The sequence below is a fragment of the Dipodomys spectabilis genome, unplaced genomic scaffold (genome assembly GCF_019054845.1).
Source record: "Dipodomys spectabilis isolate Male_0828 unplaced genomic scaffold, ASM1905484v1 ptg000043l, whole genome shotgun sequence".
NCBI classification, from domain to species: domain Eukaryota; kingdom Metazoa; phylum Chordata; class Mammalia; order Rodentia; family Heteromyidae; genus Dipodomys; species Dipodomys spectabilis.
This window is the reverse complement of record NW_024870720.1, coordinates 21,935,703-22,079,881: the sequence shown is the minus strand read 5'-3', so window position 1 is coordinate 22,079,881 and position 144,179 is coordinate 21,935,703. Positions and strand designations below refer to the sequence as shown.

At 33.1% G+C, this 144,179-nt stretch overlaps 1 protein-coding gene across 1 annotated transcript; it reads left to right on the top strand.

The window, feature by feature from the left end:
* Positions 1-56,224: 56,224 nt before the first annotated feature.
* Tecrl (trans-2,3-enoyl-CoA reductase like) lies at positions 56,225-127,236 on the top strand. The gene is made up of 12 exons (XM_042678329.1): positions 56,225-56,449; positions 74,546-74,597; positions 93,349-93,393; positions 95,819-95,922; positions 101,577-101,692; positions 109,120-109,225; positions 109,883-109,955; positions 111,266-111,309; positions 120,323-120,380; positions 124,819-124,904; positions 125,836-125,881; positions 126,712-127,236. Exons 1-12 carry the CDS (start codon positions 56,225-56,227, stop codon positions 126,837-126,839), a joined length of 1,083 nt encoding a protein of 360 aa, XP_042534263.1. The 3' UTR covers positions 126,840-127,236.
* Positions 127,237-144,179: the final 16,943 nt, after the last annotated feature.

Genomic DNA, 144,179 nt, shown 5'->3' with positions numbered 1-144,179 from the left:
TCAAAGAAACACTACTTTCCCTCAAATCCCATATAGATCCAAAGACATTAATTGTTGGGGATTTTAACACACCACTCTCCCCACTAGATAGATCAACTCGGCAAAAACTCAACAGAGAAACCGCAGATCTAAACAGCTGCATAGATCAACTAGACTTAACAGACATCTACCGAACATTTCACCCAGCAGCATCAGAATACATGTTTTTCTCAGCAGCACATGGAACGTTTTCTAAAATAGACCACATTTTAGGCCACCTAGCAAACTTGTCTAAATTCAGAAACATTGAAGTTATACCTTGCATTCTCTCTGACCACAAGGGAATAAAATTAGAACTCAACAGGAACAGCCACCAAAGAAAGTCCGGTATCATATGGAGGCTGAACAACACACTGCTGAATCAAGAGTGGGTCATGGAAGAGATTAGAACGGAAATTCAAATGTTCATGCTATTCAACAAAAATGGACACACAAATTACCAGCTCCTCTGGGACACAGCAAAGGCAGTACTCAGAGGCAAGTTTATAGCTCTGAGCTCCTACATCAACAAATTGGAGAGATCTGAAACTAGCAATTTAATGTCACATCTAAACCTCCTTGAAAAAAAGCAGCAAGATAAACCCCAATCCAGTAGACGGAAAGAAATAATCAAAATTAAATCAGAATTAAATGAATTAGAATCCAAAAAAACTATAGAAAGAATCAACAAAACAAAGAGTTGGTTCTTCGAAAAACTTAACAAAATTGACAGACCCTTAGCAAATCTTATCAGAAAAAGAAGAGAACACACCCAAATAAATAAACTCAGAGATGAGAATGGAAACATCACCACGGAAACAACCAAGATTCAGAACCTTATAAGGGAATACTTCTCAAAACTTTATGCTAATAAGTTTGAGAACTTGACAGAAATGGACCTTTTCCTAGCAAATATTGACATGCCAAAACTAAACCAAGATGAGTTAAACCAGCTTAAAAGGCCCATATCAAGCATTGAAATAGAAACAGCAATAAGAGACCTCCCAGCTAAGAAAAGTCCAGGACCAGATGGTTTTACAGCGGAATTTTACAAGGCCTTCAAAGCAGAGCTCACACCAATACTCCTCCAACTCTTCAATGAAATTGAAAGAGAAAGCTCACTACCGAACACATTCTATGAAGCCATCATAACCCTCATGCCAAAACCAGGCAGGGACTCATCAAAGAAAGAGAACTATAGACCCATTTCTTTGATGAACATTGATGCAAAACTTCTCAACAAAATTTTGGCCAACCGACTTCAACAATTCATCCAAAAAATCATACACCACGATCAAACAGGATTCATTTCAGGGATGCAAAGCTGGTTCAATATACGCAAATCAATTAATATTATTCATTACATCAACAAGAGCAAGAATAAGAACCACATGGTTATCTCAATATATGCAGAAAAAGCATTCGACAAGATCCAACACCCCTTCATGATGAAGGTTTGGGAAAAATTAGGAATCCATGGAACGTTCCTCAATATGATAAAGGCTGTATATGACAAACCTACAGCCAGCATTATACTCAATGGTGAAAAACTAAAGCCCTTTCCTCTTAACTCAGGAACAAGACAAGGATGCCCACTCTCTCCACTTCTCTTCAATCTAGTATTAGAATGCCTAGCTACAGCAATAAGACAAGATGCAGACATAAAGGGGATCCAAATAGGGAAAGAAGAAATAAAACTCTCCCTCTTTGCAGATGACATGATCTTGTATTTAAAGAATCCCATAGACTCCACTCCCAAATTACTCAAGCTGATTCAAAACTTTGGCAAAGTAGCAGGTTATAAAATTAAGCCCCCAGAATCAATGGCTTTTCTGTATGCCAACAATGAGAAAAATGTGGCTGAAATTAGGAAATCAACTCCATTTGTAATAGCCCCACAAAAAATAAAATACCTAGGAATTAACTTAACTAAAGAAGTGAAGGACCTCTATGATGAAAACTTTAAAATCTTGAAAAAGGAAATCAACACAGAACTTAAAAAAGGCAAAACCTCCCATGCTCCTGGATTGGAAAGATTAACATCGTGAAAATGGCAATACTTCCCAAGGCTATCTACAAATTCAACGCGATACCTATCCAAATTCCAACCTCATTCTTCAAGGAAATAGAAGAGGCAATCCAAAAATTCATATGGAACAATAAAAGACCCCGAATAGCAAAAACGCTCCTGAATGGAAAGAACACTGCTGGAGGAATATCAATACCAAACTTCAAACTCTACTATAAAGCCATAGTAATCAAAACAGCTTGGTATTGGCATAAGAACAGACCTCAGGACCAATGGAATAGAATTGAAAACCCAGAAATGAACCCACAGACCTATAGCCATCTAATCTTCGATAAGGGAGCTAAAACAATAGAATGGAAGAAAGACAACCTCTTCAGTAAATGGTGCTGGCAAAATTGGTTAACTACATGTAGAAAACTAAAGCTAGATCCTTATATATCACCCTGCACCAGAATCAACTCCAAATGGATCAAAGACCTTGAACTCAAAACAGACACTCTGAAAACATTACAGGATGGAATAGGAGAAACCCTGGGTCTCCTTGGCTCAGGCCGAAATTTTCTGAATAGAGACCCGGAAACACAACAAATCAAAGAAAGGTTGGACAAATGGGATTGCATAAAGTTGCAGAGCTTCTGCAGGGCAAATGACATAGCTAGCAAGATCAATAGAAAGCCCACGGATTGGGAGAAGATCTTTACTAGCCATACAACAGACAAGGGTCTCATATCTAAAATATACTTGGAACTCAAAAAATTAAACCCCCCAACAACAAATCCTCAAAGAAACAACTGCCCAATAAATAAGTGGGCGAAAGACTTAAAGAGAAACTTCTCTGAAGAAGAAAGAAGGATGGCCAATAGACACATGAAGAAATGTTCAACATCCCTAGCCATAAAAGAAATGCAAATCAAAACAACATTGAGATATCACCTCACTCCAGTTAGAATGGCAAAAATCAAGAACTCTAACAACAACAGATGCTGGAGGGGATGTGGACAGAAAGGAACCTTACTTCATTGTTGGTGGGAATGTAAACTTGTTCAACCACTTTGGAAAGCAGTATGGAGGTTCCTGAAAAGACTTCACATAGAGCTCCCCTATGACCCAGCAATCCCACTTTTGGGCATTTACCCTAATGTTTACAAACAAGACCACACTAAAGCTACCAGCACAACTATGTTTATTGCAGCATTATTTACCATAGCTAAGATATGGAACCAACCCAGATGCCCCTCAGTAGATGAATGGATCAAGAAAATGTGGTATATATACACAATGGAATTTTATGCCTCCATCAGAAAGAATGACATTGCCCCATTTGTTAGGAAATGGAAAAACTTGGAAAAAATTATATTAAGTGAAGTAAGCCATGCCCAAAGAAACGTAGGTCCCATGGTTTCCCTTATTTGTAATATCTAGTATATGTATGAGTCAAGCGGAAAAGGTCAGATAATGTGATGTCAGGAAAATGAACCCTTAGATGTGTATTTTAATGTTTTTTTCTTTCATGCATGTGTTTCTAACACATTTATAAGATTATCTCTTTGTTACTTTGTATGTCCCTCCCCCACAGTATAACCCTTGCTTTCACTATATTTGATGTCAGTATAACTTGTGGAGGAGATGGGGAAAAACCAGTTGTTTAAGGATACAGGTGGACCTGTTGCAACAATGAGAAATACAAGTTGTCATGTCCAAAACGAGCTTTACAACGTTGTTGCGGGGGGGGGGGGGGGGGGGGGGTTGGGGGGGGTGGGCCGGGGGGGGGGGGGGAAGGAGAAGGATTGGGATTAGGGGAGGAGGGGGGAGGCTGGGAAGGGAGGTGAAGGGTAAACAAAGGAGGAGGCTGCAATGCTTGGTAAGAAATGTACGCATTATCCTGCCCATGTAACTGTAACTCCTCTGTACAGTATGTTCACAAATAAAATTAAATTAAATTAAAAAAAAAAAATTTCAAGTCCAGCCACACCAGCAATGCCTGTGTTCTTGTTTGTTCTTGTGTTATTTCTTCAGTCAGGATTCCTTTACCAGGGATGATTTATATAATGGTGCAAATATAAATTCATGCCACACAATCTGAACAGAAGTAACATAAAAACCCAAGACATATAGACAAATGTATTGTAATTCCTTTTTGATACAATGGTTAAATATGTGTCTTGTGCCACATGCTAATCTTCATGCTTTGAAGCAACTAAATGCTATATTTTGTCCTTGAGTGTAAATAATCTGTAATCTTTTGTTTTTCTCTATCTTGTTTTTTACTGGATTAACTAAAGGGCATTTCCTTTGTCTAGGCTCTGAAAAATTTGAACTTCTAATGGCTATTATCTTAAGACATGTAAAATAACATATTTAGTGGGTTTTTTCCATATTAAAAACAGTTTTTTTAATAGAAAACTTCTCATCCAGACAAAGTGACAAAGAAGAGGATGTTTTTTAAGCTAATTATATTTTGAATCTTGATGTACTGCTTATTTTGTCTAAACATACATTCAGGGGAACAAACCCCAACAAGTTATTGTTATGGACTTGAGAATATCAAAGAAATTACACTGTGACTGTCACCTACAGAACGATAGAAAGATGTAAACTACAAAAAGAGAAATCAAAACCTAAACTCACTAATAAAATTAGCCTGGCCAGTGACAAATGTAGTCCTGGAAATGAAATATCAACCTGATATGTAAAAGCTAATCACTGGGGATGTCGCTTAGTGGTAAAGCCCTTGTCTAAGATGTGCAAAAAGTTTTAGAAGGGGTTTCCATTCCTTGTATATGTGCAACACAACTTGATCAACCACTCCTCTCATCATTTGCTCCCTTCCCACCTGTCCCTTCCTCGACCAGTTCCATCACAAGTCCTAGTTGTATATCATGAACATCATTGAGTCAGAAGTCTGTATTTGTCCTTCAATTTTCTTTTCATTCATCTAGCTCCTCCCATTCAACTAGATTTCCACTCCTGCATTTACCATACTTTTTAGTTTGATATATTCATATAACTATGCATGTGCTTACATTTATGTTTATGTTTTAGGTCTAATATCCTAATCTAGTTCACTCATATTTTTCTCAATATTAATTACTCTAGATACATCTCTTTCCCTGTGATAGACATGATTTCATTCTTCCTGATGAATGGATACAATTCCAGTGATTAAATTCAATTGTGTCTAATATGAATTATCTATCATCTAACATTTATCAATCAATCAATCTGTCTATCCATCTATCTGTCACATTTTCTTGATCCATTCTTTGTTTATAGGGCATCTGGTTGCTTTGAACATTTATCTGAGATAATTTCAATCAAGCCATTATAATGTCACATTTACACATATGTTCATTCCTTGAAACTTTTGATGAATTCATTTCCTACTAAACACTTTCTATGCCTTGATTAGGAAATGAATGCCCAATTCACCAAAAGCTGATTTTATATTCATAAACTCCAACTCCTTTCTTTATTTATTCAAAAGGAATTTGTTGAGAACACTTTCAACAAGAACTTGAAGCACTGGGCATGTGGTGGGAATTAGATCTGGTTAGTGTTGCTTACATTATTTTAAAAATAAATATTTACTGAATTATTATCATGGAAAAGGTCAAATTATATTGAGGTATACAGAAATGTATACCTCAAGAAATTAACTGATAAATATTTCTGTAGAGATCAAATCATACATAGCTCGGTGATAGTATAAAATGTAACTATGCTTTACTTATCCACAGAGCCTAAGAAAATTGAGAGGAAGGAAAGGTAGTAAAGTGGAAATATGTAAAAAGAAAATATCATAAAGAAATGGATGGACATATATTCATAGAAACCATTGCATAGAATTAAAACTTAGATGGAGGATACATAGGTGTCTATAAAAATCTTTAAAATAACTAAGTCAAACATGATGTTCTTTTATCTTAAAAGATGAAGAAACAAAGTGAAGAAAATGAACCAGGACTGGGGATGTAGTTCAGTATTAGAGCACTTGCTTAGCATATGCAAACCCTAGAGTTTCTTCTTACAACCACACATGAGAGAGAAAGAGAAAGAGAGAGAAAGAGAGAGACAGAGAGATAGAGAGACAGAAAGAATTATTTTTTTGTTAGTCGTGGAGCTGGAACTCTGATCTTGGGTGATGTCCTTGCGCTCTTCAGCTCAAGGCGAGCGCTCTACTGCTTGAGCCACAGCACTACTTCCGGTTTTCTAGTGGTTTACTGGAGATAAGAGTCTCACAGACTTTCCTGCCCAGGCTGGCTTTGACCGTGATTCTCAGATCTCAGCCTCCTGAGTAGCTAGGATTACAGACGTGAGCCACCAGTGTCTGACTGAGAATTTTTTTTCTTCAGCCTACAAAATGACATCCTTTTGTTTTTGTTTATTTATTTTTTACCAATCATTACTATGTAATCTGTAGTTCTATAACTCAAAGTTCTAGGGAGGTCATATTTTCTTTAGTGAGATATTCTGTAACCCAGTGCTGTAAATTATTTTTCTATTATTGGTAAGTAACTACTCTATCATAGAGCCCTTTTCGTTATACTTTCAAATTGTCACTTGATTGCGAGTCTGACTTCAACTGCTTGCAATCCTTGCCTAGCAAAACAAACATGTCATGTGGTTACAATGTAGTGTCATGTTTAGAAGAATAGCTGCTTTATGAAAAATGTTTAATCAATAATTTTTGAAAGAATTAATGATAGTTGAAAATAGATAATCTCAGTCATTTCTAATTCCCCATTTACTCCTTATTTACTCTCATGGAGTTTAAGTTTGTTGAAAAAAACATTAAAACTTGCACATTTTTTTCAATTTGTATTCAGTAATTTTTTTTTTTTTTTTGGGTCCAGTCGTGGGGCCTGAACTCTGGGCCTGGGCGCTGTCCCTCAGCTCTTTAGCTCAAGGCTAGCACTCTACCGCTTGAGCCACAGCACCACTTCCGGCTTTTTTCTTTTTGCTTATGTGGTGCTGAGGAATCGAACCCAGGGCCTCAGGCATGCAAGGCAAGCACTCTACCACTGAGCCACTTTCCCAGCCCTCAGTAATTTTTTTTATTATATTATTTTATTTTTTTAATTGTGAAAATACTGTACAGAGGGGTTACAATTACAAGGGCAAGGTAATGAGTACATTTCTTATCAAGCATTGTAGCCTCCTTCTTTGTTTCCCCTTCCCATCCCTTCCCATCCTCCCCCCCGCCCCTCCCCCAATCCTCCCGCTACCCACCCCCCACCAAAGTTGTAAAGTTCATTTTCCAACATAACGACTTGTTCATCTCATTGTTGCAATGAGTCCACCTGTATCCCTATTTAGACGATTTGTTTTTCCCCTTCCCCTCCACAAATTATACCGACATCAAATACAGTGAAAGCAGGGGTTATACTGTGGGGGAGAGACATACAAAGGAACAAAGAAATAATCTTATAAATGTGTTAGAAACAATGGCATGGAAGAAAAAGAACATTTGAATACATAATTTAGGGTTCGTTTCCCTAACATCACCTTATTTGACCTTTTCTGCTTGACTCAGACATATACTAGATATTGTAAATAAGGAAACCATGGGACCTATGTTTCTTTGGGCCTGGCTTACTTCACTTAATATAATTTTTTCCAAGTCTTTCCATTTCCTAACAAATGGGACAATGTTATTCTTTCTGATGGAGGCATAGAATTCCATTGTGTATATATACCACATTTTCATGATCCATTCATCTACTGAGGGGCATCTGGGTTGGTTCCATATCTTAGCTATAGTAAATAGTGCTGCAATAAACATAGTCGTGCTGGTAGCTTTAGTGTGGTCTTGTTTGGGTTAAATGCCCAAAAGTGGGATTGCTGGGTCATAGGGGAGCTCTATGTGGAGTCTTTTGAGGAACCTCCATACTACTTTCCAAAGTGGTTGAACAAGATTACACTCCCACCAACAAAGCAGTAAGATTCCCTTCTGTCCACATCCCCTCCAGCATCTGTTGTTTTTAGAGACCTCGAACAGCAAAAACGATCCTCAACAGAAAGAATAGTGCTGGAGGAATATCAATACCAAATTTCAAACTCTACTATAAAGCCATAGTAATCAAACCATCTTGGTACTGGCACAAGAACAGACCTCAGGACCAATGGAATAGAAATGAAAAGCCAGAAATGAACCTACAGATCTATAGCCATTTAATCTTCAATAAGGGAGCTAAAAAAATAGAATGGAAGAAAGACAGCTTCTTCAGTAAATGGTGCTGGCAAAATTGGTTGACTACTTGTAGAAAACTAAAGCTAGATCCTTATATATCACCCTGCACCAGAATCAACTCCAAATGGATCAAAGATCTCGGAGTCAAAGCTGACACTCTGAAAACATTACAGGATGGATTAGGAGAAACCCTAGGTCTCTTTGGTACAGGCTGAAATTTTCTTCATAGAGACCCAGAAACACAACAAATCAAAGAAAGGTTGGGCAAATGGGATTGCATGAAGTTGCAGAGCTCCTGCATGGCAAAGGACATGCTAGCAAGATCAATAGAAAGCCCATGGATGGGGAGAAGATCTTCACTAGCCATACAACGGACAAGGGTCTCATATCTAAAATATACTTGGAACTCAAAAAATTTAATTCCCCAACAACAAATATTCAAAGAAATAACTGCCCAACAAATAAGTGGGCTAAAGACTTAAAGAGAAACTTCTCTGAAGAGGAAAGAAGGATGGCCAATAGACACATGAAGACATGCTCAACCTCCCTAGCCATAAAAGAAGTGCAAATCAAAACAACATTGAGATACCACCTCACTCCAGTTAGAATGGCTAAAATCAAGAACTCTAAGAACAACAGATGTATTCAGTAATTTTTATACTACCTTCTTATGTATTTCCTCCATTTTTCTCCTCTTCTTGACTTTTATTCCTATTCTAAGCCTGAACCTGAGCATTTCTGTCAAATATATTTGGAAAACTAATTGCAGTCAAATTTGCCACCAAACATTTTTTTACCATGTGTACTATTTCAGCTTTGTAAACTATGTTTTATAATGCATAATTATGTTTTATAATTTAGAGCTATGTATTGTACTTTCCTAAGTATGTTACAATTTAAGATGATAATACTTAATGTTAAGATCCCTTAGTTTAGGGTAAAACTTTTTAGCATGCTTTATAATATGCACTGTTTCAACATCCTCAAACCTCCTTGAGTCAGACATTTTCCCTGATCATAATCAATGATGACTTTGATTTGCTAAATCCACAACGCAAATCTAGGGTTTCTTACTTAAGCAAGCATTTGTCACTTGCCACTATTTTATCTTCTCTCCAGTGTTTTCATTTCCAATGCATTTTTTGCTCATATCATTAGTTATTTAAGTTTGAATTTCCTGTATAGATTTATCTTGATAATATGAGAATATTCAGTCACACTACAGTTCTTAGTACTTTGTACTTAGACTTAAAAAAAAAAGTACCCCTTGGTGTATGTGCAGGCATTTCAGGATTTCAAATAGAGTAAATGATATGTGTATCTTTCCTAATGTGTATCTTTCTGGACTTCACTCCTGAACCCTAAATTAGTATTTTATGAACATCTATCTTCAATGTCTGTAGCAATCATAATGTGCTCTGATCTAAATTACCTATATACCTGTAGTATAGAACAGCATCTTGGCCTAAGTGACTCCATTCTGCAATGTAGCAGTTTGCTCTACTTACAGTTCAATGACTGAGGCAGAGTGACTACCTCTTGTTTGTGCTTGCAAACCAATACTTCTCTAGCTAAAAACGATGGGGTAAAATTGATAAATAACTTATTTACCTTAATATTTTGTCATCTAGTCACTCACCAAATTAAATCACGAAGGTACAGAGACATCATTGCATCAAAAATATGTAACAAAGAAGTTAGACCAAGCTTGGCATTGGTGGCTCATTCCTGTAATACTAGCTACTCAGGAAACTGTGATCTGAGGATTGTGGTTCAAAGCCCACAAGGGCTGAAAAGTCCCCATGAGACTCTTATCTCCAATTAACTACTTAAAAATCAGAAGTGGAGCTGTGGCTCAAGTTGTAGAGCACTAGCATTCAGCACAATGAGTCTCAGGGACAATGTCCATGCCCTTAGTTCAAGCCTCAACATTGACAAAAAAAAATACCTTATAAAACATTTCAACATTCTTTTTGATATCAGGCCAGTCAGAGTATGCTACAGAAGATCCAAAGGTTATTAATTCCACTTGTTTCCTTGGTTTCAGCTCTGCAAGTGTTCAGAGTAACCCCTTGAGTTAAAGTGATTCAATAAATATTCTTCTGGATTCAGTAAGCCTGGAACCAACTCAGTCTTGACATAGCTCTGTACCTTAAACCAACTCTGGGTTTTAAAGTACAGATGAACTCTTTATTATAGAACTACTTGCAGTAATTATTTGGCTGCGCTAGCTTCTTGCTTTCAATAAGTACCCTCGGAGCCCTCCTAGTGTTTTAAAACTTAGATACCCTACGATCTATGTATCTCAGTGTGACACATATGTTCTGATCATAGAGTGATTATAATTACTTTAATCACTAGTAAAATTGGGTGAAAAGACTGTATTTGCTCATTGTTCTGTGCACCAAGTAAAATTAAAAATACCTCAATTATAGACAAAGTGATATAGCTTGATCATTTACTGTTATGCAATAATCTTCAAGTGCAGAATAACATTAACTTATCTACCTATAATATAGCTCAGTCATGACAATGTTTTTAAGAAGTTCCTGAAATCTGTCTAAAATTGAATGCAAATCCTGCTCTTCACTCCAAGTCCACCTCAAACTTCTTCCATGGTCAGACTTGTGTCTGTATGGAAACTAAAATCTTTTCAGTTTTGCTGGTGTTGAGTAGAATCCGCTCGTCCGCTGAGTCTGGTATTTACCATAGCTAAGATATGGAACCAACCCAGATGCCCCTCAGTAGATGAATGGATCAAGAAAATGTGGTATATATACACAATGGAATTCCATGCCTCCCTCAGAAAGAATGACATTGCCCCATTTGTTAGGAAATGGAAAAACTTGGAAAGAATCATATTAAGTGCAGTAAGCCAGACCCAAAGAAACATAGGTCCCATGGTTTCCCTTATTTGCAATATCTAGTATATGTATGAGTCAAGCGGAAAAGGTCAGATAATGTGATGTTAGGAAAATGAAATCTTAGATATGTATTTTAATGTTTTTTTCTTTCATGCATTTGTTTCTAACGCATTTATAAGATTATTTCTTTGTTGCTTTGTATGTCCCTCCCCCACAGTATAACCCCTGCTTTCACTATATTTGATGTCAGTATAACTTGTGGAGGAGATGGGGAAAAACAAGTAAAGTCGTTTAAGGATACAGGTGGACCTGTTGCAACAATGAGAAGTACAAGTTGTCATGTAGAAAACAAGCTTTACAACGTTTGTGCAGGGGGTGGTGGGGGGAATCTCTCTTCTCATAATCATAGAAATAAAGTCTGAAACACAGTGGACCACTCACATAAGAGAGTTAATGGCGGCTTGTTTCCAAGGAGAGGGTATGGATCTGGGGACAGGATGTAGAATGGTGTGTGATGGATCACACTCATACAGAGAGATTAGTCTGCTCCAAATCAGAGGAAGAAATAAGATCTTTTATTAAATTTCTTGAATTGTCCAGGATCTAGTAATTTTTTTCCACTGGTCACAAGGGTGGCATTCTAAGAACGTTTCTTTTGAAATGTTAAAAAAAGTGGGTTTTTTTTTTGTTGTTGATATTTCTGTCTGCCATTTGACAAAGACGTCATGGATACAATATATCTTGATCAATGTCACCCCTTCCAACATTTTCACCCAAACCTCTCCTATCATCTCCCCTCACTCTTCTTAATTTTGTAAGATCCTCATTGGATTCTTGACTGTATTCTCCCTCTCTTCTCCTCTTCATTCATCCACCCCTTTCCCATTGATCCCACCCCACCCCTTTCAATTACCCACTTACTTGTCTTTTATTTTGTTGAAATTTGACTTTGCCTTTCTAAGGAATGAACTACTTGAGGTCTCCCTTGAATCTACCATATTTCAGTTAATAACATTTGTAACCACTTGCATACAACCCAATGTATTTACTTAAAAGAAGGGTTTTTTTGTTTGTTTGGGCAGTCATGGGGCTTGAACTCTGGTTCTGGGTATTGTCCCTGACCTCTTCAGCTCAAGGTAAGCGATTTACCACTTAAGCCACAGGGCCACTTTCAGTTCTCTGGTGGTTAATTGGAGATGAGTCTCATCGATGTTCCTGCCCAGGCTGGCTTTGAATGGCGATCCTCAGATCTCAGCCTCCTGAGTAGCTAGGATTGCAGGCGTGAGCCACTGGCTCAAGGATTATGAGAAGTTTTACATACAGTTTTTCTCTCGTCATGATGTCATTTTACATGTTATAGGGTTTACCCCAGGGTATGAGAAAGAGAAGAAATGTAAGAGACTGGAATGTTGCACACACCATTGGTAGGGGAGTAAAAAGTCAAATACTTATTTTTACACAATATCAATTAAAGGTAAGAGAACACGTCCATCTATTGTCCCCATAGAGAATTAGCCATTCTGTCACCTAGAGTGCTATGTGGAAATAAGAGACATTCAGGCTATATTTTAAATACAAAAGATGATGTAACTTAAAGAATAATTAAACAATGTAATTCTACCAATGAAGAAATGTTTAACCTCTCTGGCCAAAAAAATAAACCCAAATCAAAACAACATTGAGATTACACCTCACTCCAGTAGAATGGCACATATCTTCTGTACGTTGATAGTTCAGTTGCCTCTTATGAAAAGTGGGAAGGCTAATTATAGTAGCACAGTAAATAAAGTATGAACATACAAAAATAGGTATTATTTATTTCAGAACTTAGAGACTCATTTCTTATAAGGTGACTATAAATATTTGAGGTTCTCAGATCCGATTCTTCATAGGCCTGCTTATATAATTTCAATGTTCAGATAAGTTTTAAAAACAACACAATGAAATTTTCAATCATATAAGGAGTAAAATCAACTCTTTGTGTTGGTTATACTATATGTTTTTATCTTTAAATCTTCATAACTCTCATGAATTTTAGTTGGAGAAATGAGTGAAAAATGTCCAGTTTTAATTGATTTTTATTTTATCAATGATGGACATTATTTAATTATATTAGCCTAAAAATTTTAAAGCTTGTATAGATTCATAAAGATCCTATACAACTCACTGAAAAATGGTTTAAGAACTGTAGCTGGTAATGACTTAATTAGTCTGGAAAAAATTATAGTCTATTGATTAATAAGTATGGCATTCATAAGCTTTCAACTTTGTTCAAACTGGCATTTACTTAAGTATTTTTAATGTATGTTCCATTTACATGGATTTTAAACTTACCTTCAGGAAGTAAATACTTTTTCATTGTCATTTATTTGCTAGTTGTTTTCCTTCTTAATGTGCACACAAAGTATTTCCTGTATCTCATTACTACAATGATGAAAATAACACATTTACCACACACTGATTTTGACCTTTTATATAATTTTATCATACAGTTATTCAGAAAACCATGAAATGACAGCAAGCAAATTGTTCCATATATTTAGTTAGGGGAATGAAAATATTATCAGTTGTTTCCAGCATTCTTTGCAATATGATAATAATGATAGATGGGTTCCCTTTCAATATCATTTAGAATTTGAATACCATTACATGTCTTAATTCATGGAAAACAGTTGATTTTAAAATACTAAAATAATGACTTTTATAAATGGTTATTTTATAGTCTTATTCTAGATGTACTTAATTGGCAATCTCACAAGGATATAATTCAGATCTACAACCAAACGGCTTCGCACATATCTGACAAGGGAATAGGAGATATAACCTAAAATGTAAAATTTAAAAGTCCACATTCCATTAACGTGTATCTTCATAAACTGGTAGTCATTTCTTTTTGTCCATTATGTTTTCTGGGAAATACAAATACTAAGAGAAGATTAATAAGCTATAACAGAAATGTTATTACAAATTGTGTGTACTTCCATATCAGCAGAAATATGACAAGAAGGCATTAGTGACATTAGTATAAGAAGAAGATAAGGAATGAGGTATTAGGAGATTATAAAAGACAAGCAGTTACCTTCATTTGTTTTTTACATAGGATCTTTCCTCCAGCAAGCTCTGAAGTAAAGCTTGTTCCCTAGAGATCACAAGGAATCTGGAGAAAGTCCCGAAAAAGTTAGTACAAAGTAAAATTTGGTGGTACCATTCCTGGATGTATTTAAACATATATTTCAAATATACATATATATATATATGTATATATAGTAAAGACATTTTAGATTAATAACAAAGTTTTCAAACTTTAATAGGAATTCCATTACTTGAGTTCAATTCTCAGAGTAGTTTAAAATAATAGTATTTATAGTTTAAATAACCAGGTGTTCTGAATGTATATGAATCTAAACTCTTATTTTAAGATGATCCCTTTCTCAGTTACACAAGCACTTCATCACATATTAAATTTTCATAATAAAACCATCGCCTATGTTATTTTCTCCATAATTGTTATAAATGTTATCTCAGTAACTTTTGGTATGTTGGAGTTTGTTGTATTTTCTCCTTAACAAGAGATGAATAAAAAACCATTTCTTTGAAGAAAGCCCTAATTCTGATATTGTAATTATGATGGAGGTCAACAATCTTACTAAAGAAGCCACTGTATTTACCGTCATCAGTTAGATGAGTCCTAGTTATTAACAATATCGAGGGCACAGGTCACTTAGGCTTGTAATCCTAGCTGTTAAGGAGATGGAGATATGAAGATAGCAGTTAGAAAGCCAGCTAGAGCAGGAAAGTCCATGAGACTCATGTTTAACCACACACATTAAAAAAAAAAAAAGCCTTCCGTGTTGCTGTGCCTAAAGAAGTAGAGTACTATTCTTCAACAAAATCCTCAAGAACACTAGTTCCATGGCCCTTAATTCAGTCCGCACAGTTGGCACATATATACACAACAAAACTGGTGTTTTTGGGTTTCCAAAGTGGGTTTGTCTGTTTGTTTTAACTGTCTTTTTTTTTTTTTTGTCTTTTCTTTTTTGGTACTGTGGATCAAACCCAGGATGTTGCACTAGCTAGGCAAGCGTTTTGCCACAGAGCTACATCCAGCTCAGGTTTCCAAAATTTAATTCACATTGGAGAGATTCAAACACAGAAACCAGTCAAAGAAAACTTAATTAAAATTTGTTAAAACATATTTTAAAATATTAATATAGCCACAAAAAGCAAACCTATGCAGCGCATTATTTTTTTCCCTTTGAAATTGAGATACAAAAATGAAAGTGTTAACTCTATTTTTGACTTAAAAATATGATATTTGTTATTGTAACAATGTTATTTTACCATGGGCAATGGTTGAAAATTTATTGACAAAGACTGTAGATATTTTCTTTAAATTAAAAAATGTAATTAAAAGAGTTGCGGTGGCCCAACTTTGGAGTGATTGATGACCATTGAATACAATGATTTAGGGTAGACACGAAAAAGATTTTCTTGCTGAATTTTTATAATAGCCTATATAATACATTTTTATGACCTTACATGTAAGGAATTTGGCTCATAGAGTTTCACTAACTGTGCCAACTAACCTACAATTGTGCAATTTGGAGTTGAGTATAGATGCTTCTAAGAAAAATTTCAGTCAATTTGTTTTAGCCACTTCATGATGTATAACCAAGGCTTATATTAAGTCATATTGTGTTTTAAGTCTTTATACTTTCATACATAATAGCTGACACACACTTACCCACACATACGTTAATGACATTAAAATATGAAGTCATGTTGTATATTCATAATAACTCTATATAAATGAAAGAATCCTTAGAGATTTTTTTTGTTATTGTTTACAATAGTAATAGAACTTTAATTCAGGGTCAGGGCATTGTTCCTTAGCTTTTGCTTCTCAAGGCTGTCTATCTACCACTTGAGCCACTCCTTCACATACCAGTGTTTTCTACGGTTAATTTGAGATAAAAATCTCATGAATGTTCCTGCCTGGGCTGGCTTTGAACTTGATCTCAAGTTCCTGAATACATAGGAATGAAAGTGTGAACCACCAGCAGCAGTTGTAAAGATCCATCTTATAAGTTGAAAATATCACAGCTGAGAACAAATCAATTGTTCATCATGATGAAAAAAAAGGACATAATGGAACAAATCACAAAATCTAATTTTAAATTAACCAGTGGGTTTGGAACTAAGGGTCACTTTTGGATTCAAGGTGTGAACATCATGCATGTGATTCTGCCTCTTAAATAGTTCCAAATGAGGCAGTGTGGCTGTCCTTCTACTCAATGCTACAATCTCTGTGGGTCTGTAAACTAAGTCTTTGTATTTCGTATTGGCACATACATTTGTTGTAGTTGTTTACTGCTAGTCTGATTTACAAGTCCGCTTTTGTGGTTGCAATTAAAGGAGCATTTACTTTTGTTTAGGTACTTTTAATGCTCTCTTTATGTATCTAACATTTTCCATTCCCAGAATAGTGTTATTTTTTTTACGTTTTTCTTTGTTGTTGTAACAAATTCTAAAACATGCCAACATTTCCCAAGTAAAAGCTTTCACTGATTACCTGAACGTTTTTTTTTTTATTGACATAGATTTATCTTAACTACCATGCTGAAGTTTCTTAGAGTTCGAATTTTTCAAAATCTCTGGAATATGAGCTTTTAAAAATGAATTCAGAAGATAATTGATCTGAGTTCCATCTGATTCCAAGTCATTAAGTAGGAAGGAATAGAGTATGGGTCGCTGACTTTCCTACGGAAGGTATAAGATGGATGGTTACTGAAAAAGATGGATTGTCCATCCTTACTGTCAACAGTTGCCTCTACAAGATTGACTGTATATATATATATATATATATATATATATATATATATATATATATACACATATATTTTTTTTTCACAAAGACACATAAGCTCTCTCCCTCTGGCCATCCATGTGTAGTAGAGAAATGCAGTTTTCTTCCACATTCCAAAAATACTAGGAGCAGTTTGGTTGATTAGTATTATCAAGCAGATTTAGAAACTTCAAGTTAAAAGTACTTTTTACTGTAGCATCATTTGAACAGATCATACTAAGAATTGCTCAAACATCAAGGAAGTATTTTTCTCCAAGAAAATAAAATCACCTCATATTTTGAGAGGCACAAAAAATCCTGGTAATATTTATATTATTTAAAACATAAATAATTAACACTGTGATAAAAGGTGCTAATTCGGGCCCTTTAGTTTTTCATTTCTTTTCTCTTCCCTTTCCTTTATTTCTTCCCTTCTTTCCTCTACTCCTCCTTCCATCTCTAACTCTCTCTCCTATCATCCCTTTCCTTTCTTGTCTGTCTGTCTGTCCATCTGTCTGTCTGTCTGTCTGTCTCTCTCTCTCTCTCAAATACATATACATATTTAAAGGTATTTACTAAATGCTCAAAGTCCTAAAGCTTTGTGATTTTACCAATATTTTCTGACATTTCTGGTAGCCAGCCGTTCATCAGTTGGACATTTCTTGTTCTAATTGTACAATAGTCTTTTCTAGTAACTGCTACAGTAAAAGGTACTCATTCTTCAGAAACTCCTGATTTTTTTTCACTTTGAGGAATTTCCTTAGTCTTTTATTATTTTTGTAAAATGGCTTCTAATATCTTACATAGCTTCATCTTGTCTTTGTGCAGAAGTGGGTGTAATTCACATTCATGCTAAATAAGTATTGAAATTTGTTGAATTTTTATTTTTATTATAAAAGTGATATACAGAGGGATTACAGTTATTTACATCAGTTAATGAGTACATTTCTTGTCAAACTTGTTACCCCTACCCTCATTTTTCTACTACTTTCCCTCCCCCTAGCTGAACAGATCATTTCCAACATATTGTCTTGTGTATATTGTTTTTCATTGGTTCCCCCTTATACTTTGCCTCACCATTCTGTTGTTCCCTTCCATTCCCTAATTCAGATAAATGTATATACTATACCAGGGTACCAAAATCAAATACAGTGACGACAGGTGATAAACCATAGGGGGAAGAACATGCAAAGGAAACAAAAAAAACACACGCAGTACATTAAAAACAACAACAAAGACAAAACTCTTGTGTCCATGTGTTTTTCCCTTACTGGTATTTTTTATTTTTTTGGGGGGGGGGTCCAGTCATAGGGCCTGAACTTTGGGCCTGGGTGCTGTCCCTCAGCTCTTCAGCTCCAGGCTAGAGCTCTACCACTTGCGCCAAAGTGCCACTTCTGGCTTTTTTTCTTTTTGTTTATGTGGTGCTGAGGAATCGAACCCAGGGCCTCATGCATGCAAGGAAAGCACTCTACCACTGAGCCACCTTCCTAGCCCTCTTACTGGTATTTTATATGGTCATATATACATAGCTATTGGGCTATTCTGCTCATCTGCTAAGATATTCTAGACATATACTAATTATTGCAAATAAGGGAAACCATGGGACCTCTTATCATTTATTTTTGTTTCTAGGGTTGTTCAGTCCTGTAAGCAACAACCTGAGTGAACAAAGACTTATTTTAGGATCATTTTGAAGTGGATATTGGAGAAATAATTTTAGTTTTACTGCCTAATAGTGGGATTATAATAGCTAAGTTTTCACTGTCTATATGCTTCCTCTAAACACTACCTCATGTTGTCTATATATGTAACTACTGATGAAGATCTAATATAGAATAGGAATGACTGAATGTATGTTAACAAAGATAAATTAGAATAAATATCGGTGGTAGTCAACTATAAGAACCTTGAAGCCAGTTTCTTCCCTTCAATTTATTTATGTGTCAGTAAATCCCAAAATGCATAAACCAGTATATATTTTGCCTTAAACTAGTCAACGTTGAATTTCTGTTGCTTAAGATTAAAAATGATATCAGTAATTACACTATGCTCCTGAGAGACATGTCAGTAAAATTGACCAGTTAGATGATAAAGTTCCTGACATCCAAGTGCTTGTTCCAAGGATTGTTAAAAATCACTGAATTTATTTTTCCCCTTTGATGCTGGTAAAATTTTTTCCTCTTCCTCACTACAAAGTATTACTTAATTTGTGAACAAATTAAATACTACTTCTGATGTTATATTTCTCTATTAAAATCAGTAAAAATTTGAACTTGATTTATATATCTTAATACAACATGAAATTTACATTCTTTATTAGAAAATTGAATGGAGTATTTTCATATTAGATAGTTTTATAGTTGGGATTTAGGGAGAAGGATATAAAATGATTAAAGAAAAGAAAGCTATATGTAAATCTTGATCCTTTGTATGTTCCTTCTCACTAGTCATTTAGGAGGAAAACAAATTTAAGATGTTTCTGTTTTTGCATTTAGTAATTACAGAAGTAAGGACTGTTTTGTAACTCAGCTGACACCTGCATTTTGTTTCATTATTATTTATACCAAGCTTTTGAAGAGGTTTTGATGGATATTACATAACTTAAGAGAAGACATCTTTACTTTCCTAGGTCAGTTATGATAAGCTGAAAACATGAAAGAAATGTAAACATATATACAAGAACTCAGGAAACTAACGCCTCCCAAATTGAATAAATCTACCACTAAATTGTCAAAGGAACTAAGGAGAGACTTCTCAGAAGAGGTAAGAATGGCAGAGAAACCCATAGGAAAAGCTCATGATTCCTGGCCATAAAAAGAAATGCAAACCAAAGCAGCTCTGAGATTTCATCAGACTACAGTTAGACTGGCCAATGTCCTGAAGTCAAACAACAAATGTTGGTAGGGATATGGGGGAAAAGGAACCTTATTGCTCTTTTGGTGGGAATGTAAACTAGTACAATCAATCTGAACAGCAGTCTGGAGTTTCCTCAAAGCCTAAACCTAGCCATATCACTCCTGGATATCTACCCAGGACATCAAAAGCTAGGATAACATAAAGACGAGTGCACATCCATGTTCATTGCTCCATTATTTGCAATAGCCAAGCACGTGGCACAACATCTTTGACCCTCCACTTTCACTCTCTCACTAGTGTCCACAATTTGAACAGGATCTTTTTTTTTTTACATTATTGTCATCCATTTTTTCTAGTGTATGCTAATTTTTCTAGGGGGTTCCACTATATTTCGCATACATATATAATGTTACAAATAGATTAACCCTCTTGCTTATATGCAATTTTTTTAGTCTAACTCCTCTCCTCTCTCTTATTTAACAGCTTTTACTGTTTTTTTTTCCATTTTCATTCACAGATGAAAAAAAATTCAGTATACTTCATCCTCTCCAACATTATTTTCCTCTGCCGAAATCTCCATGTATGTGTTGCCTATATTTGTGAGATTGTGAGTGGTTTGGTAAATATACATGTTCCTATAATTTTACATGTAAGATTTTCTTTTAGTTCTAGAATCTACATATGAAAAAAGTGAAACCTTTTCCTGATGATAACTTACTTCATATAACATGATATTTTCCAGTTCTAACTATTTTTTCTATAAATGATATAATTTCTTTCTTCTTTATGGTTCAATTATTATTATTATTATTGTTGTTGTTGTTGTTTTGTTATAGTGGCAGTTCCATATTTAATTTTCTGTAAGGTTCCAGGATTGGTAGCTTAATCTCTAACAATAACTTAGAGAAGTTCTCAGTTGTTACTCCTTCTTTTATTTAATTTAAATTTAAATTAAATTAATTAATTAATTTATTTTTGGTGCCAGTCCCGGGACATGAACTCAGGACTCAGTCCCCGGGATTTTTTTTCGCAAGGACAGCACTCTACCACTTAAGTCATAGCTCCAATGCTTTCATTTTTGGTAACTTAACAAAGATAGGAGTCGCAGAGTCTTTCCTACCCCAACTGGCTTTTAACTTCGATCCTCAGAGCTCAGTGTCGAGTATAGTTAGTCGTTATTCTTTTACAAACCCACTGTATTCTTCTGTCTTTTTTCTTTCAGGTAATGTGATATGTGATATATATATATATATATATATATACATATACATATATATGTGTATATATATATATCACATCTATTACATTTTCTCACTCTCTCACTCTCTCTCTGTCTCTGTCTCTGTCTCTCCTTATCTCTTTTTTATCCCCACCACCCGAGGTTTATACTCGGTCCCTTAAGTGTTTCATTGGCAACTTGTACATTTCAGCCATTCTTCAGCCACTTTGGCTTTAGTTATTTGGCTTTAGTTATTTAGTTATTTAGTGCCAGCCTGGCCCACTTGCTTTAATAGTCATTGAGATCTGATTTCAGTACCTTTTTGTTGCACTAGCCTTGGACCAAAATTCTCCTGTTGTGCATCCCCTGAGTAACTAGGATTACAGGGCTGAGCCAGGTTCCTGTTCTTTCACTCCTTTGCTTATTCTCTGTCATTGATTTCACTGCTTTTCAGTTTGGGTTGTTGCTATTGATACATTTTAAGGTAAGAAATCCTTTTCTGATCTGTCTGAAATCTACTAATAAGATTGCAAGTGGCATTGCTGATTTGCCTTGTAGTGATTCTGACTTCATTCCATTTGGGCCCTTTCTTAGAATTGAATCTCTCTGTTGACATTTTGCCTACCTTCTTCCATACTGCCCTTCTTTTCCATATTTCAAGCTTTTCTTTTACTAATTATTTTACATTTTGTGACTTTAATTAATTAAGTACTTTACGCTATTCAACCTTATCTGTTCTCATGGTTTAGCAGCTCTCACTTTTTAGAACCCATCTCATGTTATTTATTGTTGTTTTAAACTCCTGGTATGGTAATTCTAATATCCCTACCTTGTCTGGTTCAAAGGTTTGCTCTCGCTTATTGGTTTTGTTATTCTTTTTAGTATGTGCTATGTTTTTGATAATTAGCGAAAGGCAAAGTAGCTGAAAGGAAATTAGTACCATAGAATACAACTGTGAGGAGAAAATGCATTCTGCAATTAGATCTCTGTCTGGAGAGAGCCTTTGTCTCTGGGCTGTGAATTTTGCAGGCATTTTTCAGACTCTTAGCCTGCCTCAGGATGGATAGGATGCATAGTGAAGTCTGCAGTTAGATATTTCCTTTTCCCTGGTCATTAGGCATTAACAATGCCACAACAGATTAGGCTATGGTTAACTGCTTTTTCCTGAAGTAAAGACTTGGGGAGGACAAATTATTCTGCTATATTTTTCCAAAGATTCTTTGTTCTCTTTATGCTTTGAATCTGGTCAAAACCTAGAGGTAAATATCACTTTTTTTCCCCACATTTATAGCTCACAATATTGTGTGTTAGGAGTTTTTCTTTTCTTTTTTTTGTTTTGTTTTCCAACTTGTTGGCACTAATTTATCACTGTGATTTGAAATTTTCAACTCAGGATATGTAGACCTATGTTCTCCACTTTCTTTACCATCCAAGGAAAGTTTCTTTGTTGTTGTTGTTTCCCCCGCCCCCGAACTCTGCATTATTTGTTATTAGGAAAGAAATGTAGAACTGGAAGTGAGAAGTTACCTTATGTTTTATAGGATGTAATACATCTTTACTGGTACTTATGAACAATAATTCTGTAATTGTGATTATATATAAAAAATTAAGAATTACTAGGTAAAATAATTTGAAGATCTTTAAAGGGCTTTTTACAGAATTCTATTGGTATCCTAAGTACTTAACAATAAACCTCTTCATTCAGTTTTTGTTAGAAGATAAATGCTACAGTTTAATCCAGACAAAATGTCAATGGACCTGACTTTCTTCCTATTGTCTTTCCTCTCCTATTAAGTAACTAATTGCCCCATCAATAATAAAGAGAACGATTTTTAAAGAATGCAAGTGTTTGTCGAAACTACTTTTCTTTAGATTTCCTTGTGCATTGTTCTTTTACTAGTACATTGTTACAAGATCCTCTCTGCTATATTAACTCCCAGATTGGCAGAGAAAACATAAGGAAATTGTTTATAGACACCTTGCCTCAAAGTCAGTGTAGTGCTCACCATTAATTTGATAGGGATGTGTCGTGATCTCTTTTGCTCTGATAAATTTCACAGTGTCAGTGACAGATCTCAAGTCTGTCCATTTGTGAGAACAAAAGAAGAAGAGACTATGCAGTAAGAATTTAGGTTTCATTCCATTGATTGCTGAGAATGCTTGAATATCTTTGAAAAAAATTGTTAATTATTAAGCTGAAAGTTAGTCCTTATAAATTGATAATGCTTCATTATTAAGTTAATAAGCAGGATACTAAATTAAGAAACAAAAATTTTCATCTGAATCAAATCATAAAATATTCAAATATCAACCTGCTAGGAATACTTGATTATCTTTAAAAGGTATAAACTATTGGTGTGAAATTTAGTCCATCTAGGTTTATAGCATTTCATTTTTCGGCTAATAAACAGATACTAAAAAAAAATAAAAAAATTCTCATCTGCATAGACTGATAACGTTTGAAAATTTTTATTTCTCACCAGATACGTGCAGTTAGTTTGGATACCTTCTGAATAATTTAAAACAGTATTTACAACTGTCTAACCAGAACTTCTTAAAGAATACTTTAAGGTTGGGTGTGTTAATGTGTAGTATTTACAGTAATCTATAAGTTAAATTTATTACATAAATTATCAGCAAAAAATGCTATCAATAAATTTAGGACTGTGTTAAAGAGGAAATTATTTCATGATAACTAACAGTGATTAACAGTATTTTGGTATGTTTTAAATTTTAATAAAAATGATACAACAATATTATAAAAATGTAATGTATTGCCTACACCTGTTTTATCTTTCAAGTGTCCAATGAAATGTAAAGTAGAGTAATTGAGGCACACTTCATTTATTTATATATTTTACCTTCTAGCTTCTTTTGCTTTCTTCTGCTTTTACTAAACTATCTAAACTAAAAGTGCTGCTATATATGGATCAATCTTGACCCCCTATTATTAGATGGAAGTATGATAATGTGAATTTCTTTTATTAAACTGATGAATAATCATCTGATCGGTGTTCATTTTTTCAGATTCCATTCCAAGGGAATATGAATGAGTAATGAAGCTTTGTATTTAAAAAGTACTAAATTAGACCACTGTAATCAGCAAAATTACATATTATGGTCACATCATTTAGAATATTCTGAAATTTTATTATATAAATATATTACTATGGCCATAAGCTAAAATATGTAGCAGTAGTTTAACATCTAGGCAGATGGGTAAAACCATATGATTTGTATTATACCGTGGTAATACACTTGTTGAAATTGTCATCTCCCTTATTTTTGGAGGCTATCGAGTTACTAACCTGACAGCAGTAGAGAAGTTGAAAAGTAAAAATTATAAAAAGATGCACTGGCTACTAATGGTATGGCAAGATGCTACAAAAGATAGATGGGCAGACATTAATTGTTTAGAAAGTATTTTGAAGTATGCTTTTTCACAGGAGAAGAATAGGATTGTGATCTTTGCTGAAAAATATAATTAAAAGAATTATTGGATTTGAATTCAGTATATGTTCTTTTTTGATAAAATGGTTTGGAGTAATAATTGAATTTATATTAGCTTTGCAAGGCTCTCTATCTTCTCAAATTACAAACAATAGGAAATATTTGTTCTTCTAAAACCTACTTTAGAGGTTTAGTCATCCATGCACTTGCTATACTGAAAACTCTTCTTTCGGCAGTGCTACTTTTCTTCATTTTCAAGCAAGATAAAATTTTAATCATCTTTGACAAATTGGTATTTCAGCTCATACATAGTACATTTTATTCTTTTATTATCAATAATGTGATTTGAGGCCACATATGCATGTTTTATTTTTCCATTGTGCTAACTTTCCCTCATTCAGAGAACAAGACCCTTTAGGGTGAGTATGGAAATAGCCAACCCTTTGTGATTCAACACTAACCCCAAATCAGAGTACTGTAGCATCTTCTCCTTAAAGGTGAAGATCTTCCTAAGTAGAACTATACCTTGGATATCCTGTTTGTTTATTTTTTCTCTTTAGTACTAATTTGACCTTTATAATTTTTTTCTTTCTTGGTTATTCATTGAATGTGAACAAGTGTTACAATAGTTCAGGTACCATGGGAGGAGAAATAGGCAAATTTTAATACAATATGATTAGGTAAGATGAGTTTATGAACTAGCTAAGACTCAAGTTTCTGTATTCTATTGATGAGATAGTGATAAATTTTATCTGAATAATATTTATATTCCTAATCTTTTTTTTTTTTGTTTGTTTGTTTGGGTCCGGTCATGGGGCCTGAACTCTGGGCCTGGGCGCTGTCCCTCAGCTCTTCAGCTCAAGGCTAGTGCTCTACCACTTGAGCCACAGTGCCACTTCCGGCTTTTTTCTTTTTGCTTATGTGGTGCTGAGGAATCAAACCCAGGGCCTCAGGCATGCAAGGCACACTCTACCACTGAGCCACCTTCCCAGCCCCTATATTCCTAATCTTAATTTGACTATTCCCAATATAATATTCCCAGAAAATTTAGAACCATCTTCCATCATCATATTACTAGTCAATATTTTTGTACTAAAATTATTATTTTAGTTGCATTTTATGTTTCGTCCCTTTTTTTCCCCTTAAAGTTTCATTGGACTTGGGGAAGGAGCAATCTTGCTGGTAGCTTCTAAGAAATGTTTCACAATTTTAATATTCATGGGTTTAATGAAACTTTTGTATGTGTTGGTGTTGATACATCATAGCAAGTTGCGATAACATTGTTATTATTCCAGTATATTGTATTATCTTTTTAATATAAATGTATATCACATGAGTGCATCAAAATGAGTTAACAAATAAGTTTCGAGCTTCTTTGGCGTTGATAATAAAATGTACACTGGAGTTACAAGTATAGTGATTGGACTAATAGTCACTAGTTAAGGAAAATTTGAACATGAATATGAAGAGGATATTAATGGATTTTAGTCCTTCAAATAAAGCCAAATTCTTGTATCTTCACTACAAAAACACATAAGCCAAAGAGAAGGGACATATCTTCTTTCATCAGATTATCAAGTAAGACAGATGGAAAAATCACAATGGTAATAAAGTATGGCAGACATGAACATTGAACCTAATGGATGACATGTTGGTGATGGATAGAGTACATCTTGTCATAAAGGATTGTCATTGCTTAGATATTACACAAGTAATAAAAAGAAATTTAGACTATTTCACTTTAGTGATTAAAATTTATATCAACAATTTAGAAAACATTGATATCATAATCTCTCTTGATATATTTCATCTAAAATAGAACATTTGTATTTTATTATTGACCAAAATGCACACTCAAATGAAAATGAGCCATCAGACATTCCCAAACCCAGAGAAAATCTACAAATCAATGACCTATTGCCTAAAATATTTGATTTGATGATTAAAGAATAACTGAGTCTTTCCATTTCCTAACAAATGGTGCGATGTCATTCTTTCTGATGGAGGCATAGAATTCCATTGTGTATATATACTACGTTTTCTTGATCCATTCATCTACTGAGGGGCATCTGGGTTGGTTCCATATCTTAGCTATGGTAAATAATGTTGCAATAAACACCGTTGTGCTGGTAGCTTTAGTATGGTCTTGTTTGTGATCACTTGGGTAAATGCCCAAAAGTGGGATAAGCCAGGCCCAAAGAAACATAGGTCCCATGTTTTCCCTTATTTGCAATAACTACTATATGTCTAGGACAAGCAGAGAAGGTCAAAAGCTATGTATATATGACCAGATAAGATGATGTTAAGTGAAATCAACCTCAAGATAGGGACACAAGTGGTTTTTTCTTTCTTGCTATTGTTTCTAACGTATTTATAATGTACCATGTGATTTTTTTTTTGTTTCTTTGTATGTTCCTCCCCCCACGGTATAACCCCTGTGTTCACTGTATTTGATGTTGGTGCCCTGCATCTTGTTTATAAACTTCTCTAATTTGGGGAGGGGAAGGGAAAAACAAAATGCTTAAATAGGGATACAGGTTGACCCATTGTAACAATGAGATGTACAAAAGACTATGTTGAAAACCAACTTTACAATTTCAGTGGGGAGGGAGGATACAGTTATGGAGATGGGAGTGAAGGGATGGTAGGTGAAAAACAAAGGAGGAGGTAACAATGCTTGATAGGAAATGTACTCATTACCTTGCTCATGTAACTGTAACCCTTCTGTACAGTATTTTTACAATAAAAATGTATTAAAATAAAAGAAGAATGACTGATAATTTTATACAAATTAGATAAAATTTGTGAATAACAAATCGAATGTGTAGTCTTACACTGAATCTATTATTGGAAAATTCTGAGGGAGAGATATTGAGAAATTAACAAAATTTGAGTACAATTATAAATTATTGATTAGTAGGAATGTTTCAACTTCAAATTTACTGATTTCAGTAGCTCTATCATGAAAATACAAATCATATGTTAGGAAAATACATTTATATATTTATAGACCTATTTGCATGATGTTTCAAGTAGGTCTCAAAATAATAACAATGCTTATCTGTACATATATATTCACATTAAAGTCTCTATTAGAGACAATACATGGTAAATCAAGAACGGCAAATTGTTTTAATAGTCAAATCTAAATGAACGAAGGTATATTTCAAACTCTAAGTACACATTTTTTTCAAGATTAAAGCTTCGCACTAGCTATGTTTTTAGTTCCATAATATTATGGTTTTGAAATTAAAGTAATACTGCTTGAGTATGACACCATGCATATATATGGACATATATGAATATATATATATATATATAAACTCAAAACAACTATCACATCAACAGTAATTATAAGAAAACAGTACTCAAAGCAAACAATTGGCTTTGCTATTTAATATAGTCTCCTTTACTAATTTTGATTGCTATCATGACCCCATAAACTAGTAAAAAGGAGATGCAAACTTGTAAATTATCTTTCACTAGCAGAGGGGTGGCCTTTAGTGAGATAGAGGAACACTTCCAATGTAATGCCTGGCAAAGGGAATCATGTTATATAAATAATTTTCCAGAATGCTGTTTATGAAAGTTGTGTATGTCTCAGTCCAAATAAAATGGATGCTTATTCTACAAACCCCACTACAGGTTTTCTGGTAGTATAATTTTGGAGAAATATTTCCATGCATGGTAAATGTGATAAGCTAATTGGAAGTAATGACACTAGAAACAGAAATAAGCTCTAAGCTCTAACAAGTGTTAAGAAATCCCAACATTATTTCAAAACATCATAGATTTTATATTATACACATAGATTTAATTTCTTTCACAGATTCACAAAGTATAAATCAATCATATGTTTAGTATATATTAGTAATTTCTAGGGATGGAGAATCAATGTTACCATATTATTATTAATTGTACTACTCTGTTTATTATTGATATATATTTTTTCAATACATTTATGTGGACATATTGCTAAGACTTATAAAACAATATTTCCATCTTAAATTTTATATAACTGTACTAAATATTCAGAAGCAATGTTTTCCTTCAAGGCTAATAGTCTACCACTTGAGCCACTCCAATTTTAGCTTTTTGGAGTTTAATGGAGATAAGAGTCAAGCAGAGTTTCCTGCCTAGGGTGACTTTGAATCAGTTTTCGACTCTCAGTTTCCTGAGCATCTAGGATTACAGGCATAAGCCACTGGACTCTTGGCCACAAGCACTTTCATATGACAAATTCAACATAGTATTAATGTCAAGTCAATTCCTTAAAATATATTAATAAAATGTTAATGAAGTTCTACTATAAAATGAAATGGTGATGCTCCAGTAAAATATGATATATGCATGTCTTGTATCCAATTATATTTTATATCCATATATGACACAAAGGAAGATTCAGTGTGTTGTTATTTTTGACAATGAATGACAGTGTATGACAACTTGTTTGGTATGTCTTTGAAATAGAAAGTGCATTTGTTTCTATGTCTGCTTTGAAACAACATTTGGAATAAATTTACTAAGCCATATTTATTGCTTTATAATTTCTTAAAATTGTACTAAGCCATATTTATTGCTTTATATTTTCTTTCTGTATATTCTTTTAGATAATGGCTTTAGTTTACTAAACATGAGAATTTCAACTAGTCTTTAATGATTTTACTTAAAATTTCCTTCTAGTTAGTGTTTTGTTTTAGAAAAAAATAAAGTCAACAGACTCAACACACTAGAGCACTGATAAAAATGTGAATAAAGATTACTATGTATTTTAGCATAAAGTGTACTGTGTACCAATCTTTCCCTCTTCCTTTCTTCCTATATATTTGTATTCATCTTTATGACTCAGAGATTAGTGTTCACTCAGTTACAATTGCTCAAAAAAATAAACCGATGTGGGGAGTAGACCATCATTATGATAATTAAATCAGTTAAATTGGATATCACCATGTTCTCTTCTCATTTATATTAAATATATATGAAATATTCAATTGATTGTCAGCACTAGCCAAACCGCTGAGGGAAACTGCTTTCTGACAACCCAACACTGATATGATGTAGACTTGCACTTTCTTAGTTCAGGAAAACACCCTGTGCTATTTTCTGATACGATGCTAGATAATAAACCTGATCAGCATGTGCTTGAACATCTCCATGCAGTGCTCACCATGTTCTCTGGCATAAGACTGATAGGTCATGCCCAACACCAGCTGTCTCTTCAGATGTGATTTGCCATCTAGCCTGTCAAATGGCTCAATCAAAAAAATATATATATCAGCATCGTCGGCTGTCCTGTCACTGAGAGAAATGTGGAATGTTTCATAGTTTTGCAGTTGTCCAGGGAACTGACAAAACAAAAACAAAAACAAGAAAAAAACCTCTTGCTTCATACCACATTTTCTCAGGCATTCATCTTAGACAATGGCCGGTTTACAGAATGGATCATTTTGATTGAGACATTTGACCCATTTCACATTTTCCATCTTTGTTATTTATTTACAGATATATTATTTTGTTTTGTAAATGACACTATCTTATCGGAGGTAGTAGATATGTTTTTATTTTGTTGTATTGCTATTTCAGTTACATTAAAAGCTAAGGAACCATTATATTATGTGACAAAAGGAAAACAAAACTGAATGTCTTGAATTAAATTCTTGAATTAAATGTATAAAAGAACTGAGTGTAATAATCCAAAACAAATTTCTCTAGCACATTCATACAAGTTGATTTGGAGCAGTAGTTTTCAAATTTCCTTATGTTCATGATATGACAGGATTTTACTCATGAACTGACAATCCACCTGTTTTGGCCTTTCACATGCTAGACAATTTTTTAGACTTTTTTTTGGCTCTTTTGTTCCAAGATTTGGATCCTATATGTGTGGTAGTCATCAGTGCATCCTCTATTTCTGTATTCCAAATCCAGAGGAAATTTTATATATATATATATATATATATATATATATATATGTATGTATATGTATATATGTATATATATATATGTATATATATGTATGTATATGTATGTATGTATATATGTGTATATATATATATATATATATATATCCTCTTAAGGTAACGTGAGTCTATATGGTCTGTTCTACCCATGGTGTGAACAGCTGCAAGGCTCTAGGTTGCAGAATTTATTTAAGGATGTTCTGTATCACAAATAGGAAAGGATGTCTTGACTCAGACCTATGATGATCATAGCATCTATGGTGAAGAAAAATAACCCTTCTTATTCCAGAAGAAATAATTTGGTGTGATCATTCTTCAGAATAATTTCATGGATTTCTTGATGGTGTACTAGCTGCAGTTTTGGACTCACAGTACATTAATCTCCCCAGTTGCATTTTATGGGGGTAAGCCATAGACAAAATAACAAGAAATATTAATTTTGAACAATGCTTTAAAACTTTTCAGTTCTACCATCTTATATGATTGTAGTGTGAATATATTATGAAAATTTGATAAACACTGATCTTAAATTCTTCAAATATAGTATGAAATATATAATTTGGAATTTTAGTTCAGACACTGTGCAGTCTTATTTCAGAACAATAATTCAGTTGTGTTAGTTTGTCAAAAATATAATATGTTCATTACTTTTTAATATTCCTATTAATGTATGTAGAATGGAAGTTAAAACAAAGCCAGGTGAGCATTCTCATTCATGAACTAGAGTGACACAATCAACAATTTCAATGTTTTGGAATCCTTTTTCTGAGATCAACGAAATTTTTGTAGAAATTATAGTGAACAAAAGTTCTGCATGTCAATACTGGCTTCAGATTCAGTGATGACTTTAACCTCTTTCTTCTGTGTTTTTTTTTCTCTTTCTTCCTAAAACTCTGTTAGTGTTAGTCATCTAGCACAGTTAGTCAATTTACACCTTATTGGATTGATGGAGTCAGCCAGTTAACGGGATGATCTGGAACAAGTACCTTTCCTATTTGTGTTGGTTCGCATCTCATGATTAACAAGTTAGTACACTGATAGAGGAAAAATGTAATTAATTTCTTGGTATTTCTAAGAGAAATATGCTCTTCTACCACTCAAAAATGTTAGAACTAGATTTTTAATTTTCCTCTGAAAAAGGGTAATGCTTTTTGGAGGCCTTAAAAAATAATAAAGATGGCCATCAGCCTGGTTTTAAAGAAAGATTAAGATGAGTCAGATATGATGATTGCTCTGTGAATATATGTACAGACAATTTCTCTTTCTCTGGGATTTTAAGCTTCAAATTATTTGCTTTGCAGCTACTGATAAAAGTTCACCAAGGAAGATGAATACCTTTGATAAGCATTTTATCTATATTAAGCCATTTGGTCTCTTTATTTCTATCTTTCCCTCAAAATAAATCACCAGTAAGCCCTACATGAAAATCATATTATATAGTTTCCAGGGCAAATAACTTAATCAAATTTTCTTATACCATATGAATATCATCTTAATAAGTAACCAGTGCCTGAGACATCTCAATTTATTTATATCCATGTTTTTAGCACAAGTATACTAGAAAGATGTTATTTTTTATTTTTAATTTTATTGTGAAAATACTGTACAGAGGGGTTACAATTACATGGTCAAGATAATGAGTACATTTCTTATCAAGCATTGTAGCCTCCTCCTTTGTTAGAAAGATGTTATGAGTTGCTTTTGTTTACTCACTCACAATGGCTGTCTAGTTCAGCAGTTACCATTACTAACTGAGTTTTGAGGTGATTCTATGATGAATTGATTTTAGAGCTTTACCAAAAGCTTCATTCAAACTCTAATTTCATAACATTCAGTTGGAAGTCTGTTTTATCCTGAAAAAAAATTTGCGGGGAGATGAGGAAATTTTTTCATTAAAAAATAATGATAGATAATTCTCAAATGCTAGGTATAACAATAAACAAGACAGACTGTCTCTTCTGGAGTAGATAGGTACTTTTGTAATGAATGACAAAAACAAAAAATTACAACCAAATACATATCATAGAAGTCTGGTAACTGAAACAGAAGAAAATTAGGAAAGATTAAAGCAAATGGTATCCTTTGATACTATAATGTCCTCCTTGGTTTGAACAGATTACTGAAAAAATTGCCAGAACTCTCTAGGGTGTAAGGTGTAGCTTTTGCATAGATGTTGAATTGTGTCAACGAAATATTTACAAAATTCTGATGATTCCATAGTGGCTAGAATATGCAGAATAATAGGAAGTGAGATCATAGTCTACAGAAAATATTTAATTAATTTTCCATGGACATTAAAAGTTTAGACATATGAATTTGTGGTTTGAAGATTTAAACAGGATTCAATATAGAAAAATAATAAAATTTTTCTCTAAGTTAGTTCTGAACTTTCAAAAGGTTGTTTTGTTATATTTTGCTTTTAATATACTTCTCCTTGAAGTTTATTGCATAAACATTCTACTTATCTTTCTATTTGAAGACATTTTATCCTGATTTTACCTTGAATATCTCAACAACATAGTAAGAAACCAAAATTATTTTTGACTATGATACTACCCTTTTTCTTTTCTTTCAAGCATTTTGTCATATTATTCACCTTTCATAACAAAATAAAAAAATAAGCTAAAATAATTTAAGACACTTGGTTTTATAAGTCTCTGAGAGGAACAGAATTTGGGGAGTCTTTTGTGGTTTAATATTTAAGTCTCTATAATTTATGTTCTTCCCTGACCCTTTATTTTGAAAAAAGATGAACATTCCTTAACTGCTTTTCAGGTGAATATTTCAATTTTTTTATGTTTTTTTAATCGATGGTTATTTTATAATTTTTTTAGAAAAAGAAATTAAATGATTCTTGAACTATCATAACACTTAGCTCAACCCATTAGTTTTAGGACTGCCAAAAAATATTAATGGTCAAATTTTTGTTAAATGTTATCAGTTCCACTGATCTAAGTCAGGCCCAGAAAAGATTGATTTTTGAATACATTCTATCACATCAATGCCTTAGTTTCTAGGTCTAAATTACATAGAGGAAGTAGTTACATGCATTTTTCTGTTTATCTTCCAAAACATCATCACTTGTCAAAATATTTGCTCAATAATAATATGCTAGAATAACATTGTATGCAATTTTGAGAGACAGGGTTTCATGAATAAATAGCAGCTAGCATATTTACCTTGTCTGGAAGGGAAGTAACAGAAACGCTTTGTGTCAATCAATATGAAAATGTAATTTAATCCAATGAGACAAAAATCAATTTTCTTTTTTGAAGTTTCAAACTAGTTAAATATCACCTGCTCTGCTTAATTAGTTTTTGATATTTGTTCAAACTCACCTTTAAACTTCATAACAATACACCCTTTTGTTTGAGCTTCAGATTCCCATTCTCTACCCTAATTATATCCTATTTTAACTGGTCAGAGAGAAAAAGTTTAAGGTTTTTCCTGAGAGAAAACCTTCCTGTTTTAATAAAGGTACATTGGATTTTTCAGGCTCCAGTGCCCAGAATGGTTGTTTGATGCATTCTTAACCCCAGTTGTCAGTAATTGAAGATCTTTCTAAAAACCTGAAAGTTATTGCCAAATCACTTTGTATTTTGAAGATGTTTAGAAGTTAAATTAGATTTTTTTCAATATTGCTGATTATGAAAGGAAATGAGGGAAAGGTCATTTTATGCAGTTGGCAAAAATAATTGACTAATAAAACTTTCAAAAAGCTAATTTAAAATGGCATATCCACTAGGCATATGGGATATGTGTAAAGACATACAGAGAAAGAGACAGACAGAATGAGTACATTAGGCATGTTTTGAAAGGAGACGTGAACTGGTCATATTAAAATGTAGACACATAATATGATGTTGCTAGAAAAAAATCTCAGCTTTAAGTAATTTGAAGTTAGTTTGTCTATAGGACAGAATAAGTCCGTGTCCCACCCACAGCTTCCTTTGCATATGTACTGTTTCTGCAATGTTGTTTGATAACTCTATTGAAGCACTGGAACAAGAGAAGGGAAGGGGCGAGAGGTGGAGGAGGAGATAAGAAGAACTTGCCCTTGATCCTATTTTTTTGGAGTGGTTCCTAAGTAATAACTGATAGAAGTAAAATAGGGCAAGACTGATTGAAGGGACATGAATATACAGAGCTAGACGTTCCTTCTCAAACCATTGTAAGACTCAGCCTGTGGTGTTGGCTAAGGCTGTTCCGTCCGCTCTAGTGTCTTTCCTTTTCTTCCACAGGTGCTGATAGCAAACTTGTTTGCTAATTAATCGGCTGAAGTCAACTCTGATTCAGAGTAGGCTCCTCTCAAATATGGTTCTGGGTAGCACCAAATGACAGCAAATGTAAAAATCTCTAGGGATTTAAGTATTTACCCATTATTTTAAAAATGAGAATCATTCACAAAGTTGTCAATAATAGAACAGTTTTATATGTTAGGCTTCAACTAGAAATTAGATTACAATTCATATGCTCAAAATTCTTTAATAATAAAACCACTTCAGACAATGTCATATGTCTCCCTGGGACATTTGGCAAAGGCAAAATTTGCATATTAAGAATTTCACGATTGAGAACATAGGTTCTACAAACATCCAAGCAAGCAAATGTGGTTAAATGATGTACAATGCATAGAAAAGATCTTACAAGAATAATCAGCTGGCATTCCAGGCTAGTAGAGTTGATATTATGATACTCTCAGCTAAATAACCACAAATGGATGAGGAGATATCCAAAGAAGAGCAACCATGAAATAGTGCCGTATTAGGTTCTATGAGGCAACAGGAAAATAATTGTTATGAGAGCTGAATGAGGACCATTAGTACATGAAATTAGCAATGAGGACAGGAAATAACTGAGACTAGCAAGCATTTTCCTGAACAGGGAGACAATATTTTCTTGTGACCTGCCTTCTACTTAACTCTGGTTTTGCTGTAAACCCAAAAAGAAGCCAGGATAAAAGAATAATGCCAAAAAAAAAAAATCAGTCTCCTGGGGCACAAACAAAAGCAAATGGCAGAGAATATATTACAGATTGAATAAAAACAAAACAAAACAACAACAAAAAAACAAAAATAAAACAAAATATTCACAAAAGTGTAACATTGATTTCTATACCTATATTTATTTCAGCACACAAGAAGATATAGATAAAAATATGTGGAAACAAAACAATAGCAGGTGAAGTTTCTGGTAAATACATAAATAATCTAACTTATCTTTATATGATGTTTTACTCTTTCATCCTGGATCATTTTCATATTTTTCATATTTTTTAAAACTTTGCTTTGAAGTTCCTTTGCTCAGGATAAATAGTAGATGGGGACAGAGAGAGAGAGAAAGAGAGAGAGAGAGATAAAGAGAGAGAGAATTTTCTGTTTAAAGCATGAATCTAAAGAAAAGCAGAACATTGGTCAATTCATAAGGACATTATATCAATTAAAATAAAACAGAGATTTTAGGCAAGGAAAAAAATCCGTATTATATGCAATGCTCAGGCATTTTGGCTCAAGGCTGGCACTCTATAATTTGAACTATGCATCTAGTCCAACATTTCTGGGGAAATGGAGATAAGTGTCTCTTGAAATGTTCAGCCCAGGCTAGTTTTGAACCACAATCCTGTAGATCTTGGCCTCATTTATCTTTAGGATTACAGGCCTGAACCACTTACAACTTCATCATGTACTATTTTTGCAGTGCCTCCCCCTAATATTAAACAATGAGTATATCTATGCCCTTTCAGAAATGAGGTTGAATGTTGTCACTTCCAGGGACAGATGAAGGATATCAGTATTCCCATGTCTTAAAAAGAACCTGAGAATAAAATGTTGGGAAAATTCAGCAAAAAAAAGTAATTTTTATGGGTCCTTAACAAATTCCTTTTCATTATTCTAAAATTATTTTCTTTTCTTTTCTTAATACTTATTTTCCCAAACCTGAGCAATGGTAATAAAATAATAAAATAATACTTACAGAAAAAAATAACAAAATAAGGGTAACAATAAAAAAGATTGTTTCCCAAGTGATTAGCAAGTCAAGTCCATAATCACTAGATTATCTCGTTATTGCATTCTATGAATATTTAATAAATATTGTCTGAAAATCAGCTGCTATGACAACCATTTTCATACAGTAAATACACTTACATTTAAGATTAAAAATGATAAAATCTAATTTTATCTAAAAGATTTAAAAAATGGCATGTGAGCACATTGTTACAATGGGTCAGTAAGTGCACTTAATAATACTAATTATTCTATTTTTTTAATGCTCAGTAGCCAATGAAAATATACCACACAGAAACTTCTGAACTCTACAGTCAAAGTTAAATAAAAAGTATACAAAATTCTGGATAATTCAGAATATTATTGACATGCACCACTTTAAAATATCACATTTTAATATTTTGCATAAACTCAGAATGCTCTGCATTTGCACACACTAAAAATGGTTACAATTGTGATTCGATATCAGCCTGCACCAAGGACAATCAGAAGAATCTTTGTGTATGCTACTATGTTCAAAGGAGTTGAATTTCTCCATAATTACTCTGCTTTTTGTTTTAAAATTCACTGAAGGCGTTATGACTGATATCATGTGTTATCTCTCAAAGCCACTGTATCAAGCATTTGATGAACCACCATTGTAGACTCTTGTGATGGTATTTTAAAAATAGGATTAATATTTATATCAATAGACAGTCCTAATTCAGTAGCTTTCTTACTGATTATTGACTTTTAAGTAATTTAACCATTCAACATTTTTCTATTGCATCAATTATGATTATTTAGAATGGCAATGTGGTGGGAATAAAAAAAACAACTTCATGCTCATTTCTGTAAATGACTACGTTTTTTGTACATAGAATTCTAGTTTTTTTGTTGTTTTTTTGTTTGTTTGTTTTTGTCCATGAACACCAGAAGCAGTAGATTCAGGGTGTGGAGGGCAGATGAGGTGAGCAGAGGACATCTTCACCCTGAGGGGTCCAGTTCTCAAAGCCTTGAGCTAAGGGTGAGTGTTGACAGGAGATTTCAGGACAGCAAAGGTCAGTGAAGAGGGGAAGAGGCAAAAATAGAAGCAATCGAGGCCAAAGAGTTCCCAGGCAGAAGCCAAGTTTATTTTCTGAGCTCATTCCCAGTTATGTAGTAATTATCAATGGGGATTAATGTTGGGGCTCTCAACTGGTCTGTATTAATACTGATATAATTTGATCTTACACTTATCCACACAGGTGGAAATAACCAGATCTTCTCAGTATTGATATGTTTTCTATCTCATGTATAAAATATTATAATATAATATATATTTTGATTTAGTGAGAACAACACTGAGAATGTATGCACGTCAGCCTTGATGGGCATGTTTGACTAGTGTAGGAACCTAAGACCGTTTCTATACATTATGTAGAAAATACTCAATTAAAACCCCCTTATGATGCTTGTACATTAAGCAACCGATAATACTATCTTAGTCATCTGAAAATGAAAATTACTATGGAAAATGCACTAAATATATTGTTTTCTTTTCAGCAAAAGTGATAAGAGATTAATTATGGCATGCATGAGCCAGAGTATTAGGAATTTAAAAAGCAGCAGATTTTTAGAATTTATTTTACAGATCATTTAATGTATGTATAATAAAGTTTCTGCTACATTATGCTTAGAGTCTCAGATTCTCCTTTATGTAAATTTGTTCCCTGTAGTAGAAAGAAGATTTTTCTTTTCCCTTCCTCTAATAATGAAGACTATGATTATTTTCTTCCCACATATATCCAAACATTGTATTACTCAATAAATATTAGTGCAGTTATATTCATGAAATTTAGAATGAAACTGAAGTATTTTACATAACTGCAAAAAACTGTATTGATGCTCAAATTTCATACTGAAAAAAAATAAAACAACAGAACATTTTGACAATAAAATTGGAGATCTGACAGTAAAACAGATGGATATGAGTACCCTGTTTTGTGTTCCGTGTGAAGGAGATTTTTGTGGTTATCAACCTGGAAATGATGACTGATACCAAGATTTCTTCTCTCTGTCTCCCTAAGAATATGGGACAGATTTCAGGCTTTTACTCAATGATTGTATGAAGGCTGAAATGAATAGCAATTATTGTATAGTTGCATAAGTTGTTACTATTTTACGGGTTTGCTTCTTTGACAGGAGGTAGCCATGAACCTGTAACTCAGTTTTCCACTTTTGAGAGAGGCTTCTAGAAAATGGTGTAAAGGTACCAGGTTATCCAGAGCAACCCACATACCATCAATATCACAGGCACAATAAAGGATGTGGGTTTTCAGCTGGCCTTACATTTTCTCATTTGATTTTTTTCTCCTCTTTGCACACATCCTTTCTCTCAGTCTGAAACACACTTGAACATTGTAGCAGCAGGTATGGCCCAGCAATTTTACAGTGAATAACTTCCCATCCAACAATTACATAAAATAAACTTTTGTGACAGAACCTGCATAGCACACATATAGTAGTACAGTAGTGCTGCCCCACTGGATTGAATCCTGGTACCCTACATCTCATTAGGAGCTCCCTAAATATTTAGAAACTTTATACATAGTCAGTGCTAACAGGTATTGTCTGTGATAAATTCCAAATTAAGTTATTTAGGACCATTTAATCCCAATTAAATGTACTGGAATGTACTTATTTGGTAATATAGAAATAACACGTGGATAAATGATAAACCTCATAATATGGTCAACTGTCAAACATAAAATTGCATGGTAGTAAGCTTCCTCTCAGCTTATATTGCTTCCCTGTTTATTCATAACATTTATCTGAGAACTCATTTGCTTATGAGATATATGGCAATCTGATCTAAGTTATGGTTCTTTGATTATTCAAAAAACTGAAACATCTTTGAAGTACAAGTAGTTTTTATTCATTTGGACTTTTCTATGACAGTGCAGGGAATTGGGTGAAAACATCATTGTAGGTTTGTTTTAGGGAAGATACAATGTTGGGTAATTGGGTGTCATATCTAGCCATGTGGGAGGTAGAACAAATTCCAAGGCTAACTACAGGCAAAAAAAAAAAAAAAATGAGCAGTTATCCAAAAAATAACTAAAAAGTAGAAAGGGCCTGGGAACTGTAACTTTAATACAGTTCTATTGTCATTTCCTATGGAAATATTAAATCTATAGCAATTTAAGTTCTTAAGGAAATCCATGCCAACAGACAAACCTAAAATAATCAGGTATTTTTTCCTGACCCATTTAAAATAATCACTGGTGTCTAATTCGTAGGTAGAGCTATGTCTCTAAATTTGAAAATCCAATGACTTACTTTTATTTATTTATTTTATATTTTTTGGGTCCAGTCGTGGGGCCTGAACTCTGGGCCTGGGCGCTGTCCCTCAGCTCTTCGGCTCAAGGCTAGCGCTCTACCACTTGAGCTACAGCGCCACTTCTGGCTTTTTTCTTTTTTCTTATGTGGTGCTGAGGAATCGAACCCAGGGCCTTGAGCATGCAAGGCAAGCGCTCTACCACTGAGCCACCTTCCCAGCCCCAATGACTTACTTTTAGAGAGAAATTTTAGAGGACACAATATGTATAGGAACATGTTTCAGAAAGTAACAAAAACTTTATCTTTTTGTTCAGGTTTCATTAGGAAATATGTAAGGAAAATATTAGTGCTAAGTTTTGGTTATGGTAATTTCGAAGAGAAGTTATATAATCACATAATCTTGCCAGTATGTTGGATTAGAAATGTTAGTGTATGATAATGTCAAATCAATAATTGGGACTCAGTTTAGAAACATAATTGTATCCACATTTTAATATTAGCATCAATTAGTATACCCATGATGTTTTATTTTGACTTGTCACGTATGTAAATGATGCATCCTGACCAGATTTAATCCCTCCACAACCCTCTCCACCCCCTTCCACTTTTTCCAAACCAATCTTATGAACGTTCCATTTTACCATTTTCACACAAGTATTTAAATCATATTCCTTCACATTCTTAAGTTGCTCTTCCCATTGTCACTAGCACTTGCATCCTGTATAGATTTGTTTATGTTCTTTTCAATATTTGTTAAGTGTTCGCGATTTTAGAGTTTTCACTGTAGTATTTCACACATATATTTACAGTCCTTGAATCTGATTGGCCCTCTCTCTTACTCTCAATTTTCCCATCTCCATATTCCCTTGTATCCAACAAGTCCCAGGAAGGGTTTTGTTTTCATTGTTGCCTTTTCTGTTCACTTTTACAATCTTCATTTAGAGATGCAACGAATGCCAACATTGTTCACAATTTTTCCTTTCCTCTCCCCTTCCATTAATCTCTAGTCTTACAATTGTAAACATGTTTAATATGTATGTGTTTGCATTGTAATATATGTTTGTGTATGTTTAAATTTTAGGTATATTTCCATAGACAAGAGTGAGACAAAGCATTGGAATTTTGTTCTAAATCTAACTTATTTCCCTTAAAACAAAGGTCTCCAGTTCCATCTCCTCAAGTACAAATAACTCTAATTTCATTCTTCTTTATTACGTATAATATACTAATCAGTCTATCTACATTCATATACAGGCATATATGTACATATATGTACATAATTAATTTTCAAATGTTGCTTCCTTTAATTGGGTAAGAAAGGATAGCTTCAATTTCCTCCAAAATTGTTTGCTTAGTTGTGCTTATTTGCTCTTGTTCTCAGACACATCATTTATCTTTCATAAAATGCTAAAGCAAATTAAGAAAATTAGTCACTTTTACTCATTCATGATATCATTTATGATATCAACTCCTTTATTCCCTTATTAATACTTCATATGAAGAGATTGGTCTTCCTAATAGAATAAACGAGATCAAGAGCCTCAAAAGAACATGATATTGGTTATGTTTTGATAATGATTCTTTGTCTTTAAATAATGGTTTTGAGTAAAAAGATGTTTTATCTGTCCAAGGAGTATTAGAAATAGAATATGTCTTGTTAGGTAAACACCACATATTAGAATTTTGTAAAAAGAGTACCGATATAAGAGTTATTAAATCATACTAAAGACAAAGAAATAAGAGCAAGACATCTGATTATTACAAATTCAACATCTTGTTAGTGATTATGAACTCTTAAATCACTGTAACACTCAGTGAAAACAGACCACTAAATATTTGAAGATCATACAGGAACAATTTCTTTAATGTAACCCCTCAAGTTGTAAAATTCATTTCTAACTTGGGGGAAGGGGAGCTGCGAGGTGAGTGTAGGGGGACTGAAAGTGGGAGAAAACAAGGGAGGGGTGACACTGTTAGACAAGAAATATACTTAATACCTTACTTATGTTACTGTAACCCCTCTATACATCAACTTTACAATAAATTAAAGTAACCCACCTTTATTTTCTCTGAGAATATGTATATCATCTCAAAAATTGCTACAATATTTTATGAAATAATGTTGAACAAAAAAAAATGTGAGGGATATTTTCGGTGAGTGAAGAATTTCAACAGTGTAATGTCTAATAATGGAGACTTATTTAACCACAGACTGTACATTTGCTTGAAAGAACCTTAACAGTCGTTATTTTGGTCTCTTTATGCTGCATCAGATTAAGCTACTACCATAAACCTTATCTGTAAATACCTATAAAACTGCCTGCCTTTGGTGGAGCACTTTGGTGGAGATTTGGGGGATTTTTTTGTTTCTGTTCATATTAAAGTCATAGAATAATAAGGTAGGTACCTCCAGGTACAATGTATTTCTATTTTGGTAGACAAGCTATAATTGTCTTTACATCTTCTTATTTTAGAATTTATTCCTTCACTCTTTAAAATAACTCCTTGAAGATGGCAGTTCTTGACAGAACATTATAGATATGATAAGCAGAATGTGACAAATAAAATGTATAACTTGAAAGCCTACCAGCTATCGGGTGGTAAGCAATGATTCTTGTCAGGATAATTGACTATTAAATTGGCCTTTTAGAACAAATGCTGGTAAAGATATTTATTTTTATGTTAAAGTTTAAAGTATTAAATTTCAGTTCTCATTATCATCCTGGGTCAATAGCTTACACTTTTTTTAAATTAAAATATTGTTTCACACTGAAACAATTGTTTTTTTTTTTAATTTAATTTTATTTTATTTGAGAACATACTGTACAGAGGGGTTACAATTACATGGGCAGGATAATGCATACATTTCTTACCAAGCATTGCAGCCTCCTCCTTTGTTTACCCTTCACTGAAACAATTGTTGTTAAAACAAAGTGAGTAGCAAACTTGGGTATTTTAGAGAAAACAATTTGGTTAGAATTTATTTTAATTAAGAGGAAGCCATAAATATGTGTTAAGGTTTATTCCCATAATTTGATACCTTTTTAATGTAATTACTTTGTAAATATTTATATTAGCACAGTAATTTTTAAAATACCAATGATTTACTAGCTTTTTCTTCTTATGTGGTGCTGAAGAATCAAACCCAGGGCCTCATGCATGCAAGGCAAGCATTCTACCACTGAGCCACTTTCCCAGCCCCTTCTTCATACTTTCAATTACCTCTATAATACTACAGTGTAAACTTATGAAAATAGTTGTTATACTCTTCTTATTAGGAAATAGTGACTAGACTTTAAAATGACTATACTTGTTGACTAGAGATGCATCTTTTCTTCTATTATTTTATTTTATATAATATATATTCCTTAAATTACTTCAAGTAAAATTATGTATAGTAATGATTACTACATGACCATACTAAAAAAACAGTATGAAAAAAATATTCTTGAAGCACTTGAGATAACTCTAGCACTCAAAGTGCAAATTATTTTCTGACTCAAGTAATAATAGTACTGAAATACTACCATATTTCTAAGGTCTTTACATGTACCAAGTGTCATGTTCATCCTGGGATCACGATAACAGTTTAATATAAACCTTTTGGAAAGATTCCAAGGATTCAGTTATAAAAAGCACATAATCCTGCACTGTGATATAATGGCTTAACCTGAAGAACATTATGGTTTACAGTAGCCAAGAATTAGAGTGCTAGCCTTGAGGACAAAAGTTTAAGACACAGCATTCAGGTCTTGTGTACAAGCTCCAGGACTGGTACACATACAAAATAAATGAATAAATAAATAAGTAAATGAATATATAAACAAGTATGAGAAGTGAATGCTCATAGTAGAAAAAAATGCACTGTATAGCTTGCTTGTAATGCACCATCCCCAAAAGCATCTCTCGTATTTCTCTATCATTTTTGTATATGTGTACACCTTTAAATAAAAGATACAGTTTTGCTTCACATATTCTAAAATTCCTAAGAATCATATTACACTTGGTGATTGTTTTCTTTTGTGCTGCTTGATTTGCTCTTGTTATTGTTATTTTGCTTGACATATTTGTGATGCTCATCTTTGTCAATTTGTGTTGTTCCAGTCCATTACATTTTATGGGTCCATAATATCCCATTGTATAAATGAAGCATGATTAATTTTTCTATATTCTCATTGAGAAACACCTTTTATCTTATCATGTAATGATGTTCTGGGCTTTTGATCCAGCTTTCATTCCAGTATCTGAGAGTTTCTCTAGGGATAAGAATGTCTATTAGACTTATGCCTTTTTATTGTTAGTTATTTTATAAGTCAGAGAAAACAGATATTCAAAATGAGTTATTGATAACATTGAGGAGAATTACATCCTTAAAATTTCTCATTATATAGCATATTTATCAACATAACTGCTTGACTATATTAAAATATTTGAGTATGGAAATATTTTTGGCAATCTGACAAGCCTTATATTAGATATAAATCTACTTAAAATCCAATTATATGTCACTGACATGTAATTTTGGACATTTTTTATCTGTATGTGGATCAAATATGTCTCTTCTTATTGCTGTTACCTTTCCATGTGGACATTCAGTTTTTAATTGATTGATGAAACTCTTTATACACAGAACCACGAATAAGTTACTGGGTTTTGTTCTGCTTTTACTTTTTATGGTGGAATTTGATGATGTTCTAAGAAGGCATGTATGCATCTTATGTTTATGTTTTGTGATTTTCTTCCTTAATTATCTTCTTTCTATTTTGAAATTATAATGCTGGTTCCACACATACATGCTTGGGGAAAGTTGCTTTTATAGAATCTGTTTTTAACAATATAAAATAATTTATGAAAATGGTAACAAGTAGCTGGCACATTATTTCCACAGAGTTTAGATATTATCATAGTAGAACATATTGGCAATTACATTGAACTCATGGCTCTACCTTCATGTTAGACCCTGTAGCTTTGTATCTGCTTATCCACTTGGTACTCATGGTGTACTCCTAATAACTACTTATTGTATACTTCTAGTGTAAATGGTAGGACAATTTGACAAAATTTGTTTTAATCAAGAGTTAAGACATTATACTACTACCTTCAAATTTCTATTATGTATATTTTGAAATCATCTTTCAGCGTCCAGAAATAATTTCTCTTGGCATCATTTATTGAGTGGTGTGACTTTAATGGATATATTTTAAGACATTATCGGTACTTATTCTATTATCTTTCTTGACATGTGTAACTGCTAAGTTGTTTACAATTAATTAGTATTAACTACATAACTATAATTAAGTATTCATCATAATAAATATAATTTACACTGAAAACATTTTGTCATTTATCTTAATACAAAATATGGTACCAAAAAACACCAACGGAGTCTAGAGCTGGTGACTCATATCTGTAATCCAGGTTTCCATAGCTGAAAAGATTCTGCAAGATTCCATCTCCAATTAACCAGTACAATTAAGAACTGAAGTTGTGGTTTACGTGGTAGGGGACCAGCTGTGAACAGAATGCCAAGCTTGATTATGTTAAGCTTATGTCTATACTTTTGTCTAGATTGGGTTTTGTTGAATTGATCTATTCCATTCTTGTTAATGTTCTTTAAGTTATTAACTGAAATGTAAAGCTTAGGAATTACTTCACTTACTTTACTTTCAAATAATCTGATAATTTTTATAGTTTCTTCTTTACTTTCTCACATTCTAGGATCATTTTTTCTAAGTTTAGTCATTATCCCTTTCAAGTTTTTAAGTTACTGTAAATACTTTATATATAGTAATCAATTCCCTATGCTGCTCTTCATTACACCTGCAAACCCTTCCTACACATTCAATGTTCTTTGTCTCTTTCAGAAAACTCAAAACAATGCTTATTTTCCACTCTTCTGTCAAATCAGCATAGTCTAGTGTGTAGACTATATTCTATGTATTTTTTCTCTTATTCTAATATGTTAGAACAAATACTGATATGTTAACTAATCAAGATTTTGCACTTATGTATTCTCCCTTTCTTTATTGTTTCTAATTAATAGTGAAAATAAAAAGTAATAAAACTAAACTAAAATCTGTACAACTTTAAAGTTAAGAGCTATTTCATTAAAACAGCAAAAAATTTAAGAAAGGCATCTCTGATAAACTCATACATTAATATGTCCAGAATATATTTAGTAAAAATTGATTAAGGTTTGATACAATCAGATAGTAATTTTCTTTTCTTTTCTTTTCTTTTTTTTTGGTCATGGTGCCTGAACTCTCAGCTTGAGCACTGTCTCTCAGCTCTTCAGCTCAAGGCTAGTGCTCTACCACGTGAGCCACAGTGCCACTTCCAGCTTTTTCTGCTTATGTGGTGCTGAGGAATCGAACCCAGGACCTCATAGATGTAAGGCAAGTACTCTACCACTGAACCACTTTTCCAGCCCTAGATAGCAATTTTCTATGGAATCTCCTTTGTTTTGTCATAGTATTAACTTTTTATTAAATGAATACTATATCTTTCATAATCTAACAGAACATTAATATTTTATATTACATTAGATTAAAATTTTACATTCTAGCAATATTCAATAAAATATTGCTGTCAATTAACATTTTAAATTAAATAAAACATAAACTTGTTTTATGATATACTTATTAATTGGGGATATATGTTATTTTTCCTCTTGACTTAAAAAATTATACCCCACTGCTGGCAACTCATACTCATATCTAGGTAATCAAGAGGTGAGTCTGAGGATTGAGGATGGAAACAAGCTGAGCATAAAACACCTCGACTTATCTACAAATTATCCAGCAAAAGCTCTGAGGTGTAGCTATGGCTCAAGTGGAAAAGAAGATAAGAAGAACAGAAGCTAAGGGACATTGACTATGTCCTGAGTTCAATCCCCAGGACTGGCACACATACATCCACATACAATATTTCTCATAAAGACCAGCACAATAAGAAATAAAGTTTTTGAAGTGCGAAGAAGAATACTTTTATTTGTATGTTAATTGAAAAGAAAATAGAGTAAAAATTTAGCAAGATGATAAAGGAAGTCTATTTATTTTAGCTAAATTTAGGTGCCATGTACTTATTCCTGCTAGATAGGAAAGTAACAACACTATCCAATTAATTACTTTCAGAGATTGCAATTTTGAAGCAATCTTGTGTCAAAAATGAGAAATCTATTATTCAATGAGAACAAAATAAATTATAAGTTCCTTGTCTCTAAAGACAGTTTTAATTATTGTCTGATAAGGGCCTAGATTTTTCTATCGATTTGCAGGTGAAGTAGTTTGCTTATTTAGACTCCCCCCCTTTGTCTCTCTCTTCTTCTGATATTATGAAGGAATAAAACTATTCTGGGTAAAATCATGTTTTTTTTAGGTTTTGTTTATTATCTTTAAAAATATCTGGAATTTTGAAAAATAGTATCTCCTTTTAAGTTGTTTGGTTTGTGTATAATTGAAAATAATATTTATTTTATATATAAGTATTTCCTCATTTTTTAACCAATACTGAAAATGTAACAGTTGAAATTATAGTGACTGATTATCCTAAAACGTTTTACATATAAATAAGCAAAGTAATCTAGCTGTTTTGCTAGATGCTGCTGCTTCCATTTCAGTAGGAAGATATAATACGTATAAGGACACACTCACTTCTGTGATAACATTCTTGATTTCCCTACAGTCTTCTGTTCTTTTAGTATAATAGCTTGACTAAATGGTTTCCCTCAAATGTACAACCTGGTCTGTGTATGATTGCATTGTTCTCTTCAATATTCTATGAAGATAATTTGTTGCCACACATGTAAGATTCATTTTTAGTCCAATACAGAAACAAATGTTCAGAAAGGGAAAATAGCAAATACTTTTGGTCAAAGTAAAAGGAATCCTTCTAACTGAAACAAACAAACAAACAAAAAACTAACAAAAGCCAACCTGAGGGGAGAGGATATTATGAAAACTATTAGTCATCACAGAATAAAAGTGAATAGTAGCACCAAAGTGTTAATTTTGAAATTTTATATAAATTACTGACAGTAAATATATCTATTGGTATATTTTGCAGTTTTTTTCAAACCACTTAAAAGAATCACTATGAGTGTCTCTGCTGTATTCAGTATCACCAACATGAGAAGAAATCCATCAGCTACCATGTAAAAGACTAGACATGACACCACAGAAAGAGAAATAAAGCATTCTATAAACTGTGGTGCTAGCCTCTCAACAAAGACAAAGTAATGGGAAAATACCAGGAAACTGCAGCAATGCAAACACCAGCAGTACTATTAAAAATTTTCAATTGTCATAGGCTTATATCCTAGTTAGGGGGTTAACTGGAATCTGTGCTGTAACTTTCATGTGAAGGAACTAACATTGTCTATCAGTCAGCCCTAGGAGCTCAGCTAAAGCTAGGTGCCCTATTGAAAAGGGAGCTGTTTGAATTAACACTTCTCTAGAGATAAAAAAAAAAAAAATGTCTGCTTATCCTGTCTTTGGACCCCATCAACATTCCACTATACAAGACAAGGGTGCAACCTCATGCACTCAACCCAGCAAAAGACCTGTGCTTGCATAGTTCCTTACAGACTGGTGTTTCTATACAATGGAAATTTTAAATTTTCAATATAGATGATTTAAGGTTATGAGTAATGACACTGAAAAAGGAACTTCTTAAAATCTTTTCCTCCCTCCCTCCCTCCCTCCCTCCCTCTCTCCCTCCCTTCTTCCCTTCCTCCCTTCCTCCCTTCCTCCCTTCCTTCCTTCCTTCCTTCCTTCCTTGCCTTTTTCTGCCAATCCTGGTTCTTGACCTGGGTGCTGTTTCTGAGCTTTGTGCTCAAGGCTTCTGTTGTACTATTTGAGCCACAGTTCCACTTCTGCCTATTTAGTGGCTAATTAGAGATAAGAATCTCAGTGGCTTTCTTGCCAGAGTTGACTTCCAACCACAATCCTTACATCTCAGCCTTCTCATTAGGTAGAATTACAGGTATGAGCCACAGTCACTTAGTTCATTTCAATAATATTTCCTCAATTAAAGTACACACACACCTACATAAATTAGGTGGAAAATGAGAAAAACTTTTTTCTCAAGATAAACTCAAAGTGAAAATGAATGTACAACTAAGTACAACGATTAAACAATTAAGAGGAACTTAGTTTTCTCTTAACCAAGTGTTTTGAAATTGAAGAAACTATTAATAACTTGAAGAGGTCTTTTCTGATGTCTATTAAGATACAAAATTTCGGACAACTATCAGGAATTCCAGTAGTAAATAACTTACCTTAAAAATTAGCCATTTTTTTTTATTGTGAAAATACTGAACAGAGGAGTTACAATTACATGGGCAAGATAATGAGTATGTTTCTCATCAAACATTTTAGCCTCCTCCTTTGTTTCCCCTTCCCATCCCTTCCCATCCTCCCCCGGCCTCCCCCCCAATCCTATACCCCCCCCCCCTCCCCCCCCCCCCCCCCCCCCCCCCCCCCCGCCCCGCACGAAAGTTGTAAAGTTCGTTTTCGACATAACGACTTGTACATCTCATTGTTGCAATGGGTCCACCAGTATCCCTATTTAAACGATTTGTTTTTCCCTTCCCCTCCACAAATTATACCGACATTAGAGTGAAAGAAGGGGTTATACTGTGGGGGGAGGGACATACAAAGCAACAAAGAAATCATCTTATAAATATGTTAGAAACAATAGCATGAAAGAAAAAAAACATTTGAATACATATCTTAAGGTTCATTTTTAAAATAATGTTGAACAAAATGTCACATAGAAATAATTAGTGATTTTGAGGACACCTGTTTGAAAATGTGCTATTTTCATGATGCAAAATAATTTAGTATAATGGCAGTTTATAACATAAATCACACAGCAGGCTAAGCTCTTATGCAAAACCATGAGTATAGATAAAGCTTCATTTGAGTCTTTTGAATCAGTCAATGATAGTTGTGTTTTTCTCTAAAAATGTAATACTGCAAAATATAAGTAATCATTTTTATTGTATCAGTTGTACATTTGTTTCACATTTGATATAAATCTAATATTTCATGTCACTATTCTCTTCTGTGTCATTCTTTGTCAGAATAACTGAATGAATATATCATATAGGTATGACAAGCCAATGTACATCAACCCAAATTATGTGAAATATAGAGACATTACAGGATGGTTTTGCTAGAGAAAAAATTTAGAAATCCAAACTACTAGTATATAATTATGGAGAATGAGAAAAGCTGAGAGCATAGTCCATTAAATTAAGTACAAGTAATATTATGTAGAAAAACAACTTTGCTATAACATTCCCTTAAAATTTGCGAAATAAAAACCTGTTAAAACATTTAAACGTGTTGGATATATTGTCTAGTCACTATGTTTCCTTTTTCTGAAAACCAAAATCTCTTGTGTCTTCCACACTTACTTTTAATGACATTTTAGTATATGTATTTGTATTGATAGACAGGTATATTAATCTTTTTTCTTCTCAAGTGTTAAATAATATAATCTGTCTTAAGACATAAAAGTCAGTATTTTTATTTCTTCTTGTAAACTGACTCATTAGTCCTCTAAAATTCTTTAAAAATGGTCAGCTTTGTGAGATGTAAAGCTTATGGTCTAAAATATTTTCTAGCTTTCAGTGGAGCATATATTTTACCATGCCTCTTTGGACCATTAAAAATTTTATGATTATAAAACATTAAATTGTAGTCCACTTTCACCTACAACAATATATGACTCACTTATATTGTCTGCTTTGCTTAATATCAAGGTACATTCAATAAAGAATTCTCGTATAATATACTAGGTTTTGAGAAGGAACAATGATAAACAATTCAAATATTTAGTTATCTGTGAGTTTATATCATTGTCGTTGTCTGAGAAAGAAATATCAACACACAAGGGTTGACAAGGTGATGATTATAATCTTTCGGCTCCCAGAAAAATTGTACTTTAAACTTCTGAGTTCACAGAACGTGAGGTAACCTCACTTGAGGGTGAATTATTAACGACAATTTTAATCTTGTTTAGGACATTTGTGGAGCTGCCACTGACTAATTTTGAGACATTTCCTCAACTCTAAAACAAACAGTTGACCCATAAGCAGTTTCTTTCCATTCTTCCCTTCTCCATTCATCAAAACTTTAGAACCCATATTCTTTGTCCTTGGATTTACTTTTTCTGGTACACAACAAAAGAAAAAAAGAAAAAGAAAAAGAAAGAAAGAAAGAAAGAGAAAATGAGAAAGAAAGAAAATGAAAAAGAGAGAGAGAAAGAAAGAGAGAGAGGAGAGAAAGAGAGAAAGAATAAAGAGAGAGAAAGAGAAAGAAAGAAAGAAAGAGAGAAGAAAAAAGAAATAAAGAGAAAGAAAAAGCAAGAGAGAAAGAAAAAGAGAAAGAGAAAGAAAATTAGAGAGGAAGCGAGAGAGAAAGAGAGAAAGAGAGAAAGAAAGAGAGAAAGAAGAAGGAAGGAAGGAAGGAAGGAAGGGAGGAAGGAAGGAAGGAAGGAAGGAAGGAAGGAAGGAAGGAAGGAAGGAAGGAAGGAAGGAAGGAAGGATAGAAACAAAAGAGAGAAAAAAAGGAAAAAGAAAACTGCAAATCTTAGAAATGTGTATAATATATTTGAGTGAAAATAACATTACTTGGTTTTAAACTATGGAGATCAAGAATTTAAGTGTACACTTTCCCTTTCTTATTATCTCTATTATGTATTTTAAAATTTCACAAGTATCAAGGAAACAAAGAAATGCATTGCAAAATAAAAAACTGTTTATTTTTATTCTTTAATTAAAACACATCTTTTGGCTTCATTATCTAACAATTTACTACATTATTTAGGGATAATGCTATATAGGAAATGCTTTTTTTTAAGTGTGAAAAGCTGAGGGTTTTTTTGTTTGTTTGTTTTTGTTTTGTTTTGTTTCCCCTCAGTGCAATTATAAGCTCTGGATAAAATTGCTTTAAAGTGCTAATGACTCACAGCAAGAAATTTCTGAAAGAAGAAATGACTAGCCAAAGCTGCTAAAGCAAAGCCAGTGAGTGCTCACACATGGAGTACAAGGGCTGTAAAAGCCAATCTGAAGAAAGCAGGTAGGAGTGCTTGAGAAACTCCAGGATGATCTTAAGAATAAAAGAGAAGAAAAGCCCCAACATTTACAAATGAAAATCAAGAAATTTAATAGAATGCAAGAGGTAAACCTTCATCAAAAATGTACTAAAGAACTTATGGTATCTTTGTGGCAATCATTTAATAGCAAGCATTTTAGTAGACATATAAAATTTCAATCAATATAAGAATACATGTGCCATATATGTCAAGTTGACAAAAGTAAGTAAATCTTCCTGTTTATTTTTTCCTCTTCTCTGGATTTTTTAATTCTACAAGATAGTGTTAACAAGTAAGTTTACAAGTACACCATAGGAAGACAACATATTTCCCACATTTTTCTTAAAGATTAAATCTCTGCCCACTTTATTTGCTTTACAGATACTAATTTTACCACAGTCTTGGTGAAATGTACCATCTTCCAATATAGACTGATGGGTCAATTAGTAATAAGAACATAAGGTTTGGGCTTGGCATAATGCTACATGCCTTGAATCCCAGCTAAGCTGGACATGTACGAAGGTCTATATACAGGTTTATATAAAGACATCAAGTTTCCAGTTTAGGAAATCATGAGCCTCTATCTTAAAATAAAATACAGTAACATAAAAAGAATGAAAAAGAAAAAAATACTAGTCATGCCTTATGGGTTAGAGTGCTGGGCTGCTAAATTCAAGACCAAGTTAAAGCCTAAAACGTTTTTAAAGGTGGTACAATAATAATCAAATATTTTATTTATTTATAGCAGTAAACAATAGTCCCATATATAGTCATAGAAATTTCTTCTAATTGAAGTCAATTCCATTTTATGCTTTATTCACAATATCATTCGGCAATATTTTCCTTTGGTGTTTGTTCTGAGTCAGAAACGATGTAGTTTAAAAGATTTACTGAGTTTAGCCTCAATCTTCTCATTTTTGGCATACAGAAAAGCTATTGATTTTTGTGGATTAATTTTATACCCTGCTATTTTGCCAAAGTTTTGGATCAGCTCAAGTAACTTGGGAGTGAAGTCTGTGGGGTTCTTTAAATACATCTACAAAGAGGGAAAGTTTTACTTCTTTCTCTATATGGATTCACTTATTTCTTGTCTCTTGCTTTCTTGCTTTAGCTAAGAATCTCAAAACTGTATGGAAGGGAAGCTGACATCCTTTGCTTGCTCTTGATTTTATAGGAAATAGTTTTAATTTTTCCCCATTAAGTACAATGTTGGCTGTAGGTTTGTCATATAGAGCTTTTACTACTACATTGAGGACTGTTCCATGGATTCCTAGCTTCTCCAGAGCTTTTATCATAAAGAGGTGTTGGGTCTTGTCAAACGCTTTTTCTACATCAATTGGCATAATTATGTGGTTCTCATCCTTGCTCTTGTTAATATGTTGAATTACATTAATTGACTTGCATATGTTGAACCAGCTTTGCATCCAGGGAATGAACCTCATTTGATCATAGTGCATCATTTTTTTTTAATTAGTTGTTGAATTCGGTTGGCCAAAATTTTATTGAGATGTTTTTGCATCGATGTTCGTCAAAGAGATTGGTCTATAGTTCTCTTTGATGAGTCTCTTTGTTGTTGTTGTTGTTGTTTTGTTTTATTTTGTTTTTCCAGCCGTGGCCTTGATCTCTGGGCCTGGGCACTGTCTCTGATCTCTTCCATCTCAAGGCTTTCGCTGTTCCACCTCTTCCACTTGAGCCGTAGACCACTTCTAGTTTTCTGGTGGCTGATTGGAGATAAGAGTCACATGGACTTTCTTGCCTAGGCTGGCTTTGAATCATGATCCTCAGATATGAGCCTCTTGAGTAGCTAGGATTACAGGTGGCTCCATGCCTGGCCCTGTCTGGTTTTGAGATGAGAGTTGTGCTGGCTTCATAGAATGAGTTTGGCTGTGATGTTTCACTTTAGTGAAGTAAACCAGATCCAACTAAACGTAAGCTGTATGGTTTCCCTCATTGGTAATAACTTAAATTGCTCTAGGATATTGGTTTTTTTTATTTTTTTTTGTGAACATACTGTACAGAGGGGTTACAATTACTTGGGCAGGATAATGCGTACATTTCTTATCAAGCATGCTCTAGGATATTCTTAGGAGAGGACCACAATAGTTATTGGCATATGACAATACAAAATGATGCTTTTTGAAATGAACTCCAAAAAATGGAAACAAGAGGTTTTGTTTTGTTTTGTTTTTTGTTGGTTTTACTGTTTACAGTCTTGCCTGCCTGCCTGCCTGCCTGCCTTCCTTCCTTCCTTCCTTCTTCTTGGGCCAGGGGAGGGTGTTCCCCTGGTGCAATTGTTTTTATTTCAGTACCCTTTGTCTTGTATATGTTTATCTGATTTGGGAAACGAAAGGGAAATCACAGAAATAGTGAGATACCGGACAAAGGGTGAAGCAATGCAATGGCAATACTCTCTAGACACTGTTGGGAATGAACTTTATAACTTGGGGGAAGGGACATCAAGAGAAGAAAGTGGGGATAAAAAAAGAATGTGAGTAACCCTGTCCAAAAATAATTGTACTCATAGCCTGTAATCCTAGCTACTCAGGAGGCTGGAATCTGAGGATCACAGTTTGAAGCCAACCTGGGCAGAAAAGTACATTAAACTCTTTTTTTGGGGGGTCCAGTCGTGGGGCCTGAACTCTCGACCTGGGCGCTGTCCCTCAGCTCTTCAGCTCAAGGCTAGTGCTCTACCACTTGAGCCACAGCACCATTTCCAGCTTTTTTTTTTTTTTTTTGCTTATGTGGTGCTGAGGAATCGAACCCAGGGCTTCATGCATGCAAGGCAACCACTCTACCACTGAACCACCTTCCCAGTCCCTCCGTTAGACTCTTGTCTCCAATAATTTACTGAGAAAAAGCCAGAAGTGTATCTGTGGCTCAAGTGGTGGAGCACTATCCTTGAGCATAAAGAGGATCATGGACAGTGCCTAGGCATTGAATTCAAGCCCCAGGACCAGGAAAAAGAAAGAAAGAAAGAAAAAGAAAGAAAGAAAGAAAGAAGGAAAGAAAGAAAGAAAGAAAGAAAGAAAGAAAGAAAGAAGAAAGAAAGGAAAGAAAGAAAAGAAAGAAGGAAGGAAGGAAGGAAGGAAGACAGACAGAAAGAAAGAAAGAAAGAAAGAAGGAAGGAAGGAAAGAAGGAAGGAAGGAAGGAAGACAGAAAGAAAGAAAGAAAGAAAGAAGGAAGGAAGGAAGGAAAGAAGGAAGGAAGGAAGGAAGGAAGGAAGGAAGGAATGGAAAAGAAGAGAGTGAGAGAAAGAAAGGTACTCATCTAATTTATGTAATTGTAACCCCTCTGTACATCACCTTTTAGAATAAAATTTAAAATAAATAAATAAATAAAAGTTTTATATATGTTTCTTCACCAGATTTAAAAACAATGCCCTGAGTCTCTCTAGAAATACTTGCAATTCATCAGGTTTCGTACTTAATCCTAGATAATTTGAATTTTTCAGAACTAAGTGCTTAGTGTTGAATTTGTGTATCAACAAAACAATAGTCTAATGAGAAAATATGGTGGAAATGTTGAAATGAAATTAGTTCCTGTGCCCCAAATTACAAACTAACTTTTCACATATTGTAATTTCATATTATGCCATTTTTCATTTCCTGTATGGAGTAAATATTTTATTACTTGGTTTGGTGTGCTAGCAAGTGTGATAAAGGTATGCTCTATCATGCCTTGCTAGATATACAGCTTTCATTGCAAAGATAAGAACACAGAGAGAATTGAACTTAGAAGTAGATGAACCTAAAAAGCTATAGATTAGATGAATTTAGATCAACCATTCAGAAATAGTCAAAGTTTACTAATGAAAATATTTTTTCTCTAGATAAACACACATATGTATATGTATTTTATGTAAATATATGTGTATACACATATAAGGAAAAACACATATATGCCATTTAAATCCTGTAGACATTTAAAATGTGTTGTATAACAATGTATATTTTTTAAATTCAGACTGTAAGTTGACACTGTGCTAACTATAAATGTATCTAAATGTCGATGAACTTATGCCAGTATGTATATATTTGGGGATTAGTGTATCTAGAATTCGGAGATAATAAGAACACTATTTTTTTTTCTTGCTTTGGAATTTCAGATAAGAGTAGCCATAATAAGAAGCAGAGATAAAAAAGGAGCAAGGAAGAAATAAATCAAATGCTGGTAAAGTAATATCTACATTGCAGCAGTTCTCAAAAGTGTTATATATAGAAATAAGATCAGTCATTGTTTTCGAGCCTGCTAAATAAAACTGGACTGAGGGAAAGGCATGCTACTCGCCCTCCCTGGGGCTCACTGCGGGACTTAACTGGTGCAGAGGGAACACTCTTGCAAGTGGCTCCTGTTTACATGACAGATTTCTCCTGCAAGTTCACACAATGTTCAAAAAGAACAAGTCCCTTGAACGCAAGGGAGAATTAGTCTTTCCAGGAGTTCCGCGGCCCATAATGAAGACTATGAGAAATTTTCACTCTTTGTCACAACTTGTGCTCTCAGCGGGCCCTCTGAAGTTAAATCAAGGAGCCAGACATTCAAAAACCACTCACTTTGAGATCGAAATACTTGATGCTCACACAAGGAAACAGATATGTATTTTGGATAAGGTGAGTGTTTTTTTTTAAATTACAATTTATTTATTTTAATGTTTCTTATTGGTCCCGCAGATTATAAATCAGGTGTTTAAATGCCAATAGGATTATATTTAAATACTTTCCTGACTTTTAGCTTTAATTTTAAGGTGAACAGGAAACATAATCATGAGGTGTTTCAGGAAAAGTAACTGCTTCATCATTCACTGTCAACTTAAGTGAATTGAATGGTAACTAATAGGGAAGTTCTGGTTTTCCTGCTTTTGGTGACCATTATCCATTCAGATGTAAAATAGCAAGTGTTCATCTGTGGAGCCTGAGATAAAATAGTCTCTCTTATCATACTACATTTCATTTTTGAGTTACCATAGAATTTCAATTTTATTTGTAGAAGTGGAAAATAAAAGCCATGGAAGTTTTTTTAATAGCAAGATTGATATAAGGCTGTCATACACTAAATTAATTAATGTAAAGCATTATTTTGAGATATGTACCTGCTTAAAAAGTAATCCTCTCACAATGAAAAATTAATTGTCTCAAAACTAGGCTTTGAGTTCTTGAAAAGAAATACCATCTATATTCATAATCATAGCTGTTTCAAAAAAAGGAATGATAAAATATGTATAACCCAATTAAATCAAATTAAAGTAGGAGCCCATGTGTACATTGTGTAGGTACATATCCAAGGACAATATTTCAAACATTCTGCTTTTTTATCAGCTAAAAAGAAAAGAGTCGCTTACTCTGAGAAACCTTGATAATTTTAGTAAATATTTCATTTACTTGTCATTATAGAAATGTTAGCATATAATTGTTATTCTAAAGACAAAAATCCCTGTGACATTTAAAAATGTCCTAGCTAGGATTCTAGATAAGAAAAAAGAAGGGGAAGAAAATTGTTTATTCATTACAATGTCTAAGAAGATGGTACATATTTCCATGTTTTGTAAAATTTCAACAGTTTGACTCACCTGTTATTTGGGTATAGCATTTATTTTTAGATACAAAATAATAGCTCATTTACAAGTCATAAATAAATATTAAAATATTCAAAACCATTTCTTTCCATGTAATTTCAAATTGTATGATTTTGTATATTTCTCCTCGGACTACAGGTAACTAATGAATATGAAATAGAATTTTGATGTATGGATTTCCTAAGTGACATGATTTTTTAAATTTAATTTTTGTAAAGTTTAAAAATTAATTTTTAGATAAACTTAGAAGTTAAGCTGCTCATCTGGAAATGACTGGGGCTTGCAAAATCCCCAAGCCCCATTCAAAATCTTCCAGAAGAGCAATAGTAAATTAAGAAACTAGAAACTAATCAGTTTCTAATTATTTTGCTCATACTTGAGATTTTAGTTGAAAGTAATCAGGAAATTTTGAATTCCTGGTATCTAAGCTATATTTCACTAACAAGCATCCACAAGCATATTCTTCAGAGACGAGGATTTTTCTTAGGAAAGCTCACATTTGAACCTTTTAAAAAATTATCTTTAACAATGTTATTCATTAGACACCATGTTCAAAATGAACTATACAACTTGTGTGTGAGGATGGGAGGGAAAACCTGAGATAAAAGGAGGAAAGGGTGAGATTTTCCAAAAAGGAATATATTTGATACCTGACAAAACCATAACCCCTCTGCATTTATGTTTACAATAACAATAAACAACAAAACAATAAAAATAAATTTATCTTTAAATAGTTGAACTAAAGAGCTGCCATTCAACAAAGCAGGTCATGAATACAACTTTTCTTTATCAGTGTCAACCCCTTTCATTAGATTTGAATCTTAAGAGGACTGGTATTTATCTCCTCTCTTCTCCTCTAATCTCTTCTCCTTTTATCCCTTCTCTTCCTCTTCCTTCACCTTCTCACGCTGCTCCTCCTCTTCCTTCCAATCCTTCCCCTCCTCTTTTCTCCTCTCCTACTCTCTCTTTCCTCCTCTCCTCCTTCCCCCCTTTAACCCTCACATCAAAAACCCTCACATCAAAAACAAAACAAAACAAAACCAACTATACACCTTCTGGGCTGTCTCCTACAGCTTTCTGTTCTATTTCTAATTGTTTTCTTCAAGTGTTGATGATATTATCTACCTAGTTGCTTTTTTTGTTTTTCTTTTTTTCTTTGTAAGTCTACTCCACTTGTGTATCAGCCTCCATTTCTTAGGACGAGAGCTTGATGAGCTAAATATGGAGGCATGACTTCCTTAAACCTAAAGGCTCATTCTTCTGGAGTATGAGTATATCAGTTATACTTAGGCATCTCCAAATACTCTTGTTGAGTCTCATACTAGTACAATAATACATGTATGTAAATATTTATACATGTACATGTGCACACACACATTTATATCCTATATTACTTTATGGCTTTCTCTTTCTTTCCTGTTCTTTTCATCATTTGACTTATAAGGGGTGAACTTTGAACAAAATCCATTATAAAACCCTTTTCCTACTTATAGTTCTTTACCATAATAAACCTGTTTCTAACTATTATCAATCCACTTGTGGTTTACATATGTATAACACAGTCTACATTTCCCCTAATCAACTCTCCATCTATAAAACCATTAATTAATCTAATGTCTCTATCTTTCTATCATCTATCTATCTGTATCTTCTGTAGATATCTCATAGCATCTACAACTGAGCACTAACATTGATCTGGCATAGAATTCTTCAAGTAAATAAGTGGTAACTGCATTTTTCAAATTCCTAAGTCAAGCACCTGGAGGAGTCAGGGTTCATCTTAATCTCATGCCACACACACCAGCCATATTCTTAAAGGTGCTTTAAAATGTATCCACACTCTGAGAAATTCTCAATTCTCCTGGCAGCACTTGTAAACCTTTACTCTGTTGGGTTTTTTTGTTGTGGTTGTTTTGTTTTTTTACCTCAAGCACATTTAATATTTCTTATGTGGCAACCAGCAGGTGAAGCTGTGTCCTCAAAACTACTGCATGCCTTCCTCAGAATCAAATCACACATTTTCCTGAAAGCTTTTCCTTATCATTCAGACTGCAAAGTCTGCCAGGCTTCTCTATTATCTCTCTTTTTATTCTGTATTCCACTCAAGAAAGCCTAACATGCTTTCACATTATTTAATTCATTCATTTACACAGATATTTGCTTCACAAATGTGGCTGTTCTAACTCTAATATTTTCTGTATTCAAACTAGTTCTTCACGTAGTGTTGAATCAGTGTATGCTAAATAATTTGCAGACTTCATACTCACGTTTAACCATTATAGTTATAATATGAAGTGTGATTTACTAAAACAAGTCACCATTGGAGTAAATGTAAAATTCCATTACCTATCACCATTTTCTAAGTGCCAAATTTAGCTTTATAATAGTATATAATTAATTAACAGATAATCATGCTCTGATGATAAGGTAACATACGTTTTATGTGGCAGATGAAGACATTTACTCAAATTTTAGTTTTATTCCAGGAATGTAATTTTTAAAAAATATACAACTAATCAGAGCTTATAAATTAGCTGGGTTTAAAATATATTCTCAAGGAGTATATTAGAGCCCCAAAAGATATAAGAGACAAGAACATTAAATCTTAACATTTAACAGTGCATTATTTTCAGCTTTTGACTCTCCTGCTTCACTTCTGTTTTGGAAAGTGTCAGAGCTTATCTGGTGATAAGTCATTGATTCAAGAGCACTGTAAGGGCACTAAAAGCTGAGCAGACAAATGCTTCCTGAATCTTCCCTTTTCTTCCCTTTGATCTTTCTCCAAGGAAACTGACCTCAAGCTCACTGTTTATTTCTTTTGTTTGCATTCTATGTCAAGCACAAACCCATTCTAAAGAATGCTCAAAAATGTTTAAAAAAACGCAATGATTTTCCAGTCATTATTATAGTAAAAAAAAAAGCCAGCATCCTATCAGAAAACAGTAAGAAATACTATAGAAGAAGAAGGTAATAAAATGTAACTTCAATTATTTAGAAATTTTGAACATTCCTAATTTTGCCATTGATTTTTTTTTCCCCTGGGGCTTGACCTCAGGGCTCCGATGTTGTCTATGAGCTTCTTTTGCTCAAGGCTGCACTCTACCACTTGGGTCAACGCACCACTTCCAGCTTTTTCTGTTTATGTGGTACTGAGAAATCAAACCCATGTATTCTAGACAAGCACTCTACCTCTAAGACACATTCCTAGACCTCCACTGAATTTCTTAATGTATTGTCTTGGTGTGTAGCAAACTCAGTAATTTTTTTCACCTACAAAAATATGAAAATCAGGTGCTTTAGAACATCCTCTCTTCCTCCTCCTTTTCCTCCTCCTCTTCTAATGCCACCTCTCCCATTTCATCTTTCTCCTCTCCATTCTTCCCCTCCTTCTTCTCTTCTTTGATTTCCTTTTTTTCCTTTATTTCTAATCTTCTCCTTCCATTCTTTTCTTTTTTCTTGTCTTCTCAGTTCTATTGCTTCGAATAAGAAATAATTTTAATTAGCAATACATAATTTAAGCCACAAATTTTGAATTCTATTAGACCAGAATTTTAATATAAATTTGAGAATGTGCTTTCTTTTGTTCTGAGACAAGTTTCAATATCCCTGAACTTTAATATATTTTTTTCTGAAAAATGATTTAGGCATTATTAGTCTTCCTATAGAGAGGAGAAGATGTTTTTGGCATAATTTGAAATAAAAATTGTAGCAGAATCAAGCTTCACATTCTGTGAATATTTATACATTGTAACTAACAGATATCAATATTTGCATTAGCCCAAATTCTCAGTTTCAACTTAATTTCATGGTAGACTCATTTGACTCCTGATTCAGACATGCTGTTTTAAGATAGCTGCTTATTTTCTTTCCCTTTTGACATAAAAGAGGGCCCATAATTATTATATAATTTAGATATTTGAAATTAAATAGCATCAGTTAACATTCAAACACATAAAGTAGGTATGTTGAAAGTCTCTTTAATGCTAAATTAAGATAAAATATGTAATCAAAATTCATATACAATTATAAATAATGGGAACTGAGCTTAATCATTTCCCCCAAGAATGGAAATTAACATAATTAATTTCTGTGAACCCCAGGAAGCACCAATATCCACCAATCTTTATGAATGGAATTGAGAATTCTATAACAGAGCATGTGTTCTAATTTCAGAAGAATCAGTATATATGGATTAATATTCCCTACTGGAAATTATAGTTTCTTAGAGAAATCAGCCACATCATGTTTTAACAGTATGTAGACAATATTTATTTTCCCTAATTTATGCTCATTTTATTCCTGGAAGTAAAAGACATTTTTAATCTGTATTTCAACCTTGCAAATTATGGTTTTATGGGCTTAGCATTTTATTTCACTACTGTTATTTTACTTCTCTGTTTTGATTTTTGTGTTTACATTAATCAAACTCCTGTGAATATCCTCCACTATCATCTAAAGTTTCTATATTGAATTTAATTTTTAGCACTATTTTTGGTTAGTGTTTAGTATCCTAAAAATGAAAGTTATGCTTTATGTGCTGCTGAGGATCTTTTAGAAATACTAATTTAAACTCTTTTTAGACTGAGTTAGAAAATAATTTGAATAATCTTTTCCAATTAAGTCTATTGTAATTTAATTTTTATGATACTCATTTTAGTCTTTTAAAAAAATAATTAGATGTTATACATTCCTGAAATAAGTATGACAAACATATTTTGGAAACCAATCTATACATATATATGAATAATAATTATGTGGCAAATACAGATTATGTGAATTCATTTAGAAGAAATGGTTGCAGTTTTCACTTAAATATACAATTGTCTGTCTGCAAAGATGACCTTACTATTTCCTTATATATGAGACAAGATACTTCATTTAGAATGTCAGTATAGGTAAATATAATAGAATACATATTTAGAGAGTAGTTTAGATTTGCCAGATTACAATATTCTCTACCTCTCCCCATTGACATATTTGAGTTTGATAACCAGTTATCTATGCATAAGTAGATATTTGTTCTAATATTTGCTTGAGTGCTTTATTGTTTATGTATTTGAGATAATTCAAACAAAGCAAAGGAAGGAAGAAAACTGTGTGAAAACACTTCCCTTGAGAAATAATTCTTATCTATGTCCTTTATAGTAAATAGGATGCATATAAATATGGGACAATGATAGATACTTAAGAACTAGGACAAAATATGATCTACTTAATTGTCAAGGGTAACAGGTTTGGAAAAGATCAAAGTATGATGTTGAGTTAATGTTTCCTTGTATACCAGATCCTAAGGCTCATGTGACATACTCTATATTTTTATGGTTTTATTATTAATTAACTAATTAATTTTTATTATTTTATGACAAGTAGGACACTGGAAATCACTGCTGTTCAATCTAAACTGCAGATTCTTGTAAAATAGATAGATAACTCAGTAGAAATCTGAATGTGAACATATTTAGCTAAGGTCTGAGGTTGTATTTGTAGATGTGTACACATATGTATATGCATATCTACACATACAGATACACATATACATACATATTCATAAACATGCATACTCCAGTTCTGGGAAAATGAAGATCAGACATTGAGACTTGGATATGTTACACCAGTGTTCTACCATTAAACTTAGTAGTTTACTTGTGAATTAAAATTATGTAGATAATTATTGCAGCCTTTCAAGTAGATTATTTGTAAAGAAAAATGTGATGGGGATAGGGTGGGGTGGAGGGAATGGAAGGGATGGTAAGGGGAAACAAAGGAAGAGGAAACAATGCTTGATAAGAAATGTACTCATGTAATTGTAATCCCTCTGTATGGTATTTTCACAATAAAAAAAATAACTAAGAAGAATAAGAATTTTGAAGTTTCCAGAACACATAAACGATAATATTTTTGGCAATAAAAATGCTAATCAATAATTATCCTGATTTGATGCTTATACATTGTGTACATGTGTTGAATTATAATTATATATATTGCATGCCAATAAGATAGGATAAATTATATATATGTGTATAAGTATTAAAAAAAGAAAAAAGAAAAATGTGATGTAATGAAAAGAATAAACAGAGGTTCCAAGAGAAACAACAACAACAACAACAGATTATTTTACTTCTCATGGCCTTGTAGGCCAGGTGGTCCCAAATGAAGTCACTAGCAAAATCAGTGTTTAGTTAAGTCTTCTTTGTGCATATTATCCCTGCAGGTTTTCTATGGCAGAAGACATGGGAACTTCTATGAGGCCTCATTTAAAGCTTAAGCAATCCATCCCACAGGGCTCCACAGATTTTGTTTGCTTTCTTAGAATCAATTGTTTTCATTTACTTTGTGCTAAAATCATTGAATTACCTTGGCTTTCATTACCAATTCTTCATAAAGTTAGCCTTTTATAAATTAGGAGGCATTTCAGCATCATTGAAGTATAAATATGATATTACTTAACATGTTAAATTATCTAAAGGTTTAGAGCAGCCTAAAGGGGCAAACACAAGCAGGTAATAGATAACAATATTTATACCACATTAAAATTTAACATTCTCATGCACAAAAAATAGTGCTCCCTGAGGTTCTATTTGCATTATTAGAAACACATTAGCAATTAAATATATTCTTGTTTCTTAGAATTTGTATAATGAGAGTACCTATGCAGAGTTCTAAATTGCACACAATTGTGAGTAATCTCAGATTTACATATAGTTATGTAGATCTTACTTTGTTCCATGAAAAATTTACTTGCTTAGTGACATGATACATCACTAAGAATCAAAAGCATAATATCATCCCTAATGTTTGGTGATAATCCAGCATCTACAAGATTATTTTACAGTGGCGTAATCCTGGAACATTATCACTTCTTTTTTGATTCTTCTCTTCTTTCCTCCCTTTATAAATTGTTCTTTCTTCAACATAGTCAGACCTTTATGACGGTTCTTTTTACAGAGATTTAAACAATATTTAACTGAAAATTTTAAACTTCTAGTTGTATTGAGCATGTACTGGCTCATAGCTCTTGTAATTATTTCCTAAATGGTATAATGAAACCATTATTTATGCAGCATTTGCATGTTTGTGGTGTTATGAAAATAGAAATGGTTTAAACCACACAGGAGGATGTGCATGTGAGATGGGAACACTTACCTGTCTTAAGCAGGCATCAGTGTGGGAGGGTCTCAGGGCCAGCCTCTTATAGACACTAAGATAAATTCTCACATTGAGAAACTTCCAGAGGCCAGATGGTATTGAAAAAAATTAAGAGTAGCTCTTGAAATCTCTTCCAGAGTCTCACTACACAGAAGGATTATTATGGGGATATGCATGAGAGTAAAGGGCAATCTCCTAAAGTAGAAATCATCTCTTTCAAGGGCTTTACATCTGTGGTCTTTCATGTCTCAAATGAAAATATTGTGTTACATAGACACCACTAAAGAGTTTAGATAAGAATTCCAAGATATACTACTAACCCACTTTAGGGATTTTAATGTGTGAACCTCAGTCTCCATACTATTATCATATTATATTTTATTGGTAGGTTTTCAAATGAAAATCCTCAAATAAGTTTCAATCCCTGTTGATCTATTGGGATTTAAGAGAGTAAGCTGAGCCCATTAGACTCTTTCCACATAAAGCCTGCGAATGCGGCATTCACTTGATGTCTTCTCAAAGTGAGTTCTATTTCAGACAGATTATTTTGAAGTCTTTACTATGGCTAGATAGTAGACATTGCAAATTAGATTTGCTCTTACTCTTAAATCAGGGAATTCTATATTAAACTTAGCGTCTCTAAAATAAATCATTGTTACTATGTGCTTTGAGGCTTTAGATGTCACAATTACAAGATATTTGACTTTTGGAAAACAATAATCTAATATAATTGGTTACTGAGCTACATATTTTGACAATTACTGGTTTTCTTAAAGTGTCCTTTATTTGTTAAAAATAGTATATATGTCAGTTCAATCTGCGCTTAATTGATTTAATAAGGACATTAGCAGAGTTAATTGATATAAAATAAGTAGATCCCAAGCTGCTTTTTTGCTGCACATATAAAACTTTTCATTTTTTCTTAATAAATTATATTTATTTCAGAGATATTTCTATGGAGAATTATTTTTAACTCATGACTTAATAGAATATTAACAGTAAAAGAGCTCTAGCTTTGGCTGTTGATTGTTAAAATAAAATATGCTTTATTTTATAGTGATAAAGATGAAATGTAATTTTTATAATAATAAAAATAGAGCTAAATTAATTAGCTTTTTTCACCAAAAATTGCAGCATCGTACAAAGAATCATGAGGTAATTTTTATGAGTATTTCTATAACAACTTTTCATATGGCTTAAATAATTAAATAAGTACCTAATTTCAATTTTAATGCATATTAGTTAAATATACATATATATGTATATATATAATGGTGTGGGTATGTCAGTACCTAGGCTTGAACTCAGGGCCTCTCATTCTTGCTTAACATTTGTGCTGAAGGTTCCCACTTTATCTTGAGCCACACCTCCATTTTTGGCTATTTTCTAGTTAACTGGAGATGAGAATTTCAAAGACTACCCTTCCGACTTTGACCCATGATTCTCACATCTAAGCTTGTCAAGTATATATTTTTTCTTTTCTTTTTTTTTTGTCGGCTGTGGGGCTTGAACTCTGGGCTTGGCCGCTGTCCCTCAGCTCTTCACTTCAAGGTGAGCACTTTACCACTTGAGCCACAGCGCCACTTCCTTGTCAAGTATATATCTTTTAGAAGTTGGGTTATTTTCTTGTTCTTGTCTGAAAGCAACTTAATATCACTTACATAACAAGGTTATGTTGGCCACATGTTTATTTGTTTAGACAATAAATCAGTACATCTTTCAATCTAAGTAATTACATATTTTATTACTTTAATAGAAAAATGAATGATTTTTTAAGAAAAAGAAAATTGTCTAATGAATGAACCTGTGTTTCATAATTATCATGAACCAATGGGAGGAGAGGGCATAATAATATAGCAAGGAATTATTTTAACAATGCTTGCAATTATGATTTTATGATCATCATATATGCCCATGTTAACAGTACAGGTAACACAATTCACATTATATAAGCAACTGTTTATATACTTTATATCAGAAGATATTGTCTATTTCACTTTCATTTAGCTCAAGGAAAAACACGCCTTGGAGAGTATATGCATTTTTGCAGAAAAGAAACTGATTTATATTATGTATTTTAATGTCTCTTCTTAAAAAATAAAAGCCCTATACACATACCTATCCACACACATACATGGATAACATTGACATATTTTTTCCTTAGTCTATGCTGTGATTATAAAAACTACTGAAATATGGCTATTTCATGTTCTTTTCTGAATTAATATAGATTTTAGGAATTTAATAAGGCTAAGAATGAGTTTAGATTCCAAATTCCTGCCAGCAATCCTTGTTGACTGTGATGAAATATAGCTCAGTATTGTATTTTAAAAAAATATTTCTCACAATTTTGGAAGTTTGGAGATCAAAACACTTGCAAATGTGGTTTCTGGTAAGTACTCTGTCTCTACTTCTAAAAATGGTACTTCAAAGGCAACAGGAAGAGTATCAATTATTGTATTGCAGAGTTGCAGAAGATCCAAAAAGGAGATGCCACTCTTGGCATTCCTTTTATTAGGATATTGAGCCTAAAATGTAGGTTAGAGTCCTTATCAAATTACCATTTCAAGGACACGTCTACAAAATTTATTTCACTGGCAATCACACTCTTAACATGAATTTTGAAGAGGGCAAACTCTCCAAGACAGCGACAAGTTTTCAAAAAAGTAAACCAAATGTACAGTGAACTCTAAGTTGCAGAAGGCATGATAATATCATCTTTTTTTGTCTTCTTCCACATTTTACATGATACAAATTTTAAATATTTTGGGTTGAAAAAATGACAAAATTGGTATTCAATACAAGAAAAGTGTATGTTCACATTATAAAATTTGTCTGATTAAGAAGGAACCCACATTATCTGACACTACAAGTATTAGTAATGACATTCTTTGAAACATGACTGTTTTAATTCCTCTCACTGAACTAATTTACCAGGATTATGTATAGAATGGGAATGAAATAAGATTCTACTGGTTCTTTGCAGTTCTTCATGGATTTATTTACTAACACTTTGAGTAGACTTAGCCAAATAAAACTTTAAGGGTGTTTCACCTATGATATGAAGCGAAGTCATAGACCTCTCTAAAATTCTTCTAATGAATGACATGTTAATAAACTTAAATATCTCCACATTCATTTCCATTTACAAGGTCCATTAGATTATAACCAAAGTAATTGCATTTGTCTTATAAAGTGATTTTTTGTGATTACAAGCCTGTAATACTTAAAACAAGTTATATATATGTACATATATATATATATATATATATATATATTGCATTGAACATTAGAGATTAAAATCCTCCACCTTTTGCAGTAAAAAGCAAATCATTTCTAAACCTTTAGGGTTAAATGAGCTTGTGTGACATATTTCACAAATAAGGATGTATTAAAGGAATTTATAGAGGACATTTTATGCCAAGACTGAAATCAAGAACAATTTGGAATAGTTATTTCTCCCCTCTGTCAACAATCGATGAGATGATGGTGACTGTTCCCCTTCTATGCCAAACTTGGAAAACAGGAAAAGAGTGGATCTTATGATGGTCATGTAGGAACAAAACAAGCAAACAAAAAAAACCCAACTTTTTTTTTGTTTATTTTTTGTTTTGAGACTCTGAATTTTAGAATTTGTGAGCCAAGTATATCACATATGATTCTGATGAATTAGGATGCTAAGAATGGAATTGTTATACAGGACATATTTAAACAATATACCAATATCTTAATTATCCACTGGTGGGCGGAAAGGGAGAGCCTGGGAAAATATCTTAATCTCAACATTGAAAATTAAAATAATTGGTAAAATGTATTGTTTAGAGTAAATGATAAAGACCTAGTACAGATCTAATGAAGTTACTGATCTAGAGTCGGGGCAGAGAAACAATGAACACTTCAAAGGAGTTACTATAGATGTTTGAAGATATGCCTTCCCAATGAAATGAACCTATAGAAAAGTTAGCTCAAAGTGCTGGAAGAAAGTACAAAAGTAGTGTGTGAGAGCCAGGTGCCAGATGCTCATGCCTGTAATCATAGCTATTCAGGAGGCTGAGGATCACAGTTCAAAGCCAGCTCTAGCAGGAAGGTCCCTGAGACACTTATCTCCAATAAACTACCAGAAAACCAGAAGTCCTGCTGTGGCTCAAGTGGTAGAGTGCTAGCCTTGAGCTGAAGAGCTGAGGCACAGAGACCAGGCCCAGAGTTCAAGCCCCACGACTGACAAAAATAAATAAATGAATAAATAAATAAATAAATGTATGAGATTTACTTTCAAAATATTTATCCACTTCAGCTAATAAACACTGATATTTCTGAGCCTTAAATGCAATCATCATTGACTATGAAGAAAATTGTAAGTTTGCCTAGAATCTAGGAGGTGCATGTCATGTCATCTGTACGCTGGACTTTTAGCTTGATTCCCCTAGCACTACTTCCATATAAATAAATCATGTGAAAATGTTAACTATGTTGGGCCAAATTTTAGATGATCAAGCTCTGTAACTGCTAGTTTTTATGAAGATTTTAAAATTGATTTTCATATAGGCAAATGGAGGATTTAAAGTTGCTATGTTCCTGATGTATGTTATTTCATTCTGTGAAATGCAGGCTGAAGACTGCATTTATGATCACCGGGAAACGTTAGAACTTCAACTGATACCACCACTTTTAAAACTGCCTTACAAATAAACAATGTCGTGAAAGATGTCTGCTTTATCTGTGCAGATATGTGAGGAACATATAGAGTTGACAGTGAGCCACTATGTCCCATGTCTGTGTAAGTGTGGAAAATAAGAATCAGTTGTTATGGCTGAATTATAGAGCTCTACCTCGACTTTTCTAACAGGCACATTCATTAAAATTCAATTAAAGTAGAATTAAAGATAGCTTTCTTTGAAGATGTTTGTCAGTTCATTATTGAAGACATTTCAATCACTTCAAAATCTTTAACAAAGAAAAAGGTGGAAAGAATTTTTTTTAATATATAAATAACTGCCAAATGTTTCTTCTTAAATCTTTGCATGGACATTAGGGTTATAATGCTTTCATGAAACTCTATATCATAGTAACAAAATAATGTATTCTTCCCATAAGGCAATTCAATAAGTTGAATGTGTTAAGTATTTAGCTTATACATTAAATGCTAAATATTATAGATTTTTAATGAGTGTGTAGTATAGACTGGGATTTCTAGAAAGCCCAATTCCAAATCTGAGTTTGAATAAAAAGAATGTTAAAAATTCTCAGATGATATTATACTGCTGGTTTATCAATCGGGAGTTTTATCAAATAAGGTTTATCAAAACCATATTTTGAAAAATAAGGTGAGCATTATTTAATTAGCAAGGTAGGAGTGCTCATTATTTTAATATATATGATATATACAATAATGATCAGTACACATAATATTCTGTTCTGATTGATATATTTAGAGCCTACTATGTGACATGGATGTTAAGTATACAATTGCAGAAAGAAGCATACTGTTGTGAAGAGGATTTCTATTGTGAATTTTTTGGTATTCTACAGAGACGATGAGTCTATGTCAAGTGTAGTGGTGTTCTCCTGTAATCCTAGTACTCAGGAGAATTTGACTCAGGACAATTTGACTACTCAGCTGGTTCTAGAGTGGCCTACACAGAAAGGCTGCTCTTAAAAGAACAGCAATAACAGGACAAACACTCTATTAATCAAAACAAACCAAATGAAATTGAACCAAAAATAAATTCTAAAGTTATGAAAATTTTTTCTTTCATTTACCCTCCTTTCTTTGAAATCCCCCAAAGAGCATGAACAATGCATATCCTGGGAAATTGTGAGAAAATTGAGGAGAAAGTTTAGGTTGGGAGGGATGGGAGAAATGGGGTGACTTCAATCAAGATGCACTGCATTCATAATTTGCTCTGTTTAATCGTATTCCTTTTTGCAACTACTTAATGGTAAGAAAAATATAATTAAAAATAATTCGCAATTGACTGCTTAATTATATGGTATTTATAAACTGAAGACTATAAACTAGCAAAATATCATTCATTTACATAAAAAACCATTGTGCCTCATAAACAAAATTTTCAATTTCATATTCTATTCACTCACATAAAGCCATTTAAAGAAAAAATTTGTGGGTATTGGTGGCTCATGCCTGTAATCCTAGCTACTCAGGAGGCTGAGATCTGAGGATCATGGTTCAAAGCCAGCCCAGACAAGGAAGTTCATGAGACTCTTATCTCCGATAAACCACTCACAAAACTGGAGGTAGTGCTGTGACTCAATTGGTAGGCCGATAGTCTTGAGCTGAAGAGCTTAGTGACAGTGCCCAGGCCCAGAGTTCAAGCCCCATGATTGACAAAAAAAAAACCAGTCTCAAGGTGTTTTTGTTTTTGTTTTTGTTTTCCTGCTTTCCTGAGTTAATAAATGTTAAGCCAAGATTCCCTAGGCTAAGACTCTCCTTTTATATGGTTAAAAACAGCAGAAAGAGCCCTTGTCATAAGGAATGCTGTGTGAACGGGATATTTTGGATTTTTTGTGCATTAATATGCACAAGTGTACTTATAATTGTGTTTAAATATCTTTACATTTTATAATTTATAATTCCATTTGTCACTTATTCTTCTATTTTTGCTGGTAGATATGTTTCTCACTCTTGCAATGTTCAATATCAGTTTGTAGTTTGCATATTAGAATTCTTCCTTCATGCCCTTTCCCCATCCACAAGTTGTATAATACGTTTGTTTTGAATAGTGCTTAGTGAGTTCCCTTTCTGGATGACTTGTGGAAAAACTAGAAACTGCCAGGATAAGAGTAACAAAACTACAAAAAGAAATATACTTATTATCTGACTTATCTAACTATAAGCCCTCTCTGCGTCACCTTCGTTGTAACATTAAGAGTAAAGAAGAAAATAAACAAATAGATAAGAGAATTCTTCCTTCAAACAAATTCAAAAGTTATTTTCTTTCCACTTAATTTTCTTTCCTTTCTGTACTTTCCTGACAACTTCTCATATAGGAAGCCCTCACAAAATTACCATCACATAGTTTTACCATGAGGAGAATGTTTCCTGTGAAATAAAACTTCACAAGGACAAATTAAACCACACTGTTGACTGATTTTTATTCTTTGTTCATCAACTTAAAGTTTATCTTAAGTTGTAAGCCAATCTCATTAATGATCCATTAAAATTTAGAAGTACACTCTTAGTTCAGCTAATAAATACCATTTGGCTTTTCTCCTTGTTATTTTAAGACTTAATTTTTCTAATGAGAAAGACATATAATGAAGAGAATTTGAAAGTTTCCAATAGAGAAGCACTTATTTCTCCAATTCTTACAATTAAATGTAATTCATAAAATTGAATAAATTACCTTAATGATCATTTGTCCTTTTCTAGATCTTGAAGACCTGGGTGAAAATAAGAAGATAAGAATGAACTCTCTGATAAAGCCACTTGAGGCATTAATTCAGCAATCAAAAAATTTTATATATTCTGTTCATTATCATAGTATTTTCCTGTGCTTTGAGTACAACTAGAGGAAAGAATGGGTAAACATGATCTTTTAGTTAAGTGAGTAGATTTCCGAAGCATTCAGTACTTAATTCTTTTATTTTTTTAAATGTTTTTGTGCAAAAGCACTTTGGAAAAGGCACTCCAAAAGATTTATGCGTCAGCATTTTTATAGTATGTCAAAGTCAAGTAGAAATTTAAAAAAAAATTGTTGCAAAAGTTGGTATGACAATCCATTTCAACATGTGGTTTCTTTTGGATAAATGTAATCTTAGTCTTAAAAGTGTTCATACTTAAGAAAATCGATTATGGCAAGGTACATTGTCATTTTAATTATTCTATCTTGAGGAAAGGTCTAGAAACTTCATTCTTACTCTTTTCATGTGAATTTGTGCTTACAACTATATTTTTGACTTGTATAAGAGTTAAGATGTTATTATAACACTATGTAGTTCGTTATCTGTTGAAACATACTCAAGAGTAACATAGTAACATTGTTCTCTAGATTCTTTCAGGTTAAACCAACTGCAGTAAACACAGATAATGAGCCCTCATAAAGATCTAGGTCAACACCTATCAAGCCTGAATTGAGATACTACTCAGAATGAGAATTTTCTTTCAAATCATATATTCCTTGAGCTAATTGGGTAATCATGAATTGTGAGAATTGTGTTTTATGAGAATTTTGAGTTTTAATTGTGAGTTTGGGGGCACACTGTCAGAAGAAAAATGCAAAAATGCTGTGTGAAGAAATTACACAAAGATGAAATAACATTCTATGAAACCACAATGAAAATGGGCAATTCAAATATCAAAAGTCAATAATAAAAATTAAAATAAAGTAAAATATATACAAGGGTATGAATATATTATTTTATAAACCTTTTATGCATTTGCTATCATTTTTATTAAAATTTATAAATATCTGACTATTTCATACATATAGAAAAATTTAGTTACTCTTTAATTATAAAGTAACAGATATGGGTTTTAATATCATACAGTAGTACTGACATCTACAGCTATCTGTATAAATAATAATTTGTAAAAAGGAGGTAAAAATTTTGAGAAATATGTCAAATATTTGTCTAAGACTTATTAAAAGAAAGGCAAGTAAAAACATTTATTGTAATATTTTATCATATAATAGAGCATTTATAATTTATCATTTTACAATATGACAATATTAATAAGAACTTCTTTGAAAGACAGTTCTTGAATTTTTCACTTAACCATTCCAAAGAGCCATGAGATTTTTGTTATAAAAAGTACTGAAGAAAATATGTATATATTGATGATCATTGGTCTGATTAATTTCCAATACACATTCAAATAAAAAAAGACCCTTTTCATATGTTTTTAATGTTGGCTGGCTTTTTTCTATGCCAATGTATACAAGGTCAGGACCACTACATTTTGTGTGTTTAAGTTTAATAGAAAGCAAAAAATAAATTGTGATGGATTTTAGTATTTAGATAAATTATCCCGAGGAATTGTAAAATTTAGATGAGTATGATTATCTTATTCATTTTTTTCTGGTTATTTTTAGACTATTATTGGGAAAGGGAAACAAAAGAAGAGGCAACAATGTTTGATAAGAAATGTACTCATTACCTTGCCCATGTAATTGTAACCCCTCTGTATGGTATTTTCACACACACACACACACACACACACACAAAACAGCCATTGTATATTTTTTGATTCAGATAATATATTTCAGTATACATATTTTATTAGTTTGAATCTTTTTAAATATAGCCATAATGTTTAAAAAGATGACTTTGTCTCATGAAATTGTGGTATAAAAATCTCCTCTTCTAAGCTGGAAGTAGATGGCTGGCTCATGCCTATAATCCTAGCTACTCAGGAGGCTGAGGTCTGAGAATCATGGCTTAAAGCCAGCCCAGGCAGGAAAGTCCATGAGACTCTTACCTCCAATAAACCACTCCAAAAATTGGAAGTGGTGCCTTGAGCTGAAGAGCTGAGGGACAGCACTCAATCCCAGACTTCAAGCCCCACAATCACAACACACACACACACACACACACACACACACACACACTCACACACACTTTTGTCTGTCATCTATAAGCATGTAAACATTTAACTTCCTTAGTTCATTCCTCTGCATATATACTTCCTCCTGTGGATCAAGTTAAATTTTAATTCACACTCGTGAGCTTTGAAAATAGAATATTTTGGATAGAAAAGAGCAAAATATGTTTTGAGTTTGAGTGTTGAATTCACACAATAACATCATTATTGGTATATGACTGTAATCTTTAAATTACGTTCTGAGTGTTTGCAATCTGTGTGTTGATTTGAAAAAATAGGAGTAATGTAAAAGCTAAACAAAACAAAACTTCGGTTTTATAATTCTTTTATGATTTACACTTATTACAATAATTTTTATATTTAACAAAAGTATATAAAAATAGCTCCTATTAAATCATAACCCTTTCTATTTTCTTTTCTTTCCAGATGCCACAAACATCTACTATTCATGACGTTAAACAAAGATTTCACAAAACATGTAAGTTTTGTATATGCCCTGGGGTAATATTACTATCATCTTTATATAGGTTCAAAAATCATCTGTAAGAATATGTTAAAAATAATTATGGAAAATGTGTGGGAGCCAATTTCTTATGGAATTGATTTTAATTTCTGACTGATGTTTTAGTCTTCAATGCTCTCGTTTTATTTTATTTTATTTTCTCTTAATTTTTTTATCTTTAGAGAGTTGAACAAAGGAGTTTCCATTTCAACAGAGCAGTTTACGAATACAATATACCTAGACAAGTATCAGTCACCCATTTCAATATTCTCACCCATCCCTCTCACTCTAATTTATTTAAAATTGTGTTTTCAGTTTTCTCAAAATATTCATTTTCAAAGAAACATTACATGAGCGATAACAAATAATCCAAAGAAATTCTTATCTATGCAAAATATTAAATATAAAAATATTTAATATTCTATTCCATTTATTTGTATGATTCAAAAATTCCTTCCACCTAATACTCTCCCTGTATTGAATTACATGTGTGTCTAGCAAATTAAATAAAACTTAATCCCTAAGCAGAGATGCCAATTCATTGTTAATTCTTGCAACAGTAGAAATTATTGTGATGATACTTATTACATGGGAAATCAACAGTGAGTTTAATTTTCAAGAAACTGAAAATTTCAGAATCTAAGTAGTTTGAATAAGACATTTTAATATTTTCAAGTCATTTTATCTATGTTAAAGAGATAATGGATATCAAAATTTGTCACATCTTCTTGCAGTAATAAAGCACAAAAAAATAAAGCATTTCAAGAGTCCGTGTATGCTTACAGGCTATTTATTGAAATGTACTTGAGTCATTCCAGATTATTGTGAAACTTTTTATTGTTGTTTTACTTTATCTTAATATTTATTAATTTTAAATAATTGTACAAAAGAAATTCCATTTAATATAGCACCAGAAACCAATGTATAGAAAGGGATAGAGAAATACTATGGATGTTGGGCACAGGTAGGAACTTTCTAAATATAGATCCAGAAGCAAGGCAAATCAAAGAAAGACTTGATAAATGGGATTGCATCAAATTTCAAAGTTCTTGCAAAGCACAAGACATAGATAACAAGCTAAAAATAAAGCATACAGAATGGGAGAATGTTTTTGTAACCTATAAACAAGACAAGAGCCAAATATCCAGAATATAAATAGAGCTCAAAAAATTAAAACCTCTAAAATTAAAACCTCTTACGGAGTATAATATAAAATGATTAAGAAACAGTCTTTCTTCAGCAAGCTTTACCTCTTACTTTTTTTTCCTTTGTGTTACTCTTTACTACTAGAACTCATAACTCTGCTTAAAATGCAATTATATTTGAAATTCACAAGCAAAAATTTAAAGAAAAACATTTATTTAAGCTTGAGGCGATGTTACTGATGTTTACATGCTTTGTGAGTTACTTTGTTCTTATCTGCAATAATTCTTTTGAGAGTATAGATGACTGGTTTTCTATGTATGTATGTATGTATGTATGTATGTATGTATGTATGTATGAATCTATCTTTTACTGAATTGTAAATGCCATTTTATAACATCCTCAAATATATAAACTATCCCCTTTCCACACGGTGCAATGATGATCTAAATACTTGTTAAACTGCAAATATTGTTCACCCACTTGGTAGAAGCTTAGGGATTATAAAATATTATTTAATCATAACAAGCCTGGGAAGCATCAGTAATGTTATGAAAGATAAATGAAACTTGTTATGAATGTTATGAGGTATTATGCAATGGTATGACACTTGATATTGTACAGCAACAGATAGCTATAAGGTTTCAGTGTAATGAGAAAATAAAACATTTATAAACAAGATCTCACTGAGTGCAGTACAAGAATTATTATTAGTTATGAGTTTTATTACTAGAACCTTGACAGGTAAAATGATCAGTACTTCCTAGCAGTATGCCTCTTAATATTTTTGCCAACAATCATATATCACATAAGTAAACAGGATATTCAACACTAATATGAGCATTCAGTGATATTAAGTATGTACCAATATATAAACATAACAAATAGTCTGGAAATGTACAATGAGGTCCCAATTATAGCTTGGGACATTATACTGCACCAGTAGTTTACATTGTAGGATGTACATACAAATGGGGAATTTTAAGAAAGGACATTGCTGCATTGGGTGGCTTTGAAATGCAATCTTCAGATCTCAACCTCCTGAGTAGCTACAATTATACACCACCAGAGCCCAGTGACTTGTGAAAATTCTATAAATACTTCCTTCAATTTCCTTGAGAAAGGGACTAATTAATGGACATGTCTGATGGATGATAAGGAGGTTTAAAATTAAATTTGTCTCCAGTGGGTACATTTGTTCATATTTCTTCATTGAACACTGACAGGTTTGTTAACTTATCACAAATATAAATGTATGTGTATTATTGCAAAAACTGATCACAGTGCCATTTATTGGTTAAAATGTCATACTAAGCTTTTCAAAATTCCAAGAAATTTCCTAGGATACTTCGCAGCTTCTATAGCTTTCATAAAATGTTTCCATGACTGCTATAAAAGACAGAATATGAAAAACCTACAGCAATCTTTATATTCTTTATGTGGCTAAAATTGTTGGTATGGCTCAAAATTTCTTGTCTGAATAAGCTATTAAAGAATGTTAGCTATTTTTTGAGTCCCTAGCAGAGTATATTAAAAATTTCACTTCCTTAGTTCATTGCATTTATCATTTTTTTCTGTTTTTTTTTTTGTTGCGACATAAGAGAAATACATGTTCTCAGGTGATCTAAGAACATTCTTCATTCTGCGGTGCATATAACAAATCCTTCTGATCTTAACTTTGTCCTTATTCTCCACTAAAATGTCAAAGCTTAGTACTGCTTATATCCCCCTAATATTTTTTTTGGCAAAGTTTTACATTGATTTCAACTATTCTGATCAACTTTATACCCTTTGTGTGTTTGAAAGTAATTTCCTTGTCCTTCCCTTGCATTGTTTCTTTGTATTGTTCTTTCTGGAATTATAGACCAGTTATCATATAGGAAATGATAATCCCTGAACTTTTCATGATGCTATCAAACAATATATACAACAGAATTCATGGAAAATAATAAGTAATTTTTTTGTCAGTCATAGGTCTTGAACTCAGGGCCTGGGGGCTGTCACTGGGCTCTTTTACTCAAGAGTAGCTCTCTACAACTTGAGTCACAGCTCCACTTTCAGTTTTTTTGGTAGTTAATTTGAGATACATGTTTCATGGCTTTTCCTACCTAGGATTCAAATCATGATCTTCAAGATCTCAGCCTCCAGAGGATTACATGTATGAGCCACAAGCTCCCAGATTCTTTGATTTTTTACAATTGATTTATAGATGAATCTATGGAAAATATGCATTAGCAAGTTCAAGCCATATTTATATTAATTCTTTTTGATTATATCAATAGTTATTTTAGATTTAATGGTGTTTCTTATACCTATGACTTTTAATTAGTATTTTAATTATTTTAACCAATTTACATTATCTACAATGTTACTCATTCTGTAATTTCTACAGTTAGATAGTACTTCAATGCCCATGAATCAAATTACAAATTCCTGTTGGCTATGTGAGAAAATTTCAGGAGTGGTTTTCTTCTTCATATTCTCCCCAGGATAGTGTCAGAAAAGGTCACTGACAGTTTATAAGATTGCAGAAAGTGTTGATTAGTCATAATCTTCCAGAGAAGCACTACTAATTAATTATATAGAGTGATACGTATATGAAGAGGCCTATTATTGGTATTCTGTTTATGGAAGTTCAAAACTGCTACCATCTGCAAGGTGCAGACTCAGAAAAGCTGGTTAGTTATTCACTTTCAAAATATCCAAAGTTCCACAAACATTCAAGACAGCGCCATAAGGCCAACTTCAGGTCTAAAGTTGAAGAATTACAACTGTCACTTTTGAGGCCAGGAGATAACAGATGTTCTGTCTCAAGCAGTGACTTATGACCTTCCTCTGCCTTTGTGCTCTGTGTAGGTCCTCGGCAGGTTTGACTGTTCCTGCCCATCTCGAAGAATTTTATTTTCTTTACCAAATGCTAAGTTCTTCCAGAAACATCACACACACCTACTACACACACACACACACACATACCTTAACCCAGTCATATTAAAATTAAACCTACCAGTATTTATTTCCCACCCTAAAATTGTGGGAAGGCAAATAAATGTTTCTTCCTAATCTCCAGAAGGAATTTTCAGAAATCTGTGCTTATTGTTGAATTTCATTTTTCCTCTCTAAATGGGACATGCACACAGTTTAGCTGTTTTGAAGATGACCATAACTGAGATCTTCTTGTGACTTACAAATCTTAGTTTCACTTAATTTAGGATGAATAAATTCAGTTCCCATATCACTGAATTAAGAAGTCTGTCTCAGGCTGGGAAGTTGGCTCAATGGTAGAGTGCTTGTCTTGCATGTATTAGGCCCTGGGTTCGAATCCTCAGCACCACATACGCAGAAAAAGCCAGAAATGGCGCTGTGGCTCAAGTGGTAGGGTGCTAGCCTTGAGTGAAAGAGGAGGAACAGCACTCAAGCCCAGAGTTCAGCCCCCATGGCCAACAAAAAAAAAAGGGAAATAAGGCAAACCATGGGACCTATGTTTCTTTGGGCCTCGCTTACTTCACATAACTAGTATATGTCTGAGACAAGCAGAAATGGTCAGATAAGTTGGTATTAGGTGAAATGAACCCCAGGATAGGGACTCAATTTTTTTTTCTTTCTTGCTATTGTTTCTAACATATTTATAAGATGATTTCTTTGTCGCTTTGTATGTCCCTCCCCCACGGTATAACCCTTGTTTTCACTGTATTTGATGTTGGTATAATTTGTGGAGGGAAAGGGAAAAAATTGTTTAAATAGGGATATAAATGGACCCATTGCAACAATGAGATGTACAAGACGTTATGTCAAAAAATGACCTTTACAACAGAAGGGATGGGAAGGGGAAACAAAGGAGGAAGCAACAATGCTTGATGAGAAATGTACTCATTACCTTGCTCTTGTAATTGTAAGCCTTCTGTATGGTATTTTCACAATGAAAAAAAAAAAGTCCATCTCACCTTGCTCTGATGTTTGCAATAATAGAAATTATAATTTTATAATTTAAAACAAATGACAAAATATCAAAGACCCTTAGACACATTTTTAAGATCAAAATTCCTTTTCCTTTGCATTATCTTACCATTTGTTCTATGTTGAGAATTATGGTTGCATTATGCATTTGCTAGATAGATGTATTCAAAGCCTCTCAGACATTACATTTTAGGTAAGAGCTGTGCTTGAAAGTACACTTGAAATAGGCAACACTATTTTCAATTCTTACTATAAGTGTGTGTGTGGTTGCAAACTAATGGATGTGATGTTACCCTCTTCAGTCTATTTTAAAACTCACATAAAAACTCAAACTTTCCAATGGGAAAGTGGGGTAAAGTGTTATTCATTGAATTACTTTGTTTAAGGACAGAGTTTCTAACACTAAACAAGTAATTTCAGTTTATTCAATCTATCCTATCTGTGATCAATCTATCTTCATCATCATCGCAAAATACTTATAGATATCACTATTATACTGCTGATTTGTATTTGCTTTCATTTTGCTTAATTGGTGAGTGAACAAACATTGATAAGGGCTCTCATTAGCTTTAATTAGTTCTCTAAGGAAGTTTCTATTTGACAAAGAACTTTATGAATACAATGCATCTGGATCAATGACATTTCTGTCAATGTTCTCATGCATCCCTTCCAAGCCATCTCTTCCCTCACTTCTTTATTTTGTAGAATATACATTAAATTCTTGACTGCATTCTTCTCCTCTTCATTTGTCTAATATCTCGTCTTGACCCTACTCCACCCCTTTCAAGGACCGTTTCCCAAGTGTTGAAAGATATTCTTAAAATGACAGGACACAGATTGTAGTATAAGGATGTAAACCCAGAAAATACCACACACACTGATGATCATGTAGCTTAATAAAGCACTCAGTCTTCAGACAAGAAAATGGGTTATTATAAAGAATGATTTCACAGTTAATTAAAAATATAATGTATTGTTTCTGTCAATTCTCCAGAAAAAGCTCACATTCTTATTTTACTTTCATAAAATTATTTATTATTTTCTATTGAGCAATCTTTTTTTTTTTTTTTTTTTGTAATGAGACTTGAATTCTGGGCCTAGGCACTGTCCCTGGGCTCTTCAACTCAAGGTGAGCTCTCTACCATTTGAGCCACAGCACCACTTCCAGTTTTCTGGTGGTTTATTGGAGATAAGAGTTTCACAGACTTTTGTGCCTGAGCTGGCTTTGAACTGTGATCCTCAGATCTCAGCCTCCTAAGTAGCTAGGATTACAGTCATGAGCCATGAGCACCCAGCTTCTATTCAGCAATCTTATAGTCACTGCATACATTTTGTAACCAAAATGATCTTAAGCATCTGTTCTCATAAAATTATACAATTTTAAAAGAAAATGGATGCTAAATATCCGAAATCAATATACAAAATAATTTTAGATGGTAATACAAGCATCTGGTCAATGTGCTATATCAGATAATTTTTTGAGTAAATATGTCATTCCTTAATTCAGCAAGGAGACTACATATAAGAAGGGTTTGAGGTCATCATTTAGTGGAATGATGGTGTAGTAGTATAGGTAAATAGGCCTGTTTGCTATAAAGTGTTCTATGTAAGGATCCTAAAAAGTAATATGAAAATTGTGTGGAAAAAGTAGTGTACAATGAATGAAATAGAGAAAAATTAAGGAATTTATTGCTGTGAAAATGTTAGGAGATTTTTCTAGATAAAAAATAGTTGAGAGAATTATTTGCATGAGTAGGCAGGATGGAGAAAATGATTATGTTGGAATTGTGTGTTTGGTACCTTTATTACTATAAGACTCTAGGAAAGTGATAATAGAAGGTCTGAGGATTTGAGTAGACCTAATATCAAAAGGACAGGAAATTAAAATGATATGAAAATCCTAACAATGGTATAAAATTATTGACAAAAAGGCTGGTCTGAAGACTATTCATCATGAATGCAGGTAATAAGATAATTTGTGATATGGCAATAAAAATCAACTGGATTATATGGTAAATACCAATGGCATACATTTCACAGGAAAATTGCAAAACAAATGATTTTGAGGAATATTTAGTAAGAAGCAGGGATTCTTGTGCATTTTCTGATATTTGATTGAGTAGATTTTTATGAATAATATTTTTTAAATGCTTGAAGACAATACAAAGCATCTGGAATTGTAGCCATGAATCCCCATGCAAAGGCATTTTTCATTAAAACAAGAAAGTTCAGAAAACATTTAGTGGAATTTGGTGTTTTTGACCTTTGGACAAGTGTTATTATGTTAATTGATACTGTGACAAACTCAGATAACAGATGAAGAAATATCATGATTAACTGTTGTGTCCATACTCTATTAACCTTAGGTCTGGTGTCCAATTCTGGTGCTTCTTTAGACTCCAGTGAGTCATTAAATAAATTGGTTATAAAGTTCAGACAAGATAATGAAGCATTTTTTGTTTGTTTGTGATCTATGTCTTTTAATTTCCTACATAAATTTTATGTCATGCCTTCCATCCTATTGAAGTAGAGGCTTGTTTATCTTATCTTGTTGTCCTCTTTTTATTTTGAATCTTGAAAATTTGTTTTACAGGTTTAAATTTTTCTCAGAACCAAGTCTTTTATTGGCCCCAGAATCCTGGTTTAGCTGTTGCAGATTATACAGTCTGATAGCACCCTTCCTTTCTTACTTGAGTACTTTATAATAGCAAACTTCCTAGCAGAAACATACTCTCTTAAGGTCAGCAAAATTCTAAGTGTTTTATTGATGCAGATTTGAAATAAATGTCTTGAGTTCATGTTGAAGATGAGAGAAGAAACAGATTCCTGTTTTTAGAATTCATAAAACACGATCATGTATCTAATACTACAACAGTAGATATCTTACTGACATTCTTTGTTTCATTTTGGGCTGGTTACTTAAGTACACATGTGGCATTCAGAAGACTGCAAAGAAACATTCACAGGGAATGAAATGGTTTGTTTTGTTCTAGTGAAGTATACTGTGCTGAATGAATAATTTCTAATAAATAAAATAACTAATTCACAATAATATAGCAACAACCTTTTTTTTTAGTACATCACACAAAGGAATAAATTTTGGTAGTACATTATAACTCATTTAAAAATATATAATTTTTATTTCTTTTACCTCAAAAAATCATTTATATAATATCCTAATTTATAGGTAATACCTGTGGTTACTTTATTTTATTTTGTTCAACTAAACACTTTTCATTATGACAGCATTTTTGCTTGGCTAGAAAGGAAAGTGTTGTATACAACTTTAAATACCAAAATAAGAAAGTAGAGAAACTCATTGAGGAAATGTTTCTTAAGAAAATATATTAACTTGATGGAAGTATAAAACATTACTAATAAAATTATTCAAGTAAAATGCTTTTTTTATAATCTAGTATTTTTATATTTCCACATTCTTTCTAAATGTTCCAAGGTTTTTAAATAGAATCCAAATATAATGCCCATTTTTAAGTTTTTAATTTTATTATCTTAAAGTAGGTGTTCAAAGAACTTGACATTTAACAAAACTACTGCTTTTTGTATGACTCATTTCTGAATATTATGTTTTTATAATGGTTACTAATGTTACATGTTATATGTTGAAATTATACAGATGCTCTTTAGTATTATATAAATTTGTTAATATGTTTTTAAATATTATACAGTTAATACAGAGTTAATATTTATGACAGTTTTTTAAAATATTATGCAGTTAGTTATTTCTTCATTCTCAAAATGGACATCTTACTTCATTTGATGAAAAAAAAATGTTCTCTAGACCAAAATCCTTGTCAGACTAATATTGTCCACATTATTGCCTTTGTATTTGGCCAGTCCTGGGGCTTGAACTCAGGGCCTGGGCTTTGTCCCAGTATTCAAAGCTAGCTAGCATTCTACCACTTGAGCCACAGTACCACTTCTGGCCTTTTCTGTTTATGTGGTACTGAGAATATCAAACCCAGGGCTTCATGCATGCTAGGCAAGCACTCTACAACCCAGCCCTTGTACTTTCTTTAAAGGATGCTTCATTTAAAGATATTTGGCCAACACCTTCTTTGGATGTAATTTAGAACTAGTTACAATTTGAAAAATTTGCTCATACAATTATTCATTTTGCACACACACATATGATATATAATCATTTGGAGCATTTCTTAAAATAATGTATCTTTTGACATTTTACAAGTCCTATATTATTCTCAGCCATTATGTATTTTGATTTTCTTTCACAATTTATATTTTGATTTTCTTTGACATTTTAGTTCTAAAATTTATTTTTATACATTAAGTATATTTATGACCTCAAAAGAGTGAGACAATCCATCGAGGCATGGTTAAAGATAACAAATTTATTAACACTACACCAGAAATGGGGCCTGCGACTACCTTGTCCTGGGCAAAAGGGCAGCTTCAACCACCAAGCCTCCAATCCTCCAAAAGGCAGCTCTGACCTTCATTAGTTGGTCTGCAAACCCCCAATTAGTCTGAAAACCCCCAACCCAAAGCTCCAAATCTCCAAAGGGGGAGGATTTTCCTTTTCTTCCTTTCCACCTTTTTGCAGGCCTCTCCACTCTCCACAGGCCTGCCCTGCTCTGCTCCACAGGCCTCTCAAGAGGAAGGCCCAAATGGCCTCTGGAGAAGTTCCCAGATGGACTCCTGAGGAGGCCTGCCTGCCCTCCCCAGGCCTGCCTTGCTCTGCTTGTGGCCTGTTGCCTGCTTTCTGCCTGTTGTCTCTCTCTCCACCGTCTCTCTACTCTCCACTTCACTCTGTCTCTCTACTTCCACCTCTCCCCTCTACTCCTTTGTCATTCTCACCTCTACTCCCACAGGACTAATGGCTTTCAACTGCCATTCCTACTCCTCCCCCAAGCTGCCCACTGTGTAATCACCTCTTGACAGCTGACTATGTGGGGCTGGTCGCCCCACCCCATCAGTAGCATGCCCTGCTGCCTTTCAGAGGCGTATCTGGCCCCTTTGGCAGCATGTCCCTCTCCTTTGGGCTGCACCACAGGCCCCCCAGCAGCACACCCTGTGGGCTGTGAGGTCAGCCTCTCGATGCCCCTCCCCCTCCAAAGGCCAGGGCCTGGGAGTTGTGAGGTTCACCTCTTGATGCCTGCCCCCTCCAACGGGCTGGGCCACAGGGCCTTGCTGAATATCGGACCCCCGCTGGTTATTCCATTATTTTCATTATCTGTATTACCTGTGTGTATCTACCACTGTTTTTATATTTTTTCTTTTATTTTACTTTTATTACTTTTAATAAGTTTTTTTATTGTGAAAATACTATACAGAGCGGTTACAGTTACATGAGCAAGGTAATGAGTACATTTCTTATCAAGCATTGTTGCCTTCTCCTTTGTTTTCCTCCTACCATCCCTTCCCTTCCTCCTTCTCAACTACACTACCGCCCCCTCCCCCGCCTAAATTGCAACAATGAGATGTACAAGACGCTATGTCTTTACATTTGTTCACCGTGTTTGTTTACTTGGGATAAAGTGAGGGAATAATTTCTAACATTAATGAAAACAGTCTTTTCTCTTGGGAAATACTTTATACATGATCTACTATTAAGAATATCCCACCATTATCAACCTCATATTTTCTTTTCTTTTCTTTCCTTTTTTTTTTTTTTGGTCAGTCAAAGGGCTTGAACTTTGGGCCTGGGCACTGTCCTTCAGCCTTTTAGCTCAAGGCTAGCGCTCTACCACTTGAGCCACAGTGCCACTTCCAGTTTTCTGGTGGTTTATTGGAGATAAGAGTCTCAAGGACTTTGCTGCCGGGGCTGGCTTTGAACGATGAGCCACAGTCTCAGCCTTTGGAGTACCTAGCATTACAGGCGTGAGCCACCGGTGCCTGGCAACCTTCATATTTTCAATCAAAACACTGAAGTACATTTACACATAGACCATAGCCATACATGTATAGAAAATACTAGTTGGCGGAAGAATCTTTGATGTTCAGTTTCAAACAGTAGATCTCAATAACCTTACAGAAAGACAGGATGCATAAATTCATTATTTTTAGTGTTCGGCATTCAGGAAAGAATCTGAACCTTCATTCCTGCAAATGTGTTAAACTTTCAGACAGTAAACCAGCTCTTGAAACATACTTCCTTCAGTACCCCTTCCAGTGTTGCTTGGCAACCTATTGTAACAAACACTTCACCAAGGTACATAAACTTAACAGGACAGACTTTCATAGGATTTCTATTTTCATATCTTTGTTACTGTCTTTACATTTTGTCAACAATTCTGCAGTAGAATGCAGTAGAAACCTACCATTTTCTTTATAGAGTAGATACAGTATAGGATTCCTCATTCCTTGTATGTAGGATATTAATGTACTTACATTTCTAATACTTTTTTTAAAAAATATGCTTATATTTAAATATATTGACTTTTCACATCATAATGATATTTTGATATTTTGTCATTACTGATGTGACTATATTAGAAAGTTATGTTCATGTGACTATAATTTATAAAAACAATTATTTGACTATGGAAATGCAAGGCATCAATCATCCCTCAGTAACTAGAATTGTTATTACATACAGTTTTTGACTTGTTAAATTTATGAAAGTATTTTTATAGATTTAAATTTACTTGACTGTATGGATTTACAATGTTTTCTGCACCCCTAGCCCCAGTAGGTAGTGATTTACTATTTTCTTTTATTATAAAGATTCTGTACAGAGGCTTACAGTTACATAAGTAATGACTGCATTTCCTATCCATTGTTACCCCCTCCTTTGTTTTTCCCCTACCAACCCTTCCCTCCCCACCTACCAACTCCTCCCCATCAAATGGAAGTTTTAAAGTTTGTTTACAATATAGTGTCTTGTACATCTCGTTGGTTGTTACAATGGGTCAAACTGTATCCTTGTTTCAGAATTTGTTATTTCCCTTCCTCTCCCCAAATTAGGAAAATGTATGTACAAGATTCAGGACACCAGAATCAAAAACAGTGACAATAGGAATTATACTATGGGGAAACAACATAGAAAAGGAACAAAAAAATTCACATATTACATTATAACTATATTAAAAATGACAGCAAGAAAGATAAAACCACTTGTGTTTGTATTTTGGGGTTCATTTCTCTTAGCATCATCTTATCTGGTCATAAGCAATTCCTCTATTAATCCTTGGGTAGCCTCCTCAGTTTCGTGAAGTTCCTGTATTAATCATGCTCATACATTTCCCTATCACGCTCACACAGAGCCCTTTGCAGGCTTTCAATCTTTTCATTCAGCATTTTTACCAGTAGTATTTGTAGAACATTTTGTGAGCTCTACTCTGGATTATTAATTAACTTCTCTGTTGCCTAATTATCATGAATGGGAGTTGAGATACCTGGACTTTCTTTTTACTTGTGTTTCTTCGGCTTAGGCAAGCATCAACTAGAGCCCTGTAGTTGCGCAGATTGTTTGACACAGTAAAAATGAGTACTTGTACAATCTAGTTCCACAGATATAATCTAGTTCAACAACAATCAATTAGGGATCAATGGACTAAGAAAATCAAAGGAGTCAGCAAACTAGAAATTAATAGGTTTAGCGAGAATTGTGAGGAGAAAATAAGATTAGAGAATGAAGGGAGGGAAAGGGAGAGAGGGAAGGTAACTAAGACCTATGTTCAGAGAGCAGAAAAGGAGAGAAGGAAAGGAAAAGAGAGATAAGGAAAAAGGAAAAAGGAAAAATAAATAAAAAAATTAAAAATGAAACCTTTAAAATATTATATAATTGTAAAGAAATTAAGGGAGTTAATTAAGGCTGAGGGTTTGTGAATTGGAGAATAGATATCTGAATTAAGTATGCCCACAATGAAGGATAAAGTTGAATCATCGAAGACGGGTATGTATCTGGGGATAAACAGAACAGCAATTAAGTAAAGCAAAATACCAAAAGGACCAAAAGAGAAAAGAGTAAAAAGAGAATTTTTAAAAATCCTAAAATAAAAATGAGGAAAAAAAAAAGAAAACTATTAAAAAAAATAAAAATTAGGTGGGGAGGGGAAAAAGGGGGGAGATGGGAGATGGGAAGGGATGGGAAGGGGAAACAAAGGAGGCGGCAACAATGCTTGATAAGAAATGTACCTTGCCCATGTAATTGTAACCTTCTGTACAGTGTTTTCACAATAAAAAAATTCTAACTGGACAAAATGAAAAAAAATAAATAAAAATTAAGTAGAAAAAAGAATTCTTCTATTTTTTTAGGGGGAGATCTTGTGTCTCCCCTGTGCCCATAACCAGTCTCTTGGTGGAGTATCTGGTTAGCTTGTGGTGTTTGGTTTTCTTGTGGTTTGATTAGTTTCTTAAATCAGTTTGTTTGCAAAGGCAGCTCTGCCTTACCCCAGACTTAATAACCCTCCTCCCTGGCTAGTTATGTGGGAGAGTGATCTACTTTGAACATCACAAAAGAGGGCAATGGCTGTTTCCTCTAGCTTGGAGAGAGCTAGGTTGTAGGTAGGGTTGAGGCTTGTCAGCAGTCAGTAGCTTTGAGACACTCACACAGCTCAGTTTGGAGCCATTCTCAGGATTTATTCTATCCAGTTTCCAATTATTTTACTTTTACCCTCCTGCAGCTGGAGTTTCTGCCTATACTACACAGGGGTGGGGCAGCCTCTTGATTTGTTTACCCAGTGAAGAAAGTTGCCATGCCCTGGGCGGAGCTTTCTCTGCTTGGGAAGGACAACTTTTCCAGGGGGGTAGAGCTGAGCCCTGAAGGTCTACTTACTTTTACCTGTTGAATGGCTCCTATTGTCTTAACACAAGGCCTGTGTTAAGATGTAGTTGTTCTGGCCCAGTCTTTGTCAGTATCAGATAAAGTTCTTCTGTGGTGGGAGAGCAGCTATCTTCCCACTGCTCCTCTGTAAAAAGGAGTGAGGATGTCTTTGGGATACTCATCCCTTTCCCTTGGTCCACTCTGTGACTGTCTCTGGTCAGCAAGATGAAGATTTCTGCTCCTTGTCAGTTCCTGCTGGTGGTGAGTAGAATCCTAGCGCTCAGTGACTCTGGTGCCTTTGTTCTGGGGGCTCTGTCTGTTGATATGGGTTCTGGGGACACCAGCAAGTGCTCAAATCTGTCTTCTTAATGAAGCTGCCTGAATTTTTCTCTCTAGTCAAACTCTGTGGGCTATGATGACACACTTGGTGTGATTCTCTAGACTTGCACATTTCACTGGAACACTAAAACTGCTTTCTACAGGAGAGCTTGTTTAGCCCCCAGATTCTTTGGACTCTGATTTACTATTATGTAAAGACAACATTTACCTTAAACTTACTCACGATATTTTTCATCTCACTTTTCTATGATCCTCCATCTGATTATATGTTAACTATTAATAATGGCTCTGTTTTGGCTCTCCTTTTCTACGAAATACACTTTGATGTTAACAGTCCTGCTATCTGTCAATCCAGATATCTATTATAATTGACACATGGAACATTATCTGGTCAAATTAGTCGTTTCATATTTAGTTTATGAAATAGTGAACAGTGGTGAACATGCTAGGCATATCTTAATACTTTGTCAGTTGGCACATCATGGGGATTAACTACAATGCATATCATCAAAGCATATTTCTATTTTTGTCTATAGGAAATACATAGATAATAAACATTGATTTGGTCAGTCTATGAGCAGGGGCTTCACAGAATAAGAAATACACACATAGGATACATTATTTAAATGTCAAGTGCTGAATCTGTATTTTCTACAAAAATGTGTAAAGTTTTAATGTGCACAAGAAAAATAATGAAATAGCAAAATATTTTAGAAGATATAGGCAAATCATCAAATAATTAAGTGACTGAGGAAAATGTGTGGCAACATATATTGTCCCACACTTATTTATTTCATTTATTTTTTCCCTTTAATTGGTTAAATTTAAAATAAACCTGATATATTAGGAAAGAAAACTAATAAAATTAGGGGGAAAAATTTGATATATAAGAAAGATGATAAACTGAGCATGGAATCTAATGCTAATCTAAATTAGGCCATTTAGATATTAATTTAACTTAGATTAGTGATTTATTATAGATTTTCTCAGCATTTGTATAGTTAAAATATCTGATTGATTTGAAAAGTTGTCTATATATTGTTGAGTATGAAGACTGTTTATGCTCTTGCAAATGTACATAAATCAGCAGTGAACCAATGGCACAATGTGAATCCATTCTGAATGACAAAAAGCTTCTTCATTAGTCAAATAATGTAGCATGTCCTTTAGGCTTTATGCACTACTGTTTATCTATCATTTTCCTGGCTGCTTTTCGAGCTCATTCCAAAAAAAGAATAACTGTCATCATTCAGTCATCTAATTTATAGACAAATTCATTTTCTTAGGGTGTGGTTAGTTTTTCTTTGTCACTTTCATCATAAAAGGTACCATAAGTACTATCACAATGATGCCTTCTGTGAAGAATATTGAAATGGAAAGAACTGGACAACTCATTCACATTCTTCACAAGGACTCAATTACTGTTTATCAAATACAAAGAGATCCTCATGAGGTTCATAAATTGTTCAATATCCTTAATTTGTCCAAATTATCAATTAAAAGCATTTTCTGCTGCATATCATTTTATTTTTAACATTATATTTTCACTCTCTGTAAAAAACAAACAACAATCAAGGTATTTTTCAGCCAATTACACTAGGATACACCCCCAAGTAACTAATGCCTATGTAAATAGTGCCAGTTTTATTAGTAAACAAAAAAATAGCCCAAAAGAACATTTTCTGTTATATTTTCTAAAGATGATAAAAGGTAAAGTATTTGCACTAATTTGCATGCCATTCTATTCATAAATTTTGCTTAGAAATAATCCTAGACAAAATTTAACTCCTGACCAAAAACTTTACCTAATGAATTATTTTTTTTCCATGAGCAATTCTTATAAAGCTTTCTTTTTATAGTGAACCTTGAAAGAATTGTTGATGTAGTCCTATAACAACTTATATTTAATTTTGATCTCCTTTTTGGAATGATAATTTCAGTTTGTTGCTCTTGTTCACATTTTCTAAAACCAACTTTGTTTTATTGATTACTCATAATGTTTTCATGATCATCAATTTATTAGTTTTTGCCCAAGATTTTGTTTCATCTTTTTATTAATATCTTTAAGTTCTCATACAAGGGGATTTCAATTCGTCACTTTATGATAACAATTTATCTTAGTCAATATCACCTCTTTCATGTCATATCTTTTTTTGTTTCTATCAACTAATTTTGGGTTTCTCTCAATGTTATTTTCCTAACATTCAGATGCATTATTTATTTTTTAATTTGAGACCTCTCTACTTTTGCTTTTTGTTTGTTTATTTTTGTGATGCTGGGGGTTATACCTACAGCTTCAAGCGCTCAAGGCAATTGCTCTACCAATAGATCAACATCAATTGACATTTATTAAACTTAAGTAAAGTCTTGCTAACTTTTCTCAGACTCATGATTCTCCTGCATTTAATTCATAAGAAATTGGGATATAGACGTTTACCTCCTTCTCACTGATTTTTTTCAATGTGGGTACTCTCTTTAGATTAACTTAATAAATTTTAGATTAATTTAATAAAAAATTCCTGTAAATTGTATTATTATTTTCATGTGAGTACCAGGATTTTCAGATTTCTTCTTTAGCTTATTTAATGCCTATTGTTTATCTAAAAATATATCATTCGATTTCTGTTTGGTTATATACTTTTAGTTTCTCTTGCTAATGACTTGCAATTTTATTATACTATGAATTCATAAATTTCAGGGTATCATTTCAGAGTTTTTGAACATGTTCTTTCTTGTTCTATTTCTTGTTTAGTGACCTAAAATGTATTCAGTGTTGCAAAATGTTGTATGGGCTCTTTCTGGATTGACTGTTCTATTGAATGTTCTATGTTAAGCCTATTTTGTTTGGGCTTTAGTGTTTATATGAAATTAATTTGTTTTGGTGTGTGTGTGTGTGTGTGTGTGTGTGTATATGTGTGTGTGTTGGGACATCTATATAATCTAATGATGAAAATATAGAAATAGGAGGGTAAAATGAAAACAAAAAACAAAAAACTCTACCATCTGTTCTTTAATTCCAGTCTTGTCTCTTTCATATTACTTTGTGTGAGAGAAAGACATTTTTCTCTCTCCAAATAGATTATAGATGTAATGTGTGTGTGAGTGTGTGTGTGTGTGTGTGTGTGTGTGTGTGTGTGTGTGTGTGTGTGTGTTTGTATTTGCTGAGGGAACATTGCTCTGCCTTTCTTGCCAGGCTGAGTTCCAGTCACTTTTACTGTATGCAGGCCTGACAAAATGAGAGATAGAGGAACCACCCTTGATCCGTTCCCAACCACTCAGCCTGAGGGCCCCAGCTGAATATCCCATATGTCTGTCAAGCTCTTTATGCATGCGTATTTGGTAGAGAAAATTCCAGAGTAACAGCTGCTTTCCACACAATCTCCATTCAAAAGAATCAGGCCAAAGTAATCTGTGCTGGAAGGCTAAAGTATAAGGCTTGGAATGATGCTATGTATGCTGTCCACAATGTTCTGATTTACTTGTATTTCCACAGCTGGTCCCCTCTCATCTTACTCATTAGGAGTGCATCTCCAAATATGCATTCGCTCTCAGCTTCCTTCTGTCCTGTAATTTGAACTCCACCTTCCTACCCAACTAGATCTCTGCCTGTGAATCCAGTTGCTTGTTTTCACACTGATCCCCAGGATGCTTGCCTGCTTTGTATCACAGAGTTGGTATCCCTTGACATTTTGAGATTAAAAAAAAATGCCTTTCCAAGGCATCACTAATCAAGGCAGATATTGCAGAAAGCTCTTTCTCCAGGGTTTGCTTGTTGCAACTTCTTGAACTACATTTTTCATGTCCTTGAATTCAGGGCTTCAGACTCTCACTCCACTGGTTAGGGGAGTACAACTTGAGTTACACTGCCAGTTCTGGCCTTTGTCAGTTAATTGGAGGTAATTCTCTCTTGTATTTCTCTGCTGGGGATATCTCAATCTTCAATCTTCATATCTCAGAGTTGTTGGTAGTTAAGATTATAAAATGAGCCATTGACAATTCACTATAAATTATTTTAAAAGAAACAATTTATACTATGTTAACTAATAACCAAGCTTTCACTATGGAATGAGATGATAACATATTGGAGTTTTCCTGTATAGAAAGTACTTTTCTACTAAATCTAATGTCAGATTAAATAGAATGCGTTAAAGTGACATTTTTGCTACTATCAATGCATGTATAACTCAATAAATCAGTATTACATGGCAACATGATAGACTGTCTTATAAGAGAAGAGCTCATTCGATAAATATTCGATAAATTTCAAATGAGATCACATACTCAAGTTACAAGTAAATGTGTGAAAAGTTTAATTAAAGAATAACTTAAATGAAGGAGACTGGTTGTTTCAAAGGCCACAAGATTTGGTGTACATCTACAAGTGAAAAATTCCCACTCATCAGAAGTAATCACATTATTTCCATGTTAGTACTGAATAGTCATAGTATTTATTTCCCAATATTTTGTAAATCTTTTGATGAGAACTGACCTAGTTTTGATGTATGTTATCATTTTATTGATAGTATTTTCATTTTTATTTAATAGGTCCAAAGTGGTATCCTTCTCGGATTGGCCTACAGCTAGAATGTGGTAAGAACCAATTTTCAATGAGACATTTCTTTAATCTAGGATCACTTTTCTATTTTAATGGCTAATAATTATTGTATAGGTTATGGTATAATAATAACAGATTTTTTTTTAATGTGCATGTGCTATATGGTCTGTCCTCCTTTGGCATAACAGAGTTTGTATAGGTAAAGTTTGGATGTACAGTGAGAAAAAATCACTCAATAATTTTTGAGATCCAACTTTGAAACTGAAAAAAATTATTAATTGATCCATATTTATTATTTGACCCATATTTTGTTAGTCCCAGCAAACTGATGTGCTATTGCACAGATAAAGGTTGGGCGGGTAGATGGTGATGTTAATCGGGGGAACTACAATCCATGCTGTGATGAGAAGAATAGAGAGACAGTGAAGAATTAGAGCCTTTATTACAATGATCTGTCATAAAACTTGTAAATAAAACAAAAATATATCTTATTCCTATCTTATCTTAGCAAACGTTTCACAATGACCCGGAATTGAGTGTGCTGAATTTCTAATTGTGACTAGAAAATGCAAAAAACATGGATTGAATTGCCCTTTATCTCTGATCACTGGTTGTAGCCAATACATAAAATCTTTAACTTCTTCAGCCCTGACAATATTCTGGGCTTAGGATATACAACCCAATACCTAACTCATCCTAGGGACGAAACAACTTATACGTGGCTTAATTTGGGCAGGAAATTTGGGATCTTTAATTAGCTGAAACATGATCTAGAAAGAGAACATTTTCCTTCAGAAAAGAACATAGTCTTGGGAGACTTAAGTGGTAAAATCAGGGTGGCAGATTTATGTGCCTAGTATGGAATAGTTATTGGTATGTCTGAATGTTGTCTGTATTAATATGTTATTGTGTGTACAGTTACATATATACATATATGTATACACACATATGTATGTGTGTGAAACCACATATAAAGTCAATGCTCTTTTTCTTAATATTGACAAACATGGCAGAATAGTATAAATGAATTCCTTCCTTATGGTGGAGGTCAGTATGTGTTGGAAACAGTTGCAGCACACTTTCATTAAGTATTAAGCCATCATATTTTTAATCTTACTAATATTTTCTCAATAACGTTTAATACGTGATTTTTCACTGTATTGTTAAACATTTGTATATCAAATTATTTACTTTGATCAATATTGCATCAACTTTCTATTTCTCTATAAAAGATGATGACATTTTAGGTGTTCAAGTTTCATTGAATTCACGTTAACTGTTGGATTTTCTGCACAGGAGATGAAAAATTTGGGAACAAAATTTTGGTTGAACTGAATTCTCACCTGAAAATCCTTAAGTAATGCTCCTTTCCAGCCACATTCTAGCTGTTTGATGTCCGGTGTTTTGTTTTCAGCTTTAGTTTGTGTTTGTTTGCTGTCCATATTTGTGTGTCCAATTTCCTTGAGTGAGTTCACTCAGTAGAGGCTCTTCTTTATACCAGAAACCACCTTCATCTTGGACATGTATCAACAGTAGTACTCTGGATTCTTCTCTTACTGACTGTACATATAGACTTTTAAAATCTTACTTAATTGAATTACATCTAACTGGATAATAACTTTTTTTTTTTTTTGGGGTCCGGTCGTGGGGCTTGAACTCTGGGCCTGGGCGCTGTCCCTCAGCAGTTCAGCTCAAGGCTAGCACTCTACCACTTGAGCTACAGGGCCACTTCCGGCTTTTTTCTTTTTTGCTTATGTGGTGCTGAGGAATCGAACCCAGGGCCTCAGGCATGCAAGGCAAGCGCTCTACCACTGAGCCACCTTCCCAGCCCCTGGATAATAACTTTTTAAAAGCCATATAACATGCCTTAATTTACAAAGTGATAGCCTATCCTATTCAGAAGCCCTGAATTAAGGGCAGGTATCACGAAGGATGATAAATTTGAATCATAAATAAATAAATCATAAATCATAAATAAATTTTAGCTAACTTGTAAATAAAATAAATGTAGCTAGTGGTGAAATATACTTTGGTTAGCTTTGATTAAATTCAACTAAGAAAGTTTTGTGCTTTTGAAAAAAAGCTACAAATATTTTACAGAATAGAATTGCTCATCTTTGATTTTAATTTGAAGACATAATTTCTATATAAAATTACATGAAGAAATTCTTTATCACTGCCGGGCACCGGTGGCTCATGCCTGTAATCCTAGCTATTCAGGAGGCTGAGATCTGAGGTCGTGGTTCAAAGCCAGCCAGGGCAGGAAAGTCCGTGAAGCTCTTATATCCAATAAACCATCAGAAAACCAAAAGGGCATTGTAGCTCAAGTGGTAGAGTGCTAGCCTTGAGCTGAAGCACTGAGGGACAACACTCAGTCCCAGAGTTCAAGCCCCATGACTGACCAAAAAAAAATCTTTATAATTATATTTAAATATGATTTTCTTGTTGTTTATGGGTTAGGTGGACCTTTTCTGAAGGACTGCACTTCCATTCAAAGGGTTGCATCAGCCTCAATTGTCACCCTCTATTTCACAGACCTGGGTCGACAAGTCAGTTGGACCACCGTAAGTGTAATTTGCAATGCAATATTCATGTCCCATATTTTGTTTTAAGTAATTTCTATTAATAGAAAAACAAAGTATTATCCTGAATGGTATTATTAACCTTATTTTCTTTTGCTTATCAGTGGCCATAATTTTTTTTTCAAGTTTGGATTGATCGAAATTATAGTTGAATAAAAGAAATAAATTCCCCCCTTTTTAGCATCAACCCATCTTATGACTGAGAATTCCAAATCTGCTATTCCTATCTCTTGTCAATGGAATTGTATGTCTGTACCTTTTGCCTCTAGGAGTCTAGAATATCAGAGATCCTCTTGACATTGGAAAGAGGAAAGACAGAATATTTTATTTAAAAGGAAATTTCTAGATGAACATTCCTATAATTTTTTTTAGAGGATGGAGGTTTGAATATAGTCCAGGAAGAAAGATCCATGGGAAGCTCCAGTTAATCAGCAAAGAACTAGAAGTGGAGGTGTGGCTTAAGTGACAAAATAGTAGTCAAGAGTAAATTCAAAGCAAGAGCATGAAGTATGATTGACACAAATAATAAAATAAACCCAAATCAAAACCATATGACCATATAAGATGATGCTCTAAAATATGGAAATGAGGATTTTGTTGTTGTTGTTGTTGCTCCTGGGGCTTGAACTCTGGGCCTGGGCACTGTCCCTGAGCTCTTCAGCTCAAGGCCGGCATCTACCACTTGAGCCCCAGCACCACTTCTGGTTTTCTGGTGTTTAATTGGAGATAAGAGTCTCCCAGACTTTCCTGAACCGGCTGGCTTTGAACTGCAATACTCATATCTCAGTTTCCTGAGTAGCTAGGATTATAGGCATGAGCCTTTGGTGCCTGGCCTTTGTTGTTTTTCATAGACTGTGTGAAGTTATTTTTTTCTTTCTTTTTTTTTTTTTCACCTTTGATTAAACTTCTGTTGTCACACTATATAATTTTGGCACCCTGTGGCTTGAATATAAGTATATCTGATTTGGGAAAGGGAAAGGAAAAAACAAAATGGTGAGACAAAGGACAAAGGTTGAACCAGTGCAACAGTAATACTCACAAGACAATAAGGTGGAAATGAACTTTACAACTTTGGCGGAAGGGAGTTGCGGTGTAGGGAAAGTGGGAAAAAAAGAGGGAAGAGGTCAATGTGTGACAAGAAATGCACTCATTAACTTAAGTAAGTAACTTTGACATAAAATTAAATTAATTAAAATCAAAACAAACAATACGGGGCTGGGAAGGTGGCTCAGTGGTAGAGTGCTTGCCCTGCATGCATGAGGCCCTGGGTTCGATTTCTCAGCACCACATAAGCAGAAAAAGGTGGAAATGGTGCTGTGGCTCAAATGGTAAAGCACTAGCCTTGAGCTGAAGAGCTGAGGAACAGTGCGCAGGCCCAGAGTTCAGGCCCCATGAACTACAAAATAAATGCAAAAACAAACAAAACAACAAGAACAACAATAAAAATGGAAGCATCAGAAAGAAGTCAAACACTTCAGAAAGTCTGAGAATGAAGGAGCAAAACTTCTTTTCACTTATGGAAATATACCTTTCACTTTTCTCAGATGACAAAAGTTTTCAGAATAGTCCTATGTGAAATCAATGCCATCAGAAAAAGGAGCACTGCAATAAAGTAGATGAAGGGCTCAAACGCAGTGAAAATAATTGACATTAGTCATAAATATTGAAGTTTGAATTTCTGACTGATGGAATAAAACCATAGCAATGCTTCAATAGCAAGAGTAAAGAATACAGGATTCAATGTCAGTGAATGGGGCAATCTGATAAATAATTTTGACACTGATATACAAAAAAATAATGTGCTGTATAGTGTATTTTTTTCACAACGAAAACACCTGATGTATTATTTAAACTTGAAAGTCTTTGCTATCAATTACATTGCATTTTATATTTAAAATGTGACTATTTTAATACTATTAAAAGTTAATTTATTCTGTGTAAGTTTTAAAAATATTATTAGTTTAGTTCATGCTTTGTTCCTTAATTCTCTAAAATAGAAAATTAAATTTACATTTCATGATAAAATGTTGTCTTATGAGCTATATTTTGGAAGGAATATCTGTTACTGCTAAATGATTATTTTAGTTTAAAAAGTGTATTTCATTTTTAAGTGCTAATTTGTTGTACCACAAACACAATTTACAATTTTCTAACTGCTCCAAAAGTATAGTTTGTATATGTATCTCATGAACAACCTTTGAGTATCTCTAAGTATTGATTATATAACTTACTCAAAAGTACTGGAAGTTGTTAGATATACTGATTTTACCAAGAACATTGAAAGATTCCAAAAGCCTCTGCCTACCTTTATGATGAAAAAAGAATTTTGTTTATAGACCATTTTTTTTTCAGAGAGCAGTACTAGCTATGAGTTCATTGGAAATTTCTATCTATATATTTTGGGTTAGCATTGAGAAGATAGTCTGTGATGTAGGATTCTATGGTTACTGTACTAGAAAATTATATCTTATTTGAGAGGAAAGTGACAAAGGGAACTCTGGAAAAAGGCTAAATATTTTTAAACCAGCCCTATGTTTCAGACATTCTTTTGTTTCAAGTGAGTCAGTTCTATTAAATACTAAAAATACATATTACATGGCAATCACACCCATTTTATTTCAACTAACTACATCAGCAAAAGCAGGATTGTACCTTCTATAACATTCTTAGGTATTCCTTAAATATTAAAATATGATCCTATAATTTAGACTTTGAAAGCACACAAAAATACATTCCTATAAAAAAAACATTTGGTAAAGTTTTGGGAAACTAATTTAGGAAGGATAAAATTATTATTTGAATATTATTTTTACCACGTAAGGGTGTACCATAACAACTGAGAAAAACCCTCCCTCCCTTACTAAAAGACATGGATGGTAGTTTAATATAATGATATAACAATATACTAATAACAAAAGACCTTAGTGTTCACTCACTGAAACTCTTTCATTGCCTATATTTACATTTGTCCATTTATTCAGTTTTAATTTGTTTCTGGCATAAATTTACATATGTACCACCCAAATCAAGATAAATAATTGTTTTTCTCCGCAGAAGAGAACTCTGTCATGTTATTCCTACATATTCTCTCTCATGGGACAATCACCCATCCATTCTTTACCTCCATATTTTTAAAAAAAATTCATATAGAAATACAAAAGACCCTCAATAGCCAAATCTAGCCTTAGCAAAAAGAACAATGAGGGGTTTAGCACAAAATCTGACCTCAAATTTTACTACAAAGCTAGAAAATATGAGATGCAATGACTGGTGGAAGCACATGAGCCCTAATTACATTTCAATTTCCTGTTATAGCTCATAGTTATTAAAACAGTTTATTGCCCTCTCATTTGGTCTTCTGTATATGTAGGCCGTGTCTACATAGACTCAACCAGCTATGAATCCTATACTACATAGTAAAACCTACAGTAGTTGTGTCTGTACAGATACACCTTTTCGGTCTGGGAAGGTGGCTCAGTGGTAGAGCGCTTGCCTTGCATGCCTGAGGCCCTGGGTTCGATTCCTCAGCACCACATAAGCAGAAAAAAAAAGCCGGAAGTGGTGCTGTGGCTCAAGTGGTAGAGCGCTAGCCTTGAGCTGAAGAGCTGAGGGACAGTGCCCAGGCCCAGAGTTCAGGCCCCATGACCAGACCCAAAAACAAAACAAAAACAAAAAACAAATAAATACAGATACACCCTTTCATACTTTAAAGAATACAATACGCCAATTAATTATATAAAATATTTTGTTATCTTATGTAAGAAATGCAGGTGTTAGAAAATACAGGAAAATATATGTCAATGATACACAAATGGGATGTACAAGGGACATTACCTCAATAGGTTTTATATACGCAGGACTTGTGAAATTACTTCCCCACAGGTAAAAAAGATATCTATCTATCTGTCTATCTATCTATCAATCTGTCTATCTATCTATCTATCTATCTATCTATCTATCTATCTATCTATCTAAATTAAGTCTTCCAAATACTTGTTTGCCTGGTAGAATCACTGGATTTTTATTTTTTATTAAAAGAACAAAGTAATTTATTACACATGGTAGAAAAAAGATACAAGTAAAATCTGATAATGGAGGTAAATTATAATTTAATTGTATTTGCACCTTCAAAATAATAAGTTATAAATATATAGAATCTTTACTTTTGAATTGTAATAGAGTTTCTATTGAAGGTAAATTATCATAACTTACTTTGTTCATATATTCATCTGCATGCTTGTTTAAATTTGATTTGGGTTTGTTTTTACTTTTTTATAAGAAAAAATCCATATACAGAATATCTCATATAAATATTTGTGCACATATCCTTGGTTTTTTAATACTGTAATGATTTTGATTACTTTCTAAGTTTAATACAAACAACTTTCATCATTTCTTACATTTACAATCAAATGAACTATATTGAAAGTTACATTGTTCAAAAGTTACTGTTATTCTCCAGTGCCTTCAAGATATATACTTCATATTTTGTCATTGTTCTAACCATTATGTTTCAGTATCAGTATTTGTGATAAAATATTGAGATTCTTAAATATTCAAGTATTCAAAAACACTTTCCTGAATTAAATAATAGAGCTAAGAATATAATTTAATTTCCTCTGACCCAAAGAAACTTCATGTATCTGACTTCTGACAAGTGATAAGATTTTATTAATGTAATAAATAGTGTCATGTAATCTAGTTTTACTATTATTTATGACATTGTTCATTTCTAGTTTATTCAAAAATTTCAATAGCGTCTACCAAAATTGGATTTTTTTTTTGTCAGTTTTGGAGTGTGATCTAGGGGGCTTGGTGTTGTCCCTGAACTTTTTCACTCAAGGCTAATGCTCTACTACTTTGAACCCCACTGCCATTTCTGGCTTTCTGATGGTTAATTAGCGATAAGAATCTCTGGGACTTTCTTGCTCAGGATGGCCTTTATCCCCATATCTCAGCCTCTGGAGTAACTAGGATTACAGGCATGAGACACTAGTTCCTGGCTTCAAATTTTATTTTATTAGATCAGATGTTTGAATAAATGCCTTATACCACTTGATAAAACTTTATTGAAGACTATTGACTAGATTTAATTATATGCCACTATGACCAGTTTGTGAGCTATATATACCCACATGTATTTCATTTATTTAAGCAATATAGCTATAGTGAATTCCCTCCAGGGTTGTGAACAAACTTCTTTTTCTCCCACTTTTTCATGAGTATCAATTAGCCGTACAAGAGGATTTCAGTTTTACATGTCTACAAATGTGCATACAGTGTTACTTGATTAGACATACGTGTCATCCTCTCATCTCCACTCATTTCCCAAATGATACTCAACAACCTTTATTATTTCATTTTCCACACATGTGCATAAGCTTTTGAAGATATTTACTCATCTTGTCCACACTCCATAGTGCCTCTAGGAACGGACAGAAAAAAGAGAAAATCTGAAGTAAGAAAAGAGGGAAGTAAAGAAACAGAATCAAGTACCTTAGTAAATCTATTTAGAGTCAAAGACAGTTCACATGGCAGACTGATATACACTTGTCCATTTCACCAGCTCATAGGTAAGTTTACTAAATCATCTCCAAAATTTGACTGCTCAGTCTAAACCACCTTCTCATTTTCAGGTATTTTTGGCTGAATACACAGGGCCTCTGCTAATATACCTCCTCTTTTATCTGAGAATCTCCTATATATATGATGTGAAAGAAAGTTCTAAAAAAGTACGCCACCCTGTAGTACAGTAAGTATTATATACAGTATATACTGTAAATATAAAAGAAAAGATGACTCTGCATGCTCTCAAACTGATAGAAATATTGGTCAACTCATCAAAAAAGAAAATATCTTAAGTAATATTACACTTTATACATCTAAATTTTAGAACAGAATCTTTTGACTTAACTGCATAGTGCACTGTAGAGAATTGACAGTTCACCATTTTTGATCATCTGATATGAAGTTGCTGTCATCTGATCAGCATCAGGGAAATGTATCATGGCACTTATCACCAGGATGAAAAAAACCTTAAAAAAATCATATTTCAAAGTATAATAGGTACTAAATAGATAAGGTAGCCATACCATAATACAGTCCAGGACCTTCTGAAGTAAGCAACTACTGTTAATTAAAATTGTATGGAAATGTAATTAAAACAGACTTAATTGGAGGAAAGTTTATTTTAGGTAACAAATATTCATACAAACTTGCAATTTTATAAACATGAACTATATTAAGTATACCACAGTACTTACTAATAATACTGATCAGAGCAAACAAGACAAATGAGAAAATTTAAAGCACCTGCAAGAGAAATAATTAAAATAATAAAAAATCAATATGTAGGGCTCAAAAGATAAATTCTTCTCTATAAAACATAGGCAATATTGTACACACAGATATAATGTACCTAATAAAATTTGTAATTTACTTTCATAATCCAAATGCATGTTTAAATAACATTTTATAATAAATTTTATTATAAGGGTGATATACAAAGGGGTTACTGTTATATAAGTGAGGTAATGAGTATATTTCTTTTGTAAGCGTGTAACCCCTTTGCTCACTCTCTCACTTTTTCCCCTCCTGACCCCTCTTCCCTAATAATTTGTAAATTTCATTTACAACACAGTGTCTAATATCACTCTTGAATTGATTCACCCTTTGTCCTACCATTTCTGTGATTTCCCTGTCTTCCCCAAATCATATAAAATGATGTACAAGACAAAGGGTATAGAAATAAAAACAGTGACATCAGAGAAAAAAACCCAAAGAAAAAAAGAAATAACTGGAAAAAAAACTTTTTTGTTTCCATTTTTTAAAGTTCATTTTGATTCTTAGGAGAGGATCACAATGGCACAATAGTCTATGCGCATGCAACCAAATAAAACATTTTTAAGTGAGAATATTTCATTCCAAAATTATGGCAATGTTTTCATCTTTTTAGCCCACTTATTAATGGGGTGGTTGTTTCTTTGAGGATTTGTTCAGGGGTTTTTTAGCTGTAGGTACTTTTTTTTATATGAGGCCCTTCTCTGTTGTATAGCTAGTGAAGATCTTCTCCCAATCTGTGAGCTTTTTGTTTATCTTGCTACCTATGTCCTTTGCCATGTAGAATCTGTGCAGTTTAATGCAATTCCATTTATCCAGCTTCTCTTTGATTTGTTGTGTTTCTGGATCTTTATTAAGGAAGTTTCAACTTGTGCCAAGGAGCCCTAATATATCCCCTATCCTTTCCTATAATATTTTCAAGTTATCTGCTCTTCCCTTCCTTTAATATTTTCAAGGTATCTGCTCTTACCTTGAGGTCTTTGATCCATTTGGAGTTGGTTCTCATGCAAGGTGATATATAAGGATCTAACTTCTGTTTTCTACACATGTTTAGCCAATTATGCCAGCATCATTTGTTGAAGAAACTATTGATTTTCCATCTGATGATTTTTGGTTCTCTTATCACAGATTAGGTGGTCATAGGTATGTGGGATCATTTCTGGGTCTTTAATTCTATTTCATTGGTCCTCATACCTGTTCCTGAGCTAGTACCAAGCTGTTTTTATAACTATGGCTTTACAATAGAGTTTGAAGTTTGACAGTGATATTCCTCCAGCACTGTTTTTCCTGCTAAGAATTGTTTTTGCTATTTGGGGTCTTCTATTATTCCATTTGAAGATTTGGATTACTTCTATTTTGTAAAGGATATTTTTGGGATATTGTTGGGTATCACATTGAATTGAATTGTGATACTAGGAGTATGGGAGGTGTTTCCAACCCCCCTCCCCCCACTTGCTTACATCTGCTTAATTTATTTTTTCAGGTTTTTAGGGTTTTCACCTAGAAGGCCTTCACTTCTTGTTTACATCTTTGTAACTTCTAAGTTAATTCCTAGGTATTTTTTTGAGGCTACTAAAAATGGAGTTGTTTTCTTCTGATTTCAGCCCCACTCTTCTCATTGTTAGGCTACAGAAAACTTACTGATTTTGGTGGGTTAATGTTGTACCCTAATACTTTACCAAAATTTTGGATCAGTTCAAATGATGGGAGTGGAGTTTATAGGGTCCTTTAAATATAGGGTCATCCCATCTACAAAGAGGGAGAGTTTTATCTGTTCTTTCCCTATTTGTATCCCCTTTATGTTTGCCTTTTGCCTTACTGCTTTGGCTAGGCATTCCAGTACTATAAGGAATAGAAATGGAGAGAACAGACATCCTTGTCTAATTCCTAATTTTAGAGGAAATGGTTTTAACTTTTCACCATTAAGTATAATGCTAGTTATATATTTATCATATACCACCTTTATTATATTGAGGAATGTTCCATAGATTCCTAGTTTCTCCAGAGCTTTCATCATAAATGTGTGTTGGAAAGAGACTTTTCTGGAGAGGAAATATGAATAGCCAATAGACACATGAATAAATGTTCAACATCTCTGGCCATAAAAGAAATACAAATCAAAACTACATTTAGATTCCACCTCATCTCAGTCAGAATGGCTATTATCAAGAAAATATAATGATAACAGAAGCTGAGAAGGTTGTGGCCCAAAGGCAACACTACAACCCTGTTGGTGGAAATGTAAACTGGCTTAAGCATTCTGGAAAGTAGTGTGGAGGTTCCTTAAAAGATTAAACACATAGCTTCCCTATGATCCAGCAATCCCACTTCTGAGCATTTACCCAAATGTTCACAAGCAGGGTCCCACTAAAGCTACCACTACAATAAAACAAAACAATTAAAAAAAAACATGGCAATTATCAAATCAAACTATATAATTATTATAATGTATTGTGAAGATAAATTCATTTCTTCTCTCTTGTCACTTAGAGAGTAAAGACAAATAGAATAATTCACCAGACGCATTAGGTTATACAGTTACAAATTATAAGAATATAAAAAGGAACAAATATTGCATGTTAAAAAGGCCCTAAGAGCCAGGCACCGGTGGCTCATGTCTGTAATCCTAGCTACTCAGGAGGCTGAGATCTGAGGATCACAGTTCAAAGCCAGCCCAGGCAGGAAAGTCCATGAGACTCTTATCTCCAATAAAAACCACTAAAAAATCTGAAGTAGTGCTGTGGCTCAAGGGGTAGAGTGCTAGCCTTGAGCTGAAGAGCTGAGGGACAGCACCCAAGCCCAGAGTTCAAGCTCCACGACCGACCAAAAAAAATGCCCTAAGATTAGAAAGCAAAATATAAATATTTAGGTCAGGTAGATATTAAAATCAGGAGTACAACTTTTCATCTCAAATTAACATTTCTGTTACCATTAATTACTCTGTTCCCATCCCTAAGACTTTCTTGTCCTAATTACCCACCGTGTTCCAATTATATTAGGGCATATATTCATATCTTCTCTTTCCCATTTCTGTCATATTTTTCTTTCCTTTTTTTGGAATTCAAATAGAAAGCCACTATTTATTACTCAGAAGAGCCATTCATAGTTCTTTCATAATAAATGTCTTCTTAAGGTGATTTCCTACTAAAGTGGTTTTCGTCCAGTCATCATCGGCTCATTTCTGTCTCTCTAAACTTTTCAGTGTATTTCATAATGGATGTTTTTTCACATCAATTCCATTTTCACATCTGGACATCATATCTAAGACACAAGGGATATTCAATAAAATGTTTTGAAAAACTAGTTGTATATTTCACTTTGGATCACTTTGGATCCCCATTGAGGGGATAAAAGAGGAAGACATGACTTGAATGGGAGTTCTAAGATTGCAATACTAATCATGTAACACTAAATATTTTTTATACTTATTCCATGGAAAGATCAGATTTCAATTTAATTTGAGGAATCATCATGTGGGAATGATAGCATACGTGAATTAGTTTAGTTCACTGCAGGCATGAGAAGAAGGCTAGTGCTCCAGGCATAGTGATGCTACAGAAAAATTGAACTTCCATAATAATTGTCTGGTCTAGGAACACTGACAAATATTAAGTTCTCCTTTCCTTCTTTAAAAAATTATCTTTAATTAGGTGTACAAAGAATTTGCAATTTAACAAAGCAGTTTATGCATGAAATGCAGCTTTCCCTTAGGTGTTAGAGCACCAGCCAATATGCAAAAGTGTCTGTTACCAAGTTTGAGTCCGGTCTCAGACCAAAACAAAACAAAACAAAAACAGAAACCTCTCCTTTACTTAAATGAAAAGAAATGCCCGCTCCATTTATAAAGTGGAGAATTTGAAAGGAGAATTTTAAATTTTATTTTGGTCTTTAAGTATTGAAAAGGAATTGCAATTCAGAAAAGTAGTATATGAATAGAATGAATTTTGGTCAATGTCCACCATCATTCTTCCAATACCACAACTTCCCTCAAATTTCAGCTGCATTTCCTCTTCTTCCTCTCTTTATGCTCAACCACTGATCCCAGTTCCCCTTTCAAGTACCTGTTCCCTGGTTTTTATTTTATTAGCCTTCCTGAGAAACTACACAATTTGAGTTATTTTTCTCTTAAATGTGGAAGCTAGAATTCATATATAAATGCATTACTATACACTTCAGGATAGTACACAAGTGTATTAATCGAAGTATGGTAGATACTTAGGAACACATTTTTATAGCAAATATGTACCATGAAAGTGACATGAAGCAAAATGAGAAAAATCGTTTTTAGCAGCTTTCAGTAACAAATGGATTAACAGTGGTTACTATTCTTAAACACAAGCACAGCGTGTTTTAAAATAACTGTGTTAAATATATTTATGCAACATTGTTCCCAAACAGCAAATATGTTAAGTTTGTATAAATAATTTCAGAGTGGAAACACAAACATTTTGATAATTTAGGAATTTAGTAGAGCCTTATAAAGTAATGTTGAAGGTGCTAAGGCACGACTGTCAGGTCAGGATGGCCTGTAAAGTCCATTTTAAAATGCCAAACAATCCAATGACATGCATTCAAATATTAAATCTCCAAAATTGCTCTGAGTCATAACACCCAATCAAACTTCAATTTTGCTAATTTTCGTGCAAGAAGCAGATCTCTGTGTATGATTCAAACACCACAAAATTCTTTACGAATCATAAGTCTTTCACACTGGAACTCAAGGCATATCTGCTTTCAGAACCTCTAGCCCATTAACTGTTTTCTGGACACCAACCGATTTTTCACCTGCAACCTCATAAGCACCTACTGCCTCATGTGCAGATCGGTAAAATTGAAGTCATCCGGTCTTAAACCTCATCTCTTCACACCTACTTGATAACGGATGATATTTTCAAATGCTATAATTGGGGGAAAATGTGTCAAATCCAAATTTCACTAACAGTTAATTTAACAATGGATAAAGAAAATCTTAATGTTTTCTGTGATGTAAAATATAATTAAATAGAGAAAATATGGCTCTATAATGAAATCAACTTGCTGAATGAATAACCCGGGCTGTCTAATGTGACATTGTTTAAACAAGGCTCTAAATTTTTTGTATGTTTGTTTCTATACTTTTGTATTGTAATTTACAAAAAGCCAATGACAATGTAGAACTGGCTTCTCTTGAACCCAAGTTTCTTGTACAAGAATGTACTGTATTGTTGGGCTAAATTTTTATGCTTTTTAAATGTTTTTTTTTTTATTGTAAAAATAGTGTACAGAGAGGTTACAGTTACATGAGTAAGGTAATGAGTATATTTCCTATCGAGCATTGATATCTCCTCCTCTCTTTTTCCCCTACCATCCCTTCTCTCTCAACCTCCCCATCTCCCCCACCTCTGAAGTTGTAAAGTTCATTTTCAACATAGTGTCTTGTACATCTCATTGTTACAATGGGTCAACCTGTATCCTTGTTTCAACATACTGTTATTTCTTTTCCCCTCCCCAAATTAGAAAAATGTATATACAAGATGCAGAGCACTGAAATCAAATATTGTGAAAACAGGGTTATAATACAGTGTAAACAGGGATATACTGTGGGGGAAGAACATACAAGAGAAACAAAAACAATCATATAGTACATTTTAGATCTGTTAAAAACAGTAGCAAGCAAGAAAAAACAAGTTGTGCTTTTTTTTTTTTTTTTACAAAATGGACAGCTCTAGTTCTTAGAAATGTGCAGAGAGCAACCACAACATCCTCTCATGTCAGGAACTGGGCTATGTATAAAGCTGATTCTGCACTCATCTAATTGTGTGTCATTACCTAATATTCAGAATTATTAGCATGCACATAGATAGATCGTGTATCTCAGTAACATATGTTTGCTTATATTTATATGAATCAATAAAGAAAAATAGATACTGTACTTTCTTAACTAAGTTAATGAGGTTTAGTATGTTTTATTTTTATTAAATTCACAGTTGATCATATAAAAAATTACCCATTTTCTTAAAATAAATGACAGTTCAAAAATAAATCTAATGTCTTTGATTTATAATTTTGCAGAGAGTGTGTGAAGAACCAATTTTGGGGGGTTTTACTTTTTTAAAATAATAACATAAGCATAAAGCTAAGTGGAAAGCATTATTATATACTGGAATATGTACTGTTGCAAATCATATTTGACATCTACTTTTGAAATAGTAACTATATAAAAATGATGAGATGTTAAATTAGAACACCATAGAAACAAACACACCAATAAACAAAATGCTATATACATGTTAGATAGAAAAACACACAGAAAAACATCAAACAATTATAATCAAAACAAAATGCTGCATTATAATTGAAGGGAAAATAAAATTCAAGTTTTTTAATCTTAGCACTTTCTAAAGGACAACTGGATAATTAAAAAGGTATTGGTGCATTATAAAATGTCAAATGAATTCTAAGTAGGATTTGAGTATTTTTAAACTTGTAAAATGTCTGTTTCCTTTTTGACACATTGATGTGCACACATTTGAAATTATATTTATGATTATTCCTTGGGCAGATGTGAACATAATTATGATTGGTATTATAAAATATTTCTAGTTTAATTAGGAGTAAATCTGGAGGCTCATAGCAGTTACTTTCATTACTAAATAAATTCTGAAAATTTCTAGAATGAAGTGTTCAAATGAAAAGAAGTATGTTTGATTAACATAAATAACACTTCCTAACTAACTGAACATTTTGACCAACTAATAAAAATTTAAAAGTTTATGAAAATGTTGACCCAGATTTAAGGAAAGAATTAATGTCTGCATGTGTTTCTGTTATGTTCTTTTTTTGTTTGTTTCTTTCTTCCAGTTTGGCTTGCTTCTGCCATTGTATTCACTACATACGATTTCTTTTGGAAACTTTATTTGTTCACAAAGTTTCTACAGGATATACACCTTTGAAAAACTTAATAAAGGTAAATGTTAATATGTTTCACATTTTAACTATTCTTGAAAATTTTTGCTTCTGAAATTTTTTGCAAAATGTTCAGTCGTGTATTTTCTTTGTAAGACTAAGGTTTTGTGACTAAATGCTGTTGCTGTACATTAAGCATTTTGTAAATGACAGTTGTGGGTGATCTTTTTTATTTGTGTTCTCGGTTAGGTGAAAAGGAAATTAATCATTATTGTATGTAATGATTATTTATAGTAGATAGTCCAGAGAAATACCAAGATGTGAAATTTTATCACCATATAAAAATAAGAGTTGTGTGTTAAACCCAACTATTCCCAAATTGAAGATAGTTTATTTTCTTAAGCAAAATAGAATAGTACAAATGTTTAAAAGTTTTATCCTTTATTCATTTATTAAAAATATTTTGTGAAAAGATTAGTCCATATTTTCAAAGGAAAAATTGTTGCATTCTTTTAAACTATGAAGGTTAAACTTGACATGTCACAAAATCTCAAAGGTTAATTAAATACATAAAAATGGACATATTTTATTAGAGATAAAATTCCATTGTCTTGTGTGAAAACACATTTATTATTAAATACTGCAGTATGTAATTTAAAATGATAAAATATAAGTAATGGTTTTAATAATTATTGTTTTGCTTTGTTTTAAATTTTAGGGTTGTGCCTTTTATTGGATATTCACTTCTTGGATTGCCTACTACATTAATCACCCACAATATACACCACCATGTAAGTGAAATTCCTTCTTGGCTAACCCTACACTAAATTACCAATATCTAAGTTCTGATCTGAATCTCATTGAGAACAAAAGCAGTAGGATATACTTAGAAGTTTCATTAAAATTGTCAAGTTTAAATTGTTCCTGTATCATAATTCATCCAAATGAAAGACTTGAAAGACTAAATTGCTGACTTCAAGTTTTTGTTTTTGTTTTTGTTTTTTTACTTTAAGTTTTTTAATCACTAAACAATCTTGAGTCAAATTAACTGATGATACAATACTATGAGATTTGATACTAGGAAAGGTGAAGATTGGAAAGGAAAATTTTCATATAGTTATACAATTATTTACTATTAATTAACAAATGTTTAAAAATTAATGATAATCATTATTTTAAATATTCATTATGGAAAAATAGAGCATTTGTTTCTCCAACACATTGCTTTCTACTTTTAACTTAATTAAGTAATTACTTGACTCAAATCAGCAGCAATTTTAAGAAAAGCTCAGTGAGTCAAGATCAAATCCTAGTTCATAGTATTGTTGTGACTGAGCAATTCCATTTTCTTATCTAGTATTAAGTTTCCTCTTCTCATACCACAGCCCAAGTACACAAGAGGAATCAAATCATTAAATTCTTTTCCATTTAAATGACAATAATTGATTTTAACTAATTCATCATAAGACATACTTATAAAACCTTTATACATAGATATGTTATTTCATATACGTTTAATGAGAGGAGCTGTGGAAAGATTACCTTCTCACATGAAATACAAGGTAATAAAAGCATATTTTCTTTATGTATAAATCGGTGATTAAAAAGCATTTGCAGAAAAGTATAAATTTTCAGGTAACTTCCAGAGATTATGTTTATAATTCTATTAACTTTGGAGGTAGAGATAAAAGAACTGAAGTTCAAGGCTACACCAAATAAAGTAAGTGGTACTCCACCTGAAGGAAAAAGTTGGTGGGTCATGTTAATAATCCCAGCTACAAAAAAAAGATCAATGTCCAAAATCAACACCATTATTTCTTAGAAAAATGTAAGTATCTGTATACACTTACCCAAGACCATATAACCAGTTCTATTACTTAACATAGAATTTAATACAGCATCCCAAAGACACTTTGGTCATGGTAGAGAAGATGGAATATGCACAGTACCATTGGTTAGAGAGTAGTTATCTACATTAATAGTTGGTTAGAGAGTAGTTATATCCAATAATACTTGGAAATATGTCTGTATATTTTTGTAGAGTGTGACTCAGAAAAATAAAGTTTTTTTCCCCATAATGTCTTCTTTTCCTATCGTTTAGCATTTGGAACCAGGCAAATCACAGTGTCTGCTATCAATTTTCTGGTAGGTATCACATGTCTATTTGATACTTCTTCAACTTTGTTTTTGGTAAGCTTACAAAACGCATTGTATATGAAGAATTTCTATGTGATGAATGTAATCTATTTGAAATGATAGATGTAATAATATATGCAATGGAGCAAGTCAAATAACTGTAATCTAGTCATTAGCATTCTAAACCTTTCAAGAATTAAAAGTATAGCAAATATTCACAGTCACTTCTTCCTGTTATCTCCACATTTACCAACTTACAAACCTCTAGGAGTAAAAAAAAATTACGAATTTGAATGTAAATATCCAAAATTCTTTCAAGAAGAATGTTAAATTTATCTAACTCAATATGAACACAAAGGTTTTCTTTTTTCTTTTTCTTTCTTGCTCTCATTTATTTGTTCATTCATTTGGTTGTTCCTTCCTTCCTTCTTTTCTTTTTTCTTTTCTCTACTTTATTTCTTCTGGGGATTTTATCCAAAATATCAGCTATTTTCAGATTGTTCTCAATCTGATTCTTCACAACATTCTATAAGCCAGCATGAATTTTCATTGAATTATATACAAATCAATGTGGTTACACTATATATTTGAAATGCTTTATTTTATTAGGTACATAATTATTTCACTTTAATACACATTATACTCACATGAATTCATCCTCCATTGTTAAAATTCTTCTCTCATTACTGTTCTTGATAGATAAGATAAAAAAGAAAAGCTTATGGTTTCAGGATAGGTAGGTAGTGTTGAGGATATGAAAAAAAAGTAAAAGTGAAAATAATGAATATGATTCCATTCCATAGCAAGTAGAAAATCACAGATCAGATGAGAGATGCTATGCTTTTCCTAAAAACAAAAACAATGATGACAAATACAAGAAGCCTACCAGACCTGGTATTTCTTAATAACTGTCATATGTATGCAAATGAGATTTAATATTTTACAAATAATATTTCTAATTTATATACATTTTAGTAACTGGATGACATTAAAGGATTAATAACTGATGATCTAATAAAATATGCAGAGATCATCTGGTCCAGGAGACTTACCTATATTTCAGGATTCCATATATAAGGAAAATTTACAAAGTCATTCATGTTAATTGAACGCATTCAGGATAATTGAGAACCTGTGGGTATGAATTCTTAATGTATAGATAGAAATTGTTAGAAAAGAATAAACAACATATTTTACACCCAAAAAATTTTCTCCTTTTTTTTTTTTTTGCAAATTCTTTATTGTGATTAAGTGATTACATAATTTCACAAATTTTACAGTATTGTGGGATAGGGATGCTTAAAGTCACAAACACATTCTAACTTTCATGGGGCAAATTGTCTATTGTAGTCTATAAAGTTCATGAGTTCTATGAGTTTGACAAGAGTTATTTCTTCCACATTGGCTGATGTGTACATTCCTTTCTTTTTGTGTAGTGTCGGCTATTCCCTCTTTTCCATTGCTGCCATTGAGTTGCTTGGTTCATTTTATATTAAAAGTTTAACAGCATGCAGTGAATTCAATTGCAAGAGAAAAAGAATGAGAGAGAAAATGATTGACATTGAATAATTCACTATTTTGTTTGCGAGGAGGGTCCAGTCATGGGGCCTGAACTCTGGGCCGGGCGCTGTGCCTCAGCTCTTCAGCTCAAGGCTAGCACTCTACTACTTGGACCACAGCGCCACTTCTGGCTTTTTTTTCTTTTTGCTGATGTGGTGCTGAGGAATCGAATCCAGGGCCTCATGCATGCAAGGCAAGCGCTCTACCACTGAGCCACCTTCCCAGCCCCTGAATAATTCACTATTGAACAAAAATTGTATCTCATTTGAAAATTACTAATTTCTGCTCACAAAATATTATACTTGCCCAAGTTCTGGTTCTTATTTATTGATCTTGTCATTCTTTAACAAATGAAGAAATACATTACTCATTTAAAGTTGATCAAGCTTTTGTTGTTATGAAGAATTAGCTTATCATCTGGCAAGAAAATGACATATTAGAATTACATAGAGTGATATTTTGATGGTAGTTGATTCTTGGTCAGGTGTAGCTTTCATTTTTTTGATCTATTAACAATTATAATTTTCTCTTAGATTCCCTCTGATTTATTTTACTGCCATGCAGAATTATCTAATATTTTATGCAAAATATGTTGTAAATGAAACAAAATCTATGCACATAATGGAAACCAAAATGTGGCAACTAATTTATTCTTGGATATTTTTTTGATTTCAATGAGTTGTGCCAAATTAAAGTTATATTGTAAAGATATTTTTCCTGTACTTTAATATTTTTCTGACTTTTTGCTCATTCTAGCATATCCAGGATTCAGAAATTTACAGGGAAAAATAAACAGATAAAAATACAGAAAAATTAATAGAGAATAGAATATTAATGTTTAAAAATTTTAGGTGCAAATTTGTTCTACTCTTGTCAAAATAGTAGATAAAGACTATTTTCTTTTTTCTTTTTAATTTTAATTTATCATCAAGGTGATATACAGAGGGGTTACAGTTACATAAATAAGGTAATAAGTACATTTCTTGTCGAACTTGTTACCCCTTCCCTCATTTTATCCCTCATTCTCAATCCCTCCCCAAGTTGTACAGATCATTTCCAACATCTAACCTTGTGAATATCATTGTTGCATAGGTTCCCCTTTGTCCTTTGACTAACCATTTTGTTGTTCCTCTTCTCTCCCCTAATTCAAATAAATTTATACACAATACACAGGGTACAAAAATTGAACCCACTGACAACATGGGATAAACCATAGGGGGAAAAAATCACAAAAGAAAAAAAATAATATAGTACATTAAGAACAACCACAAAGAAAAGCCTCTTGTGTTCATGTCTGGTGGTTCACTTTGATTAGCACCATCTTAAATGACCATATAGGTACATAGCTATTGAGCTATTTGTCTCATCTGCTAAGATTATCCTAGATGTATACTAATTATAACAAAGGAAACTATGGGACCTATGGAGACTATTTTCATTTCTTCATAGTTTAACAGTTTTCATTCTCATAATCTAATCCTACTTACAAAGCAACAAATAAAATTGCTATACTCAAAGTTGTCAATGGGTTATGCTTTATGTAAGTAAAAATCCCTATTTTCATTACCAATGTTTCCTCTCCACTTTATGTTCACATTGTAGAAAGCAATTATGTCTTTCCAGTTAGCTCAATAAGTATTTTTTAAATATTTGTTTCCATTTTCTCTTTTACTCTTCTCAGTAACTTACCAAATTAAACATGTAGATATTAACATTTAAGATAAGTATTCAAAGTCCTGAAAATCACTTTGCCCATTTTTGTCTTTATTGTTGCCATTCATTTCAGGGATTTTATTTTTAGAAAAATCCAAATATTCCTGGAGAAGAAAAAATATGTGAGTCTCAAGTAGGCATGCCTTGTCTTGTATGATTTGGGTGAAAGGAGCCTTAGGCATAGAAGAGGTAATTTTTGATTAGTGTAGAGTCCAATGAGAAGAATATATTAAAGGCTTTAATAGATGTAGCATGTGGAGCCTTGCAGTAAGAACCACAGAAAAGCCAGGAAACTGCTTTTAAAAAGAGTGATGCTTATGAATGAGGTGAATCAAGGACAAATAGTAAGCTACAGTGAAGAGCCTTAATTTCCAGCACTCTGCTCTGATTGGGTTATGAAGAATAGCATTACTTTGCCTACTTATGTCGACTCATTGTAAAGATTAACAGGTATTAACAGGTATTATACTGTGGGGGAAGAACTTACAAAAGAAACAAAAAAATCACATATGACATTATAAATATGTTAAAACCAATAACAAGTAAGAAAAAAACTACTTGTGGGCCTATCTTGGGGTTGATTTTGCTTAACATCATCTTATATGTTCATATGTTTATAGCTTTTGACCTTTTCTGTTTGTCCTAGGTGTATTGCAATTAAGGGAAAGCATGAGACTTACGTTTCTTTGGGCCTGGCTTACTTCACTTAATATAATTTTTTCCAAGTGTTTCCATTTCCTAACAAATGGGGTGATGTTGTTCTTTCTGATGGAGACATAAAATTCCATTGTATATATACCACATTTTCTTGATTCATTCATCTACTGATTCTGGTGCCCTGCATCTTGTATATACATTTTTATAATTTGGGGAGGGGAAGGAAAATAACAAAATGCTGAAATAAGGATGCAGGATGACCCATTATAACAATGAGATGTACAAGACACTATGTTGAAAACTAACTTTACAACTTCAGGGGAGGGAGGGAGGAGTTGAGGAGGTGAAGAGGGAAGAGATGGTAGGGGAAAAATAAAGAAGGAGGTAACAATGTTCAATAGAAAATATGCTCCTTACCTTACTCATGTAATTGTAACCCCTCTGTCCAGTATTTTTACAATAAAAAAGCATATAAAAATTTACAGATATTTTCCATTGCAGAATTAAAACAAATGCTCTGTAGGATGTCTTCATTTGCCCTTTACATTCAACTCAGCCCTCCAAATCACCTATAATAATAATAGCAAACACAGAAATCAAGCTTCCTACCTACCTTTGCTTGATATTTTGTCCAGCAAAATTTTCTTCAGAAACTAAACTTGGAAATTTTATTATGCTAGCTTAATATATGTTTTAATATAATTTATGATTTTCACTTGAAACATGCTGATAGGAATAGTAATAATTCAAATTAAAATCAGAAGATAGAACAGTTTGATACAAATTCTAAAATAAAATACTGTAGTTTGTCATTTATGACTTAATGTGGAATCTATCACAGCACAATTTATTCAATAAAAGATCTCATTTTATAAGTTTACCCAATACGTTTACAAATATAATTACATTATAATGTATTTTTATCACACACAAAATAAATGTAATCTCTGAAGTTTTATTTTAGGTTTTGTCACTATTTTCAAAAGTTAATTTGTACCTATTAATAGATATTCTACTATCCTGATTATTCTATTATATTTCAATTTTCTTCAACAGAAAATATGTGGAAGTTTATTAACATACAATATGAGTTATAAGAAATGAGATTTATTCATCTGAATAAATGTTTGCTTATCCTATCAAATCATATTCTACATTATGAATACATATCAATACTATAATTAAAACCAATTCACAAATCAAAAAATGATTTCAAATATAAGAAAATATGAACCATAATTTATGATTATTGTTGCTATTGGCACTATCATTTTTGTTACAAAGAAATTAAAAATAGATGATCCTTCAATCAAAACAAAGAATGAAATATTTGGTAGATTCTTTATCTTAATTTAATGAATGAAATGACTATTATCAATTAATGCAATGAAAAATGTGTCAGAAAGACATTGTATACAGATTTACATAATGATAAAAAGCAATGGGAAGATATCTTATACTCTGAAATTTCCAGAATTAATATCATGAAAATGGCTCTGCCCCCAAAAGCAATCTATAGATTCAGTGCAATGCACATCAAACCCACAATGTCATCACAGAAACAGAAAAACCAATCCAAAATTCATGTGGAATTATAAAAGACTGTGAGTAACATAAACAATCTCAAGATAAAGTGTAATGCCAGATGTATCCCAAGGTCAAAGTTCAAATTACACTCTAAGGGGAGAACAATGAGAAGAGGTCATTTTAATTAGTTAAACAGCCATTATAGACCCATAGACCTGAAGAACAAAGAGTAGAAAGCCTAGGAATAAAACACCACAGATATGAGATTTTTGACCAATGACCTCAAAATATACAGAAACATTTTGGGGGAAAAAAAGACAACCTATTTGGCCAATGATATTGGCAAAACTAGTTACTTTCTTATAAGAGACTAGAAATGTGACTTCTATCTTTCACCTTCTATCAAATTGAACTCCAAGTAGATCAAAGAACTTGAAGTAATACCTGAAACTTTAAATATAATACACGACACATAAGGAAAACCTTGGGAGTTATAGTCATAGTTAGCTTTTTTTTTTAACTTCTGAATTTCCCCAAGAGGAAAAAAGAAGAGTAGTCAAGTAGAACTACTGCAAACTGTCTGTACAGCAATAAAACAATCTCCAGAACCAAGACATAACCCAAAGAGTATAAAGATAGCTCAAATAATTAAACTTCAGATGAGCAAATAACCCAATTAAGAAACAGAGAAAACATGGGGGGCGGGGGAGGATGGGAAGGGATGGTAAGGGGAAACAAAGGAGGAGGTTACAATGCTTGATAAGAAATGTACTCATTATCTTGCCCATGTAATTGTAACCCCTCTGTACAGTATTTTCACAATAAAAAATAAATTAAAAAAAAGGAACAGGGAAAACAGTTCTCAGAAATCCAAAATGGCTGATAGGAACATGAAAAAATGACCAATATGCTTAGCTATAAAGGAAATAAAAATTAAAATTACACCAAGATGGCATTTCAAAATGTAGCCAGGATGGAAATCATCAAGAAAACAAAAACAAATATTTTCATTGATGCCATACACTCCTGGTGGGAATGTAAATTAGTGTAAAAACTAGGGATATCATTAGGAAGGTTCTTCAAATACCAGAAATAATGGTATATTTTTACTCCTATATTATGGATGCTAGATTCAAAGGGCATACAAATTCATGGACCCATGTATACACACAATGAGAGAGAGAGAGGAGAGAGAGAGGGGGGAGAGAGAGAGGAGAGAGGAGAGAGAGAGAAAGAGAGAGAGAGAAAGAGAGAGAGAGAGCGAGAGAGAGAGAGAGAGAGAGTGGTGTGGCAGACAGACAGAGATCATGATTCTAAGTTTGGGACTGTTTATAGGAATGAAGAGAATGGGAGAGGGAAAAAGAATGATGGAGTATAAAGGATTTCAAATAAATTTCAAGTATATATACAGATGGCATAAAGAATCATAATGAAAGCTATGACTAGTAGGGGTGTAAGGATAGAGAAAGGTAAAGCAGTTAAAAGAGGTATCATTATCAACATATATGTACATCTGAAATCCCTTGTTATAATTAGTGCTCACGGATAAATGAATAATGGTAGGAAAGTGATAGAGGTTCTGCCAGGGGGCTGAGTTCCAGCAGAAGGGAGGAGGGTTAATAGTGGAGATAAATAAAGATGAACATGCTTGAAGCATTTTATTCACATGAATGCAAACAGAATAATAAAAATTGTTGAATATATATACGTATGTCATACATATATATGTCTGCATGTCATATTGTGATCATGGGGCCTGACCTCTGGGCATGGGCACTGTCCCTCAGCAATTCAGCTCAATGCTAGGACTTTACCACATGAGCCAGTGCCACTTCTGCCTTTTTCTGCTTATGTGATACTGAGGAATTGAACCCAGGACCTCATGCATGCAAGGCAAGCACTCTATCACTGAGCCACCTTCCCAGCCCCTGTTAAATATTTTAAAAGAAAGAGCATGTTGACTTTGATTGGGATTCATTGTATAAATGTATGAAAATACCACAATGAAACAAAATTTGCCCAATGTAGATTAATAAATATCCAAAAGTGAACTTTGCCCTTTTTGTGAAAATTTAGGATATAAAATACCTCCAACTACAATATATGATTTTTGGTATGAAATTTGTAATTACGTTGTTTCCTGGCTCTTCAAATAAAAATTGAACATTAATTGAATTAATCCCCTGAAGATGACTGGTTCAGTGGCATTTTTATATAACAGAATAGGTGTTAAATCATTTTCTATAACAGAAAAGACAATAAACCTTTTTATATAATAGAAGAGGTGATAAATCCCTTTCATTCTGTTTCTTTCCTATTTGAATATGTCAAATATATGCTGTTATTCACTAGTTTATGTCATTCAGAAATTCAAGCATATAGAACGTACTATATCTGAACAAATGCACACAGAAATAACTGAAAGGAAAATAATGGAATTGCATATGTTTAAAAAAAACTATTTGGAAATTGTTTCAATAATATACTCCACTTGGGGATTTACTGTAGATAAAAGTTGAGTAAGTCTAAGCAATAATGATTATTGAATGTCATAATCTTTTATCCATAATAGTCCTTATGTGAGGAACCAATGTGTTGTCAGGTAAGGTAAGCATTGCAAACAATGTGACTCTTCACTTTAGATAGCGCACATTCGGAATTGGGGACAGAAGTAGGTAGCAGGCCCAGGAGTAGGTAGCAAGCCCTTGATCTTGTTGAATCATAATGCCCTATGAAAGGGATTACTGGTAAAACATACATAATGAAGAGATCCCACGAAAATATCTTTCAGATGTCTGTGTCATTGCATCAAACTCTAATTATATACAAGAATAGCCTTCTCTCTGTCTCTTTCTGTCTCTCTCTCCTTTCCTTTTTGTCTCCTTTCTCTCTCCTCTTGCTGCCTTTCTCCTTCCTACTTTATTCCTTCCTTTGTTTTTTGATCCCTTTTCTTCTTTTCTCCAGTATTTATGATGCTTCCATGGCCTTGGGCCTAACAGAGACATGCACCCCAATCATTTTGTTTTATACTTATTTTTGGAATTAAGTCTGCTTAAATTTTTCCCAGGATGGCTTTGAATTTATTGTGTTCCCACTTCCCCTTCCTGAGAAGCTGAAATTACAGGAATGCACTAGTATGTCTGGCTAGCACCTTCTAATTAATGAGGCATATTGAATTAGTTATCAAAGAGAGCCAAAAAATATCTTCATAATTTGTAACCTACCATGATTAGTAATATTGGATTTAATATGCCCACATACAGCTTGTCATAAAATTTCTTCTTACAGTTATTATATATCATAATATATATAATATGTATATAATCATACACATGTATATATGTATATTTATAGATACATATATTATATTAATAAATGCATATAATAGTATATAATATATACAATAGTGCATATATAAGAATATAATATACACATATAATATATGTATATTTACTAATATATATAATCTCTCCATTTAATATATTGAATTGGGTTTATATTTGTTTACAATATATTTTAATAAGAATAGAAATATCACACTGAAAATATTTAATATATTTTACAGATTTGTGAAGCTGGGAATCATTTCATCAATGTGATGTTAGCTCATCCAAATCACACAGGTTAGTTTCTTTTCCTTTTTATTCTCAGATTGAAGTTGTTAATAATTATTTTATGAAGCAATACAACTTTTAGTAATTGTTGGAATGAGGACAGAAACATTTTTTAGTTTTGTTCCTGTTTTCTTTTTTTCTTTTCTTTTCTTTTATCGTTGGTCATGGAGCTTGAACTCTGGGCTTGGGCGCTGCCCCTGTGCTCTTCAGCTCAAGGCCAGTGCTCTACCCTGTGAGCCACAGAGCTACTTCCGGTTGTCTACTGGTTTTATTGGTGATAAGAGTCTCATGGAGTTTCCTGCCCAAGCTGTCTTTGAACCATAATCCTCAGATTTTAGCCTCCTGAGTAACTAGGATTACAGGCTTGAGCCACCGGTGCCCAGCTTGTTCCTATTTTCTATATTTGAATCAAATGCATTACATAGTACTTCCTTTAAAATGAAATGCAGTTGGATATCTCCATGCCATCCATGCAAATATTAGGCAAAACTCCTGTTTTAGATATCTGAAATTAGCTAAGTTGAGTAACATAAAATTGACAATGAAGCAATGTATTGCTTAATTATCTCTATAAAATGTGCTAATTATGTAATTTACTAACTCAAAGACTTCTGACAGTTTAGGTCTTTCATTATTTTTATTTTGGGAATTCCAATAACTTACTGTACATAATGAAAGATTGCAAACTTCAAATAAATATGATTAACATTGGATCTTCTTGTACAGTTCTAATGAGCATGTGAATATGATTAATGTACATTATATTTGTTAGGAAATGGAAAGACTTGGAAAAAATCACATTAAATGAAGTAAGCCAGACCCAGAGAAACATAGGTCCCATGGTTTCCCCTATTTGCAATATCTAGAATACATATAGGACAATCTTATCAGATGAGAAGAAAAATCTCAAAAGTTATGCACATATGACCATACAAGGTGATGCCAAGAGATATGGATACAAGAAGTTTTTCTTTGTTATTTTTAAGTGATATTTTTGTATGTTCTTCTCCCTATGGCATATTCCTTGTTGTCCCTGTATTTGATTTTGATAGACCTTTGTGAATTTTTTATGGTAAAGATACTGTAAAGAGGGATGACAGTTACAAGAACAAGGTAATGATTATATTTCCTATCAAGCATTGTTACCCCTCCTTTGTTTTATAAATGTTTTCTTTCTTATCTTTATGTAGCTGTACAAAGGAGATGCCATTGACAAAGCAGTTTATAAATAGGATGTATCTTGATCAATGTCACCTTTTCAACGTTCTCACCGATCACATTCCTTCCCATCGCTTAGCTCAGTGTTCTTAATCTTTTTTTTCTGGGTACTTTATTTTATTTATTTTATTTTTTATTTGTGAAAATACTGTACAGTTACATGAGCAAGGAAATGAGTACATTTTTTATTAAGCATTGTTGCCTCCTCCTTTGTTTCCCCTTCCCATCTCTTCCCATTCTTCCCATCTCCCCTCCCCACCCAGCACCTTCCCTCCCGTTCTCCCAGGCCCCCCCATTTCTTTTCAAATGGAACAATATCATTATTTCTCAATTGTTTATTAACTCTTCCATTCAATATGCAATTGATACACATATTTCATGTCCACTTACATATTAATGTTCATTCTAGCAATCCTGATTAGTTTGTTCTTTCTCCTATGCCTATCATTCCAAGTATTTGCAGCACTGTATGAATATATTCAACTATAGGATGCCTGCCTATTATGATAATTCCTAACACCACAGACATGTTTGTGAGTGATATACCTGGAATTCACCAGTCACTCATTTTGCCGACTTATGGTGCAAATGATTTTTCATGAATGCAGATTATACTGATCTCCAACTTGCATCCTTGAAATGCAAGATGGAGATAAGTATTACAATGATAGTAAAGAAATGACTTTATAAAGAGGAAAAAAATCATGTTTGCATTCAAAGATTAACAGTAACAATAAATGTCTCCAAAGAAAGAACTCAACATTCTAAAGAGAGGTTGAACAACCCAGATTGTCCTGAACTGAGTCATCAATTTAAAATACTGATCCAAGAGAAGTTTTTAATTAAAACAAAAAGGGACTGTAGTGTTGGCATAGGTTGCTCTCTCTTCAATAAGCAGTATTCAGAGGGCCAGGATGACAAGTGAGATCTTTCTTCAAGCAATACTACTTAAAGCAGTCAGTCTATCAATATAATTAGGGATGAAGCCTGATTATATAAGATTTTAATGCAATGAATACTCTATTATTTCATTTAACAGATTTTGTATTAAAACTATATTTTGAAAAAAAATATCATGATGGATGGTACTATTTAGTAATACACAATAAACTTGTATGATAGTACAATGAAAATAATCAACCTACTTTTTATACATATATGTCTCTTTACATATAACATAGTCAGTATTTAACCTGAAAAATACATGTACAAAAATGTGAATTACACTTAACTTCATCCTATATAGGTTGATCCATTGTAATAATGAGATGTACAAGACACTATGTTGAAAACAAACTTTACAATTTCGAAGTGGGGGAGGGAGGAGTTGGTAAGGTGGGGAGGGAAAGGATAGAAGGGGAAATAAAAAGGGGGGGTAATAATGCTCCATAGGAAATGTACTCATTATCTTACTCATGTAACTGTAACTCTTCTGTATAGTATCTGTACAATAAAAATATTTTAAAAAAGAAGCTAAAAATGTGAATTTGTATACTGCTGATTTTTCCCCACTTCTAGGGATTAAAAACAGAATCTAGGGGGTCATATCTCAGACTGTCCTGTGTACATATTCTGTCTCTGAAAATCAGTAGCTTTAAATTGCATAGTTTTCTCAACTGTTTATTCCTTTGAGTAATGTGTGAGCACTTTAATTAATAGATTATATAGCTTTAATTACCTAGATGTGCTGCAGCACTAGTAGCATTAAATTCTATACATATTTTTTTCTTTCTTAAAGATGAGTAGTGCAGAGATCTACAGAGTACTTGTATATGTTTTTTATGCTGATATTTCTACCCCAGTGACTTTTTATTATGATTTTTGTGTTGTAACTAAAAGAGTTTCAGTGCTTTGTTTTTCTGAGTATACCTAGTACAGTGAATAAAACATCAGTCTTGTAATTCATATTTATCTTTACAAATGTCACAGCTCAAAGTTCAACTTGAAATGATTGCTTATTTTCAAAAAAGTTTCCTGAGGGGGGAAAACAAAGAATAGAAATTAAGTGACAATATGCTGGACATGATGAGAGCCGTAAATAATATTCCTGATTTTGTAGCAGACATAATTCATATGGCATTTCAGAATTAACTATATTGATTCAGTTTAATACTCTTATGACATATTTTTCGGACTCTTCTGATTTAAATAATATTCTTATAAAATTCGGTTTGGATTTTAACTACTTCGGTACTGTTTTGAAGTATTTAATAATCTTGATCAAACACATGCATTTTGATAGCAAAGAGGATTTTGAAGATACATGCAATTATCAAAACATATTTCATACTTTTAGCATGAAACACACCTACATCTAGAAATATATACAAAATAATCATATTTATTATTTTATATAAATCTTAAGAAAATGATTACCTCCATGTAACTGAGTTGTTTTTTTAATAAAATAGTCATGGAGGTGGTTAGACAATATAATGCAAGTCCAAAGCTTATAGCATGAAACCTATGTCTTTGGGGGTATAGTTTGCTTCACTTAATATCATATTTTCCAAGTATTTCCATTTGTTTATGAGTGGGACAATATGATTCTTTGTGATGAAAGTATAGAATTCCATTGTGTGAGTGTGTGTGTGCATCACATTTATACATATGTATATAACATTTATATATCATATTTTCATGCTCTATTTGTTCACTGAGGGGCATCTAGGTTGATTCTATATCTTAACCATGCTGCACTGAATCTGGTTGTGCTGGTAACTTTAGTGTGGCTGGTTTTTGATCAGTTCATAAAAGCCAAGGTGTGGGATTGCTGAGTCATAAGGAAGCTCTATGTTTACTCATTTGAGCAACTTCCATACTGCTTTCCAGGGTTGCTGAATGAGTTTACATTCCTACCAACAGTAGGGAAAAATCTGTAAGAAAATGAGGGAGGGGGTAACACTGTTGAAAAAGAAGTGTATTCATTAACTCACTTGTGTAACTGTAAACCCTCTATACATTTCCTTTGTAATAAACATTTGAAAATAATGAAAGAAAGACATTACTGTTTGAATTTTCAAATTTTAATAAATATGAGAATAAAGAAAAGCTCATAACATTTTAATAAATTTGAAAATAAAAAAGCTCAAAACATTTGAAAGTAGATTCCTTTTGAGTTTATAAATTAGATGGCTATAAATTTATGTTTACATATTATCTAGTGTGTAAAATAAGCATATAGTCAATCTTTCAATGTGTAACATCACTGATTATTTTTTTCTAAAAGGAAATAATGCTTGTTTCCCAAGTCCAAATTATAACCCTCTTACATGGATGTTTTTCCTGGTTTCATGTCCTAACTACACTTATGAGGTATGTCATATTTATCTGTAAAGTAGTATTTGATAATTTATTGTATATATATATGCTTTATATGTATCATATTTTAATATGTAAAATATATATGAAGACCTTAGTTGGGCACCTCTAGCTCTTACCTGTAATTCTAGTCACCACAAGGTTGTAATCTGAGGATCATAGTTCAAAACCAGCCCATGCATGAAATATCTGTGAGACTCTTGTCTCCATCTTGTCTCCAATTACTCACAGCACAGTGGCTCAAGTGGTAAGAGTACACCAGCCATGAGCAAAAAAGAGCTCAGGGACAATGCCCAGGGCCAGAATTCAAGCCCTAGATCTGGCAAAAAATAAATAAAAAAATATGGAAAGCTACACTAAAAGTGCAAGATCAACAATATAAAGTCAATTCCTATCAAAAACATGGATACAAATGTATTTTAGCCATAATTTTTGCTTCAGGAAGAACAAATTGCTCATAAATACCTTGCCATAAAATATTTTGAAATGTTGCCTTTGCATGTGTGTACGTATGGCTTCAATACTTATGAGGCAGTTACTCAACCACACCTTCACCCACTTTTTCTGTTTTGTCGGTCGTGGGGCTTGAGCTCTGGGCTTGGGTGCAGTCCCTCAGCTCTTCAGCTCCACTAGCGCTCTAACACTTGATCCACAGCACCACTTCCTGTTTTCTGAGTGGTTTATTGGAGATAAAAGTCTCTTGGGCCTTTCTTCCCCGGGCTGGATTTGAGCAGCTATCCTCAAATCTCAGCCTCCTGAGGAGTTAGGATTAAAGGCTTTTAAAAAGCTTTTTTTTTTAAAGCTTTTCCAACGTGTATGCTTTAAAATTGTCTACTTAAGGTCATAAGTAAAAAGTCACTAGATTAACTTCAAATATGTTAATTCACGATTGATTTTCATTCACCTGTTTCTTTTATTTTCACAGATTGGATCATGGATTAGTTTTACAATAATGACTCAAACACTGCCAGGTAAGCTTTATTGACATTATAATCTTTAAGTGAAGGTAGACATGCACTTTTATGAGAAGTACTTTCTTGGAATAAGTTCCCTAATCAGATAAAAGTTAGAATGTTTGTAAAATGATTTTATGCTTTTATTTTTATCTTGTTGTTGATTTTTTACCAATATTAAAGTATTGAGATAATATTTACCATTTATTTCTGTATAATTATTGTCTAAACTCAACAAGGAAACATAAATATATTTATATTAAGAACTGAGATTTTTGTTGGAAAGAAGTAATGGTATCTATGCATTTCAGTATGGATTGCTTCTGCATATGCTCAGGCTGGGTATGTTGTGTTCTAATAAATCTAAAAAAAAGTTGGCCTAGGGAGAATTGAGAAGGTCATCTTTAATACCATTCATTTTAATACAGAATAGAAAGTTAAACTGCATTATCTCTCTGTATGTTCAGAGATACATTTCATTCATTGTTGTTCTTTTGATAATAACTTTAAATCATTATGTGGTTTATTATATTGTGTATGTCATGAAAATACGTGGGTGAGTCATATATATATGAAAGACTGTGATTGTAAGCATTCATAAAAATTATTTATTTTTGTAATAGTGGGATATAAAAATGTAGAGTTTTATGGAAATTTTCTTCTAGATGCTCTATGTTTATTCAAGTTATATTGTTTGAACATATGATGATATCTTATGAATATGAAGAAATTGACAAGAATCTATGTAACATATGAGAAATATTCATAAGTTATATATATTCCATTTTAATTTATTGCCTCCATCATATAAATTTAGAAGGGTAATTATTTCTCTTTTTCCCTTCTAGTTGGGATATTTACACTTCTGATGAGTATCCAGATGTCTCTGTGGGCACAAAAAAAGCATAAGATTTACTTGAAGAAATTCAATTCATACGTGCATAGGAAATCAGCAATAATTCCATTTTTATTGTAAATAAAATAAAAGGCGTTTTCCCCAACATATCCAGAAACACAATACATGACTTCCCCAATCATAGAGTCAAGACTGGCTATAATGCTGTGGTAGTTCATGAACAACAATGTTCTTACTGAAAAAATTATACAATTGCATGATGGATCCAAATTTAACATAGTTAAAGTAATGAAAGTGAAGCTACAGTTAATCAATGAAAAATAATTTTGGGACGATCACAAGCACTGAAACTTTGAACAAATTTATGAACATTTTTGAAAGTTAAGATTTTTTGAATACTACTAATTTCAAATAATACCTTGATAATCAATTTTTTCTCTATGGTCTAATACACTGAAGTGTTACATTTCTTGTATTATTAGTTAATTTCTTGTGAATTTTAGACATTAAAAGTAAATTTTTCATAAATACTCACATTTATTATTTATTCATCATCTACTTATGTCAAAATTCTGATATTATAACAATTCAGTTCTTATTTTGGCATCATTAAATATTTTTAATTTGAAATATTTTGAAATGTGCATTTGTAAATGATTTGTTTATACTCATAAATTATACATAATTTATACATGTATAAAATTATACATTTATACCCATATATAAATTATTCATATGTTTTGAAATATATACATTTATAATATATAATATGGCAAAATTATGCAGCTATAGAATACAGAATATTTAAAATGTTTAGTTTTTGCAAACCAGTTGTTTTAAGTGTTTATGTGACCACGTATATATACATTAAAGATGATTGACATTATAAAAATTAAAGTAAAATTTTGAAGGAAATTCTATATCTATTTTGAAATTAACACTGCTTATCAATCATTTCCAGTTGTCAGATTAAATACATGTGTTATAAAATATTGTCATTGAAGTTCTTAACTGAGATAGAAATATGGCAAAATATTTTTGCAAAGTAAGCATGTTTTTACCAAGTAACCATCTGGTATTAAGATACATGTAGCCAACTATTCAAGAAAAGGAAGAACTATCCTTTAAAATCTTCATTTCTTCTGGTTTCTGGTGGCTTAGGCCAGTAATTCAACTATTCTGGAAATTGAGACCTGTGAAATTGTGGTTTGAAGCCAAATTTATTAGGAAAGTTTTTGAGAACTTGAACTCTGGACCTGGGCACTGTCCCTCAGCTCTTTAGCTCAAGGCAAGTGCTCTACTGCTTGAGCCACAGCACCACTTCCAGTTTTCTAGTGGTGTATTGGAGATAAGAGTCTCACACTTTCCTGTCAGAGCTAGCTTTGAACCATGATCCTCAGATCTCAGCCTCCTGAGTAGCTAGGATTACAGGCCAAATTACCTTTTTTTAAACCTTTTATATTTATTGCATATGTTCCTCATTTTGACCTTTTCAATATCTTTTTTAAAAAAAATGTTTTTTTTATTGTGAAAATACTGTATAGAGGAGGGGTTACAGTTACGTGAGCAAGATAATAAGTACATTTCATATCAAGCATTGTTGTCTCCTCCATTGTTTTCCCCCTCCCATCCCTTCCCTCCCATCCATAACTACACTCCCTCCTCCAACCCACCCCCCTCACCCTCCACCCCCCCCCCCTCCCGCCTAAATTATAAAGTTCGTTTTTCAACATAGCCTCTTATACATCTCATTGTTACAGTGGGTCGACTTGTATCCCTGTTTAAACAATTTGTTTTTTCCCTTCCACAAATTGTACCAACATAAAATACAGTGAAAACATTGGGTTATACCATGGGAGAGGGACATACAAAGCAACAAAGAAATCATATGGTACCTTATAAATACTTCAGAAGCAACAGCAAGAAAGAAAAAACCACTTGTGTCCTTATCTTGAGGTTCATTGCACTTAGCATCCTTATCTGACATTTTCTGCTTGTCTGAGACATATACTAGTTATTGCATATAAGGGAAACTATGGGACCTATGTTTCTTTGGGTCTGGCTTACTTTACTTAATATGATTTTTTCCAGGTCTTTTCATTTTCTAACAAATGGGCAATGTCATTCTATCTGATGGAGGCACAGAATTCCATTGTGTATATATATATTTTCTTGATCCATTCATCTACTGAGGAGCATCTGGGTTGGTTCCATATCTTAGCTATGGTAAATAATGCGACAATAAACATAATTGTGCTGGTAGCTTTAGTATGGTCTTGTTTGTGATCGATTATTCAGGTAAATGCCCAAACTTTACAATATCTTTTAAAAATATTTTATGAGCCTGGCGCCAATGGCTCAAGCCTGTAATCCTAGCTACTCAGGAGGCTGAGATCTGAGGATCACGATTCAAAGCCAGCCCAAGCAGGAATGTCTGTGAGACTCTTATCTTCAATAAACCACTCAGAAAACCGGAAGTGGTCCTGTCGCTCAAGTCGTAGAGCACTAGCCTTGAGCTGAAGAGCTGAGGGACAGCACTCAGGCCCAGAGTTCAAGTCCCATGACCAACCAAATATATATATATATATAGTTATATATCGCTATATATATAGTTATATATATAGTTATATATCGCTATTGTAGAGGTGATATACAGAGGGGCTACAGTTATTATATCAGTCAACTAATACAATTTTTGTTGAACCATGTCTTCTCTTCCCTCACTCTCTCCCAATTTTTACCTCCTGTCGTCAACCTCAAGTTCTACACAGTTCATTTTCCACATAATGTCTAGTGAGTACCACTGTTGTATTTATTCAATTAACTTTCAAACAACAACAACAACAATCATCAAAGCTTGCTGTGGCACAAGTGTTAGAACACTAGCTTTGAACAAAATCCTCAGGTACTGAGCCCAGGCCCTGAGTTTAAACCCCAGGACTGCTCCCCCTCACCAGCTACCAAATAAACAATCAAAAACATTCATTATGTTTTCTGACTGTATGCTTTAAAAATACATAGAAGGCCACCTCATAATTTTAATTACCTACCATCAGCTCAGTATGTAGGCTATCAGTATGATATCATTCAATGGTCTTAAAAGGAATCATTAATGCATTAAACCACATAAAACTAATGCAATTATCAATTTGATCACCCATAGGAAAAAATGCCAACATCAATCAACTGTGAGTATTTTATATTTTTTATTTGAATCCTTCTTGATGCTAGACTGGAATAATGAGCATTTTCTATGAATAGGAAATCTTTGTTGTGGAGGAGAAAAGGATAGGATAAAAAGTTTTCATCAAAGACATCAAAGAATACAGAACTGATGAATATATTGTTATTATATCAATACAAAATCACCATGTATAATCTGATAGCAACCAGATATACATTTAAATCTTCTATAATGTAAACTTACTTGTATATGTTTAGAGTTACTGTATATGAAAGAATATACACGTATTCAGAAATTTACTACATGCCTACATTATCTGTGCTTTGTTTAATTTCTTATGCATTTTATCTCTGGCATGCTGTTTCTTGCCAATGCTTCCTTTCATTTATTTATTTATTATTTTTAACCTTCAATTGTCTTCAAATTTTGGGCTCTAAATATCAACAACTGTGTTTTAGATATTAATATGGAGCAGTGCTTCCTTATGGACTCCCTGTCCTACCACATTTTTTCTCCTATAGAGGAAATAAAATTGAAGCTTGGGTGAAACTATTGAACAACATATAAGAACCATCAACAGTGAATTTTCATGATTAGTCATAAAATTATCATAAGCCCCTGTTTTTCTTATCCCAACCACCACAAAAATTTGAACAGAAACATCATGTTTGCATGAAACAAATCTGTAAAATCATCTAATTTTTTCTCTTACCTGTTCCATCAGTACATCCTCAGGTAACTATTTCAGATGATGTGCTCTTTTGCAGAAGTATCATTTAATACAGCATAGATGGATTGTGTGCCATGATTGTGTTTACATCACCATGGATTTGGTGTCAAAGAGAAAGGTATTTGCTGGAGATAACCAGAAAACTTACAAATTTAACTATAAACCTAAAGCCTAAAAGAAACTGTTTAAATAACTCAGATGTTTGTTTAGGAGGTAGAGACCAGAGCATCAAATTCAAGACCAGTTTGGCAGTAAAGTATCAAGACCTTATCTCAGAAACAAGCTAGGCGTGGTGATCTATACCTGTAGTCTTAGTTAATCACAATGGGAGGGTAGTATAAATACCATCCAAAAACAGATCTTGGCAACATTGCAGGACATTGCCTCAAAAAACAAGAAAGGATGCATGACACAAAGAGCAGAAGTTCTCCCTAGCACAGGTCCTGAATTTAAGTCCAAGTAGGAAAAAAATGAATAAAAAATTTAAAAAAGGAGCTACCACATAGGACTACATAAGATAATGTTAAGTAAACTCCAAGACAGGGACACAAGTGGCTTTTTCCTTTTTGCTATTGTTTTTAACATTTTGAAAATGTACTATGTGATTTTTTTTGTTTCTCTTATATTTTCTTCCCCCATGGTATAATCCCTGTTTTCATTGTATTTGATGTCAGTGCCCTGCATCTTGTGTATACATTTTTCTAATTTGGGGAGAGGAAGGGAAATAACAAAATGCTGAAATAAGGATACAGGTTGGTCCATTGTAACAATAAGATGTACATGACACTATGTTGAAACCTAACTGTACAACTTGGGGGGAGGTTAGAGGAGTTGGGTAGGTGGGGAGGGGAGGGATGGGAAAAACAAAGGAGAGGTAACAATGCTCGATAGGAAATGTACTCATTACTTTACACGTAACTCTAGCCCCTCTGTACAGTATTTTTACAATTAAAAGAATATAAAAAAGAAAAAAGGAAAATAAATACGAATAATGATTAAAAGTAAAAGGCCTAGAGAGGAAGAAAGAAGGAGAAATGGATGGAAGGAAAAAAGGAACAAAGAAGAAAGCAAGAAAATACAAAGAAAAAAATCTGTTTACTGAAAAAGAACCTATTCCAAACACAATCGAAAAGCAGCCTCAAGTAGGAATGAAAAAATAAAATCCTCCATCATTTTGTATCTCCCAATATTTTAACTCTTAACAAACTCCAGCTTTATGTCTTCATTTAGAATTTAAGAATAGTTGCCAGTAAACATTTTGATATAGTAAAAATCGATGCGATTGGGTAAAGTAGCATAAAAATTGTCTACTAGGTGTCAATTGCATACATTCTGGAGAGAAACATTATCTTTCATTGAATCTAATCATTATTCTAAAAATGGGTTTTGGAATAATTATTTGGAATAGTAATTAGTACCCCAAAACAATCTGCAAAGGCATGTTGTTTTACAATACTATGTCTTCAACTTCATACACTAACAAAAATGTTTGCCTGAGAAAAACTTTTTTTTTCTTAAATTCAGCTGTCCAGCCAGCCACATCATCTCAGGGTCCTGATCCCTATACTTCATCACAGCTACACCCTTTCTTTCTCAAATTGTAATTTTTAAGGTTTGCTTGTACTTTAATTTTCTTTCAGGAGGTATGATAAATATCAGACATCTAGGTCATTTTGTATGTTAGCAAGATTTTATTTGTGGACAAATTATTACTTATTTTTGTTTCTTGACATGCTGAGAGATACTCATGTATAACCATACATGCACACATATACACAGGAAAAGTATATTTTATATAATGATTTAAAAATAACACATACAAAATTAAAACCTTCTCATTTTCAAATGTATATGTTAAGTCATGTCTGTGTAAAAGTTCTCTTCCCTAAACCTAAAGGGAAATCACAAATTTTTTGAATACTTATCCTTTTTTAAAAATTAAAACAGATATTAAAGATTCATAATATGAGTTCAATTTTAAGTAACTGAAATTCAGTTGATGTTACCTATAACGTTTATGCACATTGAATAAAAACTGAGAATCAATAACTACAATGATTATTTTGATTAACAAAAAGTATCTTATTAACCAAAATAAAAATGAAAATACTATTTATTGATCAAAATAAAAATATTTTTGTTTTTATTAAAAAGGGAAAGGAAATCCTGTGGTTATTTCTAAATATTAGAGGCGATTAGACCAAAGGATGTTTAATAAGTACAATTAAAGGCATTTTTGCTTAATGACAATGATTTAAAAAGATTTATTTAAGGTCAGCTTAGAATTCAATTTTCACACTGGTGCATAGGAAACTTAGTATTACTCTTCCTTTAGTGGAAGCTTCATTGTTAAAATGTATTTAAAAATTTCCTAAGACAGAAGTATCTGCAAAAACAGGAATTTTGTTTTAAACTGTATTATTGTTAGAGTGCTTGAAACTTATGAGAATAAATTAAAACTCAGAATTGTTTTTATAATTATTACATAGTAAACCAAGTTTATTTTCTGGAGAATAAAAAGATACATTTTTGTAACTATTTAAGAAATGAAATCTATATATCTGTTGCTAGGGAAACATTTACATTATATAAGTATATATATTTATTTAAGAAATGTTCACAACAGTCACAAAACTATTGTTTCACACCATCTTTCTTAGAGCTTCTCTGAGGAAGTCTTCAAATTCATTTTTACTACATAATGTTCTACTTTCTATTCATAATTCCAGAGGGTTTATTTTCTAAAATCTTGTAAGACTTCATAGAATCTCAAAGTAGAAGGAATTATTGTGCTTTAATCATCAATAGGATATAAAATAATAATTAGAACTGTTAGCAAGAAAATTTTTAAATAAATTTAAATGGATTTCAATAATACAAAGTTTATACTGAGACCACAGTGGATTTAATAAGAAATAAGTAATACAAATATATGAGCTGTACTCAAGCATTCAGAAGCCAAAGAATGTATTTCTAAATAACCCATGAGTCAAAAGAAAACAAACATGGAATTTGAAAATGAATGAAAACACCAATAATGAATATTGAGTTAAGGATATGACAGCTCAAAATATGCTGACATTCTAATGTGATTTCAGAAATGGTAGTTCATTGGGTCTTTTCCTAAGTGTTGTAAGCCCTAAAGATTCTTTGGAGTGGAACAACCTCTTATATCATGTTGGGGAAAAAAGGTTTAGTCACAAGAGAACAATAATTGATGTAATAATAATAATAATGTAATCCATTTTAGTAAATAAAATCTTTGAAGAGATCTTCATCTTCCTTTTGCCCTCGTCTATAAATCCAGCAGGGACAGTCTACCCCAGAGATCTGTTATTCCTACACCAATACATCATAATTCGTCTAAAAATTTAAACAGTACCTTGCTTATGTCATTTCTTCAAAATTCATTCTCTGGCAAAGATACACACGGAGATGTAAAATTAATAAAATTGGTGTGATTTTGCTTGCTTTAATTATATTCCTAACTCCAGTGAGAAAGGCTATAAAAGCACAAAGGTTCTGGGTGGTAGAGTGGAACTCTTCCCTCACAGGAAATACCAGTTTCTGTGTGCTACCAAAGAAATTGGAGTTGGAGTGAATTTTATAGCAAGTACATAAAGACCTCACTTTGGCCTTAAGAAAGCAGAGAAAGAAAGAAGAGCTACTTATTCACAAAGTTAGCTGAAGAAAGGCAACAAGAAACTCAAGAGATGTTATACGTGACACAGACAAGATGAAATCACAAAGGAAACCAGGAACGGTTGTACCTTTTAATAGTTCTTAGAAGTACTGTTTGACTTTGTTGATTTTTCTGTAAAGGGTAACTATTTTTTCTGCTATTAATATCTACTCTGATCATTACTATTGTATTTACTTTAGTTAGTTTTATGAGGTAGATTTATGAAACACATTTTAAATTTTATTCTACATAATATGAATCCATTTTTAAAATATTCCAATAATCATGACTTTAGTTCTATTGCTCAAGTTTTGATGGGTAGTTATGATTCATTATAATTAAGTATAAAGTGATTTCCTAATTTCTGCTTTGGTGATCATTGTTCCACAAGATGTTTTGGCACATATTATTCAATTTGCTAATATACAGAAGGATTCTAGGTTTATCCTGTTAGCTTTCATTTAGACTTCAAATATACATGTACCTTGTATTTGAAGAATAAAAAAACATAAAAAATGAATCAGAATTTGGTAAAGATTTTTTAATTGTTTTTTGAATAAGACAAAGAAATGTGACTGCTCTGTTTTGTGCCATTTCTATCGTTTGCTCCAACAGATTTTGATATTGTGCTGTGTAAATTTGTTATATGCTCTCCTGATTCTCTACTGGGTGTTGAAATTACAAATTCATTCACCATAGCCCTTGTTCAAATCTATTTTGTATAGCTTGATGATTATCTTGTCTATGCGATCAGAATTTAGAAAATTTCTTGGAGAATTAAACTATCTGTTGCAATTCTTTTTATATGAAGTATTGTTTGTTTGTCTTTTTACCTTTGAATCTATGCTTTTCCATAAATATGGCTAAAGCAGATTTCTCTCTTATTTTCTTTCATTCTTGCTTGCTTGTCTTTTTTGCTTGCTCGCTAGCTTTCTATATGATGTCTATTTAAAGTGTATGAAATTATTTCAATGTGTCCATTTTATGTGCGTGTGAAAAATGCACTTACTATTTCTCCCAAAACTTCATTTGTCTTCCTGATAATTTTTTTCATATGATACAAAAATAAACACCTAAGGAAAAGTATCATTTATCATACTAATTTCTCACAGTTTTATACTTAAATATAAAAATAAAGTTGAATGCTTATAAATTATATAAATATAACTAAAATAAAATATTATATATGTACTTTGTACTACCAAAAATTCTTTGGAAAACTAAAATTGTAATTTCATTCAAACCAAACACCAGTGTATGTAATTGTAAGTATTAATGATTTTGATTTGGAAATATATACTTATTCAGAGACAAATATAAGCAGAATCATTAGTGATAATTATCTCATTTTTATTTTGTAAGTCCAGAAAATAAGTGCATTTTATTATGGGAGCTTTAGACATGCAGATCCCTTTCAGGCTGATTGTGAGCTGAAGACATAGGATGAGGAGGAGAGGAAGGTCAGGTGGAGCAGCAAATGAGGTGTCATTTCTAAGTTGCATCAGTGCAAGAAATGCCATGGGACATTATTCACCTAATCAAGGATAACAGGAACGTCCTCATTCTGTCAGAAAATATCTACAAAAATGACCTCTTCTTTATCAGAAACAGTAGGATACAACAGCTTGGCCATTATTTATATACAGATAAGGAGCTTTTTCTGTCCTTCTGGCTGAGAGACACATCTTTTACAGCAATTTCTTATCATCTTCATGTCTGAATATTTTAAATAAGTATTAATAGAATTTTGTGAACACATCTATTTTACCATAGTCTATTTTTTATTTTATCACTATGTCTGAATGGAAAACTTTAAAGCTATTGAAAGAAAACTCAGTAAAAATGTACATTGCTCATGAGTTTTGAGAATAAATATGAAGGTATATGCAGACTTACTGATAAAACTGTTTAAATTTTATTTAAAATTTGCCCTTTGAAAACACATGAATAAGGCAATTACTCAATAGTAAAAGTTATCACTGAAGTAAACAACTGACCTATAATTTTATGTTTAGAAGCTTAAATTGTTTTTACATCAAATTATGTGATATATCACACTATGAAATATATTTTTCTATATAAAGTTGAAATATGGATACATTAAAATACTTACAAAGAAAGTAGTAGCATCAAAAAATAGAATTGTGAGGGTGCGATTTCCACACTGAATATTATCATTTTTCTTTTTCCAGAAACTAAACTATTATATTTAAATTTCCTGACTAGAGGCACCAGCGGCTCATATCTGTAATCCTAGCTACCCAGCTCATTGGAAGCTATAGGATCATAGTTTGAAACCAGCATGGACAGAAAAGTTAGATTCCTTCCAAAGATCCTGCAAAAGATCAGATACAGATATAGCTCAAATGGTAAAGCACAAGTCTAGGCATAATGATGCTATGAGTACAATTGCCAAAATAGTCATTAAAAATAACAAAATATAAGTGGGGTGCACAGAAATGGTGGGGCAAAGGGTGAACAAATGCAGCAGTGATAATCATTAGACACTATGCTCAAAATGAACCACATGAACCGCGGGTGGGTATGGGAGGTTACAGATTGGAGAGAGCTAGGGAAGGGGTGTCATTGTTTTAAAAGGTATGTTCTCATTGCATGACTTATGAAACATTTCCAACCCATGGGTACCATAGTTTCCTCATGGGGGTAGAGGGTACAAGGGGAACAGGGGTGGGAGGAGTAGAGGATTGAAAGCAATAGCCAAGTCTTGACTGCTTACAGTACTAACTTTATCACCTATAACCAAGTCCTAGTATCCATATTATTCTCAGAGAGTACTACTGTTCTTCCATATTTGAAGGATTGATTGACAAGGAAAAGGTTGAAGACAATAAGCCTAGAGATCTTTTTTAGGAGGATCATTCAAAATAAAATAAAAAAAAAATGAAAATTCTGTAGAGGCCTAACAGTGAACACACAAGAACCTCTATTGCCACATGACTAAAGAGAGATGCCAACTCTATCAGGGCCCCAGGTGACAGAACCACCAGGGACAACTGCAAAGTCATGTTTTGAAAGGCCTCCACACCCTTGATTCTCAGAAATTCATGGAGCTGTTTTGATTTGCATTTCTTCTATGGCTAGAGAGGTTCAACATTTCTACATGTGTCTATTGGCCATTCTTATTTCCTCTTCAGAGAAGTTTCTCTTTCAGTCTTTAGCCCACTTATTTATTGGGCAGTTGTTTCTTTGAGGATTTGTTGTTGGAGGATTTAATTTTTTGGTTCCAAGTATATTTTAGATATGAGACCCTTGTCCGTTGTATGGCTAGTGAAGATCTTCTCCCAATCCGTGGGCTTTCTGTTGATCTTGCTAGCTATGTCCTTTGCCATACAGAAGCTCTGCAGCTTCATGTGCTCCTATTTGTCTAACTTTTCTTTGATTTGTTGTGTTTCTGGGTCACTATTAAGTAAATTTGAGCCTATGCCAAGGAGATCTAGGGTTTCTCCTATTCCTTCCTGTAATGTTTTCAGAGTGTCTGCTTTGACTGTGAGATCTTTGATCCATTTGGAGTTGATTCTGTTGCAGGGTGATATATAAGGGTCTAACTTAAGTTTTCTACAGGTGATTAACCAATTTTGCCAGCACCATTTACTGAGGAGGCTGTCTTTCATCCATTCTATTTTTTTAGCTCTCTTATCGAAGATTAGGTGTCTGTAGGTCTGTGGGTTCATTTCTGGGTTTTCAGTTCTATTCCATTGGTCCTCAGGTATGTTTATGTGGAAGTACCAAGCTGTTTTGATTACTATGGCAACACTGAGATTCCATCTCACCTCAGTTAGAATGGCTATCATCAAGTACTCTAATAACAACAAATGCTGGAGGGGGTGTGGCCAAAAGGGAACCCTATTGTATTGTTGGTGGGAATATAAACTTGCTCAGCCACTTTGGGGAGCAGTATGGAGGTTTCTCAAAAGACTCCACATAGAGCTCCCCTATGACCCAGCATTTACCCAACTATCACAAACAAGGCCATACTAAGACTACCAGCACAACTATGTGTATCACAGCATTATTTACCATAGCTAAGATATGGAACCAACTCAGATGCCCCTCAGTAGATGAATGGATAAAGAAAAAATATATATATATATGCCTCCATCAGAAAGAATGGCATTGCCCCATTTGTTAGGAAGTAGAAAGACTTCGAAAAAAATTATATTAAGTGAAGTAAGCCAGGCCCAAAGAAACATAGGTAGTGCAATAACTAGTACATGTGTAGGACAAGTAGAAAAGGTCAAAAGCTATTTACATATGTACAGTATTTATACAATAAAAAATGTACAAAAAAAGAGAAATTCATGGCGCTCTCCACAGGCCAAAATGCAGAGGTAGTGCCTCATACCTCACACTGCCTGTCTTTTTGGTGGTACTGTGTTTTTGTATTCAGGATGTCCTGTTTGTTAGGCAGATGCTCTGCTATTTGAGCCATCTCTCTCATTTATTGTTTTTGTTTTTTGCTTTAGTTGTTTTTCAGGTAGTGTGTCATTTGGGCTGGTTTTGGACTTGGACTGTTATTTCCCTGCTTCTGCTTTCCACCAAAGCTGGTATTATAGTTATTTACCACTACCTGTGGCTTGTTTGTTGAGATGGGATCTTTAGACATGGAGACTTCGATCAACCCTGCTAAGAAGATTTAGAAATGTTAAAATCCCCTTTTTAGATGTCTAAGGCACTGTACTTATCCAAAGCTTCAATGATTTCAAGGAGTTTTTGCTTAAGGGATGCTTTGTCTGTATCGTAAAGAGATCATCACTGCCTTCTCCAAAACCTTAACACCGACAGAAATGAGGGAGAGACAACTACACAGAAAAAGCCACTCCAACCAATGCCACACTTATACTGTGTTCAAGAACAGCGGCAAGAGTCTTGTGGGTGGCAGTGAGTGAGGCCAATGAAGGACCTGCTTATTGAGTTGGTCTCCTGTAGGTGGAGAGGGTCTTCTCCCACTTCTCCTTCTCCTTCTTTGGGTAGGAAATACTTGACGGAGGGAACTAGATTTGGAACAAGGACGGAGGAGCTAGAAGAAATCTATTCAAAGCAGGAAACATCACCACCTACAAAAAAACCTTTTCAAGAAAAATACAAGGTAAATATTCTGTAGACAGAGAGCTCAAACATTACCTCAGAGGTTCCTCAAAAACCTAAACATACATCTTCACTATGACCCAATCATAACACTCCTGGGCATCTATCCAGAACATCACCAGACACATACTATAAAGACACTTGAACATCCATGTTCATTGCTGCACTATTCACAATTGCCAAGTGTTGGAAACAGCTCAGATGCCCTGCAATAGGTCAGTGGATCCCAAAAGTGTGGTAGCTATACATAACAGAATTTTACACAGCTATCAGAAAGAAAAATATTATGGCATAATATATTGCAGGGAAATGAATGGACCTGGAATAGAAAGTAAGATAAGCCAAGCTCAGAGAGACAAAAGGCTCATGTTTTCTCTCATATACAGAAACTAGATTTAAAAGATACTGGGACAGGATAAATTATGTAGAACTCTAGACATTTAAACACAGACGAAAAGATGGTACTGTTAGAGGAGGAGTCCAAAGGGCAATGCCTGTGTGCCTCTGATCATATAAAATAATATTTATAGAAAGAAACTCCAGGAAATGGAAACAAAAAGTTTCTTTGTTTTTTTTTTTGTTTTGTTTTGTTTTCTTTCTTTTTTTTTGTCTATCTTTGACAGTGTTTGGTGGGACAGGGAATGGAGTGACAAAAGGTGAACAAATGCAACAGTGGTACTCACTAGACACTATCTTGACAAACAGCTATAAAACTTGTGGGTGGAGATGGGAGGAAAAAACTGGGAGATAAGAAAGGAAAGGGTAACATTCTTAAAAAGAAATGTACTTCTCACCTGTCTTATGTAACTGTAATCTGAACACAATTTTTTTTATTTAAAAAAAGAAAAAAAATTCTTTTAATTACAGCAAAGTCTTGTTCCAAAGCATTCAAGATAATTGATGCTTGGGGAAATGTCTTTTCTTCTGCTAGAATAAGAAAGTAGAATTTTCATCAAGGTTGGGGCTGCTCTGCAACAAACTGTATATTTATTATATTTATGGTAAAATTTTACAAACTTTAACTGAAAATGAACATCTTAAAATATACTATCAAGTTTTGGTTTTGGTTGTGGTCTTGAACTCTGGTCCTGAGCGCTGTCCCTCAGCTCTTCAGCTCAAGGCTAGCACTCTACCACTTGAGCCACAGAACCACTTTGGGTTTTCTGGTGGTTAACCGGAGATAAGAGTGTCATGGACCTTCCTGCCTGGCTTTGAACCCCGATTCTCAGATCTTAGCTTCCTGAGTAGCTAGGAATACAGTCGTGAGCCACCAGCACCTGGCTATTTTTTAAAAGAAGCCATTGGTCTATATTTATCTTTATGCACAGTCTTATTTTTTAATTTTAATTTTATTGTCAAGGTGATGTATAGAGGGGTTACAGTTATATACGTAAGGTAATGAGTAAATTTTTGGTGAAGTAGTTTGCAAAGGTCAAGGTGAGTTAAGTTCTGATAACACTGTAGTTTGCCCTATTTGTACATTGAGAATGTGGCCATCATATCACTCTGCATTGTTCTCACTTTCCAGTGAACACTCTTGTTCATCCATGGAGTTCTGGACACATTTGCTTTCTGGAAACTTATGATATGAATAATCCAATAAAAAATACACACTAAAATAAGAAGGGATAGATTGCTTGCCTATCAAGTGGGAGGACCTAGTTCAAGCCCCAGAGCTATAAAAATAAATAAAATGGGAGCCTGGCACCGGTGGCTCACACCTGTAATCCTAGCTACTCAGGAGGCTGAGAGCTGAGGACACGGTTCAAAGCCAGCCTGGGCAGGAAAGTTCGTGAGACCACTAGAATAATAATAATAAATATAAATAATAATAATAAATAATAAAAATAAACCACTAGAAAATTGAAAGTGGAACTCTAGCTCAAGTGGTAGAGCACTCGCCTTGAGCTGAAGAGCGCAGGGACAGCAATAGGCCTAGAGTTCAAGTCCCACACCGACAATAAAATAAAATGTACCTCCTATTAGTTTTATCTCAATGGAGTATACCCAGTAAAATTGATAGCATATCTTGTCCATCCATACATGCATTATGAAGAGGGAGCATCGAAGCCTTATTAACCTGCTTGCTTTTATCCAACTAGGTATGCTGACTACTATTCAGGAAAAACAAATGCTTTTTAAAATATATAAGTGAGTTTGCTGTATTGTTTTCCCATTTTCTTCTCTCCATCTTTAATATGAAGTATAATCCTGTCAATTTGCTTCAGAAATGATGTCTAGATTTCAATCTTCACAAAGCATTTTCCGAATAAAAATGAAGATAGAAAATAGCTGTATTGTCTATTTCTAAAAGAAAAGCTTCTTGAAATATCTTTTTGATCAGCATTATAACAAGGACTCTTTTGTTGCAAAATAAAAAGAAAAGCTTTATTAAAAAGCTAATATTTCAGAGTCAACTATTTTACATAATTTGTTTCCATGTATCATATTTTATTCAAATGTATGTTACTGGATTAGTAGTTCCATAGATTACATTTACTTTCTTAAAAACTAGGATTTGGGCTGGGAAGGTGGCTCATTGGTAGAGTGCTTGCCTTGCATGCATGAGGCTCTGTGTTTGATTCCTCAGAAACAGAAAAAGCCAGAAGTGGGTGCTGTGGCTCAAGTGTTAAGAGTGCTGTCTTGAGCTGAAGAGCTGAGGGACAGCACCCAGGCCCAGAGTTCAAGCCCCATTATGGACAAAAATAAAAATAAAGAAATCAACAAGCTAGAATTTAAACAAATGCAGGCAGTGCTTCTTAATGGACCTTTGTGAGCCTATTTCAGTAATGAATTTTACAACATTAATCTCATCTGCTATTCCAATTCACATTCTGTGTTTCATTAGACTACCTGCTACTAAAATCTTCAACACAATTTCAAATTTTTAATTGATTCTCAATATGAGGGCCTTTGAATATTTATTATCAAAGTTCTAATTATCATGGCATTTCTGTTGAAGCATCAGTGTCATCCAAACATATATATTGCTACTCTAAAAGCTTGCTGTACTACATATTGATTAATTTTAATAATAGTCCTCAAAGTCATTGAGAGATTTCCATTAGTCAGACTTATGCTGATAGGCCCAGACATGGAAAAGCATTTTGAGACAAACCTAAAGCTCTGATTGTCTATTTCAGGTCAGTCTAAGATTGTTTTCTAAGAACAAATTAGCTTGTAATAATATTGAAGTCTACCTGGTATTTGTTTTGAATTATATTAGCCACCATATAATTGTTAATTTTGGTGTCATTTTAACATTTTGATCTTATTTTCACCTCAGATGTTTTGAAATTAATAATAAGATATATTTGATATGTTGAAGTTGGATCTGTGAACACAGGTAAAGGGCAAACAAGTGAAAAAGCATGCAGAGAAGCAGCTCAAATTATAAGGGGATGCTTGTAGCAGTTTAGACAGGAGACTAGCCTTGGTAGATAGGTATGTAATTCATGAGAAATCTTAGGGACTGTGAGTGAGGAGGGAAACAAGAGAGTTCTAGAGACTAATTCAAGAGTTTAGATATATTTTATGCTATAGTTATACATTTTTACTATTTTAATTACTTGATCCAGTAATAAAGTGAGATTAAAGAGTTGCCATCAAATGTAAACCTAAAGGCAAAAGCAAGAAGCTTGGTTTTTCATTCAAAATGTTGAAGCAAGAATTGAGAAGACACACTTTCAAAGTAGATATCCTAATCCTTTAATTAGGAAGATGGGATGGATAGAGACATTCGACATAGCAATACATTTCACTAGAATGAGGCACAGTGCTTCTGAAAATGAGACACATTTATATAAGTCAATCATAGTGACCACAATCTTATATAAAGAAATAAAAGTTTGTTAATTTGGGAACAGGCAAAATAATGATGATTAATTATAAACCATAAATTAGAAACAAATACTTCTGAATCTAATCATAAAATAAAACACAAAAATACTTCTGAATTTAGAGGTAAAATGATACATCCCATCTATGTTTTTGTTTTAAAGCAGGTCTTCAGTGCATAGGAAAGCTAAGAAAGGTAGTTAGCTACCAAAATGACATAAAAAGAGCTAAAAGCTAGGAATGTGCATTTGAACCATCCAGTGAAGTGCCAAATGCTGAGTGGATTATAAAACAACTATAAACATTGAGATTTGGAGTAGACTCTAAGATTTAATGGTGAACAGATAATTTACCAAAATAAATAACCCTAATCAGTGATTGAACGTTGATGTTTGTTTTAAATGCAAGAAATAAGTACAAGATTTTTGTTTAAAGTTTATTACAGAAGGATTTTCTGGTCTTGGTATTTGGAAACAATAATAAATTTATTGTCTGATATTTTGACATCATCTTTTCCCTCAGATTTAAAAATATACAGTATCTGTTATGTACTGAATCCATATAAAATTCCTTTGGACTCATGAATTATAAACCAGATGTAACAGCAGATGGTAGTAAATAATGCATTTCTTATAAGTATTTAACAACTATTACCAAATGGTTATAATAAAATTCACTTTACCTGGGAACATGAAAATTAAATATTCGATGATAGTAATGACAACTCTCTCTTGGTTCACCTAAATATAGTTCGTCTCTGTGAGTGGAGTTACAAAGTAGTAGTTTGATCTAAATTTTGCTTTGCATTTACATTGCCTTCTCCTACCCCCCAACCAGCAAAGCAGTTATTGTGTTTCATGAAGGCGAAAGAAATCTTTAATCAATTTTGTCATACCTTATTATTTGCAAAACAAGATGACA

Coding starts and splice junctions, on each gene's coding strand:
- Tecrl (XM_042678329.1), top strand. CDS start 56,225: ATGTTCAAAAAGAACAAGTCCCTTGAACGCAAGGGAGAATTAGTCTTT. Junction 93,394..95,818: donor TGGCCTACAGCTAGAATGTG/GTAAGAACCAAT, acceptor TTTATGGGTTAG/GTGGACCTTTTCTGAAGGAC. Junction 101,693..109,119: donor GTACGCCACCCTGTAGTACA/GTAAGTATTATA, acceptor TCTTTCTTCCAG/TTTGGCTTGCTTCTGCCATT.